Source organism: Orcinus orca, chromosome 1 (assembly GCF_937001465.1).
Source record: "Orcinus orca chromosome 1, mOrcOrc1.1, whole genome shotgun sequence".
NCBI lineage: Eukaryota > Metazoa > Chordata > Mammalia > Artiodactyla > Delphinidae > Orcinus > Orcinus orca.
The window spans coordinates 138,397,053-138,532,264 of NC_064559.1; the positions used below are offsets into that span (position 1 = coordinate 138,397,053).

Consider the following 135,212-nt stretch of genomic DNA (forward strand, 5'->3'; position numbering starts at 1 on the left):
ATTTCTCTTCTAGAGTAAAAATAACATGACAGTCCCTGGCCCTTGTCTCTACCGTCTTCCCTGGAGAGACCCGGAAGGATGGTCCAGGGGTCATCGGCCCTTTTGTGAGGGATGCCCTGGAAGGTGTCCCCGCTGGCACTGATGGGAGGGGAGATCTGGGGGACTGTGATATGCCTTGCTCTTGCTGCTTGCCTGTTGGAGCTCATTGAGTTGTCTTTCTCCCCAGCCAGTGAATAAAATCTGAAAGTATAGGGCTTCCCTGGTGGCGCAGTGGTTGAGAGTCCGCCTGCCGATGCAGGGGACGCGGGTTCGTGCCCCGGTCCGGGAAGATCCCACATGCCGCGGAGCGGCTGGGCCCGTGAGCCATGGCTGCTGAGCCTGCGGGTCCGGAGCCTGTGCTCCGCAACAGGAGAGGCCACAACAGTGAGAGGCCCGCGTACCAAAAAAAAAAAAAAAAAAAAATTCTGAAAGTATAAAATTTAGTTTGTAAGAAAGAGGAGAGAAAGGAAATCCAGTATGTGTATCTGCTAACAAGCACGGCTTAATGTTAAATCCAGGTTTGTTTCCAGAGACTGTACTGTCTCCTGCAGGGACCCTCAGCTCCACAGTGAAGCAGCTTTGCTCTAGAGTCACTTTGATGGAGGCCTCATCAGAAAATGAGGTGTGTGCAGATCCCAGGACCTCAGAGTTGGGAGACAACAACCCCTTAGAGCAGGGGTGGGCCCAGGGCCAGCTGGGGGCGCTGTAGGCTTTCCAGGTTGGGAGGCAAAACTGAGCAACTGTTCTCACTGAAAAGCTAACAGATCTTTGGCCATTTACACTTTACATTAAAACACGTAAAAACTATTCTTAGCTCTCAGGCTGTACAAAACTTGCAGCAGGCTAACCCTGAAGTTCCTCGGCAGCCCCCCCACAAGGGGCTGTCCAGGCTTTGCTTAAATACCTCTGAGCCACAGGATACTCACCACCTCCCCAAGTTGCCAAATCCACGCAGGGGCAGCTAAAATGGCGAGAACACACTTCTTTAGACTGAGCTACAATTTGTCTCCTGCATCTTATTACTGAAGAATGACTTTAAGAACTGATTTTAATCATTTTAAGAACTGATTTAAATTTCTAGGAATGTTTTTCTGTGGAAATCATCCTCCATGACCTATTCCCCTGCCTAGCAGCCATGCTGTAACCTTTTCTGTTGAGTTAGAGCCATTATGCAAATAAATGATTGCATGATGCTGTAAGGCGAAGGAACCCTGAGGAGCTGCTGGAATTTGCAGAGCTCTGGGTCCTTGTGCTGAATGTCCCTGCACGGCAGTGCTCCATGAATTCTTGTTTCTTTTTTCAGTTTTTCATCCTGATCCCTTATTACAGAGATGTCACCCATGTCCTTTCTCACTTTTGTCTGCTGCCTACTGAAGCAGTTCACTCCCTCTTCTAATTAAAGGCTTCTAATCTTCCACTGGACTAAAAACTAGCCCGCCAAGAGGGGAGAGACCCCGGGACCTCTGGGGCCTTGGTACTTGACTCAAGTATTTTATCAGTGAAGTTTTTAAACTACTCAGAGGCAATGTCTTCTTTCTCTCTTCCTCTCTCCTGGGTCCCCACTATCTTAATACCAGGTAGATTTTTGAATAAATGGTGAAAGTTTGCCCAAAGTCTTTATTACCATTTGTATAGTTTACGGTTTATAAATTCTTTGAGGGTGGTGACTTTCTTTCTCAACATGGTAGCCTTAGATCTTAGCCTAGCGCTTCCTGTACAGTAAGAGCTCAGTAAGTGTTTCTGAGAGACTAAAAGAATGAGATGTTCAAGGGGCGTGTTGGGTTGATTTGTTTCAAGCTATTTTAATTTTTAGTGGAAGATTCTTTTGTTTGTTTGATTAACAACAAGATTGGGGCTATTATATAATAGGGTTTAATAACCAACAGAAATCAACCCTTAGGGATATAATTTGATATCAATAGACATAGCCAAGAAACAAAAACAACAAACAACAACCTAGGGCTTCCCTGGTGGCGCAGTGGTTGAGAGTCCGCCTGCCGATGCAGGGGACACGGGTTCGTGCCCTGGTCTGGGAAGATCCCACGTGCCGCGGAGCGGCTGGGCCCGTGAGCCATGGCCGCTGAGCCTGCGCATCCGGAGCCTGTGCTCCGCAACGGGAGAGGCCACGACAGTGAGAGGCCCGCGTACCGCAAAACAAACAAACAAACAAAAAAACCCAGCAACCTAGTGGTTGACATTGGGGAAAGGGGGGAGATTAAGAGGTACAAACTACTATGTATAAAATAAATAAGCTACAAGGATATATTATACAGCACAGGGAAATATAGCCAATTTTTATAATAATACTTTAAATGGAGTATAATTATAAAAATATTGAATCACTATGTTGTTCACTTGAAACCAATAAAATATTGTAAATCAACTATACTTCAATTTAAAAAAATACAGATAGCCAACTTCTAGTATGCTGTCTGTTTCTGCAGAGCCGACACTGACTGTCATTTAACACGGATCTGTGGGATTTATGTAAATGTGAGCAGCTGTGTTGGCCCTGCTCCTGGAGTAAGTTCAGGGCACTTGGCTTAGCTGCGTGGAAGTGGCTCTGTTTGTAGTTCCGGATGCTGGCAGGTAACAGTGAGCTTTAACTAATTACACCTCCCATCGCCCCCAGGAGGCAGGTAATGATTATAGACGTGCTTGGCTGAAGTAACTCAGAATGTCTTAATAATCACTTAATAGAATCTTATCATGTGAAGCAAATTGCATTAAATGGGCAAGTGAAGTTGATTGTGAGAAGCAGAGTTAGGAAATAAAATGCTATGGGGGGTTTTATATGGGAAAAATCCAATTAACACCTTTTAAAAAGAGTTGGCCCGTGGCTTTTTCATATCCCTCTCGGTGCCTATCACAGGGTTATGCCCTGAATAAATACTTTCTCTTGATCGATGTGAAAGAAATTATAGGCAAACATAGAGAATGTGAAAAGATACATGGGGGAGGAGAAGGAGACAGAAGTAGTAGCCGTCTGATATCACAATTCCACTTAGAAGCAAAATGCCAAATGATTTGATTGTGGAGCTACTGTGACAAGCTTTACAACAAGGACACATTAAAAAATTTTTTTTAAAATTGAAGTATAGTTGATTTACAATACCATGTAAGTTTCAGGTGTACAGAACAGTGATTCCGTTATATATATATAATTTTTCTGACTCTTTTCCCCTATTGGTTATTACATAATATTGAATGTAGTTCCCTGTGCTCTACACAGGTTAAGGACACATTTTTTTCTTATTTTATTCTTAAGCAAAATTGCTGTCGTTACACAAAATGTCAACCAAATAGATTGTGTGTGGGATGGATGTGTCCTCCATTTATCCAAATCTGGGGGACCCTAGCGTTGAAAGAGCCAAGCCTGATGTTAAGGCAGCAAGATAACAAATTTGGTGAAAAGAGAGTTCAGGAGGGGGTGGGGTACATATAAAGACCCTAGGGAAGGCAGCTGGAATTTTGTATCACAAACAAAGATAAGGAGACTCCATGGAAGCCGCTGCGAGAGTCTTGTGACCGATGGTAAAGAAGGGGGTGGATTTTACTCAGGAGAAACGATTCTGGGAAGCATGGTGGTCAGTGTCATAGCTGGGCTTTTAGAAAGAACCAGTAGGTGGCAGAAAGACATGGACAAAATTCGACTGCGTGTCCAGGATACCCAGATCCACCATGCAAGGAGCAAGGGCATGGGAGGCCAGCACAAAGGCAGGGGGCCTGGGGAGTGGGATTCTGGGTTCAGTCAAAGCAGCACCAGACCCAGGAGGCTGTGCAGGAGACCAAATTAAAGCAACAATAAAGATTGCACTCTGGACATAGCACAACAGGGTCGTTGAGTCTGAATGTTGAATTGTACACCTCTATTGTACACACACATACACACACCAGAAACTACACACCAAACTGCTCCCAGAGGACTCCCTATGGAGAGGTGGGCAGAAAGGGAGTAAGAGAGATGAGAGAACTTTTATTTTTTCTCTATACAGTTTCGTGTTATTCAATTTTCTTCCCTTTAATAAGGGACATGCATTTGGGTAAAACAACTACCACCTATTTACCATTTAAAAAAATTAGGTGGGAGGTGGTGGAAGCATGTACTACTTTCCAGAAAGGGCACCAGGGCTTTGGTCTTTGCCGGGAGAAATTGCTTCCCTTTTTACTTGAAGGACAAAATGGACCCTAAAGCTGTGTAATAACGTTTAAGGGGGGGTGCTGGGATCTATTTTTCTCACAACGCAAATAAATTTTTACCCTCACCTTCTTCCTGGAAGCTCTGCAGCTCTGTCAGTCTTAGCAGCCTTTCTGCAACCACGGTTTGCCTGCATTTCCTTTACTTAATGCTTCTGTTTGCCTGCGGTGGCCGTGTAGACCTGCATTGCGCAGCTTTCCTAAATCATCCCCCATTCTGGGGCCTGAGAGTCAGGCGGGGCCCTGCCCTTACCGCCTACTAGCCTGTTCTGCTGCTTGTGTCTCCTATCTGTGATGGACAGACCTCAGGGATGCGTTTTAGCGTCATTCTAATTGAGCGCGGAACATTGTTCTCCTGTGTCGTAGGGGTGACTAATGAGAGAAAACAAGCAGGTGCGATGGGCAATCAGGGTCACTTTTCTCACATCCAGGGCCAGCAGCAGCGGAGACGAGGGGCAGGGAGTGAAGAGACAAAGCCAGCTTTCCAGCATCAACCTAAGACGTGAGCTGCCTGCTGCAGCTTCCAGGCCAACGCGGAGTCTGTCCACAGCGGCTCAGTAGTGATACCGTAATGGCTTTTAAAACCTTGTAAGGGGTGCTCAGATGGGAATCACCGATGCTTCCAGAATGCAGTTATGTCTCTCACAGCGCAGATTCCTGCTGACTCCTTGGGGAATTTTAATAACATGTCATTTAACAAATTAGAAGGCGGAGCAAATTCAATACGGTAAATCAAAGCAAAGCTTGAGAAACAAAGTAAAAGCAAGCAGACTTTTTCCAAGTGTGCAGATTTGAAAAAGTAAGGTTTCCAAAGGATTAGCAATAAAGGGGAAAGTTACCGCAGCAACACCCAAAGCCGGCCTAGCTAGCTAGCCTCCACCTGCCTTCAAATGTCCCGCTCTGTGGAGGGGCAGAGGTGGGAGGCGTTTGAGGGAAGTTTTTGGATTTTTTTTTGTGTGGTTGGGGGGGGGGGGAAGAAAAAAGAAAGAAAGAAGCTTAATGGATTGTGATTCACCTTTAAATACCGGGAACAGCCCTGTAATGACAAGATTTCTGGAAAGGAGCAGATGTCTTGAGAAATGGTGACTGACCGCTTGGTGGCGCTGTTGCTCCACTGCTGCGTTCTACCGAGGCCTTTCCCTCGCTGGTGGAAGACTTCCTCCCTTTACAAGTAGGAACTCTTTCGGTGAGCCGCCCTAACAGTCATTTATTCAGAAAATATATTAAGTATCTACCATGTGCTGGAAACCATGTGGGTCTCTGGGGATAGGCTGGTGAACAGAACAGTCTGTGGACAGAACAATCTAGCAAGAGAAACAATCAAGTGAAATAATGACACGTTGTAATTAGGTCTGTGAAGGGAAAGGGGCTGCTATGATAGAAGTAACCGTGGGAAGCTGTCTTTATACAAGATGGTCCGGGAAAACCTTTCTGATGAGTTTTTAGTCTGCACACCCCGCCCCCTCATCCCACCAAGTGATGGAGGAAGAGTGTATCGAGCAGAGGGACTGTAGGCAGCCACACTGGCTGGGGCACAGCAAAGAAAACAGAAGTGTGAAGAGGTGAGATCATGCAGAAACCTTTACTCATGGGAAGACCTCAGTTCACATTTTATTCTTAGGGAAAAGGGAAGCCTTTGAAGAGTTTCAGCAGTAAAGTGAGATTATTCAACTTAAACAGTTTGCTTTTCACACTGTATTGTGATTTCTGTTTCATCGTCTTTAGATATATGTAGACACTTTGAAAAAAACATATTCAGTATTGTAACAATTTTACATTTTCACACAGCTGTGGTTTTTATAATACAAACTATAGGATATAAAACTTAACAAAATCTCTGCTAGTGGAGCAGAGTTTAAGAAGTTTGAGAGAAGTAAAAAAAAAATATGGTGAGAGAGGGCTGCATTATGGTGAGAGACAGCAAACTCTCCTCATAGCATTTCTCAAACTGTGTTGTCATTACTCTTCACCTTGTCTTCTGCCCCCACAAAACTCTGGGATCCTGTCTTATCTACCTCAGTAACCATAATGACTAGCATAGGAACATCGTAGAATCTCAGCAAGTGTTGGATGGGTGGACAAGGAAAGGATGAATGGATGGAGAGATGGAGGAATGGATAGAGGAATGGAGGAATGGATGGATGATGGATGGATGGATGAATTGATGGAGAAATGGATGGGGAGGCAGAAGATAAGAGATGTGGAAATAACCATGCTGGATAAGTGAATCCTTAGAGAAGTTTAGTGACACTTTCCCAAAGATAAATCCTTTCCAACTTCCAGGTATAAGACAAAGCATTTCCCTGACCTCCTTGTGTGCGTACCAAATATCAATTGAGCACCTACTACATGCAAGGCACCGGGGTAGATTGGGGACACAAAATGAGTAAGACATCATAACAGTCCTCAATACTTATAGCCAGTAAAGGAGATAAGACCAAATCACAACCAATACACAGTTTAGAAAGTGTTATGTACACAAAGTGAGTTGTGGATTAAGTGCTGCAGGTGTTGAGAAGAGGGAAAGGACTTTGAACTGTTAAAGGAAAGCTTCATGAAAGTGACATTTGAGGTATGGTGGGGTGGGGTGTGCAGCCTAAAAACTCATCCTCTCAAAGGATGAGAAGTTTCCTTCTGGGGTGACATCTCTGTGAGCCTCTGCTAAGAACTAGGAGAGGTGGCTTGTTCCTGACCATGCTGTGCTAACAGGCAAAGAATGCAAAGCCCTCTCCCATCCCTACTCATTGTGTGAGTCCAGGGCGCTGTCGCCCCAGCGCAGGCAGACAGCCCAGCTTCCCAGACCACGAGCTGTAGGCCACCATTGAAGAGTGCGCTCTGGGGATGGATATTCTGGACCACAGCTTTCCCAAACCTCCCAAGCAGTGTTTGTGGCTTCCCGTTAAAGTCTTTAGTTTGGGTACACTCTTCATGTTTCTACTGCAGTATTTTTCCAACTGCAGATCACGGTCCATTAGAGGGACAGGTAATCAATAGAGTGAATGTGACCAGCATTTTGAAAGTTGGAACAGCATAGAATGGAAACTATTAAGGGGCATTTCATAGTAAGGGAAGTATCATCTTGTGAAAACTTTTTTCAGTTAAATGTAATGTGTGCCTGGTGGCTGTCCCACCAGGTGATCCTTTTCTTAAAGACTCTAGGGGACAAAATTCCTTGCCAGAGTATTGCTACCCTACTTGCAGGGCGGTTCCACCCTTCACAGAACCAGGAGAGAGCTCCCAATGTAAACTTAGATCTCCTCTGGGTCCCACGAATATGTAGATTCATGCCATGATTTAGTGGAATCAGAAAACATTTTTGTACTAAACATAAACATTTTTTGAAAACAGATGTCTTTTTTGGAGTGCTACTAAAATATTCTCAATTCCCCATCTCGTGCTTGTGTGCATGTGTCCTACCGCGACTGGCCAAAGAAGCTCTGTGCCAACACTCTGAGCACCGTGTCTCATCAGGCAGGAAAATACAAGTCAAGGGACCACAAAATGCTCGAGCCAGGGAGTCAACCAGAGCCTCATAAAGCTGTGAAGCCACTTTTTTTTTTTTAATGTTATTTTTCCACCAGTTTGGTTTTTTTTTTTTGAAATTTTGAATTTTATTTTATTTATTTTTTAATACAGCAGGTTCTTATTAGTCATCCATTTTATACATATTAGTGTATACATGTCAATCCCAATCTCCAATTCATCCACCAAAACCCCTACTACCGCTTTCCCCCCTTGGTGTCCATAAGTTTGTTCTCTACATCTCCATCTGAATTTCTGCCCTGCAAACGGGTTCATCTGTACAATTTTTCTAGGTTCCACATATATGCGTTAATATATGATATTTGTTTTTCTCTGACTTACTTCACTCTGTATGACAGTCTCTAGATCCATCCACGTCTCTACAAATGACCCAAATGCGTTCTTTTTTATGGTTAATATTCCATTGTATATACGTACCACATCTTCTTTATCCATTCATCTGTCGATGGGCATTTAGGTTGCTTCCATGACCTGTCTATCGTAAATAGTGCTGCAATGAACACTGGGGTGCATGTGTCTTTTTGAATTATGGTTTTCTCTGGGTATATGTCCAGTAGTGGGATTGCTGGGTCATATGGTAATTCAACCTCCATACTGTTCTCCATAGTGGCTGTATCAATTTACATTCCCACCAACAATGCAAGAGGGTTCCCTTTTCTCCACACCCTCTACAGCATTTGTTGTTTGTAGATTTTCTGAGGATGCCCATTCTAACTGGTGTGGGGTGATACTTCATTGTAGTTTTGATTTGCATTTCTCTAATAATTAGTGATGTTGAACAGCTTTTCAAGTGCTTCTTAGCCATCTGTATGTCTTCTTTGGAGAAATGTCTATTTAGGTCTTCTGCCAATTTTTGGACTGGGTTGTTTGTTTTTTTTAATATTGAGCTGCATGCGCTGTTTATATATTTTGGAGATTAATCCTTTGTCCATTGATTCATTTGCAAATATTTTCTCCCATTCTGAGGGTTGTCTTTTCGTCTTCTTTGTAGTTTCCTTTGATTTGCAAAAGCTTTTAAATTTCATTAGGTCCCATTTGTTTATTTTTGTTTTTATTTCCTTAACTCTAAGAGGTGGATCAAAAAAGATCTTGCTGTGATTTATGTGAAAGGGTGATCTTCCTATGTTTTCCTCTAAGTGTTTTATAGTGTCTGGTCTTACATTTAGGTCTCTAATCCATTTTGAGTTTATTTTTGTATATGGTGTTAGGGAGCATTCTAATTTCATTCTTTTACATGTAGCTGTCCAGTTTTCCCAGCACCACTTATTAAAGAGTCTGTTTTTTCTCCATTGTATATCCTTGCCTTGTTTGTCATAAATTAGTTGACCGTAGGTGCGTGGGTTTATCTCTGGGCTTTCTATCCTGTTTCATTGATCTATATTTCTGTTTTTGTGCCAGTACCATACTGTTTTGATTACTGTAGCTTTGTAGTATCATCTGAAGTCAAGGAGTCTGATTCTTCCAGCTCTGTTTTTTTTCCCTCAAGACTGCTTTGGCTATTAGGGGTCTTTTGTGTCTCCATACAAATTTTAAGATTTTTTGTTCTAGTTCTATACAAAATGCCATTGGTAATTTGATAGGGATCGCATTGAATCTGTAGATTGCTTTGGGTAATATAGTCATTTTCACAATATTGATTCTTCCAATCCAAAAACATGGTAAATCTCTCCATCTGTTTGTATCATCTTTAATTTCTTTCCTCAGTGTCTTATAGTTTTCTGCATACAGGTCCTTTGTCTCCCTAAGTAGGTTTATTCCTAGGTATTTTATTATTTTTGTTGCAATGGTAAATGGAGTGTTTCCTTAATTTCTCTTTCAGATTTTTCATCATTAGTGTATAGGAATGCAAGAGAATCCTGTGCATTAATTTTGTATCCTGCAACTTTATCAGATTCATTGATTAGCTCCAGTAGTTTTCTGGTGGCATCTTTAGGATTCTCTATGTATAGTATCATGTCATCTGCAAAAAGTGACAGTTTTACTTCTTCTCTTCTAGATTGTATAACTTTTATTTCTTTTTCTTCTCTGATTGCCATGGTAGGACTTCCAAAACTATGTTGAATAATAATGGCCAGAGTGGACATCCTTGTCTTCTTCCTGATCTTAGAGGAAATGCTCAGTTTTTCACCATTGAGGATGATGTTTGCTGTGCATTTGTCATATATGGCCTTTATTATGTTAAGGTAGGTTCCCTCTATGCCCACTTTCTGGAGTGTTTTTATCATAAATGGGTGTTGAATTTTGTCAAAAGCTTTTTCTGCATCTATTGAGAGGATCATATGGTTTCTCTTCTTCAATTTGTTAATATGGTGTACCACATTGATTGATTTGCATATATTGCAGAATCCTTGCATCCCTGGGATAAATCCTACTTGATCATGGTGTATGATCCTTTTAATGTGTTGTTGGATTCTGTTTGCTAGTATTTTGTTGAGGATTTTTGCATCTATATTCATCAGTGATATTGGTCCGTAATTTTCTTTTTTTGTAGTACCTTTGTCTGTTTTTGGTATCAGGGTGATGGCAGCCTCATAGAATGAGTTCGGGAGTGTTCCTTCCTCTGCAATTTCTTGGAAGAGTTTGAGAAGGATGGGTGTTGGCTCTTCTCTAAATGTTTGATAGAATTCACCTGTGAAGGCATCTGGTCCTGGACTTTTGTTTGTTGGAAAATTTTTAATCACAGTTTCAATTTCATTACTTGTGATTGGTCTGTTCATATTTTCTATTTCTTCCTGGTTCAGTCTTGGAAGGTTATACCTTTCTAAGAATTTGTCCATTTCTTCCAGGTTGTCCATTTTTTGGCATAGAGTTTCTTGTAGTAGTCTCTTAGGATGCTTGTATTTCTGCAGTGTCTGTTGTAACTTCCCCTTTTTCATTTCTAATTTTTTTGATTTGAGTCCTCTCCCTCTTTTTCTTGCTGAGTCTGGCTAATGGTTTATCAATTTTGTTTATCTTCTCAAAGAACCAGCTTTTAGTTTTACTGATCTTTGCTATTGCTTTCTTTGTTTCTATTTCATTTATTTCTGCTCTGATTTTTATGATTTCTTTCCTTGTACTAACTTTGGGTTTTGTTTGTTCTTCTTTCTCTAGTTCCTTTAAGTGTAAGGTTAGATTGTTTACTTGGATTTTTCTTGTTTCTTGAGGTAGGCTTGTATTGTTATAAACTTCCCTCTTAGAACTGCTTTTGCTGCATCCCATAGGTTTTGAGTCATCGTGTTTTCATTGTCATTTTTCTCTAGGTATTTCTTGATTTACTCTTTGATTTCTTCAGTGATCTCTTGGTTATTTAGTAATGTATGATTTAGCCTCATGTGTTTGTGTTTTTTACACTTTTTTCCCTGAATTAATTTCTAATCACATAACATTGTGGTCAGAAAAGATGCTTGATATGATTTCAATTTTCTTAAATTTACTGAGGCTTGATTTGTGACCCAAGATGTGATCTATCCTGGAGAATGTTCCATGCAAACTCAGGAAGTAAGTGGAATCTGCTGTTTTTGTATGGAATATCCTATAAATATCCGTTAAATCTATCTTGTCTGTTGTGTCACTTAAAGCTTGTGTTTCCTTATTAATTTTGTGTTTGGATGATCTGTCCATTGGTGTAAGTGAAGTGTTAAAGTCCCCCACTATTATTGTGTTACTGTTGATTTCCCCTTTTATAGCTGTTAGCAGTTGCCTTATGTATTGAGGTGCCCCTATGTTGGATGCATATATATTTATAATTGTTATATCTTCTTTTTGGATTGATCCCTTGATCATTACATATGCCCTTCCTTGTCTCTTGTAGCATTGTTTATTTTAAAGTCTATTTTATCTGATATGAGTATTGCTACTGCAGCTTTCTTTTGATTTTCTTTTCCATGGAATATCTTTTTCCATTCCCTCACTTCAGTCTGTATGTGTCCCTAGGTCTGACATGGTTCTATTGTAGACAGCATATATATGGGTCTTGTTTTTGTATCCATTCAGGGAGCCTGTGTCTTTTGGTTGGAGCATTTAATTCTTCCACGTTTAAGGTAATTATCAATATGTATGTTCCTATTACCATTATCTTAATTGTTGTGGGTTTATTTTTGTAGGTCCTTTTCTTCTCTTTTGTTTCCCACATAGAGAATTTCCTTTAGCCTTTGCTGTAGAGTGGGCTTGGTGGTTCTGAATTCTCTTAGCTTTTGCTTGTCTATAAAGCTTTTGATTTCTCCATCGAATCTGAATGATATCCTTGCCGGGTAGAGTAATCTTGGTTGTAGTTGCTTCCCTTTCATCACTTTAAATATGCCATGCCACTCCCTTCTAGTTTGTAGAGTTTCTGCTGAGAAATCAGCTGTTAACCTTATGGGAGTTCCCTTGTATGTTATTTCTCATTTTTCCCTTGTTGCTTTCAATAATTTTTCTTTGTCTTTTTTTTTTTGCCAGTTTAATTACTATGTGTCTCAGCATGTTTCTCTTTGGGTTTATCCTGTATGGGACTCTCTGCACTTCCTGGACTTGGGTGGCCATTTCCTTTCCCATGTTAGGGAAGTTTTCGACTATAATCTCTTCAAATATTCTCTCGGGTCCTTTCTCTCTCTCTTCTCCTTCTTGGACCCCTATAACACGAATGTTGATGCGTTTAATGTTGTCCCAGAGGTCTCTTAGGCTGTCTTCATTTCTTTTCATTTTTTTTTCTTTATTCTGTTCCACAGTAGTGAATTCCACCATTTTGTCTTCCAAGTCACTTTTCCGTTCTTCTGCCTCAGTTATTCTGCTATCGATTCCTTCTAGTGTATTTTTCATTTCAGTTATTATATTGTTCATCTTTGTTTTTTGTTCTTTAATTCTTCAAGGTGTTTGTTCTTTAATTCTTCTTGGTCTTTGTTAAACATTTCTTGCACCTTCTCGATCTTTGCCTTCATTCTTTTTCCGAGGTCCTGGATCATCTTCACTATCATTATTCTGAATTCTTTTTCTGGAAGGTTGCCTATCTCCACTTCACTTAGTTGTTTTTCTTGGGTTTTATCTTGTTCCTTCATCTGGTACATAGCCCTCTGCCTTTTCATCTTGTCTATCTTTCTGTGAATGTGGTTTTTGTTCCACAGGCTGCAGGATTGTAGTTCTTCTTAATTCTGCTGTCTGCCCTCTGGTGGATGAGACTATCTAAGAGGTTTGCGCAAGTTTCCTCATGGTAGGGACTGATGGTGGGTAGAGCTGGGTGTTTCTCTGGTGGGCAGAGCTCAGTAAAAGTTTAATCCACTTGACTGCTGATGGGTGGGCCTGGGTTCCCTCCCTGTTGGTTGTTTGGCCTGAGGTGACCCAACACTGGAGCCTACTCAGGCTCTTTGGTGGGGCTAATGGCGGACTCTGGGAGGGCTCACGGCAAGGAGTACTTCCCAGAACTTCTGCTGCCAGTGTCCTTATCCTCACAGTGAGACAGAGCTACCCCCTGCCTCTGCAAGAGACCCTCCAACACAAGCAGGTAGGTCTGGTTCAGTGTCCTATGGGGTCACTGCCCCTTCCCCCGGGTCCTGATGTGCACACTACTTTGTGTGTGCCCTCCATGAGTGGAGTCTCTGTTTCACCCAGTCCTGTCGAAGTCCTGCAATCAAATCCCTCTAGCCTTCAAAGTCTGATTCTCTAGGAATTCCTCCTCCCGTTGCCGGACCCCCAGGTTGGGAAGCCTGACGTGGGGCTCAGAACCTTCACTCTAGTGGGTGGACTTCTGTGGTATAAGTCTTCTCCAGTTTGTGTGTCACCCACCCAGCAGTTATGGGAATTGATTTTACTGTGATTGTGCCACTCCTGCTGTCTCATTGTGGCTTCTCCTTTGTCTTTGAATCTGGGGCATTATTTTTGGTGAGTTTCAGTGTCTTCCTGTCAATGACTGTTCAGCAATTAGTTGTGATTTTGGTGCTCTTGCAAGAGGGAGTGAGAACATGTCCTTCTACTCCACCATCTTGAACCAATCTCACTGTGGAGCCTCTTAACATACCTCCATTTTGTCAGAATTCTTTGCAAATATGTGACTTCTGCCACAGATTTTTTTCAGATTCCATAAACTACTCTTTTGTACTTCATTATTGTCTCATAGAAGCCTTCCAATGCAAGTTGTGAAACCATGGAAGCACAATTAAATTTGGTTAGAACTGAGTAATGCATAGCTTCTCATTAGTTAATTAATTCTTTGATTCAGTGAACAGTTACAAGGGCCCAGTAAGGGCAAAGCACTTTGGCGAGCCCATGAGAGACAGGCATGGTCACTGCCATCAGTGAGCTCAAGTCACACAGAGAATTCAGCAAGTCACTGTGATGCTTTTCCTTTTTGGGATGGAATTATAGTGAATAATACATTTGGAAGAAAGAATGAACCTCATCCCTTCCTATACAAATGAAAGCATCTGAATGATTGGGTCCACTCTTCACTACACTCAGCATTGCAGGTGATATCATGTGGCCATTTTAAAGTGGTTGCCCCTCTTGTATATAAGATTCAAACCAACCTCAAGAGTTAACAGGCAAAGGTACCTTATATGAAATGTACATTATATAAAAGTATATTATACGTGAAACTCCATAGGAGAATTTGGGATGCAGGCAAGCCTCTGGCAAGTGTGTGCAGCCCAACTGCTGTCTGCTCAGCACCCCTAAAGCTCTCAAGGGCAGAGCTGACCTAGAGTTGACCACTCCTGTGTCATTGTCTCAAGTCCCCATCTGGATCCGTCCACATGGTATGTTATATGACCCCTGGTCTCGGCAGATAAGGGGACCTGACTCATTCTTTCTACACTATCTTGCATCCAAGAAGCTGGGGAGGGTGAATGTGAGCACTGAGGAAGCCTGTGTTCTCCCACCTCCCGTAAGGAAATGTTTGTGCATTCCTGATGAGTAGGATCATCTGTGTAAATATTTGGAACCAAAGCCACAGACAACTGAGCAGAGCTGACCTGCCTGACAGCTCTGTCCCTGACCATGACAAACTCACATATTCCATTATACTTATGTCAATAAAGACAAAACTTTTCTGTTACAAAGTTTAAGCTGAGTGAATAAAAACTGGATAAACAGAGGCTGGATGGATCTAAAACAACCGGATGTCTGCAGTGTGTCATGAGAGTTCATGTGTGGATTTGCACTGAACTCTTTTTTCTTAAACTTTTTATTCTATATTGGAGTATAGTGGATTAAGAATGTTGTGTAAATTTCAGGTGTACAACAAAGTGATTCAGTTATACATATACATGTATCTATTCTTTTTCAAATTCTTTTCCCTTATAGGTTATTACAGAATATTGAGCAGAGTTCCCTGTGCTATACAGCAGGTCCTTATTGGTCATCCATTTTAAATACAGCAGTGTGTACGTGTCAATCGCAAACTCCCTGCACTGAACTCTTCTTTGAAATTCACCAGACATTAATGGGTTAATATGTTATCTCGGGAAGTGACTGTGGGAAAGGGTGAACTCATAAAGACCTGGTTCGCTTTATTACTTGGTGGGAAAGGAGAGGTGTGTTCTGTATCTGCCATCAACCTACACCATACCTTTTCCTCTTCCCTTTGTGGCGTCAGTTTTGTATAGACAAACTGGTGCTTGTGAATAACTGCAGCCTTTGCTTTAGGGACCCTGGACGTTCCCAGGGTTTCTGCTTCTTAGGACAGTGTCCTGGCTTGGGCAATGGGTGGGCCGGGCACCTCCAGGTGGCAGCTGCTGACAGTGTCCACACCCCCAGAGGGGCTGCGGGGCTGCCTCAGACTCTTTGGAGCTGCAGGTCAAGCCAGCAGATTCCCAGGCTCCACCCAGACCTGCTGACCCTGGGGGCCCGCACTCTTGTGCCTAAGACGCCTCACAATTGATTCTTATTCCAACGGAAATTTGAAAACCATTGTCTGATGGGAACCCAAACCTGGCTGTACCTCAAAATCATCTGAGGAGCCTTGAAAAATACAGGTACCCAGGTCCTCCCACAGACCAATTGACAAAAATTCCACGGGAATTTGATAATAGCTCTCCAGGTGATTCAAATTTGCAGCCAGTGATGAAAACCAAGCAATTCATGACAACAAACAGAGTTTTCCAGGTACCTTAGGGGAGCAAGCCTGGGTGACACTCCCACTCCCTGTCCTGGTTCCTCCCCTGGGCCCTGAGGCAGGTGTGGGACAGAGCCCTGGGATCCTTGTGACACAAAGTGGGGACAAGCCAGGGGTGGCAGGACAAAGCCACAGGATTCCTTCTGGGAGCATCTGGTTTCTTCCCTGTGGTCTGAGTAAGGCTTTCCCAGCTACCAAGGGCTTTCTCACATTATGGAGGAAACGTGGCCAGGCTCCTAACTTCTTCACGTGGCTGTAGAACAAGGGAACCAGTGAGAATCAAGTTCCTGGGAAGATGTATAAACTCAGTCTTTTTTTTTTTGTGGTAGGTGGGCCTCTCACTGTTGTGGTCTCTTCCATTGCAGAGCACAGGCTCCGTAAGCGCAGGCTCAGCGGCCATGGCTCATGGGCCCAGCCGCTCGGTGGAATGTGGGATCCTCCCGGACCGGGGCACGAACCCGCATCCCCTGCATCGACAGGCAGACTCTCAACCACTGCGCCACCAGGGAAGCCCTAAACTCAGTTTTAATAATGACATTGGGATGCAGAACTTGCTTTTAACCAAAGTAATTTTTTTCTTCTGCCTTGCCTGCCTGGAGTAAAACATCAGGAATCAATGTTTTCTGTATAAGGAAAATAAAAATAATCTGATTTCAAAAGTAAGTGTAAGTGGTAAACATAAAGTGTCAATCCCAAAGAGACTCATCTTTGGAATCATTACCTTTGACATTTAAAACCCTGATATTCTATTAAGAATTCACAGAATCCAACATTGATTAGCTTACGTGAGGCGCTTCTGTAATAAGGTTCCTTCAATATCTCCATGGCTATTGCCCAGCAAATACTTTTGAGCACTGACTAAATGCCAGGCACTGTGCCAGGCTAGGAGTACAAACTAGAGCATGACTAGATCTCAATTCTAAGGAGAATGGGGAGAATGGGGACTGTAAATATATACAAAGCAAAGTGATGTTAGGACTTATCATGAATAAAATATTGGATGCTACTGAAGTTGAAGGAACTATTTGTGAATGCATGTGTGAATCAGTTGATTTTAGCTGGGTTTTGAAGGATGAGTAGGAGTCTTCCAAGTACACCTAACAGGGCACTCTAGACAGAGAAAGTGGTACATGCAAGAAGTGTGGATGAGGAGACTTCCCTGGTGGTGCAGTGGATGAGACTCCACGCTCCCAATGCAGGGGGCCCGGGTTCGATCCCTGGTCAGGGAACTAGATCCCACATGCATGCCACAATTAAGGAGCCTGAGAGCTGCAACTAAGGAGGCTGCCTGCCATAACTAAGACCCAGTGCAACTAAATAAATAAATATTATATATATATATATATATATATATATATAAAGTGTGGATGAGCAGGTCACCTTTGGAAAACTATGTGCATTTTTCTCCTATTCCTGCTATAAAAAATTACCATAAGCTTAGCAGCATAAAACATAACAGGCTGATTATTTTATAGTGCTGGAGGTTGGAAACCCAACATGTGCCAAAATCAAGGTGTGTGCATCCCTTTCTGGAAGCCCAAGGGTGGAATCTGTTTCTTTGCTTTTTTCAGCTTCTAGACACTGCCATATTCTTTAGCTCATGGCCCCCTCCTTCATCTGCAATGGTAGGTCAAGTCCTTCTTATATTACGTCTCTCTGACCCTTCTCCTATCATCGTATCTCTCTCTGATTGCTGCTGAAAAAAAGGTTCTCTGGGTTTAATGACTCATGTGATTAGGTTGGGCTCACCTAAATAATTGAGGATAATCTTCCTATCTCAAGGACCATAACCTCAATCACACTTGCGAAGTTTCCTTTGCCAGGTAAGGTAACATATTCACAAGTTCTGTGGATTAGGGTGTGCATGTCTTTGGGGGGTTATTATTCTGCCTACCACACCATGCATCAATTTACCGAGTGACTTCTATGGGCCAGCACGATTAGAAAGGGTAAGTTGGAGCCAAATGATAAAAGGCCCTTATGTGTCAGGTTAAAGATTATTCATTTTATCCTCTAGGGGACCAAGAGTCACTGAAGGTTTTAAGCAAAGGGTTTCCCTCTTAGACATCTCTCTGGCTGTACTGGCTGATCTTAAGTATCAATGTGTGTAGGGCAGGGCATGGGGGTGCTTGCTACTAAGAGAGACCTGCAGGCTTGGAGATTCTGATTTAGTAGGTCCAGGAAAATGTTTATGACCAGTCAGATTAGCAATACACCACTAGAGAAGGTGAATGAGAATATAGCAAGGCTGAAGGTAGGGAGACCAGTGCGGAGTCCTCATGAGAACTAATGAACGTGTAAACTGAGGTAGGGAACAGCCCTGCAGACGGAGACAAGTGGGCAGATTTTAGCAATACTTAAAAGGAAAATTTAGCAGAACTATTGGTGATCTACTGAATGCAGCCCTGAGTAGTGGAAAATGCATATCTTTTCGAATCAGATGGATGTGTGTTCAAATCTTGCCTCCTAGTAGCAGTTATTGAAATAATGCCTTTGCTGAAGCAATGTCTCTGAACCTGAGGATCTTTGACTATTAAGTGAGGACTACAATATAAATTTTGTAGAATTTGTAAGGACTAGCAATAATGTGTTCAAGGTGTCTGAAGTATAATAGACACTCAAAAATGGCAGCCACTGTTATTGTTAGGCTGGTGGCTAATGTTATCTGAATGTAAAGGGTGATGGCGGGAGATGGAACAAAAAAGAGAATAAAGATGACTCCCGAAAGTTTGGACTTGGACAACCAAATGGATGGAGGGACCATTCTCCCAGATAGAAAGTGTAGGAGGAGGAGTGAGCCCAGAGTGAACGGGAGATGAGTTTTAATATTGAACAGCTGAGCTGGAGATGAGGGTGGGACTTCTGGGTGGAGTGCCCAGAAAGCAGAAAGCTATACAGGTTTGGAGTCAGAAAAAAGAAAATCTAGGTAAGAGCTAGAGCAGCTTTTCCATGGCTCTGAAAACTTTTAAAAGACATCTTTGACCGTGAGCCACAAAACTGTAGGAATCAAAAGACCTACTAATTCATCAAAGGCTTTTTACTGCTTAAATCACTTTTGTACTGTAATAATGCGAAAGTAATTACAATGTTCCTGTTTAAGTAATAACACCCTGACAATTGAAAGGCATGCTTAGAGAACCGCAAAGCCCTAAACATTCATTTTGAGCCCTCGCAGAGCTGTTTGGTTTATGATTTTACAAGTTTCCTGGAAGCGGGGTCATGAGGAGGTTAATAGACTAGGCTGTAATTCATCTGGGATCTTTGGCAGAAGCTGGAGTCCAGGTCTCTGCTTCCTGCTCTATCATTTCTTTTGTTTTTTTGCTTTGTTAAGCCAAGCCTGGACCCTCCTTGTGAAACCATACCTGCATCCTTCGTGTGTCCTCTTTGTGGTCTGCCAGTGTGACTCTCCTTCACTCCGGAGCTTTAAACATCCAGTTCCTCCTGTCCATGGACTCCTGGACTTGGGAAGGGGTCAGTGCAGTGTTTCTCACTGGCATCTGCTGCCTCTGCGTCCACTGAGTCCCCAGACACGTTGATTCTTTATGACCAGACCATTCCTTTCATACTCGAAGTGTCCACAGTCCATGACTCAGGATCGATCACCCAACAGATGGCCTCACTTGCTTCCCTTTCCAGTCCCTCCTGTCTGCCCCAGCAGAGCCCAGGATTGGGAGTTGGAATTCCTAGAGATTAAGTTCCTGCCCACCCACCTTCCAGCTGGATGACCTGGGAAAAGACACTTAACGTCTCTGTGCAGCAAATTCTCTTCACTCCCTGTTTTCTTTTTATTATTTTAGATACAAATCCCTTGTTCAAATGAGCTCTGAAGCGGAAGCCCAGGACAGGAAATGGGGGACAAGGCAAAGTGCTCTGGAGAAGTTCACCTACCACACAGTTTAGCTAAGCCCCGAGGTGGCCTCTGCATCTTTACAGAGTTTGCAAGAGGCGCTCAGTGCTCTCGCATCGCCACTTGTGAAATTCTGCTCATTACGTCTCTGTGCTGGAACCTGTCAGTGGCTTTCCAATGGCCCAGAGATCCTGTCTAAATTCATTAATCTCTCCTTTAAGGGGTCCCACAGCCTGACTCAAACTCACCTTCTGACTTTAAAGTCTATTCTACTTGGCTACAGCAACCCTCGGGTCTAATGACTGTCTCTAAATCATACTTACATTTTCCTGTCTTTGCATTCAACTCCTCTCCCTGATTTATGCCCTGTATTAGTTTCCTACTGCTGCTGTAACAAATTATCATAAACTTAGTGGCTTAAAAATGTAAATTTATTATCTTACAGTTCTCAAGGTCAGAAATCCAGTGCAGGTCTCATGGGGCTGAAATGTAGGTGTTGACAAGGGCTGCTTTCCCCTCCGGAGGCTCCAGGGGACAATCTGTTTCCTGGCCTTTTCCAGCTCCTAGAGTCGGCCCTCTTCCTCCCTCTTCAAAGCCAGCAACGTTGCTTCTCTCTGTGCCTTTCTTCTGTAGTTCCATATTCCTCTGACTGGCGTCTTCTGCCTCCCTCTTCCACTTTTCAGGATCTTTGTGATTACAGCAGACTCACCCAGAAAATCCAGGATAATCTCCCTTCCTCCATATCCTGAATTTAATCACATCTGTAGAGTCATCTAACATAATCACAGGTTCCAGGGATTAGGACAACTTTGGGGGCCATTATTCTGCCCACCACACACCCAATATCTGTTCACATGAGGGATGGTGAAGATGGCAGGGGTGGAGGGATGCTTCGCTGCAGCCACAGAGGCTACTTCCAACTGACTCTCAGGCGTCACGCTTCTGGCCATCCCACCACTGAGGGTGTTTCCCTGGCCCTTCCACCCCACATGGCAACTAGCCTCATTCTACTCCTCCCTGCTGTCCTCTCCCTCCTCCCTCCTTCATCTCTCCACTTTCTCCCCTTCCCACCCCGCCGCAATCCATGGATTGGCAGTGCGAACTCCCAATTCTTCTCACCCTGTTACGCAAAACAATGAAACTTTCTCTAGCCCTGGATTCCAAACTCAGCTTCCGTGGAAGGGCTGAGCTGAAAAACAAAAAAACAAAACAAACAAAACAGCTTTCATTTAACAAGTGCTACCCTCCTTAGAGTATGATTATGGTTGTAAGGATTTACGACTTGGTCACGTGATGACATGCTGATTTGTCCACAGACATGGTGCCACCAGCCATATCAGTGCCACGTTTGTTTTGCACAGATGTTAATACTGATGTATCTTCATTTCTTCTTTAGATGAAGAGATCTCAGGAATATGTCTCAGGAATGTTCTCTGGGTGGGGCAAAAGAACAGAAACTTAAGTTGATGCTTTCCCTTCTCATGATCAAAAAGAAGAGACTGATGAGTGGTGAATCTAAGTAAAAATGTGGAATATTTAAAGATAAGTTAAAAACTGTAAGTCACATCCCTCCATGGTAGTCAAGTACTAACACTCACTAGATTGTCAGAACTTAAGGTTGGAGACCATATCTTATTGAATGTCATGTCCCCAGCATTTTAGTATAGAATCTCCACATCCTTAATACATTTTGATGGATATAATTAATAGATACAGTGTAAAGAATCTATCATTTACAAGTATTGATGTATAGATTTCCCCCTTACAAATATAGTCCTCTTTTTTCTAACTCAAAAGGGAAGTTGCCCTCCTCCTATGCCCTGGCACATGAGAAGGCGGACTGTGTTTCTTGCTGTCAGGTAAGGATTGGTGTTAAGGGAGTTGAGTAGTACAATAGACAGAAACCCTCCATGGGGGATGTTGAAACAGGACATTGGCGTAATGGAAGAGGTGTTTTAAAGCCACACATCAGTATGAACATCTGTGCAAAACAAGCTTTCCAACTGTGAACCGACAGGATTTACAGCAGACTATTAATCTTCCTTCTGTTCTTGAGAAAGAGAGATGTTTCTTCTCAACAGTGAGTCGCTCAGAAACATGGGCTCCAAAAAGCTGCAATCTACAGACCCCAAGAAACACAGGGGAGACAACTCAAAATTAATTCTCACTCCTGTAATTAAGGATAACATTTTCCATTTTGTTTCATACGGGTGGCAAATATAAACCTTTGTTTCTAAGCAAAATTGGAAATTTTTGTTTACTTGGCAGGGACCACCCAGAGAGGCCTTCGGTGGGAATGTGAGGGTGTTGCATGCCTTTTCCAGTAAGATATATAGTAATCAGGAGAGCACTGCTCAAGATGGTCAGGAAAGCAGCAACCTTTTATACAGAGAATGAGTATCATCTTCATTCCTCAACGATCGATTACTCATTCATTCATCCATTTGGAAAATACTCACTGTGTGCCTGCCAGCGTTGTGGTTGGTGCAGTGATGGAGAGACGTACCTGGTGATGTGAACACACAGGGGAGTAGTACTTAATCCGGGCCCAGGGTACATGGGAAAGGCATTACCTTGGGGGTGTGGCTGTTGAGTTGGGTCTTCACAGATGAGTAGAAAAGAGCTGTGAAGCAGGGGGGCAATGCCATTAGGCAGGAAAAGGAGCCAGTGGAAAGGGAGAGATCGAAATTGCAGGGGACAGAGAGCAAGATGATAGATGTAACTACATCATGGAAAAGGTGGGGGGAGTTTGGGGTCAAGGACTCAGGATTATTGATTGACAATGAATGGAAGAAAGTATTTTTTTTTCTCAATCCTTTGACTCCAGCAAAGGTACCAAAAAGCAGTACAGTAAACAAAAGTAGTCCTAAGCACCGAGAGAGGGAACTGAGCTGAAGTGAAGGATGGAAGAACCTCAGGAACTCACGGGCCCCACAAGGAAGCAGTCTAGGCACGCTCTGCCTGCAGCAGGGAGCGGCAACACTTTGAGAGAACCAGGCATCCAGCCTACGAAGAAGGGCAGGGCCTAGCTAACAAACGCAAGCACAAAATACAGGTGTGGTTCAAACCACTGGGCCAAATAGCATCAGGGAGCAGCAACAGCAATCACCAGGAAGACCCAGCCAGGAATATGGAGCTAAGGAATCCGGATGCATTACTTGGAGCCTCTGCCTCTGCCAATCCTATTGTCCCAGCATGTTAGGTTCCTGCAGCTCCCCTCTGTCTAGTCCCTTGGGAATTCAAACAATGGGAATATTTCTGTCTCCATCCACCCCCAGCCCGGGGAGTCCCCAGCACAAGGACTCCAAGCAGGGGATCTGGTGGTCTCCATTCCAGTCCTAGCTTCTGGCTTTCATGCTGGAGGGTATAAGTCAAAATCTGAAAATTCTCCTGGACCCAGACTCCATCAGTGACTTCAACATCTACCTCCTGTATGACCCCTCAGCTCCAAAGTGGAGCTGACTTTCTAGTGGAGAATGTTCCAGCACCAGAATATGTGTAAATTTACAGACCAGTTCATCCGCTTAAACATCCTGTGTCCCTTGGGGGAACCATGGTGAAACCCTATGACAGCTGTGTATGTCTGAGAGATTCATTGGTGGTGTTGTGTGAAGCTGTGGATTGTTCGTTTTCATTCCTATTCAGTGTTCCACGGTGTGAATATACCAGAATGCATCCATTCTTCAGATGATGGAGGTACATTTGAGTTGTTTCAGTTTGGGGTTGCTACAAATAATGCTGCTCTGAGAATCTTTGCACCAGCTGTTTGACTTACTCCTGTCGAATATCTGTGGTGTGTCTGGGAGCGGAGTTGCTGGCTCAGGGCACGTGTATAATAAGCTTTGGTAGATTCATACAGTCAGAGTTTTCTAAAGTGATTTCACCGATTTTATACTTTCATAAGCAATATATGAGGGATTCTGTACCTTCTGCCAACATTCAGAATTGGGAGACTTAAATTTTTGCCAATCTGGTGAACGTGTGCTTTTCACTATGGTTTTAATGTTCATTTCCCAAATGAATTGATCCCTTTTCATAAGCTTATTGGCCATCAGCATTTCCTCTTATGTGAAGTGACTATTCAAGTTTTTTGCTCATATTCCTAATTAGAATGAAGTCTTTGTGTATTTTAGATACAGTTCTTTGTTTTATGTGTTACACATATTTTCTCCCATTCTGTGGCTTGTTTTTTCACTCTTTATGGTGTCTTTCAATGAACAGAATTTCTTGATTTTAGTGTAGTCTATTTCAGTGCTTCTCAAACTATCTGTGGCACTTTTATTTATGTATTTATTTTGGTTTTTTGGTTTTTAATTTCCAATCAGTCATAGACATATTTCTGAGAAATACAATAAAAATCAACTAATATAAGGATTAAATAGAAAACAAAGACATTAAAATAGTTACAAGAGGAATAAATATTCATTTAAAAGAGGAAGAAAGAGAATTAAGGAATGTAAATGTTCCCAAACCAAGTGAGTGGTTTCATGCTCTCTCAGACTTACCTTACCATGGGCACAGGCTCCCCTGGCCTGGTGGTCACAGAGGTATGGGTGGATCATTGTCAGTCACTGGGAGAGCCAGTCCATGAAGGCTTTTGCACCTCCTGCCCTGGGTTAGCCCTTCTGCTGAGCTCTCCACATCAGTAACTCAGTCTTTGTCTCAACTATCAGTGGGACTGGACAATGTGATGTAGAGTTCCTCAAGCCTCCTCACCAGGGCTCCCCTTTATTTGGGCTGAGAGAACTTGTCAAACCTTGAATCCCATGACAGTTCTTGGCAGATTTTGTCTGTGTGACCATTCCAGTCTTAAGCAGGTTAGTGATTATAAATATACATCCTCCTGAGAGAAAGAAAGATCAGGAGGTTTTACTGCCTCAGAGGATCCCAGCTTTATGGCTTTCTTCCCTTCCTTCATGAGCTCCTGGTGACAGAGTGTATTTCTCGGGCAGAGGCAAAGAGAAAATGGGAGTGTAGAGGAAATTATTGTCAGGATTAAGCTAGTCCTCTTTACTCCTTCCATTCCCCAAAGATGATTTAAGCACTGGCTTAGAGGACTGTAACGCATGCAGTCATTTCCCATAACCATGACAAAGAACTACTATAAGGTCAACATTATTTGGGTTGTAAAGTAAAATTCCAGAGTGAGCATGAAGCTATAGCTTCACAGCTCAGGCAAAGAAGCTAAGGCCCAAGAGGCTTAAATAATGTCATTGAATCAGCAGTAATGTTTTATAACTTTTTATTGTGAAATAAAACAAAAATACAGAAAACCACACAAAACATATACATAGCTTAGTGAAGTATGACCAGCCAAACACCCTTGTAATCGCCACCCAGGTGAAGACACAGAACTTTGCCAGCACTCCAGAGAGCCTTCCATGCATGTGCTCTGACATTAGCAAAGTCATAACCTCCCATGTTCCTCCAAAAATAACCACGCAGTGTTGACTGTATACTAGTAATGTCCTCATGGTTCTTCACCCAAGCGCAGGTCTTTAGACACTGTGGTTGATTTAAAATTTTTTCGATATATTTCTTTTAATCTATAGGTTTTTCTTCCATTCTGTCTTTTGCTTACACTTCCTTTGAAGAACGCTGGACATTTGACCTAGAGCAGTGGTTCTCAAACATAAGCCTACATCACAATCACTTGGAGAGCTCAACAAAATACAGATTGCTGGACTCCACTTCAGGAGTTTCTTATTCAGGAGGTCAGAATGGGGCCTGGAAATTTGCATGTCTAGCAAGTTCCCAGGTAATATAGGTGTAGCTGGTCTGGGACCACACTTTAAGAAGCACTGACCTGTGAAATTTTTCACAATTATGATTTTGCTGATTGCATCCTTATGGTGCATTCAATATGTTCCACTGTCCTCTGTGTTTCTTGCAGATTGGTGCTGGATCTAGGGATTTGACCAGACTCAGATTCTATTCCTTTGGCAAGAATATAGGTTGTATGTTCTTTCACTGGGAGGCACATAATATCTGGATGGCTCGTTTTTATGATGTTAGCAGCCATTGGTGCTCATTTCTTAGGTTCATTATTCATTGGTGTTTGCAAATTAGTGATATTCAAATGTTATAATTTAATTTTCATTTATTAGCTGGAATAATTTTGTAAAGAGATGCTTTCCTTTTCTACTATTTCGTTACACAATGGTAAAGTTCATATAGGAAAAGAAGGATAAATGTTTGATCCTTTCCATTTATTTACAGCATTCAAGATAGTAATATATTTCTTCCCTATTATCCTCCAAAGATGATCAATTTTTACATTTAAAAATATCATTATGAACTCACCAATTCTAATATATATTTTTAAATTTTTTAAATTTATTTTTTATTGAAGTATAGTTAATGTACAATATTGTATAAGTTACAGGTGTACAGAACAGTGATTAACAATTTTTAAAGGTTATACTCCATGTATAGTTATTATAAAATATTAGCTATATTTCCTGTGTTGTACAATATATCCTTGTAATTTATTTTATACATAGTACTTTGTACCTCTTAATTCCCTATCTTACCACTCTTCCTTCCTACTCCCTACTGGTAACCACTAGTTTGTTCTCTATATCTGTGAATCTGCTTCTTTTTTGTTATATTCACTAGTTTGTTGTATTTTTCAGATTCCACATATCAGTGATATCATACAGTATTTGTCTTTCATCTTTCTCTGTCTGACATATTTCACTTAGCATAATACCCTCCAAGTCCATTCCTATTGTTGCAAATGACAAAATTTCATTCTTTTTTTATGACTGAGTAGTGTTCCATTGTGTGTGTGTGTGTGTGTGTGTGTGTGTGTGTATTCACCACATCTTAATCCTTCATCTGCTGATGGACACTTAGGTTGCTTGCATATCTTGGCAATGGTAAATAATGTTGCTATGAACATTGGGGTGCATGTATCTTTTCAAATTTGTGTTTTATAGATATACACCCAGGTAGAATTGCTGTGTCATATGGTAGTTCCATTTTTAGTTTTTTAGGAAACTTCCATACTGTTTTACAATTCATATATATTTTATGTGTTGCAATTCATGGTTGTTACTATCATTACTTAAGTTCAAATCATCCCATCTTTGGCCAATGGGAACCACTTCAAGTTGGCTCTGAGTATTTTTGACATGACCCTGCAGTCTTTGAGAGCTTCCTTGTTATCTGTAATGACAAGATTGTCCAGGCTCTTCTTGTACATTTCCTACCTCACACCTGAAATCAGCCTGTTCTACAAGTAACAAGCCCTGGTTTCTTGAAATAGTATTTTAAGACCACAATCTGAGCACTAGGGTTATTCAGAGGTACCTGGGTTCATCAGTGTTTCTAGAGCTTTTCAGTGGATATATATAGATACACACATTTGTTTTTAAAATGTTTTATGTGTTCATACTGATATTTTCCATTCAAATATGAAGACTACAAATTTCAAGTCTCCTTTCTTTCATGTAAGAATTCTCGAGAACACAGTGGATGATAGGATTAGACTGTCTCCTAAGTATTCACTTGATTTATCCCACATTACAGTCTCAGGATAAGAATGCTGACACTATCACCAACTATTATGATTACTGAAAACAGTTAAACATTTTTTTGCAAATGTTATCCCCAGTCCCTTTGCTTTTAAAAAAATATAGTTGTTTTATATCTGTAGTGTCAGAGCGTACGACCCTGACATATGATGCTCTTTCCTTCTTATCCCTCCTTAAGTTTGAATTCTATAGGCAACTGAATCTTCAGTGCTCACCACTGGTCCATATGTTGATCTGTCTCAAATCAGTTTGGCTGTCTCAGCAAGGGCTCAGAGGAACAGTATCCTCTGGGTTCTTGTATTTGAAAACAGGCTGTGACTTTGATACTCTAAAGTCATTAGCTGGATATAAAATTCTTGACTCACATTCCCTTTCTCTGAGTATCTTAATTGCATTACTCAAATTTCTTTTTTTAAAAAATTAATTAATGAATGAATTTTTTAACATCTTTATTGGAGTATAATTGCTTTACAGTGTTGTGTTAGTTTCTGCTGTATAACAAATTGAATCAGCTATAAGCATACGTATATCCCCATATCCCCTCTCTCTTGCATCTCCCTCACACTCTCCTTATCCCACCGCTCTAGGTGGTTGCAAAGCACAGAGCAGAGCTGATCTCCCTGTGCTATGCAGCTGCTTCCCACTAGCTATCTACTTTACATTTAGTAGTGTATATATGTCAGTGCTACTCTCTCACTTCGTCCCAGCTTACACTTCCCCCTCCCCATGTCCTCAAGTCGATCCTCTATGTCTGTGTCTTTATTCCTGTCCTGGCTGTAGGTTCATCAGAACCATTTTTATATACACCACATCTTCTTTATCCATTCGTCTGTCGATGGACACTTAGGTTGATTCCATGTACTGGCTATTGTAAATAGTGCTGCAATGAACATTGCAGTACATGACACTTTTTGCATTATGGTTTTCTCAGCGTATATGCCCAGTAGTGGGATTGTTGGGTCATATGGTAATTCTATTTTTAGTTTTTTAAGGAACGTCCATACTGTTCTCCATAGTGGCTGTATCAATTTACATTCCCAACAAAAGTGCAAGAGGGTTCCCTTTTCTCCACACCCTCTCCAGCATTTATTGTTTGTAGATTTTTTGATGATGGCCATTCTGACTGGTGAGAGATGATATCTCATTGTAGTTTTGATTTGCATTTCTCTAATAATTAATGATGTTGAGCATTCTTTCATGTGTTTGTTGGCAATCTGTATATCTTCTTTGGAGAAATGTCTATTTAGGTCTTCCGCCCATTTTTGGATTGGGTTGTTTGTTTATTTGATATTGAGCTGCATGAGCTCTTTGTATATTTTGGAGATTAATCCTTTGTCAGTTGCTTTGTTTGCAAATATTGTCTCCCATTCTGAGGGTTGTCTTTTCATCTTTTTTATGGTTTCCTTTGCTGTGCAAAAGCTTTTAAGTTTCATTAGGTTCCATTTGTTTATTTTTGTTTTTATTTTCATTTCTCTAGGAGGTGGGTCAAAAAGGATCTTGCTGTGATTTATGTCATAGAGTGTTCTGCCTGTATTTTCCTCTAAGAGTTTTATAGTGTCTGGACTTACATTTAGGTCTTTAATCCATTTTGAGTTTATTTTTGCATATGGTGTTAGGGAGTGTTCTAATTTCATTCTTTTACATGTAGCTGTCCAGCTTTCCCAGCACCATTTATTGAAGAGGCTGTCTTTTCTCCACTGTATACTCTTGCCTCCTTTATCAAAGATAAGTTGAGCATATATGCGTGGGTTTATCTCTGGGATTTGTATCCTGTTCCATTGATCTGTATTTCTGTTTTTGTGTCAGTACCATACTGTCCTGATTACTGTATCTTTGTAGTATAGTCTGAGGTCCAGGAGCCTGATTCCTCCAGCTCCATTTTTCTTTCTCAAGATTGCTTTGGCTATTCGAGGTCTTTTGTGTTTCCATACAAATTGTGAAATTTTTTGTTCTAGTTCTGTAAAAAATGCCATTAGTAGTTTGATACAGATTGCACTGAATATGTAGATTGGTTTGGATAATATAGTCATTTTCACAAAGTTGATTCTTCCCATCCAAGAACATGGTATATATCTCCATCTGTTTGTATCATCTTTAATTTCTTTCATCAGTGTCTTATAGTTTTCTACATACAGGTCTTCTATCTCCTTAGGTAGGTTTATTCCTAGGTATTTTATTCTTTTTGTTGCAGTGGTAAATGAGAGTGTTTCCTTAATTTCTCTTTCACATTTTTCATCATTAGTGTATAGGAATGAAAGAGATTTCTGTGCATTAATTTTGTATCCTGCTACTCTACCAAATTCATTGATTAGCTCTAGTAGTTTTCTGGTAGCATCTTTAGGATTCTCTATGTATAGTATCATGTCATCTGCAAACAGTGACAGCTTTACTTTTCTGATTTGGATTCCTTTAATTTCTTTTTCTTCTCTGATTGCCGTGGCTAAAACTTCCACAACTATGTTGAATAATAGTTATGACAGTGAGCAACCTTGTCTTGTTCCTGATCTTAGTGGAAATGCTTTCAGTTTTTCACCATTGAGAACGATGTTGGCTGTGGGTTTGTCATATATGGCATTTATTATGTTGAGGTAAGTTCCCTCTGCCTACTTTCTGGAGGGTTTTTATCATAAATGGGTGTTGAATTTTGTCAAAACTTTTTCTGCATCTATTGAGATTATCATATGGTTTTTACCCTTCAATTTGTTAATATGGTGTATCACATTGATTGATTTGCATATATTGAAGAATCCTTGCATTCCTGGGATAAACTCCACTTGATCATGGTGTATGATCCTTTTAATATACTGTTGGATTCTTTTTGCTAGTATTTTGTTGAGGATTTTTGCATCTATGTTCATCAGAGATATTAACCTGTAGTTTTCTTTTTTGTGACATCTATGTCTGGTTTTGGTATCAGGGTGATTGTAGCCTTGTAGAATGAGTTTGGGAGTGTTCCTTCCTCTGCTATATTTTGGAAGAGTTTGAGAAGGATAGATGTTAGCTCTTCTCTAAATGTTTGATAGAAGTCGCCTGTGAAGCCATCTGGTCCTGGGCTTTTGTTTGTTGGAAGATTTTTAATCACAGTCTCAGTTTCAGTGATTGTGATTGGTCTGTTTATATTTTCTATTTCTTCCTGTTTCAGTCTCAGAAGGTTGTGCTTCTCTAAGAATTTGTCCATTTCTTCCAGGCTGTCCATTTTACTGGCATAGAGTTGCTTGCAGTAATCCCTCATGATCTTTTGTATTTCTGCCATGTCAGTTGTTACTTCTCCTTTTTCATTTCTAATTCTGTTGATTTGAGTCTTCTCCCTTTTTTTCTTGGTGAGACTAGCTAATGGTTTATCAATTTTGTTTATCTTCTCAAAGAACCAGCGTTTAGTTTTATTTATCTTTGCTATTGTTTCCTTCATTTGTTTTTCATTTATTTCTGATCTGATCTTTATGATTTCTTTCCTTCTGCTAACTTTGGGGGTTTTTTTGTTCTTCTTTCTCTGTTTGCTTTAGGTATAAGGTTAGGTTGTTAATTTGAGATTTTTCTTGTTTCTTCAGGCAGGCTGTATTGCTATAAAGTTCCCTCCTAGAGCTGCTTTTGCTGCATCCCATAGGTTTTGGGTCATCATTGTCATTTGTCTCTAGGTATTTTTTGATTTCCTCTTTGATTTCTTCAGTGATCTCTTGGTTATTTAGTAGCATATTGTTTAGCTTCCATGTCTTTGTGTTTTTTACAGTTTTTTTTCCCTGTAATTGATATCTACTCTCATAGCGTTGTGGTCGGAAAATTTGCTTGATATAATTTCAATTTTCTTAAATTTACCAAGTCTTGGTTTGTGACCCAAGATATGGTTTATCCTGCAGAATGTTTCATGAGCACTTGAGAAGAAAGTATATTCTGTTTTTTTAGGATGCAATGTCCTATAAATATCAATTAAGTCCATCTTGTTTAGTGTGTCATTTAAAGTTTGTGTTTCCTTATTTATTTTCATTTTGGATGATTTGTCCATTGGTGAAAGTGAGGTGTTAAAGTCCCCTACTATTATTGTGCTACTGTGGATTTCCCCTTTTATTAGGCTCTTAGCATTTGCCTTATGTATTGAAGTGCTCCTATGTTGGGTGCATAAATATTTACAGTTGTTATATCTTCTTCTTGGATTGATCCCTTGATCATTATGTACTGTCCTTCTTTGTCACTTGTAATAGTCTTTATTTTAAAGTCTATTTTGTCTGATATGAGAATTGCTACTCCAGCTTCCTTTTGATTTCCATTTTCATGCAATGTCTTTTCCCATCCCCTCACTTTCAGTCTGTATGTGTCTCTAGGCCTGAAATGGGTCTCTTGTGAGCAACATATGTACAGGTGTTGTTTTTGTATCCATTCAGCAAGTCTATGTTTTTTGGTTGCAACATTTAATCCATTTACATTTAAGGTAATTATCGATATGTATGTTCCTATTACCATTTTCTTAATTGTTTTGGGTTTGTTTTTGTAGGTCTTTTCCTTCTCTTGTGTTTCCTGCCTAGAGAAGTTCCTGTAGCATTTGTTGTAAATCTGGTTTGGTGGTGCTGAATTCTCTTAGCTTTTGCTTGTCTGTAAAGGTTTTAATATCTCTGTCAAATCTGAATGAGATCCTTGCTGGGTAGAGTAATCTTGGTTGTAGATTTTCCCCCTTCATCATTTTAAATATGTCCTGCCACTCCCTTCTGGCTTGCAGTATTTCTGCTGAAAGATCAGCTGTTAACCTTACGGGGATTCCCTTGTATGATATATGTTGCTTTTCCCTTGCTGCCTTAGTATTTTTTCTTTGTATTTAATTTTTGATAGTTTAATATGTGTCTTGGCATGTTTCTCTTTGGTTTTATCCTGTATGGGACTCTCTGTGCTTCCTGGACTTGATCAACTATTTCCTTTCCCATATTAGGGAAGTTTTTGACTATAACTTTTCAATGATTTTCTCAGACCTTTTTTTTCTTCTTCTTCTTCTTCTGGGACCCCTATAATTCGCATGTTGGTGCATTTAATGTTGTCCCAGAAGTCTGTGAGACTGTCCTCAATTCTTTTCATTCCTTTATCTTTATCTTCCACCATTTTATCTTCCAGCTCACTTATCCGTCCTTCTGCCTCAGTTATTCTGATATTGATTCCTTCTAGAGTATTTTTAATTTCAGTAATTGTGTTGTTCATCACTGTCTGTTTGCCCTTTAGTTCTTCTAGATCCTTTTCAAATGTTTCTTGTATTTTCTCCATTGTGTTTCTGAGATTTTGGATCATTTTTACTATCATTACTCTGAATTCTTTTTCAGGTAGGTTGCCTATTTCATCCTCACTTATTTGGTCTCGAAGGTTTTTACCTTGCTCCTTCATCTGTAACATATTTTTTTTTGATGGGTGGTGCTGTATTCCTGTCCTACTGCTTGTTTGGCCTGAGACTTCCAGCACTGGAGTTTGCAGGCAGTTTGATAGAGCTGGGTCTTGGTGATGAGATGAGGACCTCTGGGAGGCCTCACTCAAATTGATATTCCCTGGGGTCTGAGGTTCTCTGTTCATCCAGTGGTTTGGACTCAGAGCTCCCACCACAGGAGCTTGGTCCTGACCTCTGGCCTGGGAACCATGATCCCACAAGCTTCGTGGCACAGTAAAAAAAAAAAAAGGAAGAAGAAAAAAAGGAGCAGTACAATATCAAATAATAAAGAAAAACAATAAAATTAGAAAGATAAAAAGTATATTAGGAAAAATAAAAGTATAATTGAAACAACTGCCACAAGGTAAAATCAAACCACAACAGAAAAAAGAAAAAAAAAAAGGTGGGGACAGCAAGCCAAAAGGAGATAACAATAACAAAATATAAGGAATAAAACAAAATAAGGAAAATAAAAGATTTGTTAGGAGAAATAAAAATATAAAAGAATCAACAATAATGAATCAACAAGGTAAAACAGAATGCCAATCTAAAAGAAGAGAAAAGAAAAGAAAAGAAAAAAAAAAGCCTTGGCTATGGGGGCAGAGTTTAGGCCGGGGGTGGAACTTAGGCAGGGGCAGGGTTTAGGGTGTGGGGGGACCTAGGCTCAGGACCCACCTAGCCAGAAAAGTCCCTGGGGGTGGGACCTCTGCTTAGGACCTACGCAGAAGGGGAGCGGCAGCCTGTGGAAAGGCCTCTGGACTGTGGAGTTCAGGAGTTTGGAGGTAGGGCCCTGAATGAGGGTTTGTGGGTGGGGTTTAGGCCCAGAGCATTGGAGGGGGTCTCAGAGGGGGTCTCTGAGTGTAAAGATAGCACCCTGGGTGGGGGTGTAGTGGTGGGGCTTGGGCTCTGTGCAGCAGGAGGAAGGTTCTGAGGGCAGAGGATTAGGCCTGGGAGCCCAACAAGCTTCCCTGTGCCTAAGTGGACAGGGAAAGCAGTGGCCACATTCCCTTCCGTTCCTTCATGCCCCTCCCCGACCGTCTCCCCCAGGGTCTCCGCCATCGCTGCTGGACCCCTAACCTTGGGTAGGTCCCGCTGGGTGTAGGAACTCTTCCCTTTCCCCATCCACACCTCAGGGGTGCCATCCTGGAGGTCCGGACTTTAGGTTTGCTCCCCCTTCCCTCCCTCCCACTCCCTCAGGACCCGTGCAGCTGGAGGGGGCCTAGGTGGGCAGAGGATCCGTCCCGGGATCTCAGCAGGTTCCTGGGGGCCCAAGTGGGCAGTGGAAACCTGGCCACGCTCCCTTTTGATCCTCAGCCCTCCCAATGGTCCCTCAATTTACCCCTTCCCATGTGGGATCCCTTCCTCTCCCCCAGCCACCCCTCAGGGGCGCCAGTCCCATCCTGCCTCCACTTCTCCTCCCCCTTCACTCCCCGCCATGCCCCATATCCTACCCGGTTGCTGGGGATTCCTCCCATCCCCTTAGGTGTCTGTGGCCCCCCACCGGTGTCTGGTAGGTGCCCTAGTTGTGAGGCGATGTGAATTCCATTTCCTCCTAGTCTGCCATCTTGACGCCACCCTGTTGCTCAAATTTCTTGTGGCATGAAGTGTCATTGCTGAAAAGTCTGAAGATAATCTAATTTTCATTCCTTTATAAGGCACTTGCTCTCTTTGGCTAGATGTCCAAAGATTTTATTTTTTTCTTTTACTCTAAAATCCAGTAATTTTTAGCATATGGGTATTGGGTTGAGTTGATAGTCTCAACTGTGTGCTCTTTCTTTATATACTTTCAAATCATTTTTTATTCCAATATTTTTCTTGAATTACAGCTTTTAGTATTTCTTCTCTTGCATTGATTTTTTTCTTTAGTTGCTCCTATTATCTGTATAGATCTTTTTTGCCTGTTTCAAGTATTTCTACTTTCTCTTCTTCATATCTTTTTGATTTTTAACCTTTTTCTTTTTTTCACCTTCAACATCTTTTAAGACATTATTTATTGTGTTCATATGCTTCTGTGTTCTTTCCAGTTTAGACTTCATGTCTAAAACAATTTTTTCTTTTAATCCTCATATTGAGTTCTGTCATCTCATTTTTGTGTTTGGCTACTTCTAATTTATGTTGTTCTTTCATGTATTATATTCTGTTCTTAATGTATTTTAGCCTGTTTTGAAAAAATAGGTTACAGTTTTAACTTATTTTAAAGTCACTAAATATTTTGACTGCAAGATTTTTTCTGTTCCTTAATTCTCTTTGTACTTGGAATAATTTTGCTTAGGATTTGATCTCAAATCCTTTCTGTGGCTCATTTTTATTTAAAATTAGTTTGAAATAGACTTTCTAACATCACAGATCTCCCTCTTCTGTTTGTTTACTATTTTTCATATAGAGTTTAGAAAATATGATGGTTTGCTTTCTGAGATCTCCTGGTTCTCTTCCCTCCACCACTTTTATCTGTACTTCTCTTTCCTTTACCTCTATTGTCCTTGTTCATCTCAGCTTTGATTCCACTCCCAAAAGTTCCTGCTCCTATAAGTCCCTGTCCTTTTACTCCCGGTAACCTGGGAAACCCTTGAAGAGTTTTGAGCAAAGAAGTGACACAATCTAACATGTTTAAAAATGATCCCTCTTGTTGTTCTCGTAAACAAAGACTGCAGGGGAGAACACTGTGGTAAACAGGGTTAGAAAACAACTTCAATGCTGGTATTGACAAATTGTATGCAGGAGGAAACTGACAAAGTTGGTTATATAACCTCTAGTCTCACAGCTGGTAAGTGGCAGACATGACATTCAAACCCAGGCAGTTTTACTTCAGCATCTGTAGTAAACATCTGCCATTTGAGTCTCTTCAACATTTTTCAAACACCCTCTCTACATTTTGATAGTTTTTCACATTGTGAGCCCCAAAGCAACATTTCCCAGATTCCCTTGCAGCTAGAATGCAGAGGTATATAACTTAAGTTTCACTCATCAGATGCACCCTGATTTAACAAATAATAAGGATGATGCCCAATTAGACTTTTATTGTATATTTTTTATTGAGATAAAATTCAGCTTTTTAAAGTGTGCAATGCAGTAGTTTTCAGTATATTTACAAAGTGTGACCATCACTACTATTTAATTCTAGAATATTTTCATCATCCCCCCAAAGAAACCTCATACCCACTAGGAATCACTCTCCATTCTCCTTTTTCTCTTGTCCCCAGCAAAACTATTTTTTTTTTCTGTCTTCATGGGTTTCCCTATTCTGGACATTTCCTATAAATCATACAATATGCAGCCTTTTGCATCGATTTCTTTCACCTTAGTATAATGTTTTTAAAGTTCATTTATGTTATAGCATGAATCAGTACTTCCTTACTTTTTTTCTTCTTTTTTTAAATTTTTGGTTGTGTGGGGTCTTCATTGCTGTGAGCAGGCTTTCTCTAGTTGCGGCAAGTGGGGGCTACTCTTCATTGTGGTGAGCAGGCTTCTCATTGTGGTGGCTTCTCTCATTGCAGAGCACGGGCTCTAGGTGTGCGGGCTTCAGTAGTTGTGGCATGTGGGCTCAGTAGTCATGGCTCGTGGGCTCTAGAGCGCAGGCTCAGTAGTTGTGGCATACCGGCTTAGTTGCTCTACAGCATGTGGGATCTTCCTGGACCAGGGCTAAAACCCATGTCCCCTGCATTGGCAGGCAGATTCTTAACCACTGTGCCACCAGAGAAGCCCCTTTCCTTACTTTTTATGGCTGATAATATTGTATTATATGGATATAGCACATTTTGTTTACCATTCATCAGTTGATAGACATTTGGGTTGTTTCCATGGTTTGGCTATTAAGAATAATGCTACTATGAACATTCATGTGCAAGTTTTTGTGTGAACACATGCTTTCAATTCTCTTGAGTAAGTTAAGTTTGAATTTCAGATAAACAATGAATAATATTTTAATACAATTTTAACTCAAATATTGCATGGGACAAACATATTTAAAAACTATTTGTCATTTATCTAAAATTCAAATTTAACCTGGAATACTGTATTTTATGTGTCAACCTTACCCAGGTGAGGCTTGGACAAAGAAGTGAGAAATATTAGGCAATGACAACAGTGAATTCTATCAAATATTTAAGGAAGAAATAATAATAATTCTATACAATGTCTACCAGAAAATAGAAGAGGAGGGAATACATCCCAACTCATTTTATAAGGTCAGCAGCATTCAGAAAAAGACACTACAAGCAAAGAAAACTGTAGACCAATATCCCTCATAAACATAGATGCAAAAATCCTCATCAAAAGTAGCAAATTAAATCCAAGAATACATTAAAAGATAATAAATTATGATAAAATCCTGGATCCCTCAGACTCAGCCCTCCTTCTCCAACCAGGGTAGCCCTGGAAGCATCTCCCTGGAATTCAAGAGTTTCCAGGATACTTAGTTCAAACACCTCCATTTAGAGTTCAAATTTTGTCCTTAGATTAAGCTACAGAGAGCAACATACTGATACTGGGTTATTTTGCTTTTTTGTAGATTTTTTTTTCAGAATTAGCATTTTAAGACACCCTATCATAAATAGTGGTGTGAAAATCATAAATGTACATATTTCAGTAGGAATATTATGAAGATATTTTATGGCTGTAGGAGTCTCAAAATCAAGGAAACTATTCTTCTGTGGAACATTTAGTTTTCCTTTTACTTTATCTCATGGAGTATTCTAAGTCTTGTAACTGATTGGATTTCTCACTTTCTTTTGACCACTAGAAATATTAGAGCCAAATTTGTGGCCCATCTCTAGCAAATATATAAAAATACGTGCATAATATTTTGCGTCCTAATCTTCCCTCTGAAGTTATTATCCTCCTACACTTAAGAGTCTCCTATTTTTTATTTTTTCATATATATGATGTTATTGAATATCAGAATTAATTCTACCCCTCTCAAATCTCAAGATAATAACAGTAGAAAAAAGTAACAGTCTTTTGGATTAGCAAACTCACAACATCAGGGAGCCATGTAGTCATTCAGTGGTGGAAAGGAATGAGGAAAGAGGATAATTGAGTATAGATCTGGGGAGTCAGTTATGGACAAATCCTGATTCTTGTTAGGGGAAGGGTATGGCATGAAGAAGAGGAGTATGTCTGGCTCTTAAAATGAAGAGTTGGGAATTGTAGGTTTAGAATGGACTGGTTTGTAATCACTGTCGAACAATCAAGGAGTGGACTGAAGTCAACACTATTTATGTTTGTGGTCACATAGCATCTGAACCACTCTTTCTTTGCTTGGAGAATTTCCACATTATAAGTCCCTCTTCCTCAAGTTACTCTTCTAGCTTTCCTTGCAGCTAAGGTTCGGGCATGTGATACTGACCCAGTCCTATTCATGCAAACCTCTTATTTAGAAATGAAGAAAATAAAGTTCAGATACAGTAAAGAATGGGGCTATTGGTGAGCATGGTGTTAGAAACATCCCACATTTAAACAGCCGTCATGGCAGCATTCCTTACATCTGGTCTCCATCTCTAATGGTGTGAACTCCGGCATCTTCACTGGAGAAGCCCCTATAGTGTGGTTTGAGTCTTGTCCCTGACTGCATGGCCTCTGGTACCCAATGAACTACCCAATATCCTTCAATATCCTTTTTAAAGGGATATTTCTACTTAAACTAGCCAGAATGCATTCTGTTGTTTTTACTAAGAACCCTGTCTAATTCAAGGCAAATAAATATACACAGATTATATATGTATCTACAAATACACATATAGCCATCTTTATAACTAAGTAGATTAAAAAAAAAACAAACCTTGAGATTGTAAGCATGATTTACTTCTCTGAAAATGTTCCTCTCAGTTTTCAATTTGTCTTTTTTTTTGGGGGGGGAAGAGAAACCACTCCTTGTTCTAAAGATAGTTGACTTCTAAAACTATCAAGAAAACTTGAATGCTGTTTGGATAAGAAGGAGAAGTACAGTACTTTATAGGTTAACCTAAGAAACTTAGTATTTTTTTCACTTTAGGCTACTTCTAGCAACACCCAGATGGGTCAGGGCCAGGACGGGGGTTTAGACCTCTTGCCTCTGCCTGGCATCTTGGCCATGGCCCATCCATCAGTTTTGCTCAGGGATGCAGGGTCTGCTCCAGACATTGTTGGCTAGGCCTTTGAATTGGGGTGGGATGGGGATGGGAGAGTGAGAACCAGGATGGTTAAAACTGCCCTTGAAAGCTTGAGATTGTTCCTTGAGAAAGAGTCATCTTGGCCTAGGCCTTCATGAGTTTTACAAGCCTAGCATGGAAGAAAGAGAGAGAAGGAAAGACACTTAGTCATTGCCAAGACACCACTGGCCAGGAGAACGACCAGAGATGATCCATTTGTGGCTCTGCTCCCTCCTTACGAATGGGGCCCAGTTAACCTATCTTGGCAGGATGGCCTAAGCAACACAACCGATGTGCCTGCTCCTTTCCTTGGACTCTTCCAGCATTTCTGACTGTGCTAGGGGTGAACCCTTTGTCCCCACTGCTCATGTGCTCATAGAGAGAAAGGAATTTCCATTCCACCATCCAGAAGAAAAGAACACAGTCAACTTCTGCCCCTTCACTTCCTCCTCAGGGAAGGAGGAAGACTCACCTAATCAGTGAATTTGGTGATGGAACTGAGCATACCTCACTCAGTCTTTCTCTCCCTTTTCTTCAGAGCTGCCAACCTCCAAAAGGTGTGTCCATCTGTCGTCCTCTGTGTTATAAGTTACAGACAGGGCTTGTTCCTATTGCAGAGACTAAGGTTGCATATCTATGTCTGTGACTTGGTGGATAAATCTTTTAGTAAAGGAAGGATTTTGGCAAGTCTGTCTTGCCACACATCTAAAGCCATTTTGGTGTCTCCTGTATCTTATTTCTTTATTCATTTGAACTTTGGCAGGGTCGAATGCAATGACAGATGTGAGGAAGGGAGAAGCAATAATTATACCACCCTCAGCAACGGATCAACTTGGCTGACTTAATCTCTCTTAACCCACACTGTTCAAACTGACTCATAAAAAAGAGACCAGGTGGCACATTGCGGCATGCCGGAGTTTGTGGAAGATAGGGGTATCTGATTACTTCCATACAGATGATGAGAAAGGAGTCTAGTTTTAACCTTCAGGTGGCCAGAATTTCTATTCCAGCCATGGAAGTTGGTTTCCTGTGCATCACCAACCCTAAAGCAGTATGAGGAAACTACCATCGAACTACACTGAGAAGATCTAGGAACTGCAGGTGATGAAGACACAACCAGGTAAGGCCATACTCATCATCAGGTGTGATATAAATGTGGATTCTGTTGCTCCATCAGTTTACAAAGATTTGGAAGACAGGGAAAGATGTACTTGGTGAATATGCTGGAAAACCAGAATGTTAAGCCTTTTCTGACTCTACAAATAGATTCAGGAGGAAGAATAAAGTCATAAGGTCTAATCCCTCTCCAATTAAGCCTGGAAACATTCAAAAGACTATTTCCAGTTTATGAATTTAAACTCTATCTTAAGATCACTTTCATTAGACGTTCATAATTACTAGTGAAAAATTTGAAGAGCGTGAATCTGGAGGCAGATTTGCTGCTTTTACAGGGAAAAAATAGCCAAGTGCAAAAGTGGAAGAAAGCCATAAATCCGAGTTAACTGGAAAAATGGAAGACAAAATAATCTATTGCATTTTAGCCACTGGGTTGAAGGCTATGATTATAGTGTTTATTAATAATATTCTATATAGAGTTACCTAAATATTAACCAGTTAGACCTGCAGTTAAGCCCTGGGACTGTGGCAGGTACCTAATTTGGTGGAGAGAGGAAGACCCTGAGTCAGCAAACCCTGTGCCCTCCATCAGGCATCTGTGGTTCCACTGGTGCAGCCTGGGACACGGGTCCCCAATACTCACAAACACCATAGAGAAGGGTTTTATGGCTTCTAGTAGATGAAAATGTTTCTTTCTACATTTATACCTTTCCCTATGTAAATTTGCATAGATATAGCTTTCATCTCAAAAGTGAGGTTTGAAGAGAAGTGTGTCTATAAAATAGGGGTAATCCTTATACTATAGTATTTGAGAAAGGGCACTTCTTGTTTTTCTTTTATATACTGAATTTTCAAAGTCACCAAACCCCAGAAGAAAGCTCACCTGAATAGCCACTTTGTTTAAATTTCCTACGGAAGTAGCTTTGACCCCGTAACTGTTTGAAAAGTAATAGCATTATGCCATAGCAAGAAGAAACCCCAGTAATTTCTATGAGGACCTTTCTTTTTAACCAATGACCTAATTCAACTGGCTATAAGCCCCATAATTATCACTAATTAATAGAAACTGAACAAAGCAAGTATCAGCCTATCATACTGGTAGAGAAAATACATGATATATAAGAAAAAAAGTAATTAATTTCTTTCAGTGAACTGGAAATTCTGGGAATATGTGAGGCTGTGAAGTAAGGTGAATACATGACCTTTTGGTCCCTTAACTGTTAGATTACAATTAGTGCTTTTTCTCTTGGTCCTTAACTTGGGTTCAAACAGATGTTTGTTTTGAGGAGGGAGCTTCTAATGGGTCCAAAGTATAATCCAGTCTGAGTGTAGGCTGGTTTATAAAGTTCCCTGGTAGTGACAGTGTTTTCAGCTATGGCAGCAGAATTTCTTTATCTTTGTCGCTCACCGGATTTGTGTTAGAATGATACTTTTAAAATTCATTAGACCAGTAATAACGCAGCGGCATTTAATCTGATACTCAGATGGCACAATACACTCCCATCACTGTGCTAATAAAGGGGCTTTTCATTCTAGTCCCTTCCTGTTCAGCTGAAAGCCACTGTTAATGTTTTTTTTTTTCTTAGTCACACGTCTCCTAACTACACATCCCTTAGCCCATAATAACTGATGTTTCTGGCCAGAACCCTGGTTTAATCGTTTTTCAAATTCATATTCACAGACTGGTCAATTTGGATCAGGAAACAAAACCCAATACATACTGAAGATATGTAATCTTCCAACAACCTCAATCTTAGCTGTAACTGGGTTCCTAGCACGGTGCCTGGCACATTGATACAAATGTTACTGAATGTATGAACGAACAGATTAATAAATGAAACCACCAGCATGGCACGATTTCCAAATGTACAGCAGGATGGGTTGACTCAGAACTAAAAGCACAAATTTTACTTTTACTAGCTTCTGTTTTGTTTTCAAAAAAAGGCTTTCCTGAAAACTTGAACCTTCATCTCAAATTTGAAGTGCAGCAATTGGTGAATTTCTCTGGGTTTGAGCTTGTTAGCTTTTACAAGTTCTCTTGGGATCGATTTTATGTCTTTTTGGAAAATACTGAAGGGGGAAATCTCTTTTGAACCTGTAAGCCCACATTGGGAGTTCATCTGTTTTTTTGGGGGCTGAGTCAAGGGTGACCACTCAGTATGATCTTCATTCTGGATGTTCTGAAATATAGCCAAGGCTGTCTTAACTCATTATGGGACTTTGAAAAGGTTAAGTAACTCAGCTGTGTACTTTTTCCATTCATGCATTGTTGGAATGGAAGGAAAAATAACTGACATACTTATGGACATATTCCCCCATTATTTATTTCCTTTCTCCATTTCGTCAGTTACTCTGTCTCTAAGCATTGCCTCAGAGAGGGAAGATGATAGGAGAAAGCAGAGAAAAACACACCTTTTCCAGCACTTGAGCTTTAAAAGGGCACAAAAAATTATGTAAGGTAGTACAGCTGAGTAAGAGCAAGGGCTTCCCAGGCTGCAGGAGAAGGCTGTGTCAAAGAGAAATGATAGGGAAATTGTTTGGGTGGGTCTTGAATAAAGGGGGCCCTGCAACAGCTCCCTGGGCTCAGTCTGGACTGGGGAATGGTGGACGGGGATGAAGCTGGGCAAGACTCCAACTAGGTTTGTGAGGTTCAAAAGAAGACATTAGTGTCTTGTGTCCCAGGTAGCCTCAGAAAGTAGGAAAACCCCAGAGAGGAATGGCCTTAGAGAGTCTCAGGGATGGCCCACTGTAGTGGGAGCAGCAGTATGAGTTCCAAGGACCTAGAATGGCCTGGAAGTAGGTTAGAGATCCACCCAAGCCAAGGATAGAGAAAAGGGAACGCAAAGGTGAGTGGGTCACATGGGATGGTGGATATCTTAGAAGATGATAAGTGTGACTAGAACACATTAAGCTTCAGACAGCCTACCCCCTGAACCCTGTGCCCACAACTCCAGAACTTGATTCTATAGATGCCTCTGCTATTTAGGTAAAATACAGGTGAAAATTTGGGAGGATCTTAGAATTGACTGAGATTTTTTTTTTCTACCACCCTAGTAGAAAGTGGGATTTAAAAAGAGATTATGGAGCTTCCCTGGTGGCGCAGTGGTTGAGGGTCCGCCTGCCGATGCAGGGCACATGGGTTCGTGCCCCTGTCCGGGAGGACCCCACATGCCACGGAGCCGCTGGGCCCGTGAGCCATGGCTTCTGAGCCTGCGCATCCGGAGCCTGTGCTCCGCAACGGGAGAGGCCACAACAGTGAGAGGCTGGCGTACCGCAAAAAAAAAAAAAAAAAAAGAGAGATTATGTTCTGCTGTAGAAAAATAACGCTGTTTCTTATATGCTTGCAATTACAGGCTAAGATTTAGACCTGCTACATTTAAGAAAAATATTGAACACTTATCATGTACTGTATACAGCATCATTTTAAGTGCTTTATGCCTATTCATTCAGAAAAGAGCTTCTATGTTCTTGAACTTTGATTGGACTTTTACAGTGTCCTTATATAATAAGAATGTGTAGAAGTACTATAGTGTATTTCTAACAAGAATAATTTTTGTTTTATTATTCAGATCCTGTTCATTAAAAAAAAAGTTTTATTATGGATAATTTCAAACATAAACAAAAGGAGAGAGGATAATATAAAGAATCTCCATGTACCCATCTCCCAACCTTAATAATTATTAACTATGGACAATCAATAACATTGCATATTTTGAACCAAATCCTAGACATATCATTTATATATATATATATATATATATATATATATATATATATTCGGCATATATCTCTACAAATAAGGCTTTATTTCATCAAATGTCCAGTGTTCAAATATCCCCAATTGTCTCATAACTTCTTTTAAACATTTATTTATTTAAGGCAAATCCAAACAAGTTCCACACATTACATTTGGTCTATATGTCTCATATCTCTTTTATTCTACAGATTTCCCTTTCCTCCTTTTATTTTTTTCTTCTATTTTATTTATTGGAAAATCCATGTCATATGTCCTATAGGTTTTTCCACGTTCTGGGCTTTGCTGACCTTCATCTCATCATTTAGCTTGTTCCCCTGACCACTGTTGATTCCTGCAGTTCTTGCTAATTTTTAGTCTCATTTTATGTCTGTTTATCGTTTCAGCTATACATATACCTGCGCTATAATAGAGCCCTGACTAAAACCAAAACCAATAGATAATAAAAGTTTAATGGTGAGAGGAAGTCATCTTTATTTTTAGTGATTCTAAAGTTCTCACCTGTGAAATCTAAATCTCTCCTATTCTATTAAATGAACATCCCCGCCTCCACCCCATCGTCTAACTAGACATTTATTTACAGATGACTCACCACATGTCTCAAAACTCTTTATTTAAGCAAAGGTAAACATTAACACACATAAAGCATTAATTTGTCTTGGCTTTTGTGTCCTACTCCTGTGTTTCTAATTTCTTTTTGTTTATCAGACTATGCCTGGTGCTCTGGGATTCGTGATATGCTAATCCGTTCCCCATTCATTGTGGGATTGAGGTCAGCCCTCAGGGAAGAGGCCTTCATCTGAGTAGGCATATTGAATGGCTGATTTATTTCTATTCAGGCCTCTGTAGAGAAGACAGACAGTGGACTCTCCCCTGGGAGAAGGTGAGCCTGATTTTAGACAGCATTTGATATACTCACAGCTGAGAACTCTTGAAAACAAAGAGGGAGGGAGGGAGAGTGTTGTGTTGTATTCAGAGCAGGTAGCTGGAGCTTACTAATCAGATAAACCATCCACAAGCTGACATATTGTAGCTCCTGTGTGTGAATGTTGACTGCTACGATGATTATTTTAGCTTTGGCCTTTTGGGTGATAGTAGCATTGACTTATACCATTCATCTGGCCTCAAAACTCTTTAATGAATTTTAAAGCCTCTCCAAACTCTGTTACATAAGGCATATATGTGCTACTCAGCTAAATACAGCCTTGACTATCTTTGTTATAAATAATTCCATAAACAGACTTTGTTATAAATAATTCCCAGTTGCATATAGCTTCAGATCTATTTTATCTTTTTGGAGAGTACAGTTATTTTTATTGCATCTGAGTTCCAGTTTCTAACAAATAAATTTGCAAGCAGAAAAAAGCTTGGAGAAATAAAAACCCAGAGCCATATTACTGGAGCGCATTTTGTGTTTGAATGTCAGCTTTTGAAAGAAAATATTGATGTACTCAGAAGTAGAAATTGGTGAATACTGCTCGACCCACTATCTACACAGGGACATCAGAAGGCTGTCACTCAGTCTAAAACCCTTGTGAAAAGATGAGATTTGCTCTACAAGTGAAAATCAGCACGTTCCATGCCTTTAAAGATTGGAGAAGAATGGAAAGTAGGCTGCTTGGGACAAGGGGCATAATACCTAACTTTATAGACTTGGCAATTTACAAGAAAACTTACATTTCCTCATTTTAGCTTCATGACACCCTTGTGGAATGGGATATTATGCCCCTTTTTAACAGAAATAAACGGGGTAAAAGGAGATTAAATGACTTGTCCAAAATCACATAGTGAGTAAGTAATAGGATTTGAAAACAGATCTTTGGATCCCTGCTGCAAGTCCCCTCACCAGACCTCACCACAGAACCTACCTGCTTGCCAGCATGAGCTTTTCCCTCCCCTGCCTTCCCGTTGGGCTCTGAGCTGCCTGGTCTGGTTACTGTAAGGATACCCATCGGAAATGGCTCTTTCTCCTCACTTCCTTTGGTGTACCGCTTGATATCTATCTGCTAAGTAAATAACAGGGTGTCCTGGGGACAGTTGCTTCTCCTCATTGGGCTTTATTTTCTTAATCCTTAACATTTCTTCTACTTCTTAAATGCTCTTGTTTTTTAAAATTAAAACTTGAACTTGGACTTCCCTGGTGGCACAGGGGTTAAGAATCCACCTGCCAATGCAGGGGACACGGGTTGGAGCCCTGGTCCGGGAAGATCTCACATGCCGCGGAGCAACTAAGCCCGTGAGTCACAACTACTGAGCCTGCACTCTAGAGTCCACGTGCCACAACGACTGAAGCTCAAGTGCCTAGAGCCCGTGCTCTGCAACAAGAGAAGCCACTGCAACGAGAAGCCCGTGCACCTCAACAAGAGTAGCCCCCGCTCACTGCAACTAGAGAAAGCCCGCGTCCAGCAACAAAGACCCAACGCAGCCAAAAATAAATAAATAAATGTATTTAAAAAAAACTTGAACTTTAAAGCACAATGAAAATGATAGCTACTATTTCTTGAGCACTATTTGGAATTAGGAACTGTACTGAATCTTCTACGTGTGTGGTTGCTCAGTACAGCCCTGCAATATTAACTTTATTTTATGGTGAGCCTCTGAGCCACAGAGAAGCTAAGCTATTCTCCCAAAGCCCAGGCACCCCCATCATCCGTCTCCTGAACCACTGCAGTAACATCTTAGTTGGTCTTCTTGCCTCTGCTTTGGCATTACCACTTGCACTTTCCACACAACACGCGGAGTAATCTTGTTAAAACATATCAGAATAGGTCGCTGCCTGGTGGCTTCCCATCCCACCTAGATGACCAAAGCTCACACACCTCAGCACTTTCCTCCTTCATACTCTGTTATAGTTAGAATAATGCCCCCCCCAAAGACATCCATGTTCTAATCCCTGGAACCTGTGAAACTGTTGCCTTACAGGGCAAAAGGGCCTCTACAGACGTGGTGAAGTTAAGGAACTTGAGGTGGGGAGTGGCCTTTTGGTTGATTATCCTGGATGATCTGAGTGGGCCTGATACAGTCACAAGGGTCCTTATAAGGAAAGGAAGGAGGCAAAGGAGGCAGTGGGGCAAGGGGCAGGTGGTGGTGACAGAGACATTTGAAGATGCTAGGCTGCTTGCTGGCTTTGGAGATGGAGGAAGGAGCCATGTGCCAAGGAATGCAGGCAGCCTCTAGAAGCTGGAAATGGCAAGGAAAGAAATTCTCCCTGAAGTCTACGGAGGGGGTGTGGTGCTGTTGACACCTCGATTTCAGCCCACGGAAACCTATGTTGGATTTCTGACCTCCAGAACTGCAAAATAATCAATGTGTGTTGTTTTACATCCCTAGGTTTCTGGTAATTTGTTACAGCAGCAATAGGAAACTAGTACATTCTCTACCACCCGTCTCCCGTGTCTCAAACGCAGCAGGCTTGTTCTGGCTTCAGGACCTTTGTACTTTTTCCCTCTGCCTGGAGTGCTGTGCCCTGAGATTTTAGAATAATACCGCATCTGAGGCAGCCCACCTGCCCATAACTCTCTGTCACATATTTTCTTTATTTTATTAACACCATCTGAAGTCACCTAGTTAATTAATTTGTTTTCTTTTTGTCTCACCCAACAGCAAGTATAAGCTCCATGGGAGAAGGGTCTCATCTGTCTTTTTTGTTGCCTTATCCCTGATGTCTAGAACATGGTCTCTCTGAAACAATGTCCCTCTGTCTCCCTGTAGGCAGACAGTAAGTGATTTTGGAGGAAGGTTGGGAATGAAGGTAGCAGAACACATGTACAAACTCAGGTCAGTCTACTCCTAAACCTTTTCTAGGACAGTCCTATTGCTAAGCCGCATCCCCTCACTCTGTGGATGGTTTCTTCTGGAACCTTGCCAGATTTGGAAATGAGAGAGAAGTGAAATATCTTCAGAGGAATAATCTTACCATGTCTTTCCCCTCATTGTTGGCACTCTGCTAGTCACCATGGAAGACTTCCAGGAGCAGAAGAGAATGGAGCCATTTCAGAGGTCATTGATGACTGTAGCTCGCTAAGACCTTTACAATATCTAGGGCATCTTTACTGTATATATAGTAAACTCAATATTTATATCCTATGTTTTAAATGAGAAAACTTGAATGTTCATCCAGCTCCTTTACAAGAGGCCAGATCCAGAGAAGAAAATTCAAGTGATTCCTTACAAATGGAGATCTGTCCCTTTTTCCCCCTCCCATGAGGATTAGCAGTAATATTAATACCATGCTTTTACATAGGTTAACACGTCTTCTGGGATTTATCTGGGAAACATGGAAATAAGTTCTTTCTAGGTGTCAATGAATCACCCTGGGGTATCTCAAAGAGCTAGAAAATGTCAACGGGGAGCAGTGTTGGTCGGCTCTGAGGGCCTGGCCAGGAGCCTGCAAAGGCATTGCCCAATCCCAGCACCATGTTGGGTGGTTAGTGAGAGGGTGGGGGAGGTGAGGAAGAGAAGGGGGAATGGCCCTCAGCACACAGGCATATAACACTCTCACTGCCAGCATCCCAGGGGAAGGAGCACTGTCTCTTTCTCAGTCTCTCCACCCAAAATCCCACGAATGAATCTCATTGAGTTATATGTCTGTCCCTTACCAATTACTGTGGCCAAAGGGATGCAGTACTCTGCTTGGTCAAGGCGAGGTCTCATGCCCACCTTCAAATTTGGGGTCGGAATCAATGCCACTTCAATGCCTCAAGGAGAGCTGGGAAGAGGTGCTTTTCTAAGGAAATCAGGATGTTGTTACCAGAAGGAGGACTCGGTGATGTCAGGCAAAAGCATCATAGGTCCTCTACCTTCTCCAATTGCTAAAGGTGGAGTTTCAGGCACCAAATCTCTTAGATAAGGGAGATATTTTTGAAGTGCTTTTTTTGGGTCCTCAGATAACACCATGTTGCCACCAGCCTACTTCTAAAGCATTAAAGAGCCATCTGGTCTGGGTTTGACTATTCTATCCATATTGCTTGCAGTTCTAGCTTTAAATCTCTTGGCTTGTAAAATCAGGTAGCAGCATTTAAATATGTCGAATTCTGAAAATGTTGGGATTATAAATAGTTCATATTTCATAAATGCGAACAGCAGTTCTGAGAACTTTAGTGTCTCAAAACCTCCAGCAGGGTTTTCTTCCTGTTTTATTCTGTTTGTTTGTTTGGCTTTGTTTTGTATAGTTGAGAAAAGTGGAAATTTTATCAACAATTATCCTTACACTAAACAAATGAGATAGCAAAACTTTCTGTACAAATAAAACTTCCAATGCTTATTTTTGTTTCTTAAGGCTATTTTTGTTTGAATATCTTAAAATGTGTTCATGTTTTTTATTTCCTATTCTAGATTTGCAAAAAGTGTGTTAAATTTAAAGTGCTCTAAATTTAAAACTTTATTTCTTATGAAAATCATAAGTAAAGGATATTAATTGTCTTGCTCTGATTTGGGTGTGTCCCATGTGTTGCCAATTTGCAACATATAAGTTAGATTCTGTTTTTCTTTTCCTAAGTTTTACTTTATAGGGCCTTTGCTTAATATTAGTTTATAAAAATATTATTTTATTTTTTATTATTTATATTTTATAGATGATCTGACAAGGCATTGAAATTTATTTCACCGACTCCATTTTGATTATGGAATGAACTGTAATCTAAATTATACTGCAATCATGCTTTCTAGGATTTGTCTGCCACCCACTTTTCCAGGTTCCTGTTGCACCTTAGGAACTTTATTAGGGTATCTGTTGTTTACATTTATCCTGCATCCCTTTTTCTTTGGTAAGAGCACCAGCTCCTTAACTGCTCCTCCTTTACCCTGTGTGGTTCCAGTGGGACTGCCAATCATGGTCACGCTGCCTTTGGCAGAGGATGTTAGTAGGTGATCCAGGCTAAGCTATTTGACCACATTTCTCAGGACACAGTGATTGGTTCAAGGAGCGGGCACATCACCCATGCTGAAACAAAGTCTCCTCCCAGAATTTTCTGGAATAGATACCATTTTCATCTCTCTCTGGTAAAAAGCAATAGTAGGTGAACACCCAACGCAGCCAAAAATAAATTAATTAATTAATTTTAAAAAATTAAAAAACATGGGCGTCCCTGGTGGCGCAGTGGTTAAGAAACTGCCTGCCAATTAGGGTACACAGGTTCGAGCCCTGGTCCGGGAAGATCCCACATGCCACGGAGCAACTAAGCCCGAGGGCCACAACTACTGAGCCTGCGCTCTAGAGCTTGTGAGCCACAACTACTGAGCCCACGTGAAACAACTGCTGAAGCCCATGCACCCTAGAGCCCCTGCTCCGCAACAAGAGAAGCCACCGCAATGAGAAGCCCACACACCTCAGTGAAGAGTAGCCCCCGCTCGCCGCAACTAGAGAAAGCCCGCGCACAGCAACGAAGACCCAACTCAACCAAAAATAAATAAATAAGTAAAATTTTAAAAATTATTAAAAAATAACAGCAATAGTAGGTAACCCAAGAGCTGCCTGCATTCATGTTCCTTACCTCATGGAGAAATCTTGTCCTCAGTAGGATAGAATGAGGTCAAATATACTGAAGGAGGCAAAAGTAAGTGCAGAGAGTAAAGAAAGAGATTTTTTATAAAACCCCTGTCTATATAAACAATTTGACCCAAAAATGTATTACAAAATTCTTGGGCCCATTCAAGGTATAGTATTTATTGCTGAAGATTTAGAATACTGGATAGATGGATAAACAACAAGTTCCTACTGTATAGCACAGGGAACTATATTCAATATCCTGTGACAAAACATAATGGAAAAGAATATGAAAAAGAATATATATATATACATATGTATAACCGAGTCACCTTGCTGTACAGAAGAAATTAACACATTGTAAATCAACGATACTTCAATAAAATTTAAACAACAGCAACAACAAAAAACCCTATGTTCATAGCAGCACTATTTACAATAGTCAAGACATGGAAACAACTTAAATGTCCATTGACAAATGAACGGATAAAGAAGATGTGGTACATATATACAATGGAATATTACTCACCATCAAAAAGAATGGAATAATGCCATTTGCAGCAACATGGATGGACCTAGAGATTATCGTACTAAGCAAAGTAAGAAAAAGATAAATACCATATGATATCACTTATATGTGGAATCTAGAATACGACACAAATCAACATATCTATGAAACAAAAAGAGACTCACAGATATAGAGAACTGATTTGTGGTTGCCAAGGGGTGGGGGGGTAGGGGAGGGAAGGATTGGGAGTTTGGGATTAGCAGAGGCAAACTATTATATATAGGATGGATAAACAACAATGTCCTATAGTATAGCACAGGGAACTATATTCAGTATCTTGCGACAAACCATAATGGAAAAGAATATGAAAAAGAATATAGACATATACACATATATGTATAACTGAGTCACTTTGATGTACAGAAGAAATTAACACAACGTTGTAAATCAACTATACTTCAATAAAACTTAAAAAAAATAAAATAGAATACTGGATAGGAAGAGGCACTTTCGTATTTGTTTTTTTGTCCAGCCAGTTTATATGAAGAGTCTTTGTAGTATCCAGACACCATCTCTTCTGTTCAAGAATCTCCTCTTCAACTTTATTGTCAAATGCACTGTTCCTCACTAATATCATAAACATTTGTAAAAATGTAGCCAATATTCTTATTGCTCATACTGCCATGGCTCTTTAGAATCTCATTTATATCGAAAGAATACAGATATTCTTGAAAATTCTGTAATATCATTTATTTAATGCTGGTTTCACCATTACTCATGAGGATGCACCATCCATGGTGCCATTCATGAATACTGGCTTCCAATGATTCTCTTAGAGGTGGTTACTGTGTTTCACTGGTGATGACCACAATGCAAGCCTTATCCAGAGTGTGCAGTGATGGATCATTTGTTTTCTGTTCCAATTAAAGTTACCATTTATAATGTTATAGCATTAACATAGAACAGTACATCTTCCAACCACATCAGTTATTTAATTCTTTAGGCCACAATCCCTCACAATCAATCCATTCAAAGCATGTGATCTCTTTCCATATTGACCATATCCCTACATCCACATACCTCCATCCACTGAGGGATAGGCAGTGGGCCCATGGGAGAGAAGGTAATAGTGATCCCATCTTCACAAAGAGTGTATGTCCCTTGTGTAGCATGGCTTAAGATTGACTTAGAAGAGCACAACATCACCATATCAATTGAAATAAGAGAGGACATGAGCAAAAGGCTCCAGTGGCTTTGCAGAGCAACGATCTCAAAGCCCTCAGATGAGAGACATGGCCACCCCCAGAGCCCTGCATGACATATGGTATGGAACCTGAAAAGGAGATGGGGTGACTGCCCTGGGTGCCAGTGGTGCAGGCACACAGGGTAAAGAATGCCTGCCACCACTACCCCACAGCTAAGTGCTGTAGCCTGAAAGCATCACTGGTTGAAACTTGGATGGGCAACAGATGACACAGGGGTCCCTGCATGCAGCTGGGTTGCTAGTCACCCAAAGACCTGAACTTATCACAATTAAGAAAGTGGAGAATCAGGAAGCTTCCATTGAAACTACTGAAGTCACTAGAGTGTAAGCTCTATCAAGGAAGTGATTTGGTCCGTTTGTTTACTGATGTGTTCTCAGCATCTAGATTAGTACCTGGCACATTAGTAGGAACTCAATAGTATTTGTTGAATGGATGAAAAATACACAGTCATAGCTGCAGGTTAAGGACCAGGAAACTGGGATCAGGAGTTGCTGCCATCAGTGCACAATTGGCTAGACAGTGGGATGTGGATTCTGGTCTCAGCAGTCACCATAACTTCCTCTTAAAAACAACTGGAAACTGGTGCTTAGATATTGGAAAGCTGAGTCCAGTCAGTGCTACCACTGCAACTACCTCACAATATCCACAAACTAGAGACTCAACACTGTCATCCTCAAACCATGTTTGCAAATAGTCAAAGCAGTAGCAAGAATTACCTGTGCCTCATTTCTCCTTTCAAATCTCACACTAGTATATCTAATTAGTGAATTTTAATTTGCATCCAAGATTTACCTGCAAGAGAGGTTTGGGTAATGTGTTTTCTTTAGGTCTCTGCAGTCAGGACCCTCACTAGAATGAGGTAGGTAGAGAAGATGGAAACCATTTGTCAATATCAAGTTCAAAAGAAGAGTGCCTGGGGACTCAGTCCTGAAACACACTGTATTAATTTTATACTGCTGCAATAACAAATTACCTCAAACTTAGAGACTTACAAAGACACACGTTTACTAACTCATACTTCCTATGGGTCAGGAGTCCAGGCGTGGCTAAATGGGGCCACAGGCTGCAATCTGGGTGTCAGCCAGGCCGTGTTCTCATTAGAGGCTCACCTGGGGAAAGGTCTTTCGTGTTTCCTAAACTTGTTGGCAGAATTTATTTCTGTGAGCTCATGGTGACTTGCTTTCTCAAGGTCAGAAGGAAAGAGAATCTCTGACCTTCTAAGGGTCTCCATCTGATTAAACCAGGCCCCAGTCAGGATAATCTCCCTTTTAGACAACTCAAAATCAACTGATTTGGGACCTTAATTATGTCTACAAAGTGTTACCACTGTTGCATATTTTACTGGCTAAAAACTAGACACAGGTTCCACCCACACCCAAGGGGAGTGTGTTATATAAGGCGTGACTTACTGGGGTGGTCATCTTAGAGTGTGTCTACTATATACTCCATGATTTAAAGGTCAGAAAAAGAAGGATAAGCAAGGCAAACCAAGAAGAATGGCAAGTGAGAAGAGGAAAGGGGGAAAAAGGAGATTGTTGGAGTATGGAAATCAAGTGAAGAAATTGTTTCAACTGTGTTATATGCTGTCCAGAGGCTGAGAAAGATGAGGAGATGAGGATGAACAAATGACTATCTGATTTGGTAATGTGACCTTGGCAAAGGTTTCAGTGATTGAATGTAAGCCTGATTAGAAGCCGATTCAAAAAGGAAAGGGAGGTAAAGATGTGGAGACACTGAGCACAGACAATTCTTTTAAGGAATTTTTCTGTAAAGGGAAGCAGAAGAATGACGTGGTAGTTGGAGGAGATATGAAGTCAAGGAGGGGATTTTTTTTGGAAAGTGTTTTTTGTTCATTAATGAGAATGACTCAATAGAGAGAAAAAAATTTGAACATATAGGAAAGCAGGGAGGCAACCATGGGAGTAGGAGGGGTTGGAATCCAGTGCACCAGTGAAGGGGATGGTAGGCAGGAGGCTGAGCCGCTCATCCATTGCAACAGAAGGAAAAGAGGGTATAAAGGGACAGATGCAGGAAGCAGGAGGATTTGATGGTGAGAGTTTCTGCTGCTGCTTACATTTGTCTGCAAGGAATAGTCGATGAAATAGGAGGAAGGTGATGGAGTTTTGAGGAATGAAATAGCCCTGGGAAAGTCAAATAAATTGACCAGGAATATGCAGAAGAATCGTCAGTCAGCAGTAAGGGGCAACTTAAGGTCTGATGTCAGCATGATCATTTTTTTTCTTGAGGGATATTTAGATTCTTAAGGGCAGGAACAGAGCAGGTAGGGACAGGACTATTCCCAGAGTTGGGATTTTTTTTTAGGATAATATAATGGAAGCAATAAAGGGTCAAAAGAGGTAAGAGCAGATTTAAAGGAGTAATTATAATGCAGGACCATGGAATCTAAGTTAGGTAAGGAGGGAATGAGGGCCTGGGGGATGGAAATAATCAGTGAAAGGCAGTAGGGTCAGATGAACAAAGTGCCTGGTGGAGTAGAAGAGTTTTTTGAGCTTCGGGCATGAGCTGGATGTAGAAGTAAAATGCTTGACACTGAGATAATTGAGGGGATGCAGTTATTATAAATGACGAGAACTAAGGATAACAGTGGGGGTTGGTGGCTGAAGTGGCAGAAGAAAAGATCACTGGAAGCAAAGGGATTGAGGAATAGAGAGGCCATGAGATTGGATGGACCAGCCATGTAGATATTGAAATCACCAAGAATAATGACAGGAGACTGGAGGAGAGAAACACAGTAAACCTGGTGTTGAAATCTCCAAGGAATGTGTGGGAGTGACAGGGAAGACAGGAGGAGACACAGCAAGAAGGTCTGGAGGTGCGGTCTGATAGCATGAGCTTCAAAGCAGCTGATGGGGGAGGGCAAGAAAGAGACAGTGGCTTGGAAGTGGCCACGAGGAGTGAGACAAGCACCTGGATTACCTTCTGACCCAGTGGTGCATGATAGGTGAGGGAGAACTGGCCACCGCTCATGAGGGCTGCAGGGAATTCAGTGTCCTCAGGGGAAAGCCAGGTTTCTCTCAGAACTAGAACTGTTCAGAGAAGAGTGTGGTTACAGGGGATTTTTCTGATGACAAACCAGTATGGGGATAAGGATTTGAGTGATGAAATTTGACCTGGGAAGCACGGATATCTTGAGGTCACTGAGATAAACATCTAAGGCAAGATGGGGTTCCCTGGTGGCTGCTTCAGTAGAGGGAATAATTAATTCTAATTATTCTTAGAACTTGACTCAGGCAATTCTTAGGCGAGAACAGGAATTAAATCCATTGGAATTCAACTGATCCAATAATGCTGTTCATCCTTTTTCCTTAGTAACTTGTGTTGGTCTCCTTTCCAATCCTTACTGATTCTGTCCTGCCTTAGTTTCTCATCAGTTCTGATCAAGTCCAAACTCCTTAGCATGGGAAGGGCCCTCAAAGAGCTGCCCTGTCCTGCCCATCAGCCTCAAGGGCTCCAACTCCACCACAAGCTCTTGCTGTGCCCTTTGTCTCAGGGTTCCATCTCTTTTTCTCTTGATTATCTTGCACTCATTCTTTTAAGCTATAATTCAAATCTTTGGAAGAATATACAAGAAATTGGTAGTCCTGATTGTTCCGAGAAGAAAACCAGGCCTGGAGAGGGGAGCGTAAAGGGAAACTTTTCAGAGCATGCCCTTTTATACATTTTGAATTTTATATTATATGGATGTATTGCCACATCTTTAAAAGTAATGAAAAGTTAAAAATTTTTAAAGCATCAAATGGACCAAAAAAAGAGATACATTTCAGTGTTTCATCCTCCATGAAGTCTTCACTAACTTGATGCTTCCATCCACTGAGGCATCATCATGCCTTCCACATTACTCTATTACAGCATTTATCAGTCTACATTGTACTTATCTGTAAACAAGTTAACAGTCTTAATGTTCTCATAGCCTGGAAGCACCGTGAGGGAAGGGACTTACTTTGTCTCATTCACCTTTGAATCTAGTACATGGTAGGTGCTCAGTAAAGGCTTGTTGAATTAATGAATGAAAAAAAATCTCTGCACAGAAGGGAAAGAAAAGATAGGTAAGCAATTCCGCTTCTTTTACAGATGAAGAAAATGAGGCCCAGAGAGGTGATTTATTAAGGATTGGTAGCAGAATAAAATGAGAATCCAAGCTTTTTGGAGTCCAAGTTTGGCATTAGAATAAGTTATAAAACTTTCACATTGGGACAGCAGATGTGATGTGGATTATACTTACTTATTTTGACCTGCATCTCTGGATTTTCAAGAAATTTCTGATTTCCAGAAAGCTGCCCAGTTAACCTCCAAAGGATAATTTCACATATCAGATCATGGGTCCTAAATTTGGGTTTGGAAAACATGTATTCTAAGGACCTCATAGACTAGGCTTATATTGCAGAGAAATCACAGGAAAATCTTGTGGCACATTTGTTTATCTTAAAAGCTGTGTTTTGTTTTATTGTTTTCCTGAAACACACGCAGTGCGGTGGACATAGCTACACACGGTAGCTCTCTGTAGAGATGCTAGAATAGCACAGGGAAAAGTGCCTGGGTCACCTCAAAGTGGTGTATTCAGTTCTCATTTGTTAGCATTTGCTGAATATCCAGGGCAGTGACCAAGGGCATTTTATTTTACACAGCAGCCATGTTTTTAATGTGTAAGGTGGTAGCGTTAACGATTACTTGAGCCAGATTTTAAGTACCCTGGGGAGGTCTGCTGTGGTCTTCAAGATCAGTGGTCTTCAAACTTTTTGCTCACATAACTCCCTGAAAGAATTCTGAAAAACTTGCATCCTTCCCATATTTTTATGTTGCCACCTATAATTTTTCAACATAAGTTTGCAAAGAGTATCATTTCCAGGGTATTACATGCAATTCATGATATTTTAAAATAAAGCTGTTAGCTCACTTTTTAAAAGTTACCCGAAGGAATCTAAATCCCACGGTACTTTTTTACCCAACATTATTAATTTTTTTTTTTTTTTTTTTTTGCGGTACGCAGGACTCTCAGTGTTGTGGCCTCTCCCGTTGCGGAGCACAGGCTCCGGACGCTCAGGCTCAGCGGCCATGGCTCACGGGCCCAGCCGCTCTGCGGAATGTGGGATCCTCCCGGACCAGGGCACGAGCCCGCGTCCCCTGCATCGGCAGGCGGACTCTCAACCACTGCACCAGCAGGGAAGCCCAACATTATTAATTTTAAATATATGTAACCTACCTCTTCTTTAACAGCCAGAAAAGTTACATTGTTCCTTCTTCTTCTTGAACTCATATTTTCATTTCCGTTTCATTTCCATATTTCCATTTCTCCCACAGAATGCTATCTTATTGCATATTTTCATGCTTGAAGACTTTGTATTGATCATTACATTATTCTTTTCAACTACATACTTACCTAATTTTACTTTCCGGTAACTCTAAGGTCCTAGGAGTTATGTCTCTGGATGGAGTTATTACTAAAATTATTAGTAGTGCACTATCGATCAGTGGCTATATTACAAATTGACAACCATTTTTAAACATAAAAATAAGATTTTATTGAAAATGCATCTGTTAACAAAATGGAGGGGACTTTTTCTTTTCCAGTGGATTTGCGGATGAATATTATAGAGTGAGATTGAGTTCCACCCCAATTCTATTCATGCATTTGACAAGGTTCTTATAAATGCTGAAGCATTTTGTTCACAAAATAAGTAGATGGGAATGTAAGGTTTTTGCTGTAGCCGTGTTACTCAACTCCTTTAACTCCTTTCAATTATATGCCAAAAACCATGTGATAACCTCTCATTTAAACTCTTTTTTCTTCCCATTGGTTTTCAAATGACCCTTTATTGAATTATGTTCCTTTGCAGTTCTTAACTAGCTGGGCATTCCACTGCACCACTGTTGTTGTCATTCATCTATAATGTCATGAGGATGACGGCAATCCACATCAGAGACCACAGACCTGGCAGTCCCCAGGATCTATTTAATGGTTCCAGAGTATTCTCTAGCTAAAGATTGGTGGCTCATCTGCTGGGCAATGTTGACGATCTCATCAAAAGTGATGTTCCACTGTGCTTAATGTTTCTCTGCTTCTTTCTGTCTTTTGGTTGTTCCTTGAAGGCTTCGATGATCAGGACTGAGCCACAAGGTACCACCTCAGTCTGGGCCTGTGTGTTCTGAACGGTCAGTTTCACTGTAGTCCTCAGACCCTTCCAATCCCCAGTTGCCTTTGAAATGTTATCACCAACCGTTTTTGGAGACAGACCCAGGCGGCCAATCTTGGGGGCCAGGGGAGACGTGGCACAGACTTCCCCACTGGTGCACTTCAGGTATACAAATTTGATCTCCTTGGGCTCAAACTTAGGCAACATGGTGAGGTGGCTGGTGTCAGATAAACCCGGATTTCAGAGAACCAAAGAAAATTGCACCTTGGCCTCCTTGAAGCCGAATCTGAATGAAAGCCATTTAAAAAATTTTTAGGGCGCTAGCAGGTGACACTTTTGTTCCCCAGTCATCATAGTCATTCCCTTTCTCAACACTAACACCGGCTTCTAATTTTCCATGTTTTGTGCACCTGGGTTGAATGCACCATGCTACAATGTGGAATTTGTGAGAGGAATGACTTTCTTTTTTTAAGTGGAAAAATGGCGATTGTAAAAAAGGGACGGAAAAGAGGCTGCAAGCATGGTCTCAGGCAGATAAGTTTTAGGAAAGTGTAGAAATGAAAGTTGAGAATGTGGAATTGATCCCCTTAAAGCTATCCATGCTGTGTAGCACTACAGAGTCTTCATGTACATGGGCAGAACGTGGTTATCCCAGTTTGAAGATTTCTGTTCACTAATCGGCAGGCATTTGAACAAAAATGATTGGAGAGCAAGAAAGATTAAGGCAGTCCTAAATAGACTGGGAATGACATGGTGGTTAAGAGAAGAGCTCTGTAAACCCTAACTCTGAAATTTACTAGCTGGGTATTTTTGGGCAAAATATCCTCTGCCATCTTAATTCCTAGTCTAGAAAGAAAAGCAATAATGATACCTACCTCATAGCGTTGTTGTGAGGATTAAATGAATTAATATGTAAAGCACTTAGAACACTGGTGGACAAATAATAATCACTCAATAAATCATTAACATGAATACTAGGAAATGATTACATATGACTAAAAATGTTATATATGACTAACTCCTAAATAAGTTAACATTCCATATATACTTTGCTGTTAGCAAAGCTAACCCATTTAATTTGTAAATTAAATGAAAAATATAAGTACCCACAGCAAGAATGGGGCAGAGCCAAGATCCTTTCCCAGTTTGCATGCTTAATGATCAAGCTATGCTGCCTCTTGAAAAAAAAAAGCAAAAAGCAAAAAGCAACAAAAATAAATGGAACAGAAGGTGTAGGAGTTGTAGTTATTCTTTTTAGGTCAAAGGGTAGCCTATGTTAGGCAAAATTTATAATATGCTTACTTTGGAGAGGCAAGAAAAATGTTTGATGTGTTCTTTCCTCATCTTCTATAATCACAGAAAGTGCCATGATTTCCATTTAAGACATTCCCTCCCCCTACATGTAAACTAATTACTAAATATATCAACCACTTTTGGTGCTTAGAGGTTCAGGGGTTTTGCCTTGCTACTGTCTGGGGCTTCAGGCAGATCATGTTCAACAGTCCTATCTTTGTTAAATGAAAATTAGAGGTTATTTTCAATATTATTTTATTTCTCCAGTATTTCTAATTGTCCCTACCCCTACCCCATTCTAAATTTGAGTTTTACGTTTGATAGCATATACCATAAGTTGTGAAAAACACAACAAAGAGCTCGAAAACCCTCATTTGAATAACATCGACTTTAGGAACAGCTGCTAAGATAAAATAAATCCAAGAAAGCTCAGCGACCAGGACGCGATTGCTTTTCTTTTTAAAGGGACAGGCAGATTCACACACGATTGTTAAGTCTTAAGCAGTTACTTTAAATCAATGCCGTACTTTAATTGATATCTAAGTTTTTCAACTCTGAACTTTTATGTGGGTGTTTTACCCAGTATATAGAGGATTGTATTCCACTGTATTTCAAGTGGAACAATTATTTGATGACATCACTGATAGAGGTTTACAAAGCAGGAAATAAAATCCACCAGAAATCAAGCCTTCAGATTGCTTCTTCCCTGAGAATGCAGAAAGAGAAACTTTGCCTAGTGAAATAGAAATAATGAAATCACGTGGAAATTTATTACTAAGATAAAATTGAATTGCCAGTTGCAGAATAAAAAGATAAAGACTGTTTTGTTGATTGCAACACCTCAGCCATCTCTACTGAGATTCATATTACAGAAAACTCTTCATTAAAATAGTTACCCAAAAGTCTGGGTTTTAAAGAAGGAAAGGTGAAACTCTTTTAAGAAAATCCAACATATTAAAATATAATCTTATAGAATGAACAAATAATGAGATTATTTGTTCTACGAAGGCGTCATTCATCATGCAAATAGATTTATCATAATTTTAAACATCTAGTTTCACTAGTACATTCAGATTATGACTTGATTTCTTTTTTGTTTTTTTTTTTTTGCGGTACGCGGGCCTCTCACTGCTGTGGCCTCTCCCGCCGCGGAGCACAGGCCCCGGACACGCAGGCTCAGCGGCCACGGCTCACGGGCCCAGCCGCTCCGCGGCATGTGGGATCCTCCCGGACCGGGGCACGAACCCGTGTCCCCCGCATCGGCAGGCGGACTCTCAACCACTGTGCCACCAGGGAAACCCTATGACTTGATTTCTAAATGCATTATTTACACATGACTTTTGCTGGAATATACCTATAACATAACCTATATATAGGTTACCTATATACCTATAATACATAGAGCAGGGAAACATATACCTATAATATACCTGTAACATAAAGCAAGTACTAGCCAGAAAACATAGTGCTGTGGTCTGAAATTTTCAACAAAGCAAATCATTTTGTGCAAAGTTATATTTATCAATGTGTCTTAATTTTTCTGGCCTAGTTAAATTAGTAAAGAAAGAAAGAAAATATAATTTAGAAAAATGTTAATATCTAAGATACATATTTATAATTCAAAGCATAGACACAGTCCCGCATTTTCCCTGCTTCTCATTTAATTATTCCATTCAGTCCTCTGTAAATAACTCCCATACTTCATTTTTCACTGACTTTTTTGCTCACTTGACTGTTTCCACATGTGGCACTTGAGTATATTTGTGCCAATAAAATGAAATATCACACCATCAGGTCACTTCATGAAAGTTCTTTTTTCAGTGTATTATCAGGATGCTTTTGGCTGCAATTATCAAACAACCTAACTAGAAGTCACTTAGACCATGAAGCATCTATTGTTTACTAAACAGAATGCCCAGAGGAGGAAAGGTAGGTTTGGGAGTTCAGTGATGTCAGCATGGACCCAGGTGGCCCAGCCAGTATTTCAGCCCAGGCAGTCAGACTCAAGTGTCAATGGATTCTTCTGTGTTTCTGGGAAACTCTGAGTTCCTGTTATGAGCAGCGGTCTAAAACCTCAATCTCTCACACAGTAATCATTCAATAAATATTTATTAAACTGTTAAGGAAATTTTCAAATAAGAGCAGGGAAACTAAGACTATGTGAAATAAAAGGGTGCTTTGGTGCAGAATTATATCACAGCTCTTCAAGTTAATGCTGGATCTTTGTGCTCTGTAGTTTTTACATAGATTTCAGTATAACTAAAAAAACATTTTGAGTCATTTATAGTCCCCCTACTTCCTTGGAGGGTCTTTTGCTGTCCACTCAATGCTTGGGGTTTAAATCTGCCAGCTTAGAAGAGTAGATTGAACCAAATTGTTCCGTATGAGAAAGGTTTAGAGGCCACTGTAGTCAGCAAGGTAAGCTTTGTGCAGCGTTTCTGTGTGTGTGCATGTGTGCATGTGTGTATGTTTGCATGAATGTTCATTGCATTTCCTAAAGGAGGTATGCTTCTCTTTTGGAAATACAGGGTTTGAGAACTACTCTGGTTGGTACCTCATCACTTTTCTGTGATAGCACCTTATTAACTGTTGGAGTGACTTATGCATAATCAAGTTTTATATGAAATATTTTTAAATCAATAAATCAATTTTGGGACAAATGGAGAGTTGGAAACCAAAGAGTTAGCTTGGTAAAAGTCATCAGGTTCAGAAAAAACAAAAACAAAACCCCCAAAACAACCAACCAAACAAACAAAAAACACTTTCTAAAGAAATCGTAGAGCAAAACATTCAGCAGACCAGACAAAATCTAAAGCACTAAGAGCGAACCACCCAGAAGATGATCAAGCATTTTGGCCGCTGTTCTGTGTGTTTGTGTATGGTGGTGGGGCATGGGAGGTGGGGTAGGGCAGGGAGGCAGGACGGGTAATGAGGAGGGATAGTTTTCTGAGAATCTTCACCTCGGTGGAGGTGGCAGGAAGGGGGAACCACAGTGGTCTGCTTTTTCTGCAGACTCAGCCAACACTTTATAAATGGCACAGGACTGTCATTTCAAGCTGAACCACTACTGGCCCAAATCCAAAGGGACTGGCCAGAAATGAAATCATCTTTGGAAATGCAGCATGATGCAGAGGTTCACTCACATAGCTAGAGGAGCCAAGCCCAGCTAAGTGTAAGGCCACCTTTTAGACCCGGAAGCAGACCTAGTGGTCTGGTCTCTGCTTACTGCTAGGCGTGCAGAGTCAGGATTGCCCCAAGGCCCTACTCCAGTTCCCTCTCCTCCACTGAGTACTCCCTGACCACTCCAGCCCTCAGCGAGGATTCTGAAGTCTCATGGCCCTTGGAATTTGTCCTATACCATTTTGTAGTTAATTATAAACAGGCTTAAGTTGATCTTGTGAATAAAATGAGGCTATGGATATGAAAGTTCCTCGTACAGAATCCAGCAAGACTTTGTTTCTCCACCCTGCCACCCCTGGAAAGACAATCCTGGCCAGAACACAGAATTAATGAAAATGAGGCCATTAAGAGAGGTGAGCCAGCCCCTCTTCTCCTCTGTTAGAGCATACAGGCCCTGAAAAGCAATGGTCTTCACTAGATCCAGAAATTGTTGCTGCTATTGAAATAATCCAGATGGTATGAATTACAGCAGAAAGCCTTTCTAAGTTGGCCCATTATTATCCAGATTTGAATATACATGGTATTAGAAGCAGTGTGACCTGAATGTTTGCTGGGGTATTTGAAACACTGGTTTCTGAGGAACACATATGAGTAAATAGGGGGTGGATTATTAACTTACTATATGTATTAAAATCAGAGCCTATTTATTTCAGCAAAATTAAAATATTTTAAAATTATAATAATACATACTTATAAAAATTCATAAGTCACCGAAGTTAATCAAATGTAAAGCAATCTTACTATTAACAGTATGGTTAGCAACCCTCCAGGGAAGGCATGAAGGGGCTGGGACTACAGAGGCAAACATGACCAACAAGGTCCCTGCCTTCAGGGGGCTTACATTCTAGTGGGAGGAGACAGGCCATAAGTAAGCAAACAAGTAGACAAATAAACCAGACATGGGGAGGTTGCTTTACATATGGAAGTGGGATCTGAATGACGAAAAAGAATCCGAGTCTTGAAACCTTCTTGGAAGAGCCTTGCAGCAGAGTGAATGGCAGGTTCAAAGGACCAGAGGAGAAAAAAGGGGGCCACTACGGCTGGCACTTTGCATAACCAAAGTAAGAGTTCTAAGAGGGGTATAGGGGCCAGATCATGCATGCATGACTGGGTAGGAAGTTCAATTTCATGCTAAATACAATGAGAGGCCATGAAAGATTCTTAATTGAAGATGGGGGCCGGAGGGCAGCAGAGAGGATCTGATCTTCATTTTTGAAAAAAACGTAGGGGCAAGAATGGAAGACCGCAGACAGGTTGGAAGAGATTCATTCACACATACACACAAACATAGAGAGTTTAAAATACATGTATACTTTTCCTTCAACTTGTTATTAGTGTGTATTTTTAGAATTCCTCTTTTAAATTATGTTCACAGTCACTTTACTGTCTTAGAAAATCAAACACATCTTGTTTTTTGACCTTTCCCTATCCACCCAAATGCAGTAACTTAGTTGGAAAACACAGGTTTTGGCATTTGAACATGACTCCAGAATGTGTTCATCAGATTTGGCTCTGAATAACTTTTGGATCGTTCCAAAAATCAGATTTTTTCTCAAAGAGAGAATTCCTTTCAAAAATTCAGTGTCTCCTAATGTGATACTTGTGAGCAGCATCATTGGAACATGTATAGAGCCTGCCAAAGTGATTTATTTGGAATGAAAAACATCCATTTGAAGTTATATTCATTTATTCACAAATAATTATTGAGCACCAATCACTGAGTACCAGGCACTGTTTTAGGCACTGGGCATACATCAGTGAATAATCAGACAAAATCTCTGTCCCCGTTGGGCTTACATTCTAGTAAAGGGAAATGGACTAAACAAATAACAAATGAAAAAAAAAGTAAGCTCTGTACTATGGTTGAAGATTACATAAGAGCAAGGTAAGAGATATTTAGGAAGCTGGAGGGGGTTCCAGTTTTAAATAATGTTGTTAGGTTGGGCCTCACAAGAGGGTGACTTTGATTAGATTTGAAAGGGGAGAGATAAGTAATATAGATTTTAAGAGGAAGAACATTCAAACAGAGGGAATAGTGCAAAGGTCCTGAGGCAGGAAAGTGCCTGGCAAGAACGAAGAACAGTGGCTAATGGAGAGAGTTGTAGGATATGAGGTCAGATAGGTAAGGAGACGGAGGGCAGGTCATAAGAAACTTGTAGCCACGGAAAGAAATTTGGCTTTAACACTGGCTGGGGGGAACCAAAACAGAAAGTCGTCATGATATGAATTATATTTTTAAAGAATTACTCTGACCACTGTGATATAGACTACAGAGGAGCAAGGTGGAAGTTTTGATGTGTTTTGGAAAACAGCAACACTTGATAGTCACATCCCCTTAATTTTGCTAGAAGGGGGGGAAAGTAGGCACAGTTAAGCATTAAAAAACATTCTAGATTGTGTCTTTCCCCTTTATTTCCTTTACCATAGCAAAGTTCTATTAAGTCCAATTCCTTTACCTCTGGGCCAAAAAGCGTCCTTAGACTATTTTCAGGCTGTAGCCAAACTCTTTATCTTGTCCTGTACATTAGTCAGGATCTTCTTGGCTGCAAGTAACCAAATACCTGACCCCAAATGGCTTAGGTGATAGGCCACTTGCTATCTCATATGTGAGCAGTCTGGAGGTTTGCAGAGCCAGGGTAGGTTAACTTAGCCACTTAGTGACTTCTAGGTTCTGGGTTACCTTTCCTGTATTTTTCTTGCTCATTGTTGCGGGATGTGCCACCACAGCTCCAAACATGTCTTGCTTACTGGAGGATGGCCAAGGCAAGAAGTAAAGAAAAGACTTCTTAGGGGCTCTCAGGGACAAAACCCTTCCCCTGAAGTCCCCTTCCCCCCACTTCCCATTATGTACTCACCAGAATTAGGTCACATGCTTAGCTCCTAAACCAGTCATTGATAAAGGGGGATGAAGTATCAAGACCCATCTAGACCAGTGGCTCTCAAAGTATTAATTGGAGAAAGGGGGGGGGGGCACGGGGATTTTAGGAGGTGATCCCCAAGACACTTTCAGGGAGTTTGCAAGGTCAAAACTATTGTTATAATACTAAAATGTTATTTGCCTTTTTTTTCTCCCATTCTGAGTGTACAGTGGAGTTTTCCAAAGGCTACCTGAAATAGTGCAATAGATTAAATGCAGCAGATTTGAAGATCCAATTGCCTTCCATTAAGCCAGACACTAAAAGATATTTGCAAATTTTTAAAGTACTATGATTCTTTTTACTATGTTAGGGGGAAATATAGTTATTTTCCATAAAAATTTGCTATTTATGATAAGATATAATTATTATTATTTTAAAATAAATATTTTTAAATTTCTCAGTTTTAATTTCTAGCATAGTAAATATCAATAGATATAACCCACATAAACAAAAGCTCTTTGGGGCCCTCAAAAATTTTTAGGAGTAGAGCAAAAGATTCTAAAGCACTAGTTTAATCAGACAGCTCTGATTCATCCTTGCGGCTGGGGGCGGAGCCGAACTTCCCGGAGCTCACCTCTGCCTGAGCCAAGCCTTCTTAAAATCCTGCAATGTAAGTGGTTAGGTCACAACAGGGAGTGCTAGACGCTGCGTATCGAATCAACCGATCTCAAAGCTTCTAGCTAATCGGAGAGTGAGCTCTCGCTTTTTGACTGTGAGGAGGTTAAAATGGTCAAAATGAACCTGGAAGTGTTACTTCAAACTGTCACACTAAGTTGCTTCTTAAGATGGGAAGGGGTGTGGGATTTTGGGGGATTGACAGTTGAAATTTCAAAACCCCTCTCGGGAGCAGGTGTAACCCCCTTTACTCCCATCAGTTGTCTGGGTTAACGATTAAGGTAATTATTGGTAATAACTGGCTTTCCTCCCTACCAGGCTGCGCTAATAGCGTCCTTACAATGAGGGCCCTAACTGGCGATTCGGCTGTCATTCACTTATGCTTAACAGCATCAATCCAGGCCTCCTGATCGCTTAGGCCAAAGGCAAACAGGAGAATTACCTTGGTTTCTGAAGTTGTCGCCATGGCATGTTCATTTTCTCGCCTTGATCTTTCATTCAGGAATGGGGATATGTGTGTGTAAATTGGAAGGGGGCACTCCTCTCTCCCTTGTTCTTCAGTGTTAATATTTCTTGTCCTTCTCTCATACTATTTTGGTTTCAAAGTGCTCTCAGGAACCTCCTTAAAATACCAAACCTGTTTTTCCTTTCTTGAGTAAATTTCTTGGCTTCACTTAAAAAAAAATCTATCCAAGTACATCTTGTGTTTATAACTCAACTCATATGCCTGCGATTTCTCCATCTGATCTCTTTCCTTTCTCTGGCCTCTCATCTTCCCTGGAGAATTTTAGGCTGCCTTGGAACAGGGGAGGAGCCTGCATGACCCCGGCTACGGGTGTAGCAGGCATACATTTTCTTTGCGCATATTTTGATCAGTGAGTGTGGGACTTTTTTGCATAAACGTCTAGTTCACAAGTGCCTTTTCTTAGTCTTTCCGCTGTCTTCCGCCTAGGTTCATTTCTTGCCCTAATTTTACATGAACTTTCTCCTTGGCATTCTCGTCTCCCGGCGCTTGAACCTCCCTTCCCCTAGGCCTGACCTAATTCTGGGTGCCGGCTGTTGTTTGGTTTATTTCCCCACTTTTGCAAGCGCACGTGGCTTTTCTGGGCGCTTCACCTTTGATCCTAGGGTGGGTGCTGGGGTTCACTGGGGCTCGGAACACGTGCTTTAAAACAGACACGACTTCCCCACCCCGCCCCCAGCCCCACGAAGCTTTGGGCCCCGAGCTCCGCGGGAGTGAGGAGGGGGTGGGGAGCAGGGTCCGGCAGGGTGAATCACAGGGCGTAACAGGTGCCGCAGCTGCAGCTGCGCCAGCATCCCGCTTGGGCTCTAGGGATAAGGTTTTCTTTTTCTCCGGGTTTTTTTGGAGGTGGGGAGGAGACTCAGGGGCCCCCACCGGACCAATGCAGGCCGCGGTTGTTCATCGCCTAGCAACTGGCGGAGCCAATGGGAGGAGGCTGGCCTGCGGCGCCGAAGACGCGGGGGCGGGGTGGGAACCTTGCAAACCTGCAGAGCCCGGGAGGCTGCAGCGAGGGGAGAGGCGGAGCCCGGCCGGAGGCGGGGAAGGCGGGAGCTGGAGGTGGAGGCGGGGCCGCCGGCCCGGGCGCTGCGTGCCGCGGTGCCTGTGCGGGCCCTCGGGGCTGCGCGAGCAGGTCTAGGACGCTGATCGGTGCGTCTCCGCCGCACCCGGGGGCCGTGACGGTGAGAGCCTCGCCCCGCGCTGGGGATTGTGACGCGCTCGCCCGGGGAGGGGCGACGGCGCCGGCGGGGACTGGGGCCTGGGTCCTGGGGCAGGCGGGCGGGGGGCGGGCGGGAGGGCGCGGAGGTGAGCACCGGCACCTGGCGCGGCGCCCCGCTTCTCTGCGGGAGGCTCGGCGCGGCCGTTGGGGCCGTTGGAGGAGGAAGGCGAGCGGTGACCCCCGGCCGCGCCTGGAGGAGGAGGTGGGAGGTAGGTGCCAGCTCGGGGACAGCTCCCGCTGGCGGTCGCAGCGCTAAGCCCCAAATCCTATCGGGGATGGAGAGAGGGTGGCGCTTGGCGTGGGATGACGAGCGACGCGGGGACGTGGGGGAGGAGGGGATGGCCAGTTTGGGGCTGAGGTGTCCGCTTAGCAGAGGCTGCGGGACTCGCGGGCTTGGGGGATTGTTAGCTCGAGCCGCAGGGGACAACCGTTAGAATGAGTTGCTGGTGGCCTGTGGCCACTGCAGAGGAAGAGAACCCCGCCAGCGGTCTAGTTAAAAGACCTGGGGAAGAATTTACATCATCTACAGGCAGGCATGTGTGAGAATATTTTGGTGTAGAATTTTGTGGTAAAGTACAGTAAACTGAATTGTGAGCTCCCCGCTCTCTTTCGAGCCTATGCTGATCGCCCAGTTATGCAAGTCACTTGGGCCCAGGAAATGGAATCTGCTAAATAATTTGTTCTCAGCACGTTTATATAATGTGGGGATCTTTAAGTTACTACCCCATTTCAAGGTCCGTAGTTGTGATTGCCAAGTTACCATTACTTGCAACGGGGATAATAGTTTTTGTTGAATCTGAGACTATTGACATATCCCTTTTCTGGACCCCATAATGGGGTGACGATTAGAAGAGGCACTCCTCCCAAGGGTGGTTCGGTGTAAGAGGGGCTGCCTGGAATTCGAAATTGCTGGGCTCCCCTAACAGTTCAGATTAGAGTCTAGATCTAGAGTTGGCTGTGATTGATGGGAGCCTTGGAATCCTTCATGACTCAGGAGGGATTGGTTTACTGTTTAAGTAGGAGAAAATTCTGGTAGCCTTGATCCTGAACTGAAAAGGTAGGTATGACTTGACACATTTAGGGGACTGAGCAAAATTTGAAAAAATTAGAGATCTGGACAGAGGAAAAAAAAATGCCTTTAAAGTTTAGGTCAAGCTATCTCGAAATTTAGGAGTTTGAGGTAGATTTATGAATTTGGATTCAGTCAGCAAAACTTAATCCATCAAATCTCCTGTCCTAGAGCTATCATAACCTACAGGTCTAGGGAGCTTTGGTTATTCATTCAAATTAAACAAGTAAAAGCCAGTAACTAGTTTGATGCTCTCTTCTGCCTGCTGTCAGTGAAAGTTTCTCAAACAAAATGGTTCTGTGAAGAGAGGATGAGGAACTGATAGTTAAAATGAAGGCTCTTTTGGTGGCTTGCTGGACCCCTTCAGCCAAGTCATTTTATATCCTTCCTTCCCCCATCTGTACAATGAAGATAATAAAGGCCCAGGATTAAGTAACATGGGTGAAGCAGCTTGAAAATAACTGTGAAGAGTTAGTTATTCTAGGATGAAATGTGAAGATCTCCTCCTAACACATTGTGCCTTGTGACAGGACTTGTTAAAGCACATTGCGTTCCAGACGTGCTGAGGCAGTGTATGAGAAAAAGAAAATGTTAACAGTTCAGATGATTTGCCTAAGGCCTCAAGGCTGACACATTATATTCTTGGGCTGTCTGGAAACCTGACATAGCTTCTCTTTGACCAAGCTAGCTGTGACTCAGGTTTTATAAAGGTAAATATTTGAGTGCCTTCAATGTGGTATGCACCTAGAGATAAAAAGATGAAAAAGATGCTGCCCCAGAATTGTGTCATTTTAATTCATTTCACACACTTAAATTGGAGCACTTCCAAAGCCTTTTAAGTGATGTTTTTTCATATCTTTTACCAATAGTTGTAAACATGCCTTATTGGTTTGACTGGGTCATAAAGAGGTTTTGGTAGTCCTTGGGTCTCTTTTGTATGTTTGGTGACGGTGCTCATGATTAGCTGGTGATGAAGGTACAAGTTATCTTGAATTCACGAGTTTTGGGGATGAGACAGAATAGAAAAGTGCACCATTCATTATCAGTAGTGGAAAGCTACCTAAAATCTTTACTTTTGATAATTGATCAGTATTATGATCAGTATTATATAGTTCCTGCAGATTTACTGAATTATGCTTCAATGATTTACTCTTTTAATAAACATTTATTAAACACTTACTTGCCAGATCTGAGGATGAAAAATATCAGTGTTGCCTTGTGGAGTTTGTTTTTAGGAAATGTACAGTATAGTAAGGGAGAGAGCGAAAATGAAAATTGCGAATATGAGAAGGCTTTAAAAAAGAATTTCAGGACTTCCCTGGTGGCGCAGTGGTTAAGAATCCGCATGCCAATGCAGGGGACACGGGTTTGAGCCCTGGTCCGGGAGGATCCCACATGCCGTGGAGCAACTAAGCCCGTGCGCCACAACTACTGAGCCCTTGTGCCACAGCTAGTGAAGCCCGTGAGCCTAGAGTCCGTGCTCCACAACAAGAGAAGCCACCGCAATGAGAAGCCCGCACACCGCAACAAAGAGTAGCCCCTGCTAACTGCACCTAGAGAAAACCCGCGTGCAGCAATGAAGACCCGACACAGCCAAAATAAATTTATTTTTTTTTAAAGTAATGATGATTAAAAAAAAGAATTTCAGTTGTCTTGTTGGAGGAGGAGACGTTCACCCGATGAACATGTATGTTGCAATGGACCATTGAAGAAGTATAGGTGGTTTGGTAGTTGGGACCAGGTAGAGTGGGTTAAGGTTAAGGTTGGAGAGCAGGGCTATGACCTTTGACTAGTAGGTGATAGGGAATCTTTAAAAGGTTTTATCCAGGGGAATTATATTTGATTTTTACTTCAGAAGGGTATTTCTACCAAAATCAGTAAATTGTGTGGTCCATAGACGATCCAAGTAATATCTGAGGCAGAACAGTCCTACACAGCGATTAAAAACTTTAATAATATGTTATTGAAGCCCCCAGAAACTTCAGAAAAGTAAAAATGATTATTCATACAACCAACCTTTACTGAGAATCTTTCTTTTTATAATTGTGGTATAATTGACATGTAACGGTGTATTAGTTTCAGGTGTACAACATAATTTGATATTTGTGTATACTGCGAAATGGTTACTGCAATTAAGTCTAGTATCTTCTACTTTTAAGATTGAGGGAATAGAGATACAAAGACAAATAAGACACACTCCCATTTTCAAGTAACTTGCAGTTCAGTAGGAGAAATGACACAGTTGTAATGCAGTGCTGAATCTGAGTGTCATAAGAGACATAAAAATGTCAAGTCTTAGCAATGTATGATTCTGAGATGAGAGAAGACACAAATTCTTTCAAATTGAAAATAAGTTCTTGAATAGATATTAAACTTTGGCCGGTTAAACAGTCAGTACAGTCTTAACTATAACATTTACAGTTCTCATCTATTAACCCTCACTTCACACATTGCCCACCCTCCCTCTTACTCTTTTGTGTGAAATTTTGGGCTTGACTACCATACTGCTAGCTATGAGACCTCAGCAAGTACCGTATCTTCTCTGTGCCTTAGTTGTCTCATTTGTAAATTAGGAATAGTAATACCTACTTCATAGGTTTGCAAGGATTGAATAAGAAAACATGTTAATATCCAGAATGGTGCATGGAAAAACACTTTACATCTTTTGAGCACTTAATATTTCTATTTGACATAAAAATGCTGTAATTGAATAAGAACTAACTTAAAGACAGGATTTTTTTTTTTTAAGAGTCACACATGGATCTATCCCTGAGTATCAGGCAAAGCCTCTACATTCAGAAAAGCTAAATATATTCTGTTAAACTCTGCTTCTCGAACAAGTGACCTTTGTTTATTATCTCCTTTTCTTATTTGCTGATCACTTTTCTGAAATCCGATTTCCATTTTTACCCCTCAGCTTTGTCATACAGTCACTAATTACCAAATCCAATGTAATGTTCTATTTAGCTCTTGCCCTTTTTATGGCATTTGTTGCTGTTCATCACTTCCTCCTCTTTAAAACTATTTTCCTTGGCTTTCCTAAAACTCCCCCCCACCCCTGGATTTTTATCTCCTACATGTAGGTCACCTGCACTCACCTGTTACATGTTGATGTTCTTTAGGGTTCTTTCTGCTGCCCCTCTTTTTCTGTATAGATTCAGCTATCACATGTATGCTGATGACTCCTAAATCTGCCCTGATGTCTTGATCTCCAGGCCCTAGAGTTTACCTCCATTTGAATGTCTCATAAGGGCCTATATAAGCCCAGTGAGTTCTACATGGAGCTCTATATCTCCACTCACTTAACCAAACCCACTGGTAACCTCAGTCCTCTGTTCTCTTTACCTGTGTGACACTGTTATCTGTCTAGTACCAAAGACAGATTTTTACATGAGAGAATAAATGCCTCCCTTTTGTATACTTGTCACCATGTTTGTCGGCCCAACTTCTGAAGTATTTCATATCCATCCTTCATTGTCCTCATTGTCACTGGCTAAGTTAGCCAGCCAACCCCTGACCATTAATTGCTCTGTGCCATAATATTTTGGGGCCAGACCTGCTGAAAATGGGACCTATTTTGGAAACATAATGTGGGAGGAGATTTCTAGAATAATATTGTTCTAAAAGAATTGAGTTTAATGAGTGGCTAGTAGATATTTGTAACCCGCCATTGCATATACACTCGGCCCTCTATATCCACAGATTCAACCAACCGTGGATTGAATTCAGTCATTTGAATTGAACCCAGATTGGTTGAACCCTTGGCTGTGAAACCTGTGGATAAGGAGGGCTGACTGTATTCATTGTACTGTACTGTCATTTTATATAAGAGACTTGAGCCGCCTCAGATGTTGCTATTCACGGGGGCTCCTGAAACCAATCCGTTTTGGAAACTGAGGGATGACCGTACTTTTTACCTGAGAGTTCGTATTGTTTAGGTTATAAAGTAGTTTAGGTTATAGAGGACACAGTCTTGAGTTTGTCAGTCTTTTGCCAGTTGATTTTAATCTGGTTGTTTGTGCTTCCTACCTAAAAGATGGTACCTTCAGCATGATTCTTTCTACAGGTGCCCTCGGAGAAATAGTGGGCTTGGTTCCAGACCACTACAGTTTTGTGAATATTGCAATAAAGTGAGTCACATGAATTTTTTGGTTTCCCAGTGCATATAAAAGTTATGTTTACATTATATTATAGTCTGTTAAGTATGCAGTAGCATTATGGCTAAAAAACAATGTACATACCTTAATTTAAAAAGTTTATTGCTAAAAACTAACTATTATCTGAGTCTTCAGCGAATCCTAATCTTTTGCAGTAGTAACATCGAGGATAACTGACTGCAGTTCACCATACAAGTACAATAATAATGAAAAAGTTTGACATATTGTAGGAAATACCAAAATGTGGACAGAGACATGAAGTGAGCAAATACTGTTGTGAAAAATGGTGCAGATAGACTTTTTTGTTGCAGAGTTGCCACAAACCTTCAATTTGTAAACACAATATCTGCAAAGCACAGTAAAGCAAAGTACAGTAAAATGTGGTATGCTTGTATTCTGTATCCAAGTTTTAGAAATCTCCTCCTATGTAGGATCTAGCATGTAAAAGCAAGAAGGCTTTTTAGAAATCATCAATAAATACAGTCTATCATCAGCTGTGTTATTTTATAATGAGGAGATGGGCTCAGAGAATTTATATCATTTGCTCCAGGCACTTAAAAAAATTATTTATTTATTTATTTATTTATTTATTTATTTCTGGCTGCATTGGGTCTTCATTGCTGCACACGGGCTTTCTCTAGTTTCTCTAGTTGCGGCGAGCGGGGGCTACTCTCTATTGTGGTGAGCGGGCTTCTAATTGTGGTGGCTTCTCTTGTTGCGGAGCTCAAGCTCTAGGCACACGGGCTTCAGTAGTTGTGGCATGTGGGCTCAGTAGTTGTGGCTCAAAGGCTCAGTAGTTGTGGTTTGGGGGCTCTAGAGCGTGGGCTCAGCAGTTGTGGCACACGGGCTTAGTTGCTCCACGGCACGTGGGATCTTCCTGGACCAGGGATCAACCCGTGTCCCCTGCATTGGCAGGCGGATTCTTAACCACTGTGCCACCAGGGAAATCCCTCCAGGCACTTTTTGAGTATCAAGAGGAGGCCGGGGTTTGTTAGGCTTTGGAATCAAATACAGACATACCTCTTTTTATTATGCTTCACTTTATTCTGTTTTTTATAAATAGAAGGTTTTGGGCAACCCTGTGTTGTCAGATGATGGTTAACATGTTTTAGCAGTGAAGTATTTTTTAAGTAAGGCATGTACATTGTTTTTTTCAGGCATAATGTTATTGCATATGTAATAAACTACAGTGTAATGTAAACATAACTTTTATATGCAGTGGGAAACCAAAAAATTTGTGTGACTTGCTCTATTGTGGTGATCTGGAACCAAACCACAGTATCTCCAAGGTATGGCTGTATCTAATCTTTATTCTTACCTTGCAGGGAAAACAGCTGGGTTTTCCTTTCTATCTTCCAGGTTTGCAACTGGGTAAGGTATCTAAACTCCCTGAGCCTCATGTTTTTCCATCAGTAAAGTAGTGTTATAGCTACTCTTTCCTAGGGCTGTTGTAAGGGTGAATGACGTGGCTGGTGAATACATCTGGCAGGTAGTAAAGGCTCAGAGCAGCAGTTCTTCTCTCCTACCAGCTTCACATAATTAGCTAGAACAGAAGTTCTTAATTCCCTGTCCTTGATCCTTGGCAAATCTGTGGATGGCTTCACGGATCCTCTGAAACTGTGGCCAAAACTGCCTGTTTCTGTACTATTAAGTGGGAGGCTCAGAGGCTTTGAATTCTGTGACCCAAAACAACTTAACCTCTGGGTTGGCTGTAGTCAGGCCTAGAACCCCAGGGCTCTTGATGCCTCATAGCCAGACTGGGTAGAATTTAGAATTGCTTGGAATATTTAAGGAAGTGTGTGTGTGTGTGTGTGTGTGTGTGTGTGTGTGTGTGTGTGTGTGTGTGTGTGTGTGATTTCATGGGACTTGAAAATTTGCATTTTTAACAAGTACTCAGGTGCTATTGTTGAGGCCTATAACCAGTGATTGAATTTGGGCTAAATCATTGAAAAAACTGTTACAGATACATGATTACATTATCACAGAACAGATTCATGAATTATGTTTAGTTTCTTTGTTATTTCCATTGCCTTTAGTAAATGTCATTACCTTTTACCTAATTTTGAGAATGAAATACCAATAAATGACAATTGTTTTTTAAATTTTATTTGGACTTCTTAGCTGACTTTCAACTTTACAAAGTTAGCTTAATGTGCTTTTTTTTTTTTTTTTTTCTTAATCCTCTTTTAAGAATGATTGCTGCAGTTCCTACCTCTGCCCTGGAAGAATTTGAAGCTGGTATACTGTCTCTAAATTATCATGCTCTTGATTGATATATCTAATTGCCTTCCTGCTTCTCTAAGCTGGCATCACTCAAGACTCATTTGAAAGCCTTTCTAAGTCACAGCATGGCTAAAGTGTTGATTCTTGTCTGTCATAATATTACAGTAGAATACCTCACACTAATACATCATTGAACTTAGTTGACATTCATTCAGCAAACGTTATTGGATTCCATACTGACAGTGGGTCAGTTATGATACCTCACACCAAAGCAGGGTACAGACAATATGCTGACAGGCTTGCTGACCAGGAATGCAGCTTAGGTGGTGGGAGAGAAGTTTCATTACAGTTAGATCTGTACTACAGAGTTAATGCAAAGTGTTCTGGAAGCACAAAGAGAAGGGATGGCAGTTTGGGGAAAGCCTGGCAATTTGGGCTCTATATATTGACTAAGTTTTTCAAAAAATTTTTTGAATTTCTGTAACATGTAATATTTTGTCTGCTGTTATACAGTTCACATTCCAGTTACTCAATTGGAATAATACTATTGAATTATACTTTAGTCTCAAGGCGAGGTGGTAGAGAGGCAAGAACCTGTGTGTGTGTTGGGTTTGAAAAAGCAGCTCACGTATTGTGTATTCCTTCCTCTCCTACAATAAAGATAGTAGGATGTGTAGTTAACTGTGCTGGACTCTTGTGGTTTGATTCTTGACTTTGTCGTATTCTAGCTATGTGACCTTGGGCAAGAAAGCTCTCTGGACCTCAGTTTCCTCATCTGTAGTGGGGCGAAATGATTGAGTTATTGTGATATTGAATCAGTTAATACGTGTAAAATGCTTTAAATTTACTTGTTTCAAGTAAATCGTTTATGCTTAATTATTCTTAAAATTAGGTAGAATCTTATTTGATAAACGTGGTTGTGAAGACAGTGTGTGTACATTCTGCTATAAAAATGTGAAGAAAATTTTAATATAAATAGCTGTATTCAATTCTCACATTAGGTCCCATGAGAAATGTAAAAATCGTAATTAATAGAACTGAAGATTCTTTAAAGATCATGTAGCTCGACCTCCTGATTTTACAGATGTGGAAACTGAAAACCAAAGAAATCATGGCCTGCTCAAGGTTGCTCAGTGTACGATGGAAGTGGCTGTGGGAACCATGGTCCCTGGCTCTTGTCTGGGGCTCTTTCAGAGCCTCGTGCAGCTTCCCTGAGGTGGCAGTGCCCTGAAAAAATGAGTTTAATCGGAGAGCCAAGACCAAAACAGATGAAAACACGAGCAGGAAGAAGTCATTGTGTAATGAAATGCCGGCTGGTGTGGCGTAGGCTCTAAGAACATAATGTCTCACTTCACCAGCTGCGCTCCTGAAGCAGAGAAACACACTTTAGTAGCTGCTTGAGTCACAGAAGGTTGCTAGATTGAGAGCATTCTTTTTTGAAAAGAATGTTAATAGTTATAAATCAAAGTCAGCCTCCCTCTTCTTTCTTCCCACTGTGTTTAGGTTGTAACTGAGCTGGAGGCAGAGTCCGCCTTTGCCAGGCCAGCCAGTACTCTTGTATCTTCACTCTTTGCATCAGTCGGGGGGAAGCCTTCCTGATGGGCTGACTCCCCACAGACATGCTCTGACATGGCCAGGGTCAGTGTGAAGGCTGCAGCACCCTTGCCCACTCGTATGTGTGAACACAGGGCGGGGGCGGGCTAGGTGCTGGAAGTGTGATTGATCGATGGGGGGGCGCGTTTATTATTTGTCTACACTGATATTTCCACTTTTAGAGGGCAGGGGTGCTACTGTCTGGGATGGAGGTGGCAGTGCATCCAAACACATTGTCTTAGTAACTGTGCCTGAATCCACTGCCTCTAGAAGTTTTACAAAATAGTAAGTGCCCTAGAACATTCCAGTGGTATAAAGGTGTGCTGTAGAAGAAGTGAAAACGCTGGCCCGCCTCTCACTACGCCCGAACATCCCATTCACCAGTAATGTCCTTGGGAACAGTTTGTAACCTTTCCACACCTTTCTCCTAAATATATTTAGACAGTTTGATTTAGCAAAAGGTGGTGATCAAACTATTCTTGTTTTTCATAACATTTTTTTTCATGCTATATGTGCAGGTCTGCTTCACTGAGATTGTATCCCTCAGCCCAAAGGGAAACGCATGAAATATTTTGCCGCAATTTGCGTCTTCACACTATTTTGTGCAGTCTTTGCCCAACTGGGAGATACGATCTCGAGTGGTGGTAGGAGATACTGTTCCTGGGCCTCTCATCCATGAAGCAGCAACACATGACAGTTAAGAGAATGGACTCTGGAGTGTGGGATGGGGAATATCCCCTGGCTCTGCCACTTGCCAGCTGCGTGACCTTGGGCAAAGTATCTAACCTTTCTGTGCCTCAGTTACCTTATCTCTGAAAAGGAAATGATGTGATAACATGTAGGGTTGTTGTGAAGGTTGCCTTCATGAAGTATGTAAAGCATTTAGAACAGCACCTGGCACGTGTTTGTTAGATCAGCCCCCTAGGTATTCTGTACTTAGTTTTTCACCCCTTACCCCATTAAATACCTATAACCACCCTACAGAGTAGATAGTATCACCCTGTTTTCCAGGTGAGGAAACCAGCTCGGAGAGGATATGACCAGCTCGGTCAGGATACAACCTGTCCGACCCAGGCCTGTGAGGCTCACATGGTTTGCACTGTGCTCCCCAAACTGTAAATCCTCCTCAGAGCCACAAACTCAGCAAGGGGGCAGATGATTAAAGGGATACCAGATTTTCAGTTTCAGCCATTCAGATATAGATTAAAATTTAATTTATGAAGAAGAATTTATTTCTGTGGAAAAAAATCTGTACTATTATGCCACTCAGATGAAATCATTTGGATTTTAAATTTGTAAAAAGTAGGTTCTGAGAGGTTGAATTTAGTATTTATCTGTCCTGATATGCATAGACGAATGGTTTTGTATTAGATGGCAGAGGTATTTGTAATGGAATTGAAAGCTATAGTCTCCTTCGGAACAAAATTATAGTAGAAGGTGGTAATTTTTTAAGTAATCATAATGTATTTGGTTTTTGAGAATAATAACATCTATTAAAGTATGCAGAGAACTAAATTCTTAAGTTTTATGACTGAATTTGTAAGGACTAATGTTTAAAGACCAAGTTTTAACAATTTTATTTTCTTAACCCAACAGTTGGGTAACTCTAACTTTGTGAGAGTTTAGCAAAGACTTTAGTTGGTTATTTGTGAAAAATCCTGTGTAATATTTAGAAGTCCAGATGGTATCATGTTACTACCTTCCTGTATAATGAAAAAACTATTATTTTCTGATACTTGATTGAAGTTTGTTTTAGAATTCTGATTAGATAGGCAGTTGTGCCTTCTCAAGTTTGAACCTCAAGTGAACTTGAAAAGAACACTTAAAATAGTGTACTGTATGAGGGAAATTTTGTAATCAAGACATCACTTACGTTTCTGCCAAGCTCTCTTTCCGTGGGTAGAAGTGTTAGGAGAGATTTGGGGGATGATGAAGAGTAGTACTTTTCTCTAAAGGACTCACATCTTGTGCATCTCTTCCATTGCTGTTTCATTTATCCACTTTTGCTTGCTGGAATGAATATGCTAATTTATCATCAGTTATTTACTTGGGTATTTGTTGATTATTCTATTAAGATGCGTGGCGGGTATAGAAATGGAGAATGTGACTAAAGAGTCTAACTAGGAAAGATGAAATAAACTAAGGAGGACCTAGAGAATAGAGTTTAATGGCCTGTGTGGAGGGGATGATGGTGGGTGAGCTGTGCTTTGAAGAAGCGTTAGTTCAGGGGCAGGCGAAAGAAGAAAGCACCTGTGGAGCACACAGGCTGGAGTGAGTGTGCCGTATGTGGGACTCAGTTCATTTTATAAACATCTGCTGAGCACTTGCTGTGTTTCAGGAACTGTTGAATACAAAGATGAATACATTCCCCACCCTGTAGAAGTTCATAAACTAGTTTGGGAGACATCCAGCTATAATAATATGGAGGGAGTTGTTGTAATACTGCATGATATCATTGTCATATACCTGATGGGTTGCTTTTGTAGTGCATGGTATCATTTAGTTATGTTTCAGCAAGAAACATGTAATTATGGAAGGGACTCAGAAATGTAATATATATATGTAAATATATATAGAAACTTATGTTATCTATTGCTGCATAACAAATTACTCCAGAGTTTAGCAGCTTAAAACAACTGGCCTTTATCTCCCAATTTTTGTCCATTGGGAATCTGGGTGCCACTTAGCTGGGTGCCTGTGGCTCAGGGTCTCTCACTAGACTGCCTGTAGGTGTTGACCAAGACTGCAGGCATCTCAAGGCTTGACTGGGGAGGATCTACTTCCAGACTCACTCACCTCGCTCCTGGCCGGCCTCAGGTCCTCACTGGCTGCTGGCTGGAGACATTGGTTCCTTGTCACATCACCCTTTCATGGGGCTGCTCACAACATGACAGCTGTGACAGCTTGCTTTCCCTGGAAAGAGGGATCTAAGATACAGCGAGTGAGAAATGACCCCAAATGGAAGGCATGCCCTTTTTATAACCTAATGTGGAAGTGAAATCCAGTCCCTTCTGCTTTATTCTGTTTGTTAGAAGCTAGTCACGAAATGCAGCCCACACTCAAGGAGCAGAATAACTTAAAGGTGTATACAGGAATAACTGGGGGCCATCCTAAAGGCTGCCTGCCCCAAAATTCTATAAGCAGTTAATATATATTGAGCAACCCTGAATCTTTGGGGTAGAAGGAAGAAGAAGAACCAGGCAAGGAACTTTTCTGTTGGAAAAAAAGACATGTATAATTAACCTGAATCACAAATGTTCTTGCTAAAGATCCGTAAGCTTAGTTTTGATGTTGTCTTAATATTTATTCTAGGAATAAATGGTAAAATGAGTTAATTCCACCCTCATTAAACTTTCTGTGGAAGTGATCTCATTTCTGGGAGTTGTTTTTATGCCTTTTTAAAGCAAAGTAATCATAAATGAGAAAAAAGCTATTGTTTGTGGCATAGCAGAGAAGTTTACAAGTGTACCTCAATTTAAGTAGTAGGTAAGGTCCTTTAAGAATTGTGTGTTCTCAGTGGAATCATTTAGAATGAATTATAGGAACTCAGTCTTTTAAAGAACCTTGATGGAAATCTTTTATTATATTCTACTTTTAACATAGCTAGATTAATTGATTGTGTGTACGGTGTTGAAAGGTTGAATGGTAGAGAGAAAAGAAGCACAGTTTTGAAGACTGCGATTTGTGTCCAGGCTTCACAACCAATTAGAAGTGTGACCTCAGGCAATCCTGTTGACTTCCCTGAGCTCAAGTTTACTGTCTGTAATATAGATAAATACATATGAAAGAAAATACTTTGACATGAAGAGTGATAGATTTTTTTTTTTTTTGAAACTTACTAAAATCTTCATTTTCTTTCAGAAACAGTATAATTATGTTTAAATGTCACACTGCTTCCCAATTTTCTGTCAGGATCCTAACCTAGAAAATGCTACTCGGTAATTCTTAAGTTCAGCATAATCATTTTACTCAGAAAAGACGAGAGTACCCTTGCTTATTTTACACTCAAGTATGCGACGTTGTACTTGGGGCCTGTAGCAACATAGAGGCATGCCAAAGTAGTTCTTCAGAAATAGTGAGATAACATTTTTACTGAAGTAATTGCAATTTTACTGAAATTAGTACAATTTTCTGTTATGAAGATTTACTGGAATGTACTTGAGAGAAATACTTGGAACAGGGAAGTTTATTATATGCTTATATACATGTTTTCCACCAGGAGGGAACAAAACTGTGTCTTTCTGATATGTCGAATAGGAGATAAAATTCTTACTTATGGATTACTTTATAGATTTTTTTTCTTTAATTTATTTCAAGATTGTTCCCCTTCAATCTTGGATGAATGGAATGACTTTTACAAGTTGTTTAAATGCTTTAATCTTCAGGTTTCGCTCATAAAGTTCACTCATTGTTTTGGGAATTTGGGCAGCTACTCTAATTAATGGTATATAGAGAGAATTGGGGGGTTACAGATTACTTGAACCAAAGCACAATTAACTGTTAACTGTTTTCCTTTCTTCTTCTGTGACGAACCTATAGTAACAGTGCTAGCATAACCAACCTTGTTTTTTACATGACTTGTCGCGGATAATCATGTCCACTATATAATGGTTTGCTATGACCTGATTAATACGTAATCATAATAATTTTTATATAAAATATGGAGCTTAATTCCGTGTTCCAGCACCAAGCTTTAATGGAGTCCTCCATGGCTGCTTTTAAAGCTTTCAAGTTGAAAGGGACTTGGGATGGTATTAGATTTATGCAAAGCAGAGATACTTCTGTTATCTTTCTTATTTTGCTTTTGAAATTAATATTGACTTATTTTAATATAACATAATAGTTTGTAACCTTCATCAATGAAATTTTGGCTATGATTGGGCTAGAATAGAATACTTTGCCTAAATCAGTCTCTTGGTTTTGGGATGCATATTGATGAGTCTTAAGTCTCTGTTCTTAGAAAGACTGGTTGGGTGACTTTTCTTTTATCACAAGCCTCATTGTGTGTAATTTGGTGCCTCATTGAACAGAAGAGGATACATAGAAACTTTTTAAATGGTGTGAAATTATATACTCTTCCTAAGTTTTGTTTCATAGCACTTCAGAATGGAGTTTTGGTTTTCACTTTGAGCATTTAACTAGACCTGAATATTTTGCAAGGTTTTTTTGTTTTTGTTTTTTACAGGACAGGGAACAACTTACTGGTGAAACCTGGAGACGCTGGAGAACTAAATTCACAGACTGAGAGTAACTGACTTAAATTACAGTTTTAAAGTATGGATATGTCGTAGACACATACTGTGTTTAATAATCTTTCTGTATGAGGAGAAAAGGCACTTAGGCACACTGTTGTATTTTCTAGTGATGTCTGTCTCAGGTCTTCTAAGGATTTATGTTCAATCCTTATTAAGAGCAACAATGCATTTTGTTACAGGTTTTAGAATCCTGTCATTTATACCAAACCGTCAGATCTGTGTCTAAGTGATGATGATAACAACTGATATTAATTACGTGTGTCCCATATGCCAGGCAGTGTGCTAAATACTTTATGTGCATTATCTCGCTTAATCTTTAGGGGATAATGGCAATTTACCAGTGAGGAAGCGAGGGCTTGGAGAGGTTAAGTAACTTACCCAAAGCAGAGCCGGGTTAGAATAGTTGGATTTATTGTCCCTTGGGTCCTGTTTTGCTTATAGCTAATATCTCTGAAAACCAAAAGTAAGATCATTTGTCTTTCTGGATGCAGATTCAACCTTCATCCTGCTCTTCCTGTTGCTGAAGGTACCCATTTAAGGTCACTGGGAAGTGCCAAAGAGTTCAAGGTGCTCTTCTCAAGGCACATGAGTAGCAAAATAGCAAAAGATCAGTGCCAAACTAGATAACCTTCTGTGTGTATGTGTGTGTGACATCATAATGTATTATATGACACATACAATCATTTGCACGAGTATATATTTTATGTTGCTATGTAGTCTAGGAATTATTTGTCATCTCTCTTTTGTCCTTGTTTCAATCCATCTGCAAGTCCTGAAGGTTCTATCTCCAGGACACATCCCTAATTTATCTATGTGTCTCTGCTTCCACTGTCGGAGACGTAGTGCAACACTGGTCTTCTTGCCCGAACAAAAAGTTGCAGTCGCCTGATTTCGTCAGCGCCCACTATTGCCCACCTATAATCTCACAGGGTAGATAGAGTGGCCGTAATGATCTTTTTTAAAGCCTAAAAAGAGATCACGTTGCTTTCCTGCCTAAACTGCTTTAAGAGCTTTTCATTGCAATTTAGAGAAAATCCAGCTTTATACATCTATTCTTGCTTACTGTGCTTCAGGCATCCTGGCCACTTGTATATTTTTAATATGTACCAAGTTCTTTCCATCTTGGGTTTTTATACATGCTGTTTCCTCCACCTGGACTCCTCTGGTCATTGACCGTCTTGTAGTTGATTCCGTATCATTTAGTTCTCAGTTCAAATATCAGCATCTCTACGCAGCCTTCCTTGACGGATCTAGATACCCCCCCCACCCTAATACTCTCGTTACTGTGTTGTATTTTCTTTTTTGTCATCACTCTGAGTGTGATGTTACTGTAACTTATTGCTTACTTCTTACCTGTTTCTTCCCTACCTGAATGTGGACTTCCTGAGAGCAGGGCTTCTCCTATGCCTAGAAAAGCGTGCCTGGCACATAGCAGCACAATTAAAATTTTATTGAATGAATGAAAAATTTCATGTCACTTTAACATGATATTGTGAATATTTCCCCACAGTCTTAACTATTCAGAAGAGAGGTGGTAAACTCTTGATCTACAGTCCAGATCTGGCCTAAAGACACATTTTATTTGGCTTATTAAACAGTAGTGGTGTTTGAGGTATAACTGCCATTCAGTCAAGTGCGCAGGCCTTAAGTGTACAGCTTCATGAATCGTCCTGTTGTGTGTGCCTAAGTAGCCACCTCTCAGATCCAAGCGTAGGTGGTGCGCTGATCTCCCCCTTACAGCTGTCCCCCCTTCCACTGGATAACTTGCGTACTCTTTTTAATTAGCGTCTGATATTTAAAAATTGGGAGATTTCACGTAGAAATCCAGAATTTCAACATTTCTTAAAAAATGGAAAGATGTATCAGCACGGGAATTGCTTTCTTTTTTGGCCACAATTTATTGTGGCTGGGAAGCAGCTGTCCGAAGTGTTGACATGTGTTCTCCAGTTTGCCTGCAGTCTTCACCTCTCCTCTTCCTATCCCGGACCTTGAAATCAATTTCCAGTTGCTGTTTATAATTTCATTTGAATTTTTTTTATGGTGGAGAAATAGTTACTACTTCCATTATCTCTGTAAAAAAGTAGAGGCATCGGGCTTCCCTGGCGGCGCAGTGGTTGAGAGTCCGCCTGCCGATGCAGGGGACACGGGTTCGTGCCCCGGTCCGGGAAGATCCCACATGCCGCGGAGCGGCTGGGCCCGTGAGCCATGGCCGCTGAGCCTGCGCGTCCGGGGCCTTGCTCCGCAGCCGGAGAGGCCACAGCGGTGGGCGGCCCGCGTACCGGAAAAAAAAAAAAAGTAGAGGCATCAATGATAGACTAAAACGGTTATGTGTTTCTTAGTCTACTTTGTTCATATGCATTTCTTAACTTTTGTGTATGTTAGCCACCCTAATTCTACATGGCTGTGTGTAAAGGTTACACGGTATTCGAGCGTATAAATGTATTATTTATGTAACCAGTCTCCTACTGTGGAACATATATGTTATTTCTGGTTTTTTTTTTTTTTGGTATTGTAAAGAACAATATGTAGGTGAATCTTTGTGAAGATTGTTATTTTATTAGGATAAAATTTTAAAAGAGGAATTCCTGGATCAAAATATATTTTCATTATTAAGATTTTTGATACATATTGCCAGATTGCTTGGTAGTAGTATAAATTGATCTAATTTTTCTGGAGAGCAGTGTACAGGAGTATTCATCTCACTACGTCTGTGCCAATACTAGGATTGTAATTGAAAGTTTTGTTAGTATAGTTAGTAAAGACAACAAAAAATGGGAATGCTGGCCAAGAAATTTTTCATCTTTTCATCTACATAAGTAGGAATTGTACTTTAACGGGTATAGTTTGGAAATATTTATTAGTTAGTACAATTCTGTACCTTATATTGTGAGTCAGATCATGTACCGTGGACTTTGTGTAGGAAGTAATGCGAATACCTTAGTGTAACTCGAGAAGCCATTTACCTTGATTCTTGCACACACACACACACAATTATGATTATTAAGCTCTACCATGTTCTGTATGAGAGTACAGGAGAGTAAATAATGCAGAATCCGTCTGTTTTGAAGCACATACAACTAATTCTTACATATTGGCTTTATATTTGCTTTCATATTTTTAATTAGATGCTGTTATTCTGTGATTTGTTTCCTAAGGAGATGCCTACATAGAAGAGTGACAGCAGCTGGGCTGAATGTTTCACTGCTGAACTGGTTCCTCAGGTATCCTGGCTCTGGCGATTGCTATGGGAGATTGGATGACTGTTACAGATCCAGGTCTGTCTTCAGGTAACTGAGTTTAGAATAGTTGTAAGCAAAAGCAGTAATTATAAAGGTTAATTTTCAATGACACTGTAATTACCAAAAATATTGAAGATGTAACTAGAGAGAGACATAAATAGTTGTAAAATATATAATTTTCATCTTCAGTAAAATTATCACGGAGAGCTAAGTATTGTGCCTAATCAGTGGGGTTAAGTGCTTTGGCTGACTAGTTGATTACTTGAGGAGGAGACTTTTCTGCATTTGAAATACATTGGCTACTCTAGTACATTTCTCTGATTTATTCCTTTAGTCACATAAACTTTGAGTGCATAGACAAGTGGGTTTTATCTATCAGTTTTATAAATCTAAAGTATTGTAAATTAAGATAGTATATTGTAGCTTAACATGCCTTTTCTAGGAGCACCACTTTATTAGTTGTATCTTTTTGGAAAAAATTATATAGTTTTCATACAAAAACCAGCTTTGTCCTAATTTGAAAAAACTTAAAAATATTTCTATAATTCAAAATCTTTGGTAATGGAGATTATGTTGTTAGCTTTGCATGCATTTTTACAAATTATTTACATAAATGCCTTTTACTGATTCTTTCAGAAAGCAAATATATCTCTCAATATACCTCAGAAACAAAGATGTCTCCATCAAGTTTATACTCACAGCAAGTGCTATGCTCTTCAATACCTTTATCAAAAAATGTGCACAGTTTTTTTAGTGCCTTCTGCACAGAAGAGAATATTGAACAAAGTATTTCATATCTTGATCAGGTAACATGTTTTGTTTTTGTAAGAAGCAATAAATAACATAAATCATGTTATATAATAGAACATACCAAAGGTATGAGAAAAACTTGTCAAGCACAAGTATGTTACATATTGGCCCGGGACTTATATTAGATTTGCAGAGAACCTTGGTGACCATCTAGTCTAGATACACGAGGAAAACTTTTTTGTCTGTCTGGATCAGGTTGGATCCCCCATCACCCCAGGGGCTCCTCCACGGGGAGTCTTACCCTTATTTTACTGATGCAGAAACCTAAGTGCCTTCTCCAGATCACAGGCGATCGTAGAGCAGAGGCTAAAAGAGCGCAGTTCTCTTAATTCTTTGTCCTTTGGCATAGGTGCTACTTTCTTAACTATTCTCAGGATAGTTTTCTTTCTCAGAAAAGATTTCTGTCTTTTGTTTATTTATTAAGTTGTCCGGTAACCAACTTTTAGGAAAACATTTTCTCCTACTAGGAATTGACTACTTTCGGTTTTCCTTCATTATATGAAGAATCCAAAGGTAAAGAGACAAAGAGAGAATTAAATATAGTTGCTGTTTTAAATTGTATGAATGAGCTACTTGTACTTCAGCGGAAGAACCTTCTAGCTCAGGAAAATGTGGAAACACAGAATCTGAAACTGGGAAGCGATATGGACCATCTGCAGAACTGCTATGCAAAACTTAAGGTAGAAATTACATCTCAATCTGTATTTCAATGCCATTGTTATGTAGTTTGAAACTATAAATTTTCATTGGATTTTTTTAGCAAACACATTTTAGGGTTTTTTTTTTTTTAAGTTTTAGGATTTTTTTAAACTGGAAAGTAAAACTGAATGTAATTTGTACAAATCAGTTGTGCTGCTTCCTAATACTATCTATATCGAAGGCGATGATTTTATGAACTGTTTAGTGTCTTGCTGAAACTGTAGAAAGTTAGATTAGGAAGTACTTAATATCTGAGGAAAATAAAATAAGGATTCTCCCACCCTATCCAGTCTTGCTTAATAAAGTAGATGCTTAACTTAAAATAGTCTTATTGTGAGAGATTGCATCGATTTGATTACATCAAATTTCAAGAATATTCTTGAGAGCATCTGTGCCCTCTAGGAAAAATCTTGAGTTTACCGCTTGCAAGGCAGAACTGGCGTCATGCCGTAGTCCCACCCTTTTTGACCTGAAGTGTTCTACTTTGCTTGGTCACCTGTCTTCTTCATACTTAGCTCCAAATCATTTTTGGCTCTTTCTCAGAGTGTGCCGTAGAAGTGTTAAAAAGTATTAAAACAGAAATTATGAAAATGTTCAGTGGCAACATCACTGGAATAGGTAAAGAGTCTTTCAAGGGATCCGCTTTGAAGGTCTTCTGTATATACATTAAAAATCGGTATTTAAATTAAATAAAATTTGATATTCAAATTTAGGTAAATTTTGTAACACTATAGTATCAAGCTTTATAGTAAATGTTTTAAATAAACATTTTGTGTGGTGCTAAACTTCAATTTTAGGTAACAAACCCTAGTTTATGTAACTTGTTTTTACTAATCTTTTAAGGATTCAGTTGCTCTGAATCCTATGTTAATTTTAGTCAAAATTGCATATGAATGTTTTAGGAGCAGCTGGAAACCTCCAGGAGAGAAATGATTGGTCTTCAGGAAAGAGACAGACAGTTACAATGCAAGAACAGGAATTTGCATCAGCTACTGAAAAATGAGAAAGATGAGGTGAGTTGTCAGTTATTGCAGATAAAGTTTAAGTGAATTTTTTTTTTTTTCTTTTGGAATTTGAGGTGACCATAATGGTCACGACTTTAAAACAAGAAAGAACCATTTGTTCACCCTGTGTCACATTGGCCTGGAGGAACTGTGTGTATAGTGTCGTATCACATTTAACTGAGAGGCCAGGAGCCCTCCCCACCAACCTCTCCCCCAAGTGCATCCATTTGCCCTAGTAGGTTAGTCCAGAGCTCGTGACATCCCAGTGTCCTATACCATCTGTCGTGGACTCACAAGCACTGTTAACTTTTTGTCAGACACAAGGGCGCTTTAAATGCAGATCTTTTATTCTCTGCTATACCTTTACTTACATCTGGAATGCCTCTTCTTGCAGTGTCTTAAATGTCAACATTGTTCAACCAGTCAGGCAATTACTTGACTAAATGGACACTCAAGTTACTGTTTAAAAAAAGCAATTCAGTTTAAAAATCTCATTTTTAGGCTGAAGACATCATAATTCTAATCTCATTTTTGCTTTATTGATTACTTAGTATTTGGACCTATAGAGTTAATGCATTTGAAATTATCTTTCAATTTATGTAAGAAGAAATCATTATGTTTTTATTGCTCTGCAGTTTGACTTCTGACCACGTGATAACTATAAAACCATAACATTTTCAGTGTTGTATATGTTGCTCACTATAATTAACGACTTTTAAGGGAGCGTATTTCTTTAAGGACCTTGTAGTGATTTAGACAGATTTGTTTTACCATATTTGATTATTTAGTAGTATATTTAGTAAGTGGATAAGAAGTATCTTAACTAAACCACAAGGTTACTTATACTTTTCCTTGAGTTATTTCACAGAAAATTTTGACTTAATCTGTGTATTATACTTGAAATGTTTTGACTATAGTTCTTCCTCAGTGAGGATTAAGTTGAACATGATCATCTCTAGCAGAGATAAACAATGTCGGTATAGAACTTACTTCCTTTCCAGGGCTGCATGAGAAGTCTTAGTAGATATAAACATTGACCAGTAGTGCTTGGCATATAATATGTACTCAGCAAATGTCTGAACTGGATTCTCTCTGCTGTTTGTCTCACTCTAATTTGAGAACTGTTTTTGATCAGAGAAAAATGAACCTGTTTATCTACTGCCAAGTGTCATGACTAATTGGCCTTGTCACAGATTGGTAAAGGATAAAGTGATTCAAGTCATTAGTAAAAGGAAGTCATTACAAATGATCAGATGAAATCTGCTTGCTTCAAATGAAGCTTTAATCACATTAATACTTCCATAAGAGTTTGTGGTTTCTAAATGATCAGAATCTGTATGTAGCGTGAAAGGTGTAGACGATAATTTAGAGAGTTAGCAGCTCTGGAAATTTCATAGTTAAAACATAAAAACTTTATGTGCTTCATTTAATGATATTTTAAAGAGTGATTTCCAGTGGTTAGAGAGAAGGAGGAATAATCCTAGAATTCTTAAACTATTATATGAGGAGCTGAATTCTAGGACTTCTTTTCTCTACTGAATTTGTAAATTTTAACTGGGTTTACTAGTCCTAAAGGGACTCACTTAATAGAAAATGCTTTTTTTAGGTGCAGAAATTACAAAACATTATTGCAAGTCGAGCTACTCAATATAATCATGATATGAAGAGAAAAGAGCGTGAATATAATAAACTAAAGGAACGTCTACATCAACTTGTTATGAACAAGAAGGATAAAAAAATAGGTAAGGAGCAGCTGGCTAAGATAAAGCAAAGGGAACAAATAAGCTAGTATTACACTAAGAAATAAATGTAGAGGGATTGAGCTCAATAATTCATGAAGTGTCCTTTTCATGCTTTATACAATTGATTTTAGATGGTATATATCCATGTAAACTAGAAATTGAGACAACTGGTTAGTTGAAAAATAGTAATTTTGCTTTGCTCCATTAGTTGCATATAAGAATTGCATATATATTTGTTAACATGACAGATGTAGGATTAATCCACAGAGAAAAGCTAAGCCAGAGGACACTCTAACCTTTCATAGCAAAGAACTGATTATATTAAAAATCAGGATCAGTTTCTGAGTACCAAAAGTGTGATTTTTGAGTTAACTTCATAAAATGGTTTATCAGGCCAAATCATTCATGTCAGTTTGAGTTCTTTTAAATTAGTTTAGCAGTGCATTTTTTTTTTTTTTTTTTTTTTGCGGTGCGCGGGCCTCTCACTGTTGTGGGCCTCTCCCATTGCGGAGCACAGGCTCCGGACGCGCAGGCTCAGCGGCCATGGCTCACGGGCCCAGCTGCTCTGCGGCATGTGGGATCTTCCTGGACCGGGTCATGAACCCGTGTCCCCTGCATCGGCAGGCGGACTCTCAACCACTGCGCCACCAGGGAAGCCCTAGCTGTGCATTTTTGAAGTACAGCCGACTGGGAAAGTTTTGTTTGTTAAAGTATACTTTTTTTCTATTATTCTTTTGAAACTTAATTTACAACTTATTTCATTCAAGTTTGTGCATAATTCCAAGTAAATAGTGTAGATTAAAAAGTAGAACTACACTATTCAGCCATAGAAAAGAATGAAATAATGCCGTTTGCAGCAACGTGAATGCAACTAGAGATTATCATACTAAGTGAAGTAAGTCAGAAGGAGAAAGACAAATACCATATGATATCACTTATATGTGGAATCTAAAATATGGCACAAATGAACCTATCTACAAAACAGAAACAGACTCACAGACATAGAGAACAGACTTACGGTTGCCATCGGGGAGGGGAGGAAGGAGGAGGGGTGGACTGGGAGTTTGGGGTTAATAGATGCAAACTATTACATTTAGAATGGATAAACAACAAGGTCCTACTGTATGGCAAAGGGAACTATATCCAATCTCCTGGGATAAACCATAGTGGGAAAGAATATAAATAAAGAATGTATATATGTGTAATAACTGAGTCATTTAGCTGTACAGTAGAAACTAGCACAACACTGTAAATTAACTGTAATTCAATAAAAAAAATAGAACTACACACACACAAAAGTAGAGCTACACAGATAAAGTGTTGCTGGCCTGCCAAGATTCAGGGAACAGGAAATATGTGCATTGATTTATTGAAGAGTGGTTTCCAAGTGGGCTACAGGCTGTCATCTAACCTACATTATACATTATTCTGAACTTGGACTTGCATACAACAGCTGATGAGCAGATGTTTCAAGCTGTCACATGGTGGGCTAAGCCTGTTACCAGCAAGCAGTTCAGTGTTCACTGTGTCACTGTCATTCTGTACAGCAGCGCTGTTGCAGTTTGTTGAACATTTTATTTTAAAATTATTGAAAAATTTAAGTGTGATAAGTAGCAGTTAAGACAAGGTTAGAAATCTAAGTATTCTGAGATTATAAATCTTAAACTTGGACACTTTATTGGTTTTTAAGATTGGTTAACCTTGTGTTCATTCATAAAGGGAATAGCAAAATTAAAGAGCAGGATGAAATGCTAGAAGTATAAAATGTAACAGTTAGAGAAGTTTATTAAATACTTAACCCTATAGCAGAGCCCTTATATTATGGTCGTCTGGCTCTTTTCCTGGTCCAGACCCAACTGGAAGTGACAGTTCTGTAATGATTTTTATCAGCTCTAAAATTTTAATAACTTATTCTCATCTTTTTTCCTTCTTATGCCAACTGCTTTCATCTCTACCTGGGGCAGAAGAGACATTAATACTGTCAGGAGCCTTGTCTCCTTTGATGATGAGGATGATCATCAGGTGGTCATGATACAGGGCATGGCAAACTTTTTCTGTAGTGATCCAAATTGTAAATATTTTGAGGTTTGTGGGTTCTGTGGTCTTTTGTCACTCTGCCACTGTAGTGCAAAAGTAGCTATAGAAAAGAGATGAACAAATGGTGTGGCTATGTTCTAATAAAACTTTATTTACAAAATCAGGCAGCTGCCCACAGGCCATAGTTTACTAACCCTGATGATAAAATTAATAATGATAATTAAATGAACACTTATTAAGTGCTTACTGTGTTAAGTACTTTAACATTTCTTTCACTCTTCACAACTCTTTGATAGATACTTTCATTATTCCCACCCAATTGATGAAGAAACAGGCTTAGCAGTTAAGTAACTTGCCAAGATCTCAGGCTTATGAGTGATGGAACTGGAACTTAAAAATCTGGGCTGTTTGAGCCTAAATCCTAATTTGTATACCAGTTGACTTATGTCCCTAACGCATGTAGACCATTGGGGTTTTAAACACTTAAACTTGTATGGTAAGAATTGGTTTTGTTCTGTGTGTTCATGTTTGTAGCTATGGAAGTTTTAAATTACGTGGGGAGAGCTGATGGAAAAAGAGGCTCCTGGAGGACGGGTAAAACTGAAGCCAGGTAAGGCACGAATGAAACTGACACATTTAATCAGACTTCCCTTTCTATACTGCATTTTCATACTGACAGTTTCTTTCTCAGGAACGAAGATGAAATGTATAAAATTCTCTTGAATGATTATGAATATCGTCAGAAACAAATCCTAATGGAAAATGCTGAACTTAAGAAGGTTCTTCAGCAAATGAAAAAGGAAATGATTTCTCTTCTTTCTCCCCAAAAGCAGAAACCTAGAGAAAGAGCAGATGATAGTACAGGAACTGTAAGTGGCTCTTTCCTCTCTAATACAGTCTTCAGATCGCTGATTAGAACAATTAAAACAGTAGATAGGGATTCTCAATGGGGACGCTGTTGATATTTTGCGCAGGACACTCACTGCTCTGCTACCCCCAGTCACTCTGACAACCAAAAAAATGTCCCTGTAAGTTTCCAGACATGCCCTAGGAAATGATGGAGGTGATTTTCTGGGGACTTAATCTGTGCCAAGCACCATGAAAAGCACTTTATAAGCATTGTCTCATTTTAGTCTTAAAATAATTGATGCTTTGGGTACTATGATTATCCCTATTTTATAGGTGAGGAAATTGAGGCACAAAAGCTATCTCAGTATCACGCATGACAGAACTAGGATTTGAATCCAAGTCTGTCTCACTCCAGAGCTCATGCTTTTAACCACTGTGCCAAATATCCTTTAAGTAGCTTAAATGTTGTGTAACTTTAGCAGGCTCTACTTTTCAGAGAGTGAAACTTTTATTAACTTTGGGAACCAAAGAATCACTTAGTCCATAAATTTATTGAATGTTCGTTATGTGTTCTAGTCCCTGGAGAGAAAAAGCTGAGAAGATTTTGACTGTTTCCTTTGCCTTAGTTCAGGCTGCTAAAGCAAAGTACCATAGACTGGTTGGCTTATAAACAAACAAAAATTTATTTCTTGCAATTCTGGAGGCAATCAGGATGCCAGCAGGGTTGGTGTCTGTGAGGGTCCTTTTCATGGTTGGATTGCTGACTTCTTTCATCCTCACATGGTGGGAAAAGGTGAGAGAGCTCACTGGGGCCCCATTTATGAGGGCTTCACCCTCATGACCTAATCACTTCCCTAAGATCACCCACCTCCGAATGCCATCACATTGGAGGTTAGGATTTCAACATAAGAATTTTGAGAGAACACAAACATTCAGACCATTGCATCCCACAGGAACCTTTTTTGAGAGAGACAGGCATATAGAGAAGTAATTATTATACACATTAACAGCTATAATAGGGTGGTACAGTGTGTAAAATAAAACAATTATGGCAATCAAGAAAGGCATCACAGGGGAAGTCACATTTGAATTGGCCCTTAGTAGGTGTTTTTTGAGGTGGAAAGCCTGGGGAAATCATTTGATGAGGGCATAACATGTAGAGGTCAGAAAAAAAAGTCACGTAATGGTGAAAATCTTTTTAAACTTAGTTCTTTACATATAAATTTTAATTCTGGACTCAAGCAAGTTCACATTAGTAACTAAAACCTGAAAATAACAATGTTAATGAAGAGTAGTAATTACCAGTAAGTCACCAAACATGTTTTATTAACCTATATTTGAGGATTATTTTGTGGTTTCACAAATCAGTCCAACTGATAAGCTCATCTCCTGTTTTTTTCTTCTTTAAGAAAAGAACCTGAATGTTCTTTTTAGACTCTCCAATTTGGGGTCTGCTTGACATATCTTATATTCAGTTAACTAATCTTTTCTCTCAAAGTCTATCGCTTTGCGTCAGTTCTTAACACTCACTAATACCTTGCCAGGGTTAGCATAGTTTCTGTAACTCCTGTGGTTTCTTCAGTTTTGGACCCAACCTTTACTAATGTCTCATTACCAGCTTTTAGTCAGCAAAAGTAGGTAGTAAATCAAGGAGATCTTTTTCAGATGATAGTATCCTGTATAATTTCTCATAACTCAAGTGTTGAAGTTTGGAGAAACAATAATATCTTAAGTGTATTTTCTGTTTTTTAAAAGATCCTTTTTTTCTAGGTACATTATCTCTTAAAATTTAAGTAATTCACCCATTCCTTACTTGTAAGGAAAGATTTGGGCCCATTATAGCAAGAAGGGTAAGACATAACCTTGGAATGCCTAGGTAGCATCCAAATTTTCATTTATTATTTTGCTTAATTGTAGCCAAAATATATACCCAGAATTCACGTTAAATGCATTTTTAATTTTTTTGTGGTTTTCGAGTTTCACTCAATCTGGCAATTATTAATGTGCAGCAGTTAATTTTAATAATGAATTTGTAGTATTCTGGTATGCCTTGAAATGTATAGCAGAGAAGGTGTAGCTCCTTGGAAGAACTACTGTCAGGTAGCTCCAGAGTGTTGATTGGCAAGAACCAGAGTCACAGTGAGCCACACCCTGGGTTTTTCCCCACCTACGCCCCCTGGGAGACCTAGACCTCTACCAACCCATTGCTGACCTCAGACTATTGATACAGTTCTTCAGACTCAGTCACTCCCTCACTCCTGCTGCATCTATCAGTACATGTGGGAACAGTCTAATCAACCCTTCTTTCTTTTCATCGTCTCTTCTTTTTTTTTCTCCCAGCAAGATATATTGTTCAAATTAGTTAAGTATATGTATCTACTATCCTGGATGTTAATAACAAATTAGGACCATTTTATGTAGATGCAGGTTATTATGACTAAATGTATTATGAATACATTTTGTATTGCTTCCCTATGTTCTTTATCCTGCTTTTGACTTTATTTGATCATATCAGTAAAGGTTGCTACGTTTTCCTGTGATTTAATCTGAAAATGCATGTAAATAGAGTACAGAGAAAAATATCTCCAGTTTTATAAAAAAAAAATTATATGAGAAAAATAGGATTAACAGTTGCTTTTACTTTGGAGATTATTTCACAGGTTTATTTGTCAAAGCAACCAAAAATTGGAGGCAAGTTGGACTGGAGCTGTGTGACACCAGGAAAGTTAGTCTGCTTCTCTAAGCTTCAGTTTCCCCACGTGGTAACATGATTTGAGGACTAATTAACATGTGAAAGCACCTAATAGCATGAGGCAGGTTCCTCTTCCTTACACAGTTCCATGACTTTTGACGCTAACTATGTTGGGCTTCAAATTCAGCTTTGAAGAGACCTGAGTTGGGGAATTTCTATCTTCAGTATTAATCGCTTTTTCTCAAGATATTTATGTTAAGGACTGGGTCATTTATGCTTCAGATACAGCACAGAAATGATTTTGATATGTGTCTCTGACCCAGTCTGATGACTATTGCCTGAGTGTCTAAAGCCATTTTAAGATTCTGGTCTTTCCCTCTCATCTCTGGCCACTTGCAGGTTATCTCTGATATTGAAGAAGATGCTGGGGAACTGAGTAGAGAGAGTACGTGGGACCTTTCCTGTGAAACTGTGAGAGAGCAGCTTACCAACAGCATCAGAAAACAGTGGAGAATTTTGAAAAGTCATGTAGAAAAACTTGATAACCAAGGTAAGTACTGCCTGACTACAGGTAGCTTGAGCTGTGACACTCAGTAAGCTGACTTCAGTCAGTCACCTAGAAAGGCAAGTTACGGGCTCAGACTGAAGTCCTTAGCTCAGTCTGGTGGTTTGAAAAGCAAGACTCTGCCTACTTCCAGACATGCGGTTTGAACCTCACTGAGAAAAAATGCTTTGCTCTCAGAGTGAATGTCTCTGAAAAAAGGACATCATATGTCCATCTGCTCTGAGTGCAGAAGACAATTGAATAAAGTGAACTGAGTCTCTTACTGTATCATGGAAATCGGGAAAATATTAATCATAATATAGTATAAATACGAACCTTTTGCTTATTATTCCTAGATACTTGCCTATTCCTAGGTTGCTAATAATTCATTTCTAAATTATTTTCAAAATAATAGACACTTGTTGCAAAGTATCAATTAGAAAGTGTTGGTTTGGCCAAAAAGTTCGTTCGGTTAACGAATACCTTGTTCAGTAAAGTTCTTGGGTCACTTGTAGACATGTGGATGGACCTAGAGACTGCCATACAGAGTGAAGTAAGTCAGAAAGAGAAAAATATTGTATATTAACTCATATGTGGAATCTAGAAAAATGGTACAGATGAACTGGTTTGCAAGGCAGAAACATAGAGATACAGATGTAGAGAACGAACATATGGACACCAAGCAGGGAAAGCAGGGGGCGGACAATGGTGGTGGAATGAATTGGGAGATTGGGATTGACTGTATACACTGATATATATAAAATAGATAACTAATTAAAAAAAAAAGAAAATTCTTTAAAAAAAACAAAACAATAGACATTTGATGCAAAATATCAATTAGGTATTGGGTTGGCCAGAAAGTTCGTTCGGTTAGTAAATATATTGTTCTTGGTGGAAATGAAAAAATGTCTTTTATTTTTACTTAAAAACCGAACGAACTTTCTGGCCAACCCAATATATAAAGTAGAATATTCAGGTCTCTATTCCCTATGTGTAACACCTAATAGTTTGGTGCATACCTTTCTAGACCTTTCTCTGTGTGCTCGCAAAATATTTATTTTAAGTGTATACAAACCAAAAATTGAATATTACATGTTTATTTCCTACACTCTGCATTTTTCACTTAACAGTCTATTATTTTAGATACCACTTCTTGTCATTATAGATAGTATAAATAGATATATGTAGATGAATATATCCTTATTTTATATTTGTTAAGATTTGCATGCTTTTAAATCAAGAAAATTAAGATTTCTGCTAAGTAAATGAAGGCTATTTAAAGAAAATTTATTCTAATGGTCAAAAATGACAAACTCAGTGCTAATTGTCTCCAAAAATAAAGAGCAGTCAGCAAAATTATAGTATCAGAATTACTTTACATGAGATTTTATTGATTTCAGTCATCATTGTCTATTAGTAAATAGCAAGTATTTTCGGACTTCATATTTGTTGAATTTAATAACAGCAAGATTTGTAGCACTGCGCTGATCTTTGAGGAAGTGTCAGAAGAACATAGTTTATGAATGTTAATTTTTCTGTGAATATAGGTTGTACATTTTTAATTAGGACATAATCGTGAATAAATATGAATTACAGATTAAATGTTGACAATAGAGCTCTGTAAGTAAGGATATCATTTAGTCCAGAAATAGCATGAATTTATAGTTGCCATGAACTCCTTAGAGCTGCTTTGTGCTTTTTAAAATTTTTTAGTGTTAAAATAATATACATTTTGTTTTATTTTATTACAGCTTATAGAATTTTTAAAGGGCAAAGGAAATACCTACCTTTTAGGAAACCTACAAGATTCCAGAAAGGGAAAAGTTCTGCGAGCCTTGATTTTTAAACATATGTGTCCAAACACCATAAACTAAAATGATGACTGTAAGGTTTATGTCAAATTACTGGTTTTGTGTTAGTTTCAAAGGTACACCTAGAAGGTTTTAATGATGAAGATGTAATCTCACGTCAAGACCATGAACAAGAAACTGAAAAACTTGAGTTAGAAATTCAACAGTGTAAAGAAATGATTAAAACTCAGCAGCAACTTTTACAGGTAAATGCGAGGCACCTTTTAAAGCTGGTCTCCCCTGTGAAGGGTCAGAATTTTACTTAATCTTACTATATTTTTACCCCTTTATTTCATAAGATCTGTAGTATTTGACATTTTTCAGTCTAAACTAAGTTCTGTACTTGCCCGGAGATAGACCACGTAGCACCCCTTAGTAGGGGCTTTGCCAGTTAGAAGCATTTGGGAAATGAGACTCCTCATTTCGGTTGACTTTCTGATTCTTTATCATTTCTCTCCTTCCCCTAAAGTTTGACCTGCTTTTCCCTTGTGTTCATTTCAACTTGTTGGAGTGTTGCAGGAACCCTCTGGAACTTACTATGGTTTAAAATTTAATAGCAGCAGCTCGCTACTGCGTGTGATGATGACACCACTTCACTGCTCCGAGACTGTTACTTGTTGGAAGAAAAGGAACGCCTCAAAGAAGAATGGTCCCTATTTAAGGAGCAAAAGAAGAATTTCGAGAAAGAAAGACGAAGCTTTACAGAAGCAGCTATTCGCCTAGGATTGGAGGTATTTTAAGCAATTGGCTTTCCTTGTAGAGCGTTTGAAGGTCCTGGAGAGGTCAGTAGAATGCATCTAAGTTCTGCTTTTTCTTGTTTCTTTGCTATCCATTTTTTTTCTCAAGTATTTTACTAGTGATTTCACAAATAGCTTGAAATGGAAGCTATAACAGAAGGGTATCATTTTGCCTTTACCAGATTTGGGAATTGAAAAAAAATTTTTTTATTGAAAAAACTATAAGCATTTATCATCTTTTTTGGGTGGCTTTATTTTGTTTTGTTTTGTTTTGTTTTATGTTATTTTTTTGGCTGCATTGGGTCCACATTGCTGCACGCAGGCTTTCTCTAATTGTGGCAAGCAGGGGCTACTCTTCATTGCAGTGCATGAGCTTCTCATTGCAGTGGCTTCTCTTGTTGCAGAGCATGGACTCTGGGGGCACAGGCTTCAGTAGTTGAGGTGGGTGGGCTCAGTAGTTGTGGCTCATGGGCTCTAGAGCACAGGCTCAATAGTTGTGGTGTACGGGCTGAGTTGCTCTGCGGCGTGTGGGATCCTTCTGGACCAGGGATCGAACCCGTGTCCCCTGCATTGGCAGGCGGATTCTTAACCGCTGCGCTGCCAGGAAAGTCCGTTGGGTGGCTTTCTACTGTTAAGGGTTTAGCTTCACACAAGAGGTTTCTATTGGGCATCTGTCATGTCTCCACTGTCAGTAGGTGTAGAGTCAGAAGAGAGTGCAACCAAGAACATGTCTTTTGTTTTTAAAAAAGGGGGTTAGGGGTAGAATACAGTAAAAATAAAGTTCTCTCTCTCTCCATCCCCTTATGCAGGGATGAATGCATTAACAGTTAACAGTTTGAACTGTGTGTGTATACACTTCGACAGGTCGCTTTTTTATTTAGCAGTGTATTACCTACATATTTCCTTTTCAAAAATTAGAGAAGTAATGTCTGAAAATGGTTTAAAAAAAGAAATTCAATCCATACAAAAAGCTACAAGGTAAGACAGTATCCTCCATTCTTATTGCCAGTTTCATTCCTTAGAAGTAACCACTGTTAAAAGTTTGTGATTCTTCTGGGAAGTACTATTTTAACTTGAAATAAAGTTCAACCTTCCCAGAAGTACTATTTTGATCGATATAAGCCTATCGATCCCCCACTATGAAAGATAAGGAGTTTAGTGTCTTTATCATACCTCCCATCTACACTTTCTCATTTACATATGATTTCTTCATAATATTTTTACTTTTTGAAGCTACTTTTTAAAGAATTATTTCTCCTAGTTGACTTTCTTGCTTTAAGTAAATTTGTTTAATGCTTCCATTTCAGGTTTGCTCAACTTCAGACAGTACAGGTTTATCCCTTGTTGCACTGCTCTTACCCTTCGGCTCCCCAGGTTTTGTCTGTGATATTAGTTTTCATTGTCAAGGATTATCATGTTTATATTCTGTCTTTTAATACAATTCAGGTGTAAGTACTTTGTCTAAGATGGAGACTTAAGAATTAAAAACCAGACAGAACATTGGTAACATAGTGATTATGTAAATGTTATTCATTCTATAGCCAAGTAATTTTTTTGGACACATACAAATATTCTGTTATTAAGATTTTGCCACATGGAGGAAAATCTTCCATGTATCACTATGTAGTAAATACTTTGACTTTCTTTGTAGCTTCCTTTATGATTTCCTGAATCAGATTCAACTTATATCTCGTGTTATAGTCTCTTTCTTCGGTTCCTTTTCCAATTTGCTGTATTACTTTCTTGAGTCATTTTCTCATAAGTAGTGTGTGAGTGAAAAATATTCTGAATTCTGGAATATCCGAAAAATACATTCTTACTTGATTGGTTTGGCTGGATATAGAATTTAGTTTTCCAACTTTTCCCCTCACAACTTTTGAGTTATTCCATTTCTTCCAGTGTTTTGTTTTGCTCACGAGAAGCCTGGCTGTTATATAACCTGTATTACTTTGTAGATACCTGTGTTTTGTTTTTCCCCCTCTCTGGAAGCTTTTGGAATTTTATGTTCTTAAGAGTTCTGCAATTTTACCAGGAAAAGTCTGGGTAGCTCCTTTCGGCCTGAAGACACTATATTTCTTCAGCTTAGGGATATTTTCTTCAATTCTGTATTTTTTCCTTCTTCTCTTGCATTCTGGAACTTCTGTTAGACAAATGTTTTGCCTTCTGACTACATCTATAGATTGACTTTATGTCCTGAATTCAGGAATATTTTCTCACTCTTATCTTGGGCATCACCAACCTGGTATTCAGCAAAGGTCAGTTTTATTATTCACTTCATCCACTGAGTTTTTATTTCAGAATTTATCTTTTAAGTTTTCTAGTGTCCTTATTTTCTGCTTTTTTTTGGTATACCATTATATTTTACAGATATTCATAAATCTGTCTGATAATTTTTGTTATTTGAAAAAAAAGTTTATCTTGAACTGTTTCCCTTGGCCAGTTCTCTTTATTTATCCTGGCCATGTTTCTTTTATGCTGTTAGTTTTCTTCAGCTGTCTGGTGATCCATGATTTTGTATTAATATTTATGAATGGAAGACTATACGTTATCTTAAGTAGCTGACATGACCTTCCTCTGTAATTACAAAAGCCTGTGTCCAATAGCTATCTCCCTCAGGAGGCAAAAACAGTTTGCACCAGCATTTCCTCCTGTCTTACGGGCTCACCTGTGTTTCTGAGCCCATATCCTCCCACCACCCCTGATGCTACTCCAAGAGATACTCTTGCTGCTTTGCATACCACTCCCCATTCTCTGCCTGAGACTCTGTCTGCCTCTGGTCACTGAGGACAGTGGGGCCAGTGAAGGATGGGAAGGAAGTATGAGAGACCCGAGGGGAGAGGGAGAATTCAGGATTGCTAATTAGCTATTCAGGAGGAGGAGGTTTGACATAGGCCCGAAAGCTGCTAGTACTGGGAGATGGTTGGAGGGTGAGATCAGTGCTTGATGAAGTCATATCTCTTTTTGTTTTTCAAGTGATTAGTTTACAGTGGGGTAAATGTCAATTTTTCTGTCGTTTGTAATCTTATATTTACCATGTTTTGTGTGTTCAAAAGTTATGCTCATATTCCATATGTTTAAAGTTATGCTAACATGCTTATCATTTTGTGTTATACACTTGAATTTCTTCAGAATTGATGTGAAAATAGTAGTTGGCTTGTCAGGAGACACAGGTGAATTTTTATTTTTTAAACATAATTTTCTTAACTGAAATTTTTCTTAGTTTTCTAGGGTTAATTCCTTTGACTAAATATATAGAGATAATCAGAGAGCAGACACAAATAGCTAGAGAAATCGTGTGAAATGGCAATTGTGTGAACGTTGAAGTATTGATCGGTATCTCTTTGGTTTGCTTGTGATGGTAGAGAAAGGCATTTGAAGAAGAAAGAGCCAGTTGGTTAAAGCAACAGTTTCTAAATATGACTACCTTTGACCACCAGAACTCAGAAAATGTGAAACTTTTCAGTGCCTTCTCAGGAAGTGAGTACTTCATAAACTCTTTAATCTGAAAATGCATGTAAAGTACTGTAGATTATTATTAATATATAACTTTAGCAGTCACCAGTAAGAACTCTCTAATTGGAACTAAAAATTAACTTTGATATTTTATTTACTGGAGTCAAAATAGAAATGACAGGAGGACTTTGCATACCCAGAGCAACTTTTGCTGTGAATGTAATAATGTCAAGTTTTGAAAATTCACAGTCTAGAACTAGTTTTTAAACTCGATCCTTCTAAATGTTTGGGGACTGTGCATAACAAAGATCACCGGATTACCTAGACTAGACTCAAAGGGCTACAGTGGATATTTAGATTAATTTGTTCTCTCACACCTCACTTAGAACTGCAAATGAATCTAGTCTAGGACCCTAGTTAATTACCTTCACTATATTTAATGCTTTTCCATATGTAGTGCCTTTTTTCCTTCCTTTTTTTTTTTCTTTTTTTCTTTTTTAAACAGGTTCTGATCGGGACAACCCTACAGTACACTCGAGGCCACGGCAAAAGAAGCCTCACGGTGCGCCTAGTGGGTCTCCAGTTTGCACGTCTAAACTTACTAAATCTCTTCCTGCTTCTCCTTCGACTTCAGACTTTTGCCAGACGCGTTCCTGTGTATCTGAATATAGGTACTGGTCTATAGGTGATCTTCTTACATACTTGTTAAAGTGCTAGAGTTGCGTTGCAAAGGAAAAGTTGGCGTGTCTAGGAGGAGCAACAGTAGAGACTCTGGAGAGGAATTGAGTAGACTGACTCATTCATTGTACAAATATTTATTGGCTATCCATTATGTGTAGACACCTGTTAGGTGCTGGGAATACAGCAGTGAACAAGGTAGCTCTGGTCCCTGTCTTCTGGGAGTTAAGTCATATAATGTGATTCTTTTTATTTCACATGTAAAACACAATTTAAAATACAATCTTATTTCAGGAGTTACTTAATAATTTAATTGTATTGAATAGAAGGATATTGTTTTGATAGTTTCTGTAGAGTACCTGTTTTAGAGTTTCTTGTGGTGTGCCCATTTTATTGGTGTGGAAGGACAAAGACCTGAGAAAAGCCCCCTCCCCTTGACTGGTGAAGAGGGTCTGTGCCCAAGGATGACAGGGTAGACAGAGTTGCTCCCCACCCCCAGGAGAGCCAGATACTGCTTTTAACTGATGCGTTGTGGTATTTTCCTCTGTCTGAATTTGTTACATCATTTTCTAAGGTATAATATCAGTACTCTACCTCAGAGCCTATTCCAGGATTGATTTTGAACTAAGCAGATAGCACCTTCCTCGGGAAATAGAGAGGAGTAGCAAAGAGCAAAGGGACATGTCGCAGAGTGTGGTGGTGATCGCTCTCCTCTTCACTAACGTAGGAGACAGTGGCACGAGGGCCTTCCCAGGCGCCTTAGAAAGCAGGAGCCAGGGCTGCAGCACAGTTGGCCTGTTGTAGTGAGAGAGAGACTGGTGTGGAGCTAAGTGCTGAAGACACCAGCTAGCCTTTGGACCAAGAATTGTGAAATAGATAATTTGGTTTTTTTGTTTTTTTGTGTTTTTTTTTGCGGTATGCGGGCCTCTCAGTGTTGTGGCCTCTCCCGTTGCGGAGCAGAGACTCCGGACGCGCAGGCTCAGCGGCCATGGCTCACCGGCCCAGCCGTGCCGCGGCATGTGGGATCTTCCCAGACCGGGGCACGAACCCGTGTCCCCTGCATCGGCAGGCGGACCCTCAACCACTGCGCCACCAGGGAAGCCCGAAATAGATAAATTTTTAAACAAAAATATGAAGTTTTAAAAAAGGACAAGGGACTCTCATTTGTAGTTGGCCTTTAAAAGGATTAGGACTCTAAGTAAACACTGGGGGGCAAAAAAGGAGCTGGGGGAAGAGTCCTCCAGGCAAGTGTAGGAACCCTGAGGCTGGACACGGGTGTGTTTGTGGATGGCAAGTGTAGTTAGTGAGCACGACCAGGAGGTGTGAGGGTGGGAGGTAACATTATGTAAAAGTTCAGATGTATACACAGGTAGAGGGAATGAGGTCAGGGACCCTGTGTACCCATCACCCAGGTTCAGCAGTTACCAACTCACAACTAATATTGTTTATATACAGCCCCACTCTGCTTGTGCTCCCACCACGCACTTGAGATTTCATTTGTCAACTATGTTAGTCTGTACTTGTAAGTCGGATATTGTTCTAAGGGCAATGGAAAAGCATTGGAGACCTTTTAAGTGAGATAATGATTTTTTTAAAAATCCAAGATTTAAAAAGATTACTTCATTTTGGGCTTCCCTGGTGGCGTAGTGGTTGAGAGTCCGCCTACCGATGCAGGGGACGCGGGTTCGTGCCCCGGTCCAGGAGGATCCCACATGCCGCGGAGCGGCTGGGCCCGTGAGCCATGGCCGCTGAGCCTGCGCGTCCGGAGCCTGTGCTCTGCAGTGGGAGAGGCCACAGCAGTGAGAGGCCCGCGTACCGCAAAAAAAAACAAAAACAAAAACAAACAAAAAGATTACTTCATTTTATTATATGAGAAACAGATTGTAGGAGCACAAGCCAGGAGAGCCAGTTAAGAAACATTAGTGGAGTTGAGGTGAGAGATGTGGTAATTTGCACCCTACGGTCATTACATGAAGACAGAACTGTGCTTGGATTTAGGCTGTGTTTTGCAGTTAGAGCCAATAGGTTGATGTGTGAAATATGGGAAGTTAAAGTTTGTTTAATTTACAATCAAAAGATAATATAAGCTCAGGGTATGTTCTTACATAGAATGTTATTGAAGCCCCCAAATTTGACCAATCAGAACGCTGTGTATAGATTTAGACAGACATTCTGCTCACCATTTACAAATACAGGCAGCCCTCGGAGATGTTGCAGATTCAGTTCCAGACCACTGCAATAAAGCGAGTATCGCAACAAAGCGAGATACTCAAACTTGTTGGTTTCCCAGTGCATATAAAAGTTATGTGTGCACTGTACTGTAATCTATGAAGTGTGCAATAGCATTATGTCTGAAAAAACAATGTACGTACCTTAATTTTAAAATACTTTATCACTAAAAAATGCTAGTTAGTCTGACAACCCAGGGTTGCCATAATCCTCTGTTTGTAAAAAAAAACTCAGTATCTGCAAAGTGCAATAAGTTGAAATGCCATAAAATGAAGTATGCTTGTAATGCATTCTGTACCTAAAAGAGAACATAGCTTAGTTGCCTCAATTACTTTTATGTATTTAAAATTTTTACTTTTTTACATAATTATTTTTAGTTATAAAGTATTTAACGTAAATATTCCTTGAAGACTTTGTTTTGTGTTTAATGAAAAGTCCAACATTTAGAACCTACATCATAGGGTACTGTGAGATTCAGTACCAATATATGTAAAGCACTTAAAACAGTACTTGGTCCATTGTAAACCTTCAGTAACAGGCTATAAAAATAAAAATATATGTAAACGTAAGTGGATTATAAAAATGCTTTTCTGTTTCTTGTGTTCAAGAGCTACACTGAGCAATGTCAGTGGCATAGAAACAGAATTTTGGAGCTTAACGAAATTTCATTAAGCTATTCACAGATACTGGCCACTGAGGGTAAAACAAAAGAGTCATGTAACTGGTTATCAGGAGAGAAGCTGTGCAGCTTGACATCATCCTTGAAATTTTAAATTATTTGGTATATTTGGATTCCTGCTCCTAAAGCACCTTGGATCTGGGTTCGTAATAAGATTATGACAAAACAATTAGGAATGTTTATAGCTAATTTCTACAGCAACAACCTCATTGCTCCTTCACTGTAGAGTGGAATGTTACATACGGGCTGTGCCTGGATTCCGTGCAAAGTACCTCTTGTACTAAGTTACGTAGAGAACTTAGTTCATCATTGATCTCATCTCATCTGAGACGGCAGGGATTCTGAATCTGAATTATAAGCAAGTTCCTTTTTTTTTTTTAAGCAAGTAAGTGTAAGTAAAATTGTCAATTATGCTTTTGGTTTAGCGTTTTAGAATTAAAGCAACTTAATTTTTTTTAGGATTGCCACATTATAAGGTTGAGTTAGTTAACCAAAGTCACACCAAAAAATGAACATTTAGGCAAAAGAAGTTTTGTGAAAAAAAATTACGTAAGATATTCAGTTGATAAAAATGTATTGTTCATTGATTCAATCCCATGATTTGCAAGTAATCATTTAACTAAATTTCCTTGTTTTGAGGCTGGTTGCAGAGTATACCTCAGACTGTATCTCCGAAGCTAGGGACTGTGTCTGTGTTCAGACACTTAGATTGTTATTGTCCGACACTTAAAGTTAATTGAGCATCATCATTAAGTGCTTAGTGTGTGTTAACTCATTTGGTTCCCACCCCAACCCTGTGAGGTGTAGGTTCTATTATTATTTCCATTTTACAGCTGAGGAAGCTGAAGAACAGGGAGGGTTAACTTGTCAGAAGTGACGTAGTAAGTGGTCCAGCTGGCATATGAACATAAACCATCTGTTCAGGGTCTGGAGTCCTAACCACTTTGTGGCACTCATTAAATATCTGCATGAGTGAACGGATGGAGGATGAAAGCATGCATGAACAAATGGATGAGTGAAGAAGGAAACTATAAAGAGATTAGAAACTAGTGACAGAAAGACAGGGGTATGGGGAACATTAGCTTTCAAAACTCACATGTTCTCTGTCTACCTTAGGCTCTAGTTGGGTAGCATCCTTCACAGTAGACTGAACAGATAAATAAAATAAATAGATGGATAGATAAAAGTGACCATGTTGAAACACTTCTGTGTTTTTGACCAGTGTGTCCTCAAAATTTACTTAGCATGAGACAAGGGAGTCATCAGATTTTAGACATTCAGGCATATCTAAGGTGTGAAAGGAGGAGGAGATGATGATTAAGATCTCCCTTTTCTTTCCCCAGCAGTTCTATCAGTGTACTAAATACAACCCCTGAAGAATCTAAGCCAAATCAGGTTGGAAGAGAATGTACAAATCAGAAGTGGAGCGTGGCATCAAGGACTGATTCACAGGAAGCTTGCTGTAGTGGATGCTCCTCGACCCACGCAGACGCTCACATAGAGAAGGATGACTTACCTTAGACATGTGAACTGGGATTTTGTTTTTTTTCATTAACATGTTCATCAAATTTCACATCTGAGTTGAAACAGGGTGTGTTATAAAGTCAATCATCTCTAATAATTTAAAATGGTCTGTGTTGTTTGTTTGGGCTTCCCTGTTCCTCCCCCAAAGAGCTAAAATGTTAAATCTATTTAAAAGGATATAAAAGCTTTGGATATGTATTTTTAGTAACAGAAGCACCTGGTTCTGTGAATAAAGGAATGTATGAACGTTTGGATGCAAACAAAGCACTAGAATGAGTTTCCTCTTATAGGTATTAAAAATAGCACTTTTAGGAAACTGATTATTGTAAATGTTTAATTTTGTCTCATATATAGTTGGCATTGGAAGTTTAGCCTTTCCTTGAATGTATACTGTAGCTTTTTAACAAAGCAAGTTATATATTTATTATGTTTAGTGTGATTTGAAATACCCTCTTTCATATGTTTTAAATAAAGTGAAATTTATGTATGTTTTGTACATAGATATACATGATTATGTTAAGAGGCTTTAAGATTTAAAGATTTTACACATCCATAATTATAGTATTTCATGCCAATAAAATTTTTATTAGTGATATTCTGTTTACAGATGTATTAGAGCCATTGCCACCTTATGTTTAAGAATTTTTTGAACCCATCTGAGCAATAAATACTGAAAAGGTATTCCATGAAGCCAAGTTCTTTAGATCATTAACATTACTAATGTTACATTTTGGAGATTTCTGTAGCATTAGGTTCTTTTAATATGCAGGATACTACAATTTTTCAAAGGATTATTGATTTTAGCATAATAGAGGTAAGACAAGAGTACCTTTGGATGAAACAATTTAAGAATATTGGCTTAGGATATTTGGATGATAGAAGATATTAAGATATTTAAGATGTTTGGATGGTGATATTTTCTCTACCAGATGGGTACCCATACCGTAACACCTGTACCAGCAAAGGCTTTGTATAGTTGCCAGTAATTCTTTAATAATTTTTCAATGAGATATTTACTGATAAGGAAATCTGATAACATAAAAGCGTCAGATTTTATAGTCCAGATATGATACTCTGGACAAACTTGTCATTTCACTTTCAGGACTGATTGCATGATTCTTCATGGTTGTTATTGTTATTATTATTGGTAGTAAGAATAATGTAAGTGTGGGCCCAAGCACTTTCCTAGAATTTTCATCAGAAAGCTTTAAGTACCTAACTCTATTTGTCTCTGCATGTAGAAGCCTACACAGATCCAGTCCTTGCTGTAGGTGTTGTAGTTTAGGCCCATCTGCCTTCCCATTTTCTAGCAGTTTAACCATTTGTATTCACTCACCTGGTTGTGGCTGTTCAGTTTAAATTTGTCATGTTAAAAAAGTACTTTTGTCGGGCTTCCCTGGTGGCGCAGTGGTTGAGAGTCTGCCTGCCGATGCAGGGGACACGGGTTCGTGCCCCGGTCTGGGAAGATCCCACATGCCGCGGCACGGCTGGGCCCGTGAGCCATGGCCGCTGAGCCTGCGCATCCGGAGCCTGTGCTCTGCAGCGGGAGAGGCCACAACAGTGAGAGGCCCATGTACTGGGGGGAAAAAAAAAAAAAGTACTTTTGTCATCCACTCACTCACTATATATATAACTCTTTGGAATTGCGTAGCAGCAGCCATTTTTTCAGGGTTAATAGCATATTATTGAGTATCTTGTAAGACATTAGTGAAAGTGCTCATGAGAAAGTACCACATTTATAGTCTCAAAAAGCTGGCTCTTGAGCAAAAGCAAATTAGTCACCACATTCAGCTTGGTGCATGCCCCTTTTTTACCATTTAAAAATATTAGATATGATGCAGAATTTCAGAAGTAGTACCATACTCCAAAGGAAGAAACAGCTGCGATATCGTTCTTTTGCTATTGAGCAATAACGTGATCAAAGAAAAGCAATCAAATTTTCTAAGTAGGCAGTGATACATTTGTCAAGAATTGGGGTTTTCTTTTCAGGGCTTTCCATGATATACTTGGCTAGAAACAGTGTTCTAATTTTTAGAGTAATCTCTTTTAGGAATATTGCATTCCACAATGATGAATTTCTACAAAGCAGCATCAGTTTTTTGGTTTTTTCATTTTTAAGTTGGTTGAATTCTCATATTGGAGAGAGAAATTCCCTTGAGACTTACTTTGAAATCTAAGGTGTGAAAGAAACAGTAAAATGAAAGCCAGGATCATTGTGCTTTTGATAAAAGATCTGCCAGTAGTTGTATGTTTTACTTAACAGCGTAGTTTGCTTTACATTCCGGCTCCAATGATGATTCCTAGTCACGCTAAACTTCCTAGAATGTTGAAACGGTTTCCATGCTGGATAACTCCTGACTCCACACATAAAACTCCTGGATTTTATTTGCCTTCCCTCTCTAGGTGTTTGCAGTTTACTAGTAATACAGCCGTGCTGCAGTCTTGCATTTAGCCAAGATGAGGTGAGAGAGAACCATGTTCACTTTTGCTTGAAAGTCTTCCTGACCGTTTTCAGTGTCGTCTTCTTTATCAGGATGCAGATCTGAAACATTCTGTGCCTTATTTGTTTTTATCCATTTTGAATTTTCAAAGCATAAAAGTGGCAAAGAAAATTTAAGAGATTTTATTTCCTACTCTTAAATTTTTATATCTTCAATTTATGATGAGAAACTTAATAGAAGGACAGTCCTACCAGAAAATTAAGATTAAACTTAATAAATAGGTACTTTCTTGTAGAAGCAATGTATTAAATGTGTAGATTCACAGAGCAGTCCATGGCAAATTGTTTTCCTCATGGTATAATTAAAATACTGTCGTTACTTAGAATTGCATTTTTCGTACCTTTGCTGACCAGACTTGTTCATAGGCCTGTGGTAACACTTTTTTGGGGGAAACATATTCCATAGTACATGGTGAGAAGGAGAGCGCCCTAGAATCCAGTTTTGACCTGCCCTGGTGGAGCATTTGAAAACGCCCGGAATGCCAGGAGAGGTTTTGCAGTGTGTACGCGCGGAACGCTGTGAGCTAGCAAACCCCTTATGTGATTGCCCTGTTGTAAAAGTCTTGAACACCTGTTGCCTGATGTAAATCATGTTCTTATTTCTAGATTGGATTTAAACTAAGTATGGGTCTTGGAAGTCTAGTAAATATACTTCTCCCTATGTTTGTCCTTAATTTTTTTCATTCTTTTCATAAGCATATAAAAGTAGCTGCTGTGTGTCAGGGCTTATTACTACCTTCTAGTTACTGCGGAGGGAAAGACAACTAAGCATGCTCCCTGCCACTGAGAATCTCTGGGTTGAGTGGAAGACCAGCTATATAAACCTAAATTGTCATAAACAATGGGAGATGCTGTTCAGACATTCGGTCTGGTGATAAAACTTGGACTCGTCGTTCTGCTCCAGGATCACGTATCCGTCTCCTAACAGTGAGAGCTTCTAGTTAAAGAGTCTTTGCATTATTTCCTATGGGAAGAACTATGTAATTAATATATTACTGTTTTGTTTTTGTTGGGTGTTGGGTTTTGTTTTTGTTTTCTACAATCAAAATAACCTGCAAAGCAGCATTAAGAATTTCTGCCCACAAGAACATGTATTATTATCTAATAGAAAAAGAATTTACAAAGATTTGGGCCATGTAGATAAGGATAATAAGATAGGTTATTCTAGTCATTTCTCTAAATATGTTTTTATCAGGTTGGATGTAGATTAAAGTGGAATGGACTGATTAAATTATTTGATTTATATAAAAATACTTCACTTGACTGGTTGGTTTTTTTGGTTTTGGTTTTGTTTTTTTAACATTTACAAATACCTGATTTCAGAGATCTTAGGAGGTACTGTAATGCCAGTGATACATAAAGATCCTGGTAGAGACCCTCTTATATTTTAGATTCAGAAATACTTATACCTCATATGACGCTTAACCCATAGTAAGCACACAATATTTATTAATGAGAGAGATGAAATACTAATGAAACAAGTAGCACATTACTTCATTGGCATGAATGGACTAAATTTCAGGTCAAAATCCTGAAACTCTTCTTTCTCAGGAGGGCTAGGAGCCTTTTGTTTTGGTTGATTTCCAGCCCCATCTAGCTTGGTTCCTCGCACAGAGAATTGGAATAGAGTAGGCCATTCTACAGTGAAAAACACCAAACTTGTGTGGTTCAATACAAAAATTGAATTCTTGCTCATGAAATGACCAGCGTGGATTGCGCGGTCTGCTCGATGGCCCGCAATGTTGTCAAATCGGGGAAAGAGCAGACTGGCAGGTGATGGTGGATATTAAGAGCCAGATCTGAAAGAGACACGCACATTGCTTTGTCCACAACCTAGACGTACAGCCTCAACCTAACAACAAACGACTGGGAGATGCAGAAAATGAGGCTATTTGGTGAGCACTGATAGCTCTGCTACATAATGTGCTTGATGTGTTACTTACTTTAAAAAAAAAATAACCAGCAAAACATAGTACTCTGTGCAAGGGATTTTTTACTGATTATTTATTAAAGCTTCAAATCGTCTTAATTTTTGGAAGGAATGTATTTTAAGGCTTCTCTTGCCTTCTCTAACCTTTTCATAATACAAAGTTTTTTAATGTTTAAGTGGTAATTTTACACGCTTACTAAGATATAGTATACTGAACACATTTTCTTTTGATTCAACAACCCTGCAAAATAGAATATTAACCTTCCTATTTTTAGAGAGTTGGTAACAGACTCAGATATCAAGGGACAAATGCAAGCTCACATAATTATAAGTGACAAAATCAGAACTGAAAAACCCAGATCTTATCATCCCTAAATTTCAACTTATTCCAGACTGCTGTAGTGCCTTTTGGTATGGCTTTCTGAGTGAAATTGTTCAGTTCTTAACCCATAACCTGTCACCCTGTCATCTCCAAAGGTATTGATAGTTTGATCCACATACGAAGCTCACCCTTGTTTTTGTTAACGGTGACCATGGCAGTCCTATTCAGAACTGAATCTCTACCTTTTCAAGTTTAGGGCATTAAGGATCTAACTGAGATAGCCAATTTAATAGCAAATAATACTCTAACAAAAGGTCACTGAGTAATGCCAAGATATACCTAGACAGCCTGCTTTTTCTGCCGTGTCTTTTGTTCTCTCGTAGTGTGTGCACCACGTCTCTCTGTGACTACAGTCACGGTGACCAAAAACATTGTTTTGTCCAATGGTCCAGTAATCTTTTGCAGCTATCACCATGAAAAATGAATGTTAAAGTAGTAGAATTAAGTAACGTGCATGAATATTTTTACTCAATTTAGAAAGAACAGCTGCTTGCAGGGCAGCTGGAGATTTTCTAGTTTCCCTGCTGTGTCTGCATTTAGATATTTCGTTTTCTTGTTTCTGGTTTGTCAAGACAGTTTCCTGGTTACAGTGCTCCATTAAAGCAAACCACGCCCCAGCCCAGTGTACTCATTAGAAAAAAACAGACTTTTGCACGTTCCCTAAAGCCCTCAGACTGAGACCCCAGAACCTGCCCTCCATTCCAGTTCTCTGGACCCAATTCTCTAATATACCTGGGGTCTAAGCTGAGGCGGAAGCTGTCCAGCTAGGGATGGGGTCAGACACTGCTGGTTCTCGACCCTAACACGTGTCGGCACCTAGTCCTCTCCAGCCCTTACGTGTGGTCATTACTTGATTACAACATCATAATTAACTTACCCCGAATACCTGTGGCTCTAACTCTTTCAGGATAACCTTTTTTCCTGATTTTATATCAGTGAAAAGTTTCAATGAAACAGTTCTGAAAGAGTTGCCCAGGAGTGCAATGCTTTTATGGCGGATCAACTAAACTCTTTTAGCCTTTTTCTTTATCAGTCGCTTTTACCTTGAAAAGTAACTAATTGATAGATTATTTTGGGTAGTTTCATCCCTTTTTAAGCAAAAGGAATTAAATAGTGAAAATCTCTATAGATTATTTGAATTTAGTGAAATCAAACTTTCCCAAACAGTTATTTCTTCTAGGCTTAATGCCCTAAAGAAAAAGAGAAATCCGTCAACAACTAGCCATACAAAACAATGTTATATGTTAGTTCTAAGAAGCTATTTTGATCTTAAAGAAACCATGGGAAATTTTAACTGGAATTAGAAAATTCAGCTTTGATCCTTTATTTCTGACACAGGATTGCTCATTTTTATCAAAGGCAAAGATTTGAGGAAATGACAAATTCAGTTCATGCTTTTAATTTAAAATCTATAAATTATTGTCCAAACTGAGTTGTTTTCAGTAGTGAAAGGGGAGCTGTTCATAATGAGGCCCATACCAGAGGTGTAAAGTGGGATGAACGGTCACCTTACTTGTGGCTGAAGGCTCCTCCAAGTAACCAGAACTCTGACTTGAGTTTCGACTGTTGAACCCTAATCCCTTCAAAACTACTCCCTTTAATTCATGCCTCAGGTACGGTTTCTATCAATAAAAGATGGAGTCAAGTTGTTGTCTATCTTAATGTACGGTCAGTTCTCCTAAAACACTTGGTTTAGAAGTGCAACGCAAAAAATCAAATTTGTCCCAGGGTGATTGATACATTAGGGGACGGTTTAAGCATAGTGCAAAATTTGCATTTGCTAATGCATGATTCTGTCTGTGAGAAACACCAGATGGATACGGAAAACTACCCCCAGCTGAACTGAGCTGGGTAGAGACACATAAACCACATAGACACCTCAAATATCCACCAGCAACTTCAGTTTACCACGTGTGTTACCAGCAACACCCACCCCTACCTGGCATTACAACTTCCCCTTCCATTTCAGGCAACTTCCTGCCGCCACTTTACAATAACTCACAAGCTACAACCTACCAACACCCCTTCCATAAGCAAACTTCCAGTCTTTTCCAAGGTCAGGTGCCGTATTTGTTGTGGTATTTATGTGTTTCTTAACCATTTAACATGTATAAAACTCTGCTGCTGGTTTTATTAGGATTTTTTTTTTGAGTCACTGATGAAGTTTTTGAGTGTTGTGCCCATAATCCTATTTTCTCCAAACCCCCTGTGCTATTTACTGTGCGATTTTGCACATGGTGGTCTTAGGAGTGCATTTGTTGTGTGAGAGCAGAGCTGATAGAAAAGAGCAGCCTTCTGTCGACTCATTTATAACTCAGACTGCTGGAGAGCCTCTCAAAATTCCATGCCAACTTCCCTCAATCTACACATCTGTGACACAATCAAACTGCTTTTTGTGGGTAGACACTTACTACATTTTAAACAGCCCTTGCTGTGTTCCAGACACCACACTAAAGCCATAATAAGCAATTTCTTTTATTTCTCCCAGCAACTTTATAGGTAGGAACTATAGTTATACCCACTCGACAGATGAGGAAACTGAAGCAAGGAGAGAGCAATTTGCCCATTGCCACACAGCTAATACATGGTGGAGCTACAGTTGAGCATAGGAATCATATTAAAATTATTTTACAGCATTTTCTCTCAATCTGATAACATCTATTTTCCTTTAATAGTAACTTAAATGTTATGCCTATAAAGCTTTCCCTATAAGCTTCTATAAGCAGGCAGTCACCTCTCTGCTTTCAGAATTGAACTTTCTTTTATTCTCTCAGCAAATGTTTATTGAGTTCCTGGTAGGATTGCAGTGCTAGGTGCTGGGGCTGTAACATTGAAGGTGACTTGGTCATTGTCAGAAACTAACAATCTACCAGGGGAAGCAAGCGAGTGAACTATTGAAGGCAGTGGGACAAGCCCTACAATAGAGGTGTCAGAGCGCTCAGAAAGTCAGAGAACGGGGGCAGCAGCTTTGACTGGGAGGTAGGAGATCAGAGAGGATGTTTGAGCTAAATATTGAAGAGTAGACATTCCAGGTAAAGGAAACAGAACAGTTAAGGTCAAGGGTGTGAAACCACAGAACCTTTATTGAAACTACAAGTGGTTCTGTTTGCACAGAGTAAAGGAGACCAGTGGGAGAGTAGGCAGGGACCAGGTTAAGAGGGTCTTGGATATAAGGGATTCTGAATTTATCCTAAAGGCTTGGTGATGCTATTGAATAAATCAAGCAGGAACGTGACACAAGCAGACTGTTCCTCCTCTCTCCTTGTCACGGCGCCATGAGCATTCCTCTATTATAGCATTTGTTACAAATGCCTTGATTGTGCATACCTCCGTCGTAGGATTTATCACGATCCTAATTTCCAGATGGAAGCAATATGGAGAATTGCTGGAAGGAAAGCAAAGTGGAGATGAAGCCAGTTTGCAGTAACCCAAGCGAGAAGTGATTGAGATAGGGGGTGGGTTTACAGGTAGATCTGATTGGATGATGGAGTTAAACAAAGCACTCTACGCTGATTTCCCGCTCAGGTAATGGCAGATGATAGAGTGTAAAGGACAGCCTTGGGAGGTAATGTGGGAAAGAGTTAACTCAGTACCCTTGGGCTACCTGTACATTACTCCCAAGAAAGTTCTGTCTTTAGGATTGGCCCTTGGCTGGCTCCTGGGAAATAACCTCTGAGGCCTTGGAATATTCTGCCCAGTAAGAATGTTTTTATATGCCTGAAGCCTTGGGCCGTGCTGTACGGTGTGACCACATCAGTTCATTCTCACAATGTGACTCATGGTGAATGCCTGCTTTTGCCCCATGGGGCTGGCATCTGAGTAGCTGAGGTCATTCACATGGGTGCTCCACACCTATGTGACTGACTCCCAATAAAACCCCTGGATGCCAAGGCCTGGGTGAGCTTCCCTGGTCGGCAACACTTCACAGGTTTTGTCACACATCAGTGTGACTCCACTGGGAGAGGATACCTGGAAGCTCGTGCTTGACTTCTCCTGGGCCTTTGGAGTTTTCCCATGTGCCTTTTCCCTCTGCTGATCTTAATCTGTATCCTCTTGCTGTAATACATCATAACCGTGAGTGTAACAGCTTTTCTCAACTTGCGAGTGCTAGTGAGTCATCAAGCCTAAGAGTGGTCTTGGGGATCCCTGATGCAGGGATAATGAATTGTTCTGGGCATGCTGAATGTAAGGTGTCTGAAGCATCCAAGTTCATGTGTCCAGTAGGCAACTGGAAATATGGGTTTGGAAATCGACAAAGAGGTCTGGGCTAGATACTGAGTTCTGAGAAAACATGTAGGCACAGATGAGGTCCAAAAGGAGAAAGAATGAAAGGCAGAAGGTAGAGACTTGGATATCACTGGCATCTAAAAGGCACGTGTGTAAGCAGAAGACCCAGGAGTCTGGTTATCGACCGTCCCTAGGAAGGAGAGAATTTTAAGGAAGTTCAGGCAAAGAGGTTGAATTCATTGAGAAACATCAAGTCTTCAGCAAAAGTGAATTTACAAAGCCATTCAGTATTCAACAACAGTGGATGAAGGTGGTTCCTCCGGCTTGGACAAGTTTCAGTCTTGGTCCTGTGCTCAGATAATCACAATGAAACTTATCCCTGCTAAGCCACCAGACTGCTGTGTGGCCAAGAAAGTTGGGATAGTCAGTTCCTATTGCCGACAAAAATTCACAGAACTGACCACGTTTAAGTCCATGTGAATGAAGGACATTCACCACTGGGACCACTGGTTCTATAACAAACAGCTCTTGTGTCATTGTGTAATAAATTCAAATAGATTTACATCTTTCTGCAAAGTACCTGCTTCTTCACACATTACCATCACTTGTCTTAGCAGATTCCACTTCGAATTGTACTGAATTCGTGTTTTCTCAATGTCTTTGAAAATGTCCTCACCTGTAATTGTTCCAGGCCAACTATTCAGAGGCTAATTCTTCCATCACTTCAAACCTGCTGTTGACCCCTCAAATAACAGCTGGGCAGTATTTGTAACATCTGTTGACTCATCAAGTGCCAAGGAAAATCACTTGCCTTGGTTTTTAAAATTTACTGTCGATGTTTCTCATAATGTCCTCAGTTCTTTAAGTAACTCCTTGCCAAAATCGAAAAACACATGTCTTCAGCGGCAGTAATCAAATACTATCTGATTAACTCATCATTGGTAAACACTTCTTGCTTGGATAACAAATGAACTCCTTGGAAACTTAGTTTGCTTGCAGACTCGTTTTCACTTTTTATTTTTGTGAAGAAATTCTGCTATAATAAGGATTCCATTTTAAACTTAAAAAATTTTCTGACCACTGCTTTCCTGTGATGAACATTTATCTAATAATGTTAACATACATTGTATTCCTTCAGCACAGATCATATCCTTGCATAATAAAACCATGCTTTTTTAAAAAATATTTTTTTAAATTGAAGTATAGTTGATTTACAGTGTTGTGTTAATTTCTGCTGTACAGCTAAGTGACTCAGTAATACACATATATGCATTATTTTTTATATTCTTTTCCATTATGGTTTATCACAGGATATTGAATATAGTTCCCTGTGCTATACAGTAGGACCTTGTTTTTTATCCATTCTATATATAACAGTTTGCCTCTGCTAATCCCAAGCTCCCAATCCTTCCATCCTCCATCCCCCCTCCCCCTTGGCAACCACAAGTCTGTTTTCTATGTCTATGAGTCTAAAACCATGCTTTGATATCTAATTTGATAGCAAAATTCTATCAAGAATACAACATTCAAAGTTCACTCCTCTTGTCTCAATTTGTCGTGATGAGTATACACAGGTAATAAAAGGAATTTTTAAATGTCACTGTATGGTGTAACCTGTGCCACTTGAAATGTGGACAAGGTGTGACTGCAGTCTGCTGTGCCCAGTTATGACTGAGCAGCCATGCAAAGAGACGAGGGCATCACACACGGCCCATCACATCTCCTTGACTCTGCCATGTTAACATGGAAGCAGTCATAATGGGGCATAAATGAATAAAAATGGTGGTGTTAGTATAAAACTTAGGTTATGGTCACTGAAATTGAATTTCATTTAATTATTACATGCCTCAAAATATTCTTTTCAGGGAGACAGTAGTGGGCTTGACCAGGTTTGGGGTCACCATCCCAGCTGCTAGACTGGTCCTCAAGGGGTGTAACCAGCAATTCCATCATGGCAAAGTCATGTCTGATCCTGTCTATAAATGATGGAAACCCAGCTGGAAGTGACTTAGGCAAAACAATTTGGTAACTCATGTAAGCGTTGAAAAAGTGTTAGCAATGTGCCCCAACAGAACAAGATGCCAGCCTGTAGTTGGAAATACAGAGCAAGGGGTCCACCCAACAGGGAGAAGGAGTTGGCAAGCCCTATGGATGTGGTCAGGACCCCAGACCTATGGGCAGACTCCAGTTCCCAAGGCATCTGAGCAGAAACCCAATCCCAGGGACAGGTCAGTGGTTCTCATCCACATCTATGTGGCAAGAAATTAGTGACAATAGAGTATAAATGCTTGCAAATGAATTCCTTTTAAAAATGTTATTTGGAGCAAATTTAAGCTTATCTTTACTATCATTCCCACATACTTGCATTTCCTTAGGTTTCTTGAGAGCAATAGAAGGGTGTAGGCTAACTGCTAACACAAAGGGTGTGTGCTGTGTATGTGGATGTCACCATTCCTGCTGGGCAGCAAGATGGCTTTCAAGAGGAGACCCACTGTGGTAATCCATCCCATGGGAGCCCGGAGCCCACCGCTGCAGAGACTGTGGTGACAGAGATGCAAGAAACTCTAACCCCCAAAAGCCCTTGATCTCAGGCTACCAATGGGCTGCCGGTATTGGTCAGGTTTGCTCCAGAACTCGATGGTTCTCAGTGGACAGGTTGAAGTTTATCTCTTCTGCCTCTAGGTTACAAAATATTCTTTCCATTGAGGTTTGGGAGGAGCTATCCAAAGCTCTTCTTCTGCCTGCATTTCCTCCTAGAGTTCCTCAGAAAATGTTCTGCCTGATCCATTGCTGCCTGACCCTGGAAAGGGGTCAGAAATGAGGTCCCCAAAGCCAGGATATACTGGGATTTACTTCCTGGAAGCTGCCTGTGCGTGTCGCCCTCCCGGTAGACCTTTCCTAATGCACTGTGGCAAAGTAAAGTGACAAGAATGGGGGCGATAATACTGATGCCAAGAGTGACAGAGGCAGCCTTGGCACTTCTGCCTTCAAACTCTACCTTTTGCTCTGCCTACGTGCAGAGGGGACAGGAAGGCTGTCTCCTCAACCTCCTGTGCAGAAATCATATCTCCACCTCCCCAAAGCTAAGTGAATTTTCAGAAGATGAATTATTGTGTTATGTAATTGGCTCCATTTAATATCTGGGGAAATAGGGGGAAGTAGTATTGGCTCAGTTTGATGGGTCGTGTGCTCCGTGATGTCTTTGTGCGGGCAGAGTTCTCCCTCCCAACTGTCACCGACCACAGCTAGAGAAGGAGCTCAGGAGAGGGGCTGCTCCCAGAAGCCAGCAGCGGAAGGGCTGCCCCCAGGGACCTTGCAGGGTGGCTTGAGCTCCATTTCCAGTGGCTGGGTATCCCAACTGGTCCTTGAACCTGTGGTCACCGGGACAGGAGCCACAGCCCACACGATGCACCCCTGAACACAATGGAGCCCTTGACAGGGGAGTAAGAAAGCCGTTCATCCTCCCCTGCACCTGGGAACGAACTTACATTTTCTGTTTCACAGACAAGACTCCTAAGGTGAAAACTCTCACTTGAGGTGAGTTAATGAAATAAACAGGCAAAAATAAAATCCCCAACAGGATTACAAAAAAACTCTTATGTCTATTTTTGCTCCCAGGGCATTGCATTTTCACCTTATTCTGTTCCCCAACGGTCATCTCGAAACGTTTCCTGTTCTTGTTTTCAGGTTTGGAAGGCCTGTCTCCCCCCTGCCCATGTGCACCCCAGGAGAAACGTGGGTGTGGGGGAAGGTGGCAGATTACAGGTGCCCTGGTGGTCCAGTCAGACTGCCCTTTAGGATAACACGATCAATCATGCTAACAGGAGGGGTGGGATTCCCGTATGTTTGAGTGTGTACTGTAGGAACAGCCACGATGTACATAAATAAGAATGAGGCAAGACATAAATTATGTGGCTTAATAGAAAAATTCTTACTGGTTGCTCAGGCAGGTCAAAATTAGATGATCTCTTCTGTGGGATCAAGTATAAATATTCAGGTCTTACAGATTGCTTCCATGTCCTAACCCACCTCAGGGCTTAGTCCCTGAAATTGATCAAGAAAGCTGCAGTCTGTAGACTGGAAAGTATTTAGCGTCAAACTGGCCGTTCAATATTTATGATGGCTCAGGTCAGAGCATCTCCACAAACACTCCCTGACAGAGATAATCATCCCACCAGTTCTGAAAAATAGAATGTTAATTTTGAGTGACTCATTTAACATCGAAGCAAACTATTAAGTTGTCTATTTTGAAATTCCAGTATATAAAATTTTCAAAGGGCTTTAGAAGCCATTTAGGATGCATGTTCAGCTCTGTTATGGAACATGAAGAACACTATTAAAAAGAAAAAGATTCTAGGGCTTCCCTGGTGGCTCAGTGGTTGAGAGTCCGCCTGCCGATGCAGGGGACACGGGTTCGTGCCCCAGTCCGGGAAGATCCCACATGCCGTGGAGCGGCTGGGCCCGTGAGCCATGGCCGCTGAGCCTGCGCGTCTGGAACCTGTGCTCCACGACGGGAGAGGCCACAACAGTGAGAGGCCCGCTTACCACAAAAAAAAAAAAAAAGAAAAAAAAGAAAAAGATTCGAAATGCATGAAGAATAAGGGGCTCATTCTCCCACTCCTGAACATTTAGCGCAGAGTCTGAGAACCTCTATCCCTTTCTCCTTGTCCCCTGCATGGGGAGAGGCACGCCCTGGAACAATTCCAAGGAGACGCTTCTTCCCTATCTTCTTCTATTGGAGATGATGCATGGACAGGTGGGTTAGAAGCTTATGGGCTACAGTCCAGTCCTGTCACGGTCAAGCTGTGTGCCTTTGCACCAGTTGTTTGGTCTCTCCAAGCCTCTGCCACTACATGGTGGAGGGATTGTCTAGTTGTTGGGAGGCAAAGATATTGAATAATATCCTCTGAACTGAGAAGGAATTTTGAGATGGAAAAAACAAAGCAGGCAACTCCATAAAGTGCAATATGAAGCTTATTATGGGTAACTTACACACAGGCAGGAAGGATGGGGCGGACAGATGATGCAGACATATTAGCAGTTGCACTCCGAACCACCAGGGGGGTACAGCAGGATTTAAAGGAGCCAAAGCTAAAAATTGAATCTGACTACCCAGTGAGAAGCACAGTTGGCGCTGACTGGAACTGGGGATTTTTCCTCCCCCCGGGAGTCTCATGACCATTAACCATCTGTGTTAGCAAAAGGCATTCTTCCAGTTTTCATATCAGATGAAGGTGAGGGTAAAAGGTGATAGTGAACTCACCTAGCTTGGGCACAATTCTTGTGACTAGGCTAACGTTTAGTGCTCAGGGAGGGGGCAGGACTGGGGTCCTGTGACGGAGCTGACAAACTGGTCAGCCACACACTAGTTCAATGCCGAGTCATGTCTCCCATGAATCTCCCCATCCTGCTAGCAGGGGAGGCTTTGACACCGATGGAGGAGGATCATAAGGAGGTATAGCATTTCCAAGGTTAGAAAATTTGCAGATGCAGCTTCGAGATTCATTTGAGTCTCATAGCAATCACGGAAGCCTAACCTCCAAGCAAATATTACTCTTCCTTACCGGAGTTGAACTAACTGAGGTCAGGTAATTTCAACAAACTGGGTAATACTATTTGAGGAGTCAGCCCTGATGTGGAAACGGGCTCGTGAAAGAGAAGACAGAAAGGCCAAACGGCAGAGTGAGGGCCTCCAGCCCTTAGAAACAAGGCCTGGCTGCCTCTTGGCTTATCTTATACATAATATCGTGTATAGCAAAAGACACTAGAAGAAAAGAAGTACTTTAATCATGTGCTTATTTCTAAAATGATGGGATTAAAGATGTTTTATTTTCATCTTTACGATATTTAAATGTTTTCCAAAGTTTTTTACAATGAATAAGCATGACTTTGGAGAGGAGAAAAAAAATAAGTGGTATTGCAAAACACAAAAAACAAAACAACACAAGTGGAGGGAAATATGGATGGAGAGGCAAGAAGGTGGGAAGTGAAAATCAAAACCCAAACCAAAAACTGGTCTCGGAAAACCAGGGCGGGCCCACTCAGACTCGCTCCACCTGCATCCCGGCTTGCGGAATCTGAGGCCCCTCGGCCGCCTCGCCCCGCACCCGCGCGCCCCTCCCCTCGGCCCCGCCAGAGGGCGCCCTGGGGCCGGCCCGCCGCGTCCTCGCCCTTCGCGTTTCTCTGGGTGCTTCTTCTCTGGGTGCTTCTCCTCTGGGTGAAGAGAGAGCGCTCCCGGGCCGCGGGCGAACAGGAAGCGCCTGTGCACAGTGACGCGGGATCTGGATGCAGCACAGCGCACCCGCGCCTCACCCGCCGAGCACCGCGGCTCTACACCGTCCAGCCCGGCGCGCGCACGGCCCCGCCATCTCCCCGCAGAGAGCGCAGCGGGCAGCCTCGCCCGGCCTGGGTGCGATGCCTACAGCTGCGGGTGGCCCTCGAGGCAGATCCCGGCCCAGGCTTCCTCCTACCCGTCCCCGCCAGGCTCCTTCGCCCGATTCCCCTCCCGGGCGCTCCAGCCTCGCCCAGAGGCCACTCTGGGTCACCTCTGCGCACCAGGGCACACCCAGGGGAGTGCATGACAAGATGCCACTTCCCCCAAGAGTGATTGCATTGCTTTTCACACTAAAACAAAAACAAACTTTAACAAAGAGGGAAGTAATACACACATAGTAATATGTGGTTGTGAAAAATCCAAATAACCCGTGTGTGTATTTTAAAAAATCAGTCTCCTTTCACCACCGTCTTACCAACTCCCTTCTCCGTAAACAGTTACTAGCGATAGGTTCTTAAATGCATTCATATACATATAATAAGTATACCGTTGTGGATATTAGTGTGTTTGTCCATCCGACCATCAGTCCATCCATCCATACTTTAATGCATGCATCTATCCACCCATGGAAGAATATTAATCAAAACGTTAACGGTGGTAATTTTTAGGTGGTAGAATTAAAACGATTCTTATTTCCTGAATGTTCTACAGTGAAAATATGGGTGCAGGGGGAGCTGTTACTATTTTTAAATCCATTTCCTCTCTTAAGGCTGTCCTCACCTCTACAATAAATGAACTAACCCTCAGGGGCATCTCTGAGTCTCCCCATCTTACTGGAGAGATCATTGTCATCACCATCTCCCAGCTTCACCAAGCAGCGCTCTGGTCTCCTGGTAACAGACCTGAAGGTTTGTGTCTCGGTGATTAATGACTATGATGGACTTGGCTACTGCCTATGATTTTACCAGTTTCAAGAGCAGATTAATCGGAAAATGTTCGCTGCTGGCTTCTGGGAAATAGCATAGAATCACGATGATAGTGTTATCTGTGGATTAAGAACTTATACGAAGAGGGTTTTTTTGTGTGTGATTCTTGAAAAGTGATTTTGAAAATTTTCTTTGATTTTTGGAGGCCAGAGAACCCAAGTTCTTATTTAAAAGCTTGTTCTAACCAATCCTGAATCTTTATTGTCTTTGGGAGTTATGTAGCTTAGCCATTACAAGGTTCCTCCTTTCCTTCCCAGTGTTTGAAAAGCAGAAAGGGGTTTGGTGCTCTAACCTGAACACATGGCACCCAACATCCATTTCTGGGATGTTTGTGAGGGGCAGACATACAAAGCCTGAGAGGGTCCCCTGCAACGTTGCCACGCAGGGGTAGTTTGACTTTTGCCTGTGTAATGGATTTATTAAAAATACATGTATTAAAAATCACAATTTTAGGGCTTCCCTGGTGGCGCAGTGGTTGAGAGTCCGCCTGCCGATGCAGGGGACACGGGTTCGTGCCCCGGTCCAGGAAGATCCCACATGCCGCGGAGCGGCTAGGCCCGTGAGCCATGGCCGCTGAGCCTGCGCGTCGGGGAGCCTGATTGAATAAGCACCTGCTTCACCACCAGCCAGTATGATCTGGGCAGGGAAAGAGAGGATAGGAAAGCAGACCCACCCAACCCTCAGGGAATTGACAGAAATCCCAGTGTGTTTCCAAGCTTGTGGGAAATGCATTAGTCCAGGGATTCCTAGACTTTTACATCGCACAGACAAAATTCCAAAATAAATTTAGGGATGGTGAAGTATGCCAACTTTTAATTTTGCCAAGTAAGGTCATTGAAAAAGAACCTGTCGTCTACTGGCACTACTGTTTTTTATAAAAGAAAGGACACATTGACAACAAAAGACATGATCTCAGAATAGAGGAATGTGTTTTAAAAATTAATTTTGCATAATAAAATATTTTACCATATTTTCCTTAACTTTTCATTTTTTGCCCATTTTCCTGTCTTAGTTCCAAGAGCACAAGGACTGTAATTTAATCTTTGTTTGATGGGGGTTATTCTTACACTGTTTTAGGGCCACCATGATGACTATTACTGAACAATATAGTACATTGAGGTGAGAAATATTAGCTATTTGGCCGAATTTACACTAATCCTGAATTTATACTAATCATAGGATCCTATACTAATCCCGCACCCAAACTTTCCAATATGGGTAAGCATACCACCATTTATTTTAATTTTAGATTGCTTTTGTTGTTTGTGTTGAGTTTGGATTTATATACTTCCTAGATAATTGAAGGTCTTTTTACTTGGATTCTTGTCAGTTGAAGACTCTCTGCTAGTGACCACCCAAAGAACTGAGCGCTTTGATATCATATTCTTTGGCCTAAAGTATTTTCCAAATTACAATTGTTGAATTTCAAGAAACCAGTGCTGCAAAGATGGGTTATACTAGCCAACGCCTTAAAATGAAATGGGGGAGGAGGAGACGATGGGAGGCAGGGAGATGGGGAGGGCAAGGAAAGAAAAAAGGGATGGAGGCAGAGGAGAAGGGGAAGGACAACAAAAATCAACTGAGATGAAAAGGGTGCTGTATACAAACAGATTTTTTTAACCTTTCCTAGAATTGCAGCAGATCCTGGGACCAAGAATCAACCTCCTATTTCTTGAAAGCAATCAGAAAGGCATTAAATCACCCAGAAGTTGGAAGCGGTTTGTCAGAGAGGATTCCCTGATCTGTCAGTGTTTACGACATATATCTCAACCTGCTGACATTGTCCAGGCCCAGGCCTGGTGGAATAACTACAAGGCAGCTCCCTGGATAATGAGGGGGCAGGAGGTTTTCGGGGCACAGGCTACACTGTATTACAGAGTAGTAATGGAAACCTCAACCTTGAAGATGACTTTTGTTTTTTCAAACTGAAAAGTTAAAGTATGTCAGCCAGGGAAATGAAAAGCCTTTAGCGGTTTTATCTTGTCTTGAGACCCAGAGATTTGACCCAGGTCCTGGACGTCTGGGAAAGGGATTCATTTGCAGCCTCGAATTTCTTGAGCTGCAATTCCCAAAGAACCTTCCATCAGAATGGACTTTGCAGAGAATTCATACAACCCTGGCACTTCCCCAGGCTTTATCCTTGACTTGGTTCCCCCATTCTTTTCTGGTCAAGTTATCCCAGATTTGTGTCTGCAACTGTCACTCAGACACAGACACTACAGCCCCTGACTTCTCTCCAGAGCTCCATGCCTGTTGTCTCCCATCCAACAGGCATCTTAAACTCAGCAGATCCCCAATCAAATGGACCACATTCTCCCCCCCAGCAGCACCCTCCCTCACTTGGTTTACTTTGGGCAGCTGCACTGTCATTTACCAAACTGCTCAAGCCAAAACCTCAGCGTCACCCTAAACTCCATCTTCTTCCTTCACTGCAGTCTCCCCATGGTCACCAAGGTCTGTCCTCTCCTATGCTACCGTGCCTCGCTCTTCCATCCTCTTTGTTCCATTCCCCTGTCCAGGCCCTCAGCCCCTCTCACCTGGACCGGGGAAACTGCTTTCTAACTGGTTTCTGGGTCACAGTATCACCCCACCAGAACCTGTCCACATAGATGTCAGGAAGATCTCTGTAAAACACAGTTCTGTTTCCATCTCTCTCCTGCTTAAACCTCCCTGGTATTTCCTCATTGTCAGTTGGATAAAGTCCAAAGTGTTAATACTTGCCATGTCAGATCAGGTCCTTCCCACCTGACTCCCATCCACCCTAGTGTCTTCCTGGGACCTTCTCTACCAGGCATCCTGCGGGAGAGACTATAGATAATCCGCTGATTTACATTCTCCCCTCCTTCCTGATTAAAATAATAATTCTTAATTATATTTGCAAGTCTTTTGTGAGGTTTGATGTGGCCGAGTGACAAGTTCTGGATAGTGGAATGTTAGCAGAAGTATCATGAGAGAATTTCCGAAAACCTTTCCAGGGGCCGCTGGTGAGCATCTTTTGCTCCATTTCTTTTGCTCCCTCTCCACCCTCCAGCCCGGAACTCAGATGTGATGGATTCCATCTTGGATCATGAAGATGAGGGACACACCTCGGGGGAGGAAGAGCAGCAAGCTGGATGGCGCCATGGAGCAGGACTGCCAGAGCCCTGACTACCAAGCTCTGGAACTTTCTGCTAGAAATAAACTTCTAACGTGGTTAAGCCATTGTCATTTTGAGTCTCTGTCCCTTGCTGCTGAACCTAATCATAGCTGATCTAGAATTTGGTACCGGATAGGGGATGCTGCAGGTAACCCCACACTTATCTTTTTCTTTCTTTATGCTCCAGAGGGACTCAAGGAGCCAGCCAACCCCCCAGTGTTTAAATTCTTCACTCTCTTATTACCATAGCCATTTGGACTTCCAACATTCTGGTTTCATAGATACTTTTTTCCCCAGGTGAGCACAGGGATAATTTGCATAACTGCTCCGCCGCTGCATACCGCACACTGGTAGGTTTTGCAAGTGCGCCTGATTGGCAGAATCACATCCAGAGCCATACCTTCAAGGCATTCTGGAAATATGGCTTTATTTCCAGTTCTGCAGAGCAGGCAGCACCCTGGGAAGGCATGTGGAGTGCATCAGTCCAGACTGTTCATTCTGCACGTGTTCCTCAATCCAGCCCCGCGCGACAGCTCTTCTTCAGCAGACTTGCCAGGACGTGCTTGCCTTCTTTACATCATTTCTACAATTCCTTCTGCCTTGAATATTGCCTTTCCCCCTCCCTCACTCCTCTGCCCCGGTGAGTTTATGCTTATCTCTCAACCCCTGGCAGAGCAAATCCATCCTACCTGCTGTGGGATCTGTGCAGTGCTTGGTATAATCCAGTCGCTGTCCTTAAGTGAAATATATTATTGGCTCACAGATCCCTCTTCTCCACTAAAAGGTGAGCTTCTCGAGGACCGAATGATAAGCAACTGTCGCATCTGTGCCCTCTTCTGCCTCCTACTTCTATCCCAGTCTGGCAGAGGCACTGAGGAAATGTTTGTTGAACTAGTGAACATTGACAATGGCTCCAGACTAAGCTACCTCCTCCCTCAGACTGCAGGGTTCAGAGTAGATTCCAGAACATGGATATGTACGGCTGAGTCGTTTTGCTGTGCACCTGAAACTATCACAGCATTGTTAATCAGCTATACTCCAATATAAAATAAAACGTTAAAAAAAAAAAAGTGGACTCCAGAGTAGGACCAGCTGTGTGTGAATCTCGGCTCTGCTGGGTCCCAGCTGGGGCGTCCCGGGAATACTATGTGACATCTCTGTGCATTAGCTTCCTTCTCTGTGACATGAGTTCAATAACACCCACAGAGTTGTTGGGAGGATTAAACGACGGCACCTGTGAAGCATGTGGTACAGCACCCAGCACACACATGGAACTGAAACATCAGCTAGTATCATTTTGTGGGTGTCGCTCTCTTGCGTGCTCTTCACTTTCCCTTCTTTTCTCCTCTCTCTGTACTTTGTTTATCAGTAACATTTCGACACAACGAACATTTTCCGAGCCCCGGCACTGTGCCAGGACAAACACAGCCTTGGGGAGCTTGCTGGCTTTCAGGGAGGCAGACACAAACCATGAGCCCCAGCAAAGCATGGCACTTGAATGATGGGAGTTTTTCACCAGTTTCCATGGAAGTGCAGGGGAGAGAGGCAGTCGCCGCTGTGGATAGGGGGTCGGGGTGGGGGGAGGACAAATGATTTACAGAGGGGGGTGGTGATTCTTGCGATGGCTTTCAAAAGAGGCGTGGGAGGAAGAGGAGACTTCTGGGCAGAGAGAATAGCGTGTGTAAAGGCAGGGAGATGTCCAACACACAGTGTGGCTTAGAGCACTACCAGTAAAACTAGACCAATGGTTCCCACACTTGAGCTTCCATTGGAATCTCCAGGAAGCCTGGATAATGTGCAGATTGCTGGGCTCCTCTCCCAGAGTTTCTGCTTCACTAAATCTGGGGTTGGGCCTAAGGTCTTGCATGTCTAACAAGTTCCCAGGCGGTATTCGCGTTGCTGGTCCAGGACCACGCTTTGAGAGCACTGAGGGGCCAGAGCATGATGGGGGAGTGGGGAGCAGGGAATAGTGAAAAGGAGAGCTGGGCTTCACAAGCTAGCTCAGGCGTTTAGATTCTATAAACAATGACAACAATACTTAAAGAGAAGAGTACACAATCAGATCTATGTGGTCCGAGTGGATGTTAAGGGCCTACGACTTCAGAAGGGAAGACTTGTGCGGAATAGAATCCAGGTGAGCTGTGGGTAGTCTGTGAGTAGCTTGGCACAGAGCCCAGTCCCCAGCCGCTCAGCCCGAGCCTCTCTCCCTGGGCTGCTCCTTTCCCCTGAACACAGAGGAAGAGGTGCTTCTCTCATCTCCAGGGTTAGGGCTTCTGCTCCTGCCTTCCATGCCATCACCGTCTCCTCTGGACTCATCCTCTTCCAGATAGCTTCAGCCTTTTTTTCTGCACACCCCTTCCTGATGGGCATAGTTTAAGCCAAACTTTCAACCATATAGCACTCCAGGAACCACACTACCCAGCTCCTTTTGGCTGCTACAATTAATACATTTTTTTAAGCCAAAAACATCTCAATGAATGGTCATCACCTGCCCCATTTCCTCACACCCGGTACCTACCCTCTGAGTCTCATTCTGCACCAGCCTAAGCAGTGAGATAGCAACTTGTTTTTCTGGTTTGCTTTACTTGCATCAGCCTTGCTTCTACCAAAAATTCTTAAGAGAACCCTACATCAAGGGCTCCAGTAAACATAGTTAATAAATGTTGAAAATGCCAAAACAGAATTGAATTTTTAAGCCTCCAAGACTTTATTAACCTTTCTACTTCAGGACAGCTTATAGGAAATCCATGTGACAGAATATATTATTATTTTCCTGTTAGGAACAACATAATCCAATTTGTCTAAACTGATGGAGTCAAAAAAATTTGAGACTTATGTAAAGTATAATTCCATAGAGACATATGTCTTAAGATTTCCTGGTCTGTCTAGAGCTATGTTCCTTAGAAACAGGATTTATCCACCTTTGTATTAATTACTGTAAGAAGTGTCTATGAATTCTCCATCATTTGTTTCTACATTTTAAAGGCTTGAGATAGGGGAATTCCCTGGACGTCCACTTCCACTGCAGGGGGCACGGGTTCCATACCAGCGCATGGCCAAAAAAAAAAAAGAAAGAAAGAAAGAAAAAATAATAAAGGTTTGAGATAAAAATGGGGCCTGTTGGGTCCCAACATGGGGAGCTTATGGGGAGCACAAGCAAAGCCTATTCTTAAAGGTTCTTTATTCAAATGTTGTAAACAAACATGGAACAGCCATCGAACCCAGTTCAAGCCTTGGATGTACAACAGGCATTGTTTTACTTCCTGAACAGGAAGTTTTCTGAGTGTTGCTTAGAGCCAGAGATCTCACACTTCTGTGTGAACTTTTCCCGCTCTTCTGGACCATTTATATATCTGCTGCAAATCCTTGATGTCAAATAGTCTTTTCACAGGTACCTTCCAACAGTGAGGGAATTGAAATAGCTCCAAAATCAATTTCTAACTCAGGCAGAATGCCTTTTATAATGTCAATAGTCAGAAGAGCTAGGAAATTCTAGAAACAAACAGAGGCCCATTTCCTATCTATAAGTTTGCTCCTTTTTAAAAGTTTTTTCTCCACTTTATTCCTGCTGCGACTTTGCAAAAATACATAGCTTTCTCAACTTCCCTGAGAGCGGAACTAACTTATTTTTCTAATCAGTGGGAACACCACCAATTCTTCCATGATTATCAGAATCTTCTGAGGTTAAGGGCTTCTCTCTTTTTAAGGCAAACAACTTCTTCTTTTAAACATAGTTCCAGGTCCATTTACTTGATTTGATTAGGGGTACAGAGCAGAAAGCCTGTGATCTTAGCTCCCACGCTCCCTTTCCCCTGGAGCCCCCCGGAGACTAACCCCCAGTGTGCAGGTAGAGCCCAGCCTGTGCCACATTCCTGAAGGAGTCCAAGATGCCCATTGAGATGGAGCTGGGGGAGGGGCAGGAAAAGGAGAGGAGGAGGCCTCTCTGTGCCCCCAACTCCAGCAATCATCCCCAAGCCAAAAGAGAAAATTGGCTGTGTTATTTTTACACTTGAGGCAATTCAGTGAAATCCAGGCCTTTACCTTACCGGTTTCATTGCTTTCTCAAGTGCAAAATCTTTAGTGGTCATTTAAAAGCCACCGGAATATTTTCTCCTTAACACTGGTTCCTGCCAACTTGAAACTGGCTTTCTCAGTTCTCTCTTTCTCATCTGGGAGGAACTCCGTCAGACTTCTGCCTACAGATGATAAAACCCTTCCCCGTGTCCGCACCAGATCTGTCCTCCGAGTCCAGGTCGGGAAGCTGGCTGAAAGCAAGGGTGACCACGGGGACACGGGGATGATCCCAAAGAGCAATTAGGCTGCTGCCCAGGGCCTGGTGGTTCCTGAAGCTCATAGTTTTTCAGAACTGCAGTGGTAGGGAATTGGGGAGGCAACTATGGTAAGTGAAGATCTAAAACGACCTGAATGTCTTCAGGTATAACATGGAAATGTTCTCCAGCTCTCTGAGAGCAGTCCCAAGGTTAGCACATTAGGGCCTGGTACCAGACAGATACTGGATAAATAATTACAGGATTAATGAATAGACACACTGCTAGAATGAACTAAACATAAATGCTAGGGATGTTCTTTATATTTTCTTTCAAATGTTTTGATTTGAAGAATGTCTTAGCCATTTCCCCCATCTTGTTTCCAGATTTAATCTCCCCAAGTTCATGAACATGACGGTTACTGGCCCAAAGACCCCTTCATATCATTAAAGCTTCATACGCCTTCATACCATCATATCTGACTGCTATGATGGCATCCCATCTCTCTGCCCCTGTTAACTTTGAGCACACCAGTGGGAAGGCTGGAAATATTTATGCCCCTGAAAATACGTCGAACACTATAATATTCTCAAGGCTCTCTACCTGCTGCTTGTGACCACCAAGAAAACAGTCTATGAACTGCAGAGGTGGGTGTGAGTGCTTCCCTGTACTTGCCGACCTTCCTCCCAGCTGTGAGATGGAGATGATCAGATGACAGGACCTCAGCCCTTGCCAACAGAAGGTTGTGAAGACCAGTGGGACTGGAACATGAATGGCTGCTCAGTCTACACTCCAGGGGTCCCAGGACGAGAGCTTCCCAGCACCGTCCCTGGACCAGCACCCCAGGGGGCATGGCACTCAGCGCCCACTCTCCTTAATCAATGTTGTACTGATTTGATCAGTGGTTTTCAAACTCTGTCCTACACAATCTGAGATGTTCTGCCCAGGAACCATGGTGAGGGGTGGTGTGTGAGCAAAAATTCAAGCATTCCCTCTTCTAAATTGAACAGCCCTACTTTTTGTTTTTTAATTGATTTTGTATGTTAGGTTTCTGCTCTTTTATGGGAAGGTAATGCTCCATTCTTCAAACAACAACGATAGCTCACGAGGCCAAAGATTAGGGTTCTAATGGTTCTAACATGGGACTCTGCTTCCTATGGGCACTTAACACATGCTCATTCAATTGAAGAGGCACTGCCTTCTCTGAACTTCATTTCCAAATTGAAACATTTGGGACTGAGTTTCCATTCCTGTGACTCATTGTAGGAAAACTGAAAAGAACCTGAAGTCACCCATGTCTTTCTGCTGTTGTTTACCCAAATCAACACCTGTTGTTTACCAAACACCTAGCTTATAGTAAGCACTCAATGCATGTTGTTGAATGGATAAATGACTAAATGAATGATGTGTGATCCTGCACAAGTTACTTGCCCTCAAATGTAAAATGAGCCTAAATCCACCTTTTTTGCAGTGTATGGTGAAGATATAATGAAAGAAGATGGGTAAATTGTTTATCACATAGTAGGATCAACGAATATTCACTTTATTCTCTTCCCCTTCATGTAAACAGTAGACCTTATTCTCTCTCTCTTTTTTTTTTTTTTTGTGGTACGCAGGCCTCTCACTGTTGTGGCCTCTCCCGTTACGGAGCACAGGCTCCGGACGCGCAGGCCCAGTGGCCATGGCTCACGGGCCCAGCCGCTCCGTGGCACGCGGGATCCTCCCGGACCGGGGCACGAACCCGTGTCCCCTGCATCGGCAGGCTGACTCTCAACCACTGCGCCACCAGGGAAGCCCCGACCTTATTCTCTTTGACCCTCTTTTCCTGCAAGGAAATCACTTAATCTGATGGAAATAATTGATGGACCAATCACATATGATTTCCATAAACAGGGTAGGAGGCCTAGCCTTCATATTTCTGTCCATACAGAACTTGGCCAGATGCCAATGTAACTAATAAATATACTGAAATACTGTACAAGTTTGGGATACATAAGAGCTTTGAGTGATTACTTTGATGATGGAAAGTTATCATGTGATACCACAGCAATAAAGCAATTTAATTACTTTTCTTCATTTAAAAAAATAGATGGTGGAAACCTTACAGCATTTAGATGAGAATAACCACCATGGAATCCATAAAGATGTTGTACATAATTACCTAGAATTGGTACTTCTCACTCACAGATCTACCTGGGAGACCTTAGATAATATTTAGAAGCAATTTGGGGATAAGATTCAATATAGGTAAAACTAGATTAGGGTTATATCACTTGATCAGGGATTCTTGTAATGGACCATGATGAGATAAATTAACAGAATTCTACAGATGTGGAGGCATTGACAGCCGAGTGCACAGCTACTAGCAGGAATTTGGGACGCATTCAAAGCTTTGAAAGTTAAACTACATGGTGGTGAACTTAACAACATGGAAACAAGTTTGCTCTTCTCCATGACCTATGATCTTGTCAAGGCTGATGATCAACTGCTAACGTGGCCACAGTGGATAAATCCTAATTAGGCACCTTTTCAAAAAGTATAGACTAACAGGGAAACTAATAGTTCCTTTAGCTTTGAAATGGTTTTTAAATGAGAGTTCAAAGCCAAGTGATCAAAATATGTTTTCTAGCTAACTCTTTAAAATCGTGCTCTATTCCAAAGGACACTACATCTTTATGAGGATAAGTTATGCTGTGCTTTGAATTTTGGAGGTATTGAGGTTGCAACGTTGGGAGAAGATTATTGTTTGAAAAATTTTATGAAGAACTAGGGAGAAGGGACAGCTATAGAGCTGTTCAGACCAACTGCAGCCAGTGGACCCTTGCTGGTTTTGAGTGATTAACTCTGAAATGCTCTGAAACCATCAGCTTCAAAATCTACCCCAGATTTTTTGTGAGGGATGGATGTTGTGCTTGATGAAATAAAATTCATATTTTAAAACAAGACAAGAGAAATCTAAACAGAAATTTTTTTCTCAGCCCATTTGGGCCTCCTCTCTTCCCTACAGTGTGCACTGTTCATCTGCATTATTCATTAACCAGACTATCCCAATGGCAGAAATACCTGCTCTGCCACAAAGATCAATTTTCTCCTTTCTCCAGCCATGTAACTCCTTAGAAGATAACATTCCTTTCTCAATCCTGTAAGGGGTCACGATGACCCACCACTCACCTTGTGCATGCAGACTCTTTGGTGAACTTTATGTACAATGCCAACATCTCACTTACCTTAAAGATAGTGATTGGTGCAGAACAGATGGGTCAGATGTCCTGGGGAGACACGGGGCCACATCTTTTGGATGGTTTTAGCTTAAATACTTACTTATGACCTTATTGATGTCACTAGCTATATTACTTGTATTCTGCCTATTTTGCAAGATTATTGCTCCTTGCATTATCAGCTGTGTGACTGAACCACCGATAAAAAAAAATAATGACTAGAGGACTTGAAACAATTGACCAAATATAGAGTTCTATAAGGGCAATGATTTTAACAGTGTACCTCTAGTTATGGGAAGAAGCAACAAGAGGGAAACATTTCCTGGACTAAAACAGGCTAGGAAAACAGCCTGTCCAGGGGCTTTTAGTTACTGTTAATAGAGCCGAGTCCAGTAACAGTACATTGAATGACCTATCAATGAAATCCTCCCCTGACCTGGGAATAAGCATTCTTAGCACCGTGGGACAAACCTGTCATAAAATGTTTCCCAAACCTTGATTGAAATTAAGACCGAAAAGGAAGAAACTGTAACATAAAGACTATTGCCCACCATCCAGTTCTACAAGAATCAAGTCATTAGCCACTGCAGTCACTGACCTACAGTACACCCTGAAAGAGTTCAGAGCAAAGATCAGGATGAGGTAATTTGTGTTCTGGGAAAAACGGAAGAACTGGGCCTCACATAGATATATTCAGGAGAAAATTTTATGAACCCAGTTTCTTGCATCTTCCCATACTTAGAAAAGCACTAAAACCTTTAAAGAAGATATCTGTTCCTTGCGAATAGCAGTAACCTTCTACCAAGACGTGTGCTTGATCGTACGTACCCCTTCTCTGAAATCACATATATACTGGCCTCCCCCTTTACGTCTTTGGAACAGTCCTCAGAGCTTTCTGAAAGATTGTCTCCTTGGTTATAATCCTCAGGTTGATGTGAATAAAATTTTCCATTTGTTTTTTAGATTGACTGTTGATTAATTTTTCATTGATCTGTTAAATCTCCCAAACTCTATCTTTTATTACTGAAAAATATTTGTGATATTTGCTGCCTCTGGCACAGCTTATGCTCCCGTGATTTCTTAAAAGCTCACCAACAGTGGTTCGTCATCCTTTACATAAGATCACTAACAATAGCTTAGCGCATATTGAGTTCTTAATATAAGCCGAGTACTGTTCTAAAAGCTTAATACACTATTAACATATTTAACCCTGTGAACTAGGTACTATTATTGTCCCCATTTTATAGATGAGTATGAAGCACATAGTATATAAAACTTGCCCAAAGGCACACAGGTATCAATAATAAGTAAAGCAAATATTTGAACCCAGGCAATCTGGTGCTGGATCCTATAAGGTGAGCCTTTACACTACACTGTCTCTGTTCAGAAACCTGGGGCAATTGTTTGGCCCTTGACCTCTGTCATATCACCTCCTCCACTGTACCTGCTTGTCCAGCT

At 40.7% G+C, this 135,212-nt stretch overlaps 1 protein-coding gene and 1 pseudogene across 22 annotated transcripts; one reads left to right on the forward strand and one right to left on the reverse strand.

Annotated features, from left to right (window-relative positions):
* Positions 1-57,306: 57,306 nt before the first annotated feature.
* On the reverse strand, positions 57,307-67,593 carry LOC125964188 (60S ribosomal protein L12-like; annotated as a pseudogene).
* Positions 67,593-110,586, forward strand: SSX2IP (SSX family member 2 interacting protein). 22 transcript variants are annotated; one of them, XM_033431750.2, is made up of 15 exons: positions 67,613-67,732; positions 81,998-82,086; positions 85,223-85,354; positions 85,943-86,112; positions 86,584-86,796; positions 87,718-87,828; positions 89,426-89,561; positions 92,133-92,208; positions 92,278-92,467; positions 95,539-95,689; positions 97,603-97,739; positions 98,091-98,264; positions 101,633-101,747; positions 102,229-102,394; positions 106,653-110,586. In XM_033431750.2, the coding sequence occupies exons 3-15, from the start codon at positions 85,312-85,314 to the stop codon at positions 106,828-106,830; spliced, it is 1,860 nt and encodes a 619-aa protein (XP_033287641.1). In that variant the 5' UTR covers positions 67,613-67,732; positions 81,998-82,086; positions 85,223-85,311; the 3' UTR covers positions 106,831-110,586. The 22 variants fall into 22 exon arrangements, with proteins under 22 accessions (XP_033287634.1, XP_033287663.1, XP_033287659.1 ...); XM_049708761.1 differs by having other exon boundaries at positions 85,223-85,342; XM_033431756.2 differs by having other exon boundaries at positions 81,998-82,059.
* The last annotated feature ends 24,626 nt before the right edge of the window (positions 110,587-135,212 follow it).

Bases quoted from the DNA above. Each gene is read 5' to 3' on its own strand.
- SSX2IP (XM_033431743.2), top strand. From the start codon at position 85,312: ATGGGAGATTGGATGACTGTTACAGATCCAGGTCTGTCTTCAG. The intron at 85,355-85,942 runs GTAACTGAGTTT...TGATTCTTTCAG, and splicing joins AGATCCAGGTCTGTCTTCAG to AAAGCAAATATATCTCTCAA. The intron at 101,748-102,228 runs GTGAGTACTTCA...TTTTTTAAACAG, and splicing joins TTTCAGTGCCTTCTCAGGAA to GTTCTGATCGGGACAACCCT.